At 38.1% G+C, this 144,179-nt stretch overlaps 1 protein-coding gene across 1 annotated transcript; it reads right to left on the minus strand.

The window, feature by feature from the left end:
• Positions 1-15,468: 15,468 nt before the first annotated feature.
• On the minus strand, positions 15,469-60,217 carry AGTR1 (angiotensin II receptor type 1). The gene is made up of 4 exons (XM_082654792.1): positions 60,048-60,217; positions 50,751-50,835; positions 31,517-31,662; positions 15,469-17,419 (listed from the first exon to the last, which is right to left on the minus strand). The coding sequence occupies exon 4, from the start codon at positions 17,371-17,373 to the stop codon at positions 16,294-16,296; it is 1,080 nt and encodes a 359-aa protein (XP_082510918.1). The 5' UTR covers positions 17,374-17,419; positions 31,517-31,662; positions 50,751-50,835; positions 60,048-60,217; the 3' UTR covers positions 15,469-16,293.
• Positions 60,218-144,179: the final 83,962 nt, after the last annotated feature.

Below are 144,179 nucleotides of genomic sequence, written 5' to 3' on the forward strand. Positions count from 1 at the left end.
TTATTTTTGCTTTCATTTACTTTGTCTTAGGGGATAGATCTAAAATGTGTTGCTACAATTTATGTCAAATGGTGTCCTGCTTGTGTTGTCTTCTAGGCGTTTTATGGTTTCAGGTCTTACATTTAGGTCATTAACCAATTTTGAGTTTATTTTGTATGTGGTGTGAGGAAATGTTCTAATTTCATTATTTTACACATAACTGTCCAGTTTTCCCAGCACCACTTATTGCTGAGACTATCTTTTTTCCATTGTATATTCTTGCCTCCTTTGTCACAGATTATTGACCATAGGTGAGTGGGTTTATTCCTGGGCTCTTTATTCTGTTCCATTGATCTTTGTGTCTGTTTATGTGCCAGTATCTGCTATTTTGATTACTGTAGCTTTGTAGTATAGTCTGAAGATAGGGATTGTGATACCTCCAACTTTTGTTCTTTTTTCTCAAGATTGCTTTGGCAATTAAGGGTCTTTTGAAGGTCCATATAAATTTTAGGATTATTTGTTCTAGTTTTGTAAAAGATGTCATGGGTATTTTGATAGGGATCACATTAAGTCTATAGATTGCTTTAGGCAGTATGGGCATTTTAACAATATTAGTTCTTCCAATCCAAGAGCCTGGGATATCTTTCCATTTCTTTGAATTGTCTTCAGTCTCCTTTATCAGTGTTTTATAGTTCTCAGTGTATAGGTCTTTCACCTTCTTGGTTAGGTTTATTTCTAAGTATTTAAATTTTTTTGATGTGATTTTAAATGGGATTTTTTTTTACCTTCTCTTTTGGATATTTCATTGTTAGTGTAAAGAAAGGCAGCAGATTTCTGTGTATGGATCTTGTATCCTGCTATCTTTCCGAATTCATTTACTAGTTCTAATCATTTTTGTGTGTAGTCTTTGGTTTTTCTATATAGAGTATCATGTCATCTGCATATAATGACAATTTTACCACTTCCCTTCCAATTTGGATAAATTTTATTTCTTTTTCTTGTCTGATTGCTGTGGGTAGGACTTCCAATACTATGTGGAGTAGAAATGGTGAGAGTGGGCATCCTTGTCTTGTTCCTGAATTCAGCAAGAAGGCTGTTAGCTTTTCACTGTTGAGTATTATGTTGGCTATGGGCTTGTAGAAAATGGCCTTTATTATGTTGGGATATGTCCTTCTGTACTTTAATGAGAGTTTTTATCATGAACGGATGTTGAATTTTGTCAAGTGTTTTTTCTGCATCTATAGAGATGACCATGTGGGTTTTGTCTTTCCTTTTGTTAGTGTGGTGTATCACATTGATTAGATTTGCATTGTTGAATCATCCTTGTGACCCTGGAATGAATCCAACTTGATCATGGTGTATGCTCCTTTTTATGTATTGTTCTATTTCATTTGCTAATGTTTTGTTGAGGATTTTTGCACCTATAATTATCAAAGATATTGTCCTGTAATTTTCTCTTTTTTTAGTGTCTTTGTCTGGTTTTGGTATGAGGGTAATGGTGACCTTGTAGAATGAATTTGGGAGTATTTCATCCTCTTCATTTTTTTTTGGAGTAGTTTGAGAAGGATAGGTATTAGCTCTTCTTTATATGTTTAGTAGAGTTCTCCTGTGAAGCCATCTGGTCCTGGACTTCTGTTTGCAGTTTTTTTTTTTTTAATTGCAAATTCAGTTTCACTAGCAATGATCAGTCTGTTCAAATTGTCTGTTTCTTTTTGATTCAATCTTGGCAGGTTGTATGTTTCTAGAAATTTGTACATTTCTTTTAGGTTGTTATATTCTCATGATTTTTTTGTGTGTCTTTGTGGTATCAGTTGTTATTTCTCCTTTTTTCATTTCTTATTTTGTTGATTTGCGTCTTCTTTTTTTTTTTTTTTTTTTTTTGGTGAGCCTGGCTAAAGGTTTTTCAATTTTTTTTATCTATTCAAAAAACCAGCTCTTGGCTTTATTTATTTTTTCAATTGTTTTTTTCCTTGGGTCTCTATTTTATTTATTTATTCTCTGATATTTATTATTTCCTTCCTTCTGCTGACTTTGGGCTTTCTTTGTTCTTCTTTTCCTAATTCTTTTAGACAGTATATTAGGTTGTTTGAGATTTTTCTTGTTTCTTAAGGAAGGCCTGTATTGCTATACATTTCCCTCTTAGAACTGCTTTTGCTGTATCACACAAATTTTGGAGTATTGTGTTTTCATTTTTATTTGTCTCAAGGTACTTTAAGATTTCCCCTTTGGTTACTTCATTGATGCATTTGTTTTTCAGTAGCATGTTGTTTAATCACCACGTGTTTGTGCTTTTCCCATTTTTCTTTCTGTAGTTGATTTCTAGTTTCATACTGTTGTGGTCAGAAAAAATGCTTGATATCATTTCTGTCTTCTTAAATTTGTTGAGACTTGTATTGTGGCCTAGCATGTGATGTATCCTGGAGCATTTCCATGCGCACTTGAAAAGAATGTGTATTCTGCTGTTTTTGGAAGGAATGTCCTGTAGATATCTCTTAAGTCTAACTGGTCTATTGTGTCATTTCCTACAACTGTTGCCTATTGATATTCTATCTTGGTGATCTGTCCATTGATGTTAAGTGTGGTGTTAAAGTCCCCTACTATTATTGTATTATCATAAATTTCTCCCTTTATTTCTGTTAATATTTGCACCTGTATACAGCTGCTCCTGTATTTGGTGCGTATATGTTAATCAGTGAAATATCCTCTTCTTTTATTGATACTTTTATCATTATATAATGCACTATCTTGTCTTTAGTTAGAGCCTTTGTTTTACAGTGTATTTTGTCTGTTATGAGTATTGCTACCCCTGCTTTTTTGTTGTTACCTTTTGCATTAAATATCTTTTCCTATCCCCTCATTTTCAGTCTGTGTGTTTCTTTTTTTTTTAACCACGTTATTGGAGTATAATTGCTTTACATTGTTGTGTTAGTTTCTGCTGTATAACAAAGTGAATCAGCTATACATATACATATATCCCCATATCCCCTCCCTCTGGAGCCTCCCTCACACCCTCGCTATCCCACCCCTCTGTGCAGTCACAAAGCACGGAGCTGATCTCCCTGTGCTATGCGGCTGTTTCCCACTAGCTATCTGTTTTACATTTGGTAGTGTATATATGTCAATACCATTCTCTCACTTCGTCCCAGCTTACCCTTCCCCTCCCCATGCCCTCAAGTCCATTCTCTACATCTGCGTCTTTATTCCTGTCCTGCCCCTAGGTTCTTCAGAACAATCTTTTTTTTTTTTTTTTAGATTCCATACGTATGTGTTAGCATACATTATTTGTTTTTCTCTTTCTGACCTACCTCACTCTGTATGACAGACTCTAGGTCCATCCACCTCACTACAAATAACTCAATTTCATTTCTTTTTATGGCTGAGTAATATTCTATTGTATATATGTGCCACATCTTCTTTATCCATTCATCTGTTGATGGACACTTAGGTTGCTTCTATGTCCTGGTTATTGTAAATAGTGCTGCATGAACGTTGTGGTACATGACTCTTTTTGAATTATGGTTTCCTCAGGGTATATGCCCAGTAGTGGGATTGCTGGGTCATATGGTAGTTCTATTTTTAGTTTTTTAAGGAACCTCCATACTGTTCTCCATAGTGGTTGTATCAGTTTACATTCCCACCAACAGTGCAAGAGGGTTTCCTTTTCTCCACACCCTCTCCAGCATTTATTGTTGGTAGATTTTTTGATGATGGCTATTCTGACTGGTGTGAGGAGATACCTCATTGTAGCTTTGATTTGCATTTCTCTAATGATTAGTGATGTTGAGCATCCTTTCATGTGTTTGTTGGCAATCTGTATATCTTCTTTGGAGAAATGTCTATTTAGGTCTTCTGTCCATTTTTGGATTGGGTTGTTTGTTTTTCTGATATTGAGCTCCCATTTATTTATTTATTCAATCATTCATTTATATCAGCACAGACTCTTGAATATTTATTTTATATTTGGGGATATAATCCAATACCATATTATTTATTTTATTACCTGAATTATTTCAGCTTTGGCCATTGGAAGCTATTCAGATTGGCTCCTGTGTCCCTCTGACATGACCACATCGTTTATTTTTTCAGCATTTCCTTATTTTCTGGCACTACAAAACACTCCAGGTTCATCTGGTATATTCCCTGCCCCAGCCCTAGAATCAGCCATTTCTCCAGAGAACACTGGTTCTTTAATTGGAGAATGATACAGAAAGCAACAGGTGGGCCCTTGCTGTGCCTGTTGCTATGGGAGTGTCATTGCTTCTAAGCATTTTCAGTGCACAGAGATAGGAAATATATGTATGTGTATTAACATACATGTACACATATGTATACACACATATCTGTAGTTATTCATGTATCTATCAGTCTGTATCTATACTAAGCTAAACATGAGTTCATGCTGATGTCGCCAAATTTAATCCAAGCCCACACGGTTCATTCTAGCCTGCCCCTCTTGTTAGCCTGTAGCCGCCTTTCCCAACAGGGAGAAAACTGGCTCCCACCACACCACCTGTCCTCCCTTTACTTATTTGCTCAATCTCAGTATATATGTAGAGTACTTTCAGAATTGTTAACCTCCACAGGAAACAACTTTATCAATCTAAGTGCAGTATTTATGCACCTTTCCTTGTGTCTTTAGTCTTAACAGTTTCCAGTTGTTTCTTTTTGTGATACTAAGCTGCATGAGCTGCCTCTATATTTTGGAGATTAATCCTTTGCCAGTTGCTTCGTTTGCAAATATTTTCTCCCATTCTGAGGGTTGTCTTTTCGTCTTGTTTATGGTCTCCTTTGACCTACAATAACAAACCCAGAACAATTAAGAAAATGGTAATAGGAACATACATATTGATAATTACCATAAATGTAAATGGATTAAATGCTCCCACCAAAAGACATAGACTGGCTGAGTGCACACACAAAAAAGACTCATATATATGCTGTCTACAAGAGAACCACTTCAGACCTAGGGACACATACAGACAGAAAGTGAGGGGATGGAAAAAGATATTCCATGCAAATGGAAATTGAAAGAAAGGTGGAGTAGCAATTCTCATATCAGACAAAATAGACTTTAAAATAAACCCTATTACAAGAGACAAAGAAGGACACTACATAATGATCAAGGAATCAACCCAAGAAGAAGATATAACAATTGTAAATATTTATGCACCCAACATAGGAGCACCTCAATACGTAAGGCAAATGCTAACAGCCATAAAAGGGGAAGTCGACAGTAACACAATCATAGTAGGGGACTTTAACACCCCACTTTCACCAATGGACAGATCATCCAAAATGAAAGTAAATAAGGAAACACAAGCTTTAAATGATACATTAAACAGGATGTACTTAATTGATATTTATAGGACATTCCATCCAAAAACAACAGAATGCACTTTCTTCTCAAGTGCTCATGGAACATTCTCCAGGATAGATCATATCTTGGGTCACAAATCAAGCCTTGGTAAATTTAGGAAAATTGAAATCGTATCAAGTATCTTTTCTGATCACAATGCTATGAGATTAGATATCAATTACAGGAAATAATCTGTTAAGAACACAAACACAAGAACACTAAACAATACATAACTTAATAACCAAGAGATCACTGAATAAATCAAAGAGGAAATCAAAAAAATACCTAGAAACAAATGACAATGAAAACACGACGACCCAAAACGTATGGGACGCAGCAAAAGCAGTTCTAAGAGGGAAGTTTATAGCAATAAAATCCTACCTCAAGAAACAAGAAACATCTCAAAGAAACAGCCTAACCTTGCACCTAAAGCAATTAGAGAAAGAAGAATAGAAAACCCCAAAGTTAGCAGAAGGAAAGAAATCATACAGATCAGGTCAGAAATAAATGAAAAAGAAAAGAAACAATAACAAAGATCAATAAAACTAAAAGCTGGTTCTTTGAGAAGATAAACAAAATTGGTAAACCATTAGCCAGACTCATCAAGAAAAAAAGGGAGAAGACTCAAATCATCAAAATTAGAAATGAAAAAGGAGAAGTAACAACTGACACTGCAGAAATACAAAGGATCACGAGAGATTACTACAAGCAACTATATGCCAATAAAATGGACGACCTGGAAGAAATGGACAAATTCTTAGAAAAGCAAAACCTTCTGAGACTGAACCAGGAAGGAATAGAAAATATAAACAGACCAATCACAAGCACTGAAATTGAGACTGTGACTAAAAATCTTCCAGGAAACAAAAGCCCAGGACAAGATGGCTTCACAGGCGAATTCTATCAAACATTTGGAGAAGAGCTAACACCTATCCTTCTCAAACTCTTCCAAAATATAGCAGAGGGAGGAACACTCCCAAACTCATTCTACGAGGCCACCATCACCCTGATACCATAACCAGACAAACGTGTCACAAAGAAAGAAAACTACAGGCCAGTATCATTGATGAACATAGATTTAAAAATCCTCAACAAAATACTAGCAAACAGGATCCAACAACACATTAAGAAGATCATACACCATGACCAAGTGAGACTTATCCCAGGGATGAAAGGATTCATCAATATACAGAAATCAATCAATGTGATACACCATATTAACCAATTGAAGGAGAAAAACCATATGATTATCTCAATAGATGCAGAAAAAGCTTTTGACAAAATTCAACACCCATTTATGATAAAAACCCTCCAGAAAGTAGGCATAGAGCAAACTTACCTCAGCATAATAAAGGCCATATATATGACAAACCCACAGCCAGCATCATCCTCAATGTTGAAAAACTGAAAGCATTTCCTCTAAGATCAGGAACAAGACAAGGTTGTCCACTCTCAGCACTATTATTCAACATAGTTTTGGATTTAGCCACAGGAATCAGAGAAGAAAAGGAAATAAAAGGAATCCAAATCAGAAAAGAAGAAGTAAAGCTGTCACTGTTTGCAGGTGACATCATACTATACATAGAAAATCCTAAAGATGCTACCAGAAAACTACTAGAGCTAATCAATGAATTTGGTAAAGTAGCAGGATGCAAAATTAATGCACAGAAATCTCTTGCATTCCTATACACTAATGATGAAAAATCTGAAAGAGAAATTAAGGAAACACTCCCATTTACCATTGCAACAAAAGAATAAAATACCTAGTAATAAACCTACCTAAGGAGACAAAAGACTTGTATGCAGAAAACTATAAGACACTGATGAAAGAAATTAAAGATGATACAAACATATGGAGAGATAAACCTTGTTCTTGGATTGGAAGAATCAACATTGTGAAAAAGACTCTACTACCCAAAGCAATCTACAGGTTCAATGCAATCCTTATCAAACGACCAATGTCATTTTTCACAGAAGTAGAACAAAAAATCTTAAAATTTGCATGGAGACTTAAAAGACCCCGAATAACCAAAGCAATCTTGAGAAAGAAAAATGGAGCTGGAGGAATTAGGCTCCCTGACTTCAGTCTATACCACAAAACTACAGTAATCAAGACAGTATGGTACTGGCACAAAAACAGAAATATAGATCAATGGAACAGGATAGAAAGCCCAGAGATAAACCCATGCACATATGGTCACCTTATTTTTGATAAAGGAGGCAAGAATATACAATGGAGAAAAGACAGCCTCTTCAATAAGTGGTGCTGGGAAAACTGAACAGCTACATGGAAAAGAATGAAATTGGAACACTCCCTAAATTAGAACAGCTCTAATTTCATCAAATACATTTTTGATCCCCTTCTGTCTTTTTTCTCCTGCTGGGATCCATGTAATATCAGTGTTGGTAGGCTTAATGTTATTCTAGAGATCTCATGAACACTTTTCATTTTTTACAATTTGTTTTTCTTTTTGCTGTTCTGATTGAGTGATTTTCCATTATTCTGTCTTCCAGATCACTTATTCATTCTTTTATATCAGTTAGTCTGCTATTCACTCCTTCTAGTGTCATTTTTATTTCAGTTATTGAATTCTTCATTTCTGATTAGGTCTTTTTTATATTTTCTAGTTCCTTGTTAAAATTCTCACTGTGTTCATCTATTGCTATCCCTAATTCAGTGATCATTCTTATTACTAATGCTTTAAATTATTTATCTGGTAAGTTGTTTATTTCTTTTTCATTATTTATTTCTTCAGGAGTTTTCTTTGCTGTGTTTCAGTTGAGACCAGTTCTTCTGCCTTTTTATTTTGCTTAACTTTTTCTGCCTCTATGAATTTAGGTGAAACATTTACCTATTGTGGTCTTGAAGGTGTGACCTTATGTGCGAGTGTCCCTGTACAGACTGTGTGAGCCCAGTGCCTTTGGTGGGAGAGACGGATTTGACATGGACACAAGACATGTCTTTCCTCAGGTTGTACTCAGCTATCATCTTGGTAGGAGGTGGGACTGGAGATGGAGGGGCTAGAGCTGGAGCCAGGTGCGAGGCAGGGCTTCCCCTCTGCTCAGTGGACATCACTGCCCTATCAGGAGTGGGGTCTGATCCCAAGTTGATGGAGGAGAAGCCCTGAGGGTCAGGCCCTAGCTGGCTTTGTTCCCTCTGAGTATGTGCTTTCTCTTCACCAAGCACTGAGACCCTTGCTCCAGAGTGGCAGAGTGCTGACACAAGGGGAGGCTGTGTGGGCTCTCAGCTCGTGTTGGTAACAGACAGAGGTCAAAGCTGTCTCCAGTACACTGCCTGTACTGGTGCCTGCAATTGTTTACCTCACTCTGCTGAATTGTAGCTTCGAGTCCAAGCCCCTTTGTCCCTCATAGCCAATCACTCCCCCAGCATCTGACACCCCTGCCTTGTTGTGGAGCCACACTGCAGGGCAGGGGTCCTGCATGGAGTCTTGGACTGGTAGCTGTCAGAGCTCTGGGCTGCTTGAGTAAGCGCCAGCAGTGGCTACCATTGCCCTACTCAAGTGCTGCCCCAGGACCGAGTCGCCTCTGTGTCTGACATCTGAGCTTTCTTCCTGGTGGTGGCAGCCATAGATCCATTGCCACGTTGTGACATCGAGTAAGCGGGGCTGGAGCAAACCCTCAGCTTGAGCTGCGGTGCTCCCTGAGTTGGTTGTGGTAAACCCGGAAGCCATTGGAGCCGTCTCCTGTCTGCTGTCTCTGCCCTGCCTTGGGGCCACACCACATAAGTGGAGTCCAGGATTGTCTTAGCCCTCCTGTTAGTCTCAGCAGTCCTTAAATCAGCCAAGGGGGCTCGTCTCCCTGTGTAGGACCCCAGAACTGGGGCGCCCAGTCTGTGGCTAAAACTGCTTGCTCCCCAGGGTGCGTCTTTGCCCATGTATTGATAATTTCCCTTTTTTCTCTGAGTCCCCTCTCAGGGGCACAGGTCCCGACCTGATTGTTTCTCTTCCCTTCCTGCCCAGTTCCTTGTGGACCTTTCTTACAGCCTTGGCTGTACAGGAGTCTTTCTGCTAGTTTCTATTTAGTTTTCAGTGAGAATTGTTCCATATGTAGATGTATTTTTGATGTGTTCATTGGGGGGGGAGATGAGTTCCATGTCCTCCTACTCTGCCATCTCTATCGATCTCCTCCATTACTACTTTCTGATTCACATTAGTTGTTGGAATTTCCATCATGTCATGGTCATCCTCTCAGCCCATGGCTGAATCACCTTGTTTTTAAGTGTTTCCTGTGTAACCACTCCTTTCTACATCTTCTGCACCCTGAAGCAAAGGTGAAGCGGTGAGCATGTTTTGCCTGATCTGTTGCAACTCTCTTCTTAGCTCTCACTGTTTCAAATAGTATCCATTTTAAGGTGATTTTCAATGATGCTGCTAGAACTTTCCTCAGGACTCGTGGCTGTGATCTTATTGCCTTTATTCTCTTGGCCGCTGGACACAGTTGAGATAAATCACACTTTTGTTTTCATTATTCTAGGTATATTCTTCAACTAAATTTATTGCCAAATCTGAACTGTATAACTTAAAAGGAAATCTCTCAAATGTAATATAGTTTCTCCACAGTGTTTTCTCAAAAGAACATCATTCCATTAAGTTGTAAGAAGACAATTTGACATGAAAAAAATTAATTTAGGAATTTCTTTCCCTCTCCCATTTAGTAAATACTATCTAAATTCTTGGCTGCAGAAAAGACCAGAGCATTGAACTAATTACTGTGATAGTTAGCAGTCATAGCCTGTTTATTTGCTAGACCCAATATAAGCTCATCCAAAGTAATAGTCATGTTGATTTTGAATAAATAGACTTGGGCAGTATTTTGGAAGGTACCTACATGATTCATATATATATTTTTTAATGGGGTTCTCTCTTTTTTTAAAATTAATTTATTTTATTTTTGTCTGCGTTGGGTCTTCGTTGCTGTGTGTGGGCTTTCTCTAGTTGCGGTGAGCCAGGGCTACTCTTCATTGCATTGTGCGGGCTTCTCATTGTGGTGGCTTCTCTTGCTGCGGAGCACAGGCTCTAGGGGCGTGGGCTTCAGTAGTTGTGGCACGCAGGCTCAGTAGTCGTGGCTTGCATGTGGCACATGGGCTTAGTTGCTCCGTGGCATGTGGGATCTTCCTGGACCAGGACTCGAACCTGTGTCGCCTGCATTGGCAGGCAGATTCTTAACCACTGCACCACCAGGGAAGCCCCTGATTCACATTTTGTGATGCTGTTGTTTTGGAAGGGGGCAACATAGTTTAGTAACTTAGAGCACAGATTCTGGATTCAAAACGTCTGGGTTCAGATTTCAGCTCTAGCATTTGTCAGTCACGTTGCCTTGGACCAGTTATACAACATCTCTAAGCCTCATTTTGTCTCATTGGATAATAATAGAACTGATAAGATTGGTTGTTGTGAGGATTACATAATATAATGCATATAAGCATAGAACTCTGTCCTATATTAAGAATTTGATAAATGGTGGCTCTAATGATTTTGCTGAAGATTGGATTTTAGTGGATAATTTTTTTTTTTTTTCGGTATGCGGGCCTCTCACTGTTGTGGCCTCTCCCGTTGCGGAGCACAGGCTCTGGACGCGCAGGCTCAGCGGCCACGGCTCACAGGCCTAGCCGCTCCGCGGCATGTGGGATCTTCCCGGACGGGGGCACGAACCCGTGTCCCCTGCATCGGCAGGCGGACTCTCAACCACTGCGCCACCAGGGAAGCCTTCCCTTTAGTGGATAATTTTGACAGGAAACTCATCCTCAGCCAGCTTAAGAAAAAAGAGAAGTCTGGCACGGAAAGTCAATTCTTGAATGATATCATAAAGGCTTGGTTCCTCTCCAATTCTTGGTCTACTCTTTCATTATTTTAGTTTCATATGTTGACTTTACTCTTATGCTTTCTGTGAAAACACCAGGAAATTTCTGCCTCTGCCTTTGGAGTGACCAAATGCTGCATCTGCTTCTCACATTTACTTAAGTTCTGTATGATGAGAAAGAATAAGCATTTTGTCTGGTGGCTCCTGGCAAAATTAGGAAATTCACCTTGATTGGGTCCTTTTAGGTTATGTGCCTACTGCATTGCAGTCAGGGGAATATATGGGCTCATTTGCTTATGTCTCCTCACATCCCTCATTGCATGTGTTTGGAATAGGGGTAGAGCCCTATCCAGACTCTACACTAAATGTGGGACAGAGAGGGCACCGAAATGGAAATAGCGGGCTATTTCTGTAGGAAGGTGAAACAGATATGGGTACTCAAGGAACAACTATAAAGGTGATATCAGTGAACAGGTTTTTTTTTCCTACTATCCATTTACTACATGAATGAATGAAAATAACGGTTACTTATTTGTAAGGGCATCAGATTATGTGCTTGGGAATCCTTTCTCTCTCTCTCTTTTTGTTGTTGTTGCATATCTCCAGAGACTGAAATTGAGGTGCATCTTATTTTCTGCAAGTTATCGTTTAGCAACTCTGTGTGTCAATATGGCATAGCAGAACTTTATCAGGCTTGGAAAAGAAGTTCTGTGAGATATAGCCCAACTCACTGGGATGTTCAGCCAGGATTCCTATTTCTCTTGTTTAGTTTTTCACAAGAACCTTTGTAATACATGAAACGAATCAAAAAATGGGCCCCAGGACATATATGGCTCATCATCATTTTGATATTTGAAGCAAAGTAATCATAATAGCAAACTGGTTTTTAATAGTTTCAAAGTTAACATCATTTATTTATCAAATTTACATCTCTTGTGCACATAGATAAATATTTTCCTATCATGCTGTTTGAAGGGCAAACCTCAGGGTATTTAAGCTCTTAGAGGTTATTGTACAAAGTTTCTTTGTATATGAGTGACAGAATTAAATAATAATAAAGCTAAATTCTCTCATTCTAAGTTACTGTCTTTTGAAAAAAACGACAATAATCCAATTCTGACTCTTTCTGATTGTGAAAATTCATTTATCTCATTTCTCAAGTAAGGTGGATGGACTTGTTGGATGAAGGCCTTTTCTGTTGTATTTGGGCAGAGTAGGATGCAGTGTTCACAAGGTCTGTGAGATCTAGAGAACATCCAGGTCATGGAGAGAGGGGAGGGTCCAGACAGCATGTGGACCATGTATTTGAACTCTCAGGGGGTGAAGGGTGCTCATTACCTCTCTTTACTTATATTTAATGGTTCAGATAATACTTATCATCATTTCCTGGGCAACAGAAAAGTGTTTTACCAGTGTGCCACCTCAGGGGAAGATCTCAGTTTATAATAATTTACAGTAGTAGGTACTGTAGTACCTTCAGTCTCATCTAAATATGGGTCCTTTGCTATCAGCACACCTCTTCCGCTCTACCACACACAATCCTAGATGTCTTGGTCCTCGCCCTTTGATAAGGAGACATGTGAAAAAAGGATGGTCGGGCTTCCCTGGTGGCGCAGTCTCATCAAAACCTCCAGTATGGACAGTTCTTCAGAGGACTTTTTCTTTCCCAAAATGCAACCTGAAATATATAAAAATTGCTGGGTTTTGCCACATACCATTGTCTACTGTTTATTACTTGCTTCCCTTCCTGAGATTTAGGTTCTCTCTTCCTCTGGTTGGTCTGGGTCTAGTGAATCCAACATGGCCCTGGGGGCCTAAACATCTGTATGCAGCTCTCCTGGGGGTTTGCACCCTGACATTTGAGGCAGTGTGTGGCTGTCCCCCAGCCTCTACCACTCCTCAGTCTTCTGTATCTCATCTGCTCCTGATTTATTTTCTTCACTGCTCTCAGGGAAATCACCCTTCATACCAGTATTCAAAATTCCCTGGGACTCCTTTTCTTCACTCACCTCACCTCACTTTTGTGACCTGTCTGAATCTACTTTCCCACCTTTGGTCCTCCAGGTTGGCATGTATTGTTGGAAAAAAATTGGCCTGGTATACAGAGTTATAAAACTGAGAACCTGTGGCGTCAGACCTTTGTGAGCCTTTCCATGGATTGGCAGTCAAGCTATTTCTCACTTGGTTTGCTTTCATACCCTCCACAGCAGCTGGTTGAAAAGTTTACTGTGCATTTTAAGCTGTATGTTACATAACTCTAGTCCTCCAGCACAGAATGGGTAAGCAATACAAAATTTATTGAATCCATGAATTAATGAATTATTGACTGAAAAGATGAATCTTTCATGGGGGAAACAAAGATTGGAATATAAAAGAAATTATATATATATATATATATATATATATATATATATATATATATATGGACCTTGAGTTCTGTTGGGCACCTAGATCCTCATGGTAAATATTCCTTTCTGATTAATTTTAAAAATATTCCAAAAAATAAGGAATCCACCTAACCTCTAAGTATGTTCATGAAGAATAACATAACAGAATAACAAATCATGGCATACCATCCTAACATTTTGGTAAGTAGAGTCTCAACTTCAGTATTAAGTTGGTCTCACTGACAAAGCAAGATTAATCATGAAGTTATCAGTATCTATTTCACAAAATGGGATGGGGAAATATCACAGTATAATTTGATGAAATTAAAATGAAAACGAGGCTTGGAGCTTGTTATTCATACCAGTTAACAAATACATGAGATAGAGGGTATCTAAGTACAATTGTCTACCAGAAATCTTATCAGCTATAACTTATTGTTTCAGCAAGTTTGAAGTACTTGTAATCACTTGGCTTAAGATGATTACTGAATAAAAAAACGAATTGTTACACAGCTAACTCGGAGGGATTTCAAATAGGGTAAGTTTACACTATAATTTGAGACAAGCTAGAATTTATTTTTTGGAGGTGATTGTGAAAATAGTAAAGGACCTTTGGAGTTAGTGGCTGGCATTTTATGTCAGTGGAATTCAAAATAATATAAAAGGAAAACGAGGCACATGTAACCACATTTATTCACAAAATAACTCTATCCTTGGAAATGTGAACGATAGTAGGCTGCTTTGTGGAGATTCTGTCCAGCTTACCAAGGCCTCTCTGAATGCTCCCCCTCCCTCACGCCTCCCATCAGCTCCTTTATACATCACCCCAATCCTTGGCCACTGTTTATGGAGTCAGATGAGTACCTCTGCCTGCCCTGTGCGGAGCAAAGCAGCAGAGGCATCTAGGATGCTCCGAGGGGAGCAGGAACGCAGCAGCACTTTCTTCAGTGCAGTTGCATCCTTGCTCCTGCATGTGGCCCCTGAATTCGTACAGTAAATTTTCCTTTTTTGCTTAAATCTAGTATATAGTCCATGCTGCTGAGGCTGTGGTGAGATGTCATACATAGTTGGTAGTATTGTAAATTGTTACGTTTTCTGGAAAATATTTGGCAATACGTATTAAGAATATTAAAAACATTCGTATCTGTATATGCACTTGTACCACTTCTAGGAGTCTATCATGAGGGATTTATCAGATTCATGCACTTGAATATTCATGTACAATGCAATTTATGATACTGAAAAATCAGAAAAAAGCTAAATGTTCCAATTTGAATATTAGCTAACTGTATCATGATGTGTCTGTATTTTGTAATGTTATACAATTATTAAAATGTTTAGAAAAACATTTAATGGAGTAGCAAACTACTGTGCTGTGACATTAAGTGAAAAATGTGTATACAAAATACTACGTACTTTATGACTCCAGTATCATGATTTATACATGTACATGTGTATAATTAGTAAGACAAAAGTAGAACATTGCACCTAAATGTTAAAAATGGTAATTTTTGAGCAGGAGAACTAAATATGACATTTTTTTTAACTGCTTTCCTGTATTTCTTACAATAATCATGTATGTGAATAGAAAAATCCTATTATTAAAAAATTCTGTGTAAAATAATACATTATTTTAGTGTTAAAAGGAATGAGTTTTTTCTTTGTTGCATGAAAAACTTTGGAAAATTCAACATGGTGTATTTACTCCGTGTTGTGCAGTGGAATAAAGTGTGTTCTTTATCTTTTCATGGCAGGATATAAAATCTAAAACCAACAGTGTTAACCTATCAGTTGTATCAAAATTTAAATAGAAATATGTTTGTACTTATTCACAGTTGTTTTAAAAATAAATCAGCATCTATTTTAAGTAATGAAGATTAAATACATTACAGTAACATTATTTTAATGTGAATATAACTTTGCCAGATTTTAATAAAATAACAGTTTAGAGATACACATATATAGGTAGAATATATACTTTTTAAAATAGTAAGGCATATTTTATGATATATAATCTTTTTACCACAAAATACATATGCTTCTCAGATACGAAATAAAACTAATATGACTAGGAAGACTCTACTACCTGGGACCAGAATAACACCTTTACAAGTAGTTTAATTTTTATACATGACTTTAGTAACATCATTATACAAATAAGCCATTTAGCAGGCATGTTTTGGCAGTGTGAATCTATAAGACACTGGTTGAATTTCACATAAACTTCTGCAACCTGACAACTACTGCTTAGCAAGCCTTTGTATAAAGTGTGCAGTAGCAGGTACAAGTGGGCCCCAGTTGCTAATAGGTAAATAGGCACAAAAGCTTTGCTGCCCTTTGGAAGTTGGGCAGAGCAATCTTGAGCTCTGATCTCCTGTTGCTCCTCTCAAGTTTTAACATATTCTAAGTACCTTTATGTGGAAATCAAAAATAACGGAACAAGAGCAGACTGGGGAGATGGCATTTCTACCAGTAAAATTTTCCAAATCAACACACTCATCCAGTTTCCGACATCATTCTTTGAGTGGACATCGTCTATCTGATGCAAAATGTGGCTTTGCTTTGTTTAGTTGCAAAGGGAGAGGGAAGCTTTTGTTCAGCTTTTGTTTAGAAAAGTCAGTTCAGTACACATAATCGACTTTCTTAATTCTGAGAAGGAGCTCATGCTCATTTGGTAGTGAAGTGTTGTAGAGGAATGTTTCTCTTGCTCCATCTTCAACAAGATGACTTCACAGACAGGTTTCAAGTGTGTCACTCAACCTCAATACACGGGACAGGCTTCTTGGTAGATGAGCTTCCATTTTCTGAGGGGCGGTAGGAAAGTGTGCTCATTTTTGTGGACAGGGTTGAGTGGGATTTGGCCTTTGGGGGAATGTATTTCAGAAGCTGGAGAAAATGTTTTTTAAATTTTTTCCCCAGAAAGCCATAAAAGAGAGGATTCAGGCAATTGTTAAAATAAGCTAAGCAAATAGTGATGGGCATGGCGGTGTCGACAATATCTGAAATTTTACAGTCATGTATGATGCCCAACTGAATCAATACATCCAGAAAAGTGAATATTTGGTGGGGAACCCAGGAAAAGAAAAAGAAAAGCACAATTGCCATAATTATCTTGAAAATATCATCTTTTCTTGGTTTGTTCTTCTGAATTTCATAAGCCTTCTTTAGGGTCTTCCAAATAAGAGTATAACTTGTAAGAATGATCAGAAAAGGAAACAAGAAACCCAGTATATTCTTGGTTAGGCCCAGTCCTACGGGGAGGGTTGAATTTTGGGATTCGTAATGGAAAGCACAAACCGTGATATTGATATTCTCGATGAAAAATACATTGCGGTGGATTATAGTTGGCAAACTGGCCAAGCCAGCCAGCAGCCAAATAATGATGCAGGTGACTTTGGCCACAAGCATTGTGCGCCGAAGGCGGGACTTCATTGGGTGCACGATAGCCAGGTAGCGATCAATGCTTAGACATGTGAGTAGAAACACACTGGCATAGAGGTTGAAGCTGACGCTGGCTGAAGCGATCTTACATAGGTAATTGCCAAAGGGCCAGTGGTATTCCATAGCAGTGTAGACAGCCCATAGTGGCAAAGTCAGTAAAAAGCATAAGTCAGCCAGTGCTAAATTCAAAAGAAAAACACTGGCCACAGTCTTCAGTTTCATGTAAAAGTAAATGACAATCACCACCAAGCTGTTTCCAAATATTCCCACCACAAAGATAATACTATATAAAGTGGGGATCATGACAAATATGTAACTGTGCCTTCCAGCTTTGGGACAGTCCTCTTGGATTCTTTTAATACCATATTCGGTGGAAGAGTTGAGGATCATTTTGATCTCCTGGGTTAGCTGGTCTCAGACAGTATGCCAAATGCACCTAGAAAAAATACAAATGAAAAGGTAAAAAATTTTTAACTTCCAGTTGTAAATGAATAGGTTTATTTCTCAATCATTAATACAGTAACTCAACTTTAGTTTTTAGGAAAAAAAATAGATCATATTTTCTGGAGAAAAGCTGTGAACTGATAAAACCTAAGATTGCACATTTAAATTAAGTTTTGGAACATATTGCTTTTCTAGGAAATGATAAAGATCCTTCAGACAAGTAGACGTGGGGTCCTATGTGAATACTTATCTAGGTCCTTTGCCTTTTTTCTAGGAGTAAATCCTAGCTTCCAAATTGATTAGAAAAACATAATCTAAATTTCAGAAAATACTACTGAATTAAATTAGTTATTCAGAAAGACTTGAGTTTTTCCTGAGGCTAACTAATTTGTCTTTAACCTCAGAAATGTGACACATCCATATCTTATTCTATGAACCATTTCTTTCATATCACAATCTTAGGTAAAAAAATTATTAGCATCCTCCCTTAAGTGGTCTGAATAGCTGCCTCTAGGTTCTGAGGAATTGATTTAAGAGGGGATAAAAGGGAGGGCTCAAGGCTTTGGGGAACAGCATTCTTTCTGTGGTTTTCCAGGTCACTACAGGCAGTTACCACTTATTCTTTAACTTCCACCCCAGTCTAGCAAAAGGGCCTGAATCTCCTAACTTTTGTGCCCACAGTCCATTTCTGGAGTTAACTCTGAGGTTAACCGTTTGTCTAACAAGGATGTCAAATAAATAGATTAGGTCAGGATTATCAATAAAACATGTGTTTTGGGGCGGCTCAAGATAGCAGCAGCTTTTTAGGATTTTAGGAAGAATCAGACGCTCAGGAATGAGCTCCATAGAGACTTCTGCAAATATTTGCTCCAATATTTTACATAATCAACAATCAAGCCATTCATTTATGTGATTTAGAAAAGCATCATATTCTGCCCTAGACAAGAGTCTAACAAAAAACCCTTGGAAGGGAAGCTGAAGATGCTGTGAGGATAACATGGCAGGGTGTGGCACAGGCAGGCTCCAAGGTGAAGGCCAGCCCTAGGCACAGGCGAGGCTGGCCAGGCAGGGTAGTGGTGTTGGGTAAAGACCCTATTGCTCCACCAGGAGTGGGTCCCTAGATGAGCATGGGCGTGCTTTCCACTTGTAGCAGATGATCCTGGGTAAGGAGAGGAGCAGGAATAAGACATTAATAGTCTGCCCAGGATAGCTGCACTTGGCATCCAGGAGAGCTGGATGAACTCGCGCACTTAAGGTGGTGTCCATCTTGGTGCAAAGTGGTGCTATGAAAAGGATGAGTCTCAAGTAGCCAGATTTTAAGAGGTAACACTGGGAAAGAGAGGTTCTTAAGTGGCCTCTTTACCTCCCCCAAGGAGGCAGTTATTCTCCCTACCCAAGTTTTTGGCTCTATGCCCTCGTCTTGTACTCAAGACTATATAATCTAAATCCCTTTCTTCTCTTTTCATTCATGGGGGCATCAGCATCCACCAACAGGCAGATGTCACATCTGCCTTCCTGACTTGTGTGGGCAACTGGCTGTTCCATTTCTTGTGCTGCTTTGGCACTCTCGATGTAGGTTTTGACCTATATATTCCAATGGTATGTTGACATATCTGTCTTCTCCACTGGTTTGTCAGTGGCTTGAGGGTAAGGCCTGTTCGAAGCATCTTGTTCATTAGTATAGGCCCTGACACCTTCCTGGAAGCAGATGATAAATGTCTGGTAAATAAGAGAGCAAGTGGACAGATTGAATGAGTGAATATTATATAACTTAAAGCTACAAGTAGAGAGTATTGAGACTAATTTCTAGGGGCTAATGAAATCAATTTACATTCTGCTCCCAAAGAATCTGACAGAAAATACTCAGTGTCAACCTGGGCTTCACCTTGGATAACAAGCCAAAACCCAAACCCAAATCTAATCCCGAACCAAACCAAACCATACTGACAAAAAAATAAAAAACCTTGGCACTTTTAGAAATCTGTAGTTTACAAAACAGAAGAAGATAAAAATAAGGAATTACTTAGTAGAAACTAGGGCTAGGCTCTCAGGAAGGTTTGACCTACTTCTTCCTTACCCAGAAGGATTTCTCTACACTTTCCTGATTTTTTCAGTTTTTAAAAAAGTCGTAATTACTGAAATCATGCCAATTTAAAAGTATAAATTCATTTAGGTAAACAAATACTCTATTAAAAATTAAATGCTTCTTAAAAAGCCTATGAGCTAGCTGTCATTTATACCTTAAAGTGGATTAATTTACTTATTTGCTCTCCTTCTAACATCTAGTTGTGATAAGTTGTATTTTGCCTAGGAAAAAATTGGAAATGTCAAGGTTAAAGAATCTCAAAGATTAAAAGTAGCCTGGGTTGAACTGAAAATAGGGCAGAGTTAAATATTTGTTTCAGTTTGGGCATAAGGGCACTAAATGTTAGGAAGGAATAAACCGGATTCATTAGGATTCCTTGGGTGCCCTGAGCTTGGGTGCACAAGAGTAGGGAGGAAACTCTCTTTCCTCTCTTGACCTCACTTTGAGGGCACACAACTCTTGCTGGTCCCATTTTTTGTCTAGAGGGGGTAGAACTTTATTGACTAGGCTGGAACTATAACCATCATTTATAAAAGAATTTCAGTGGAAAAATTTGCATTTGAAAGGACCAATTTATAAACATGGTTTTGGACTCCAGTTCCTTCACATTCTGAGGTCAGCCTTTTCTTAAGTTTCCATCGATCCATATTGACTCATATTTAAAATGTAAAAGGTTGCTCTGAACACCTAGGGAAACATCCCTGGAAGTTTGAATGAGGTATATATTATTTTAATGAGTATATTATTTGAGAAACTCTGGGCATAGCGTTGAATATACTAACTGGAAGGACATTTTATATAAATGTTTCTATAAATAATGACCAAAACTTTCTATCTAGTAAGGCGTCGGGGAGAGGAATTTCAGGGAATGAAAATAGCAGGAGCAAGTACAAGAAAGCAGAAATGCAAATAGTGTGTTCAGCAGGCAGTCATCCATTCGTTCCATATTCACTAAACACCTACTATGTGCTGGGGTCAGGGATGCAAAGTGAATAAAGTCACAGTCCTTCTCCTGCTTTGGATGATTTGAGTCTAGCTGGGGGAACAGGAGCCTTAAAGCCAAAATTATCTCCACTGTGTTGAATACTATACCATACCAGAGGCATGTGGAATGTTCTGTATTTTTCACTGACCCAGCTTGATGGTGGGAATGTCCAGGAGTTATCAGGCACATTTCCCAGAGATGGCACTTGGACTTTGGAGGATGTATGGGAAACAGAGTGGTTAGAAGTTAAAGGCAACCACCTGGCCAGCTAAGGTGGAATAGAGATTTCGTTATTGCTTGAACTTTTCCCTCCTTATAAATGTCTGAAGCTTCATCTATGGGAAACTGCTCTTGTAAATTTACAGATATTGTACAACCTTCCAGGCAGGGGTGTGGGGTCTGAATGTGTACTGGATGGGAGGGTGACACAGGCCATGCTGGTAGGTAAGAAATATTGTTCTCTCAGTCTGCACTGTTGCCACTCATAGGCTTCCCTAGAGAAACCTGGTTCTTGAGAAAGAGAGAAAATGGAACGCTTATGATTGGAGTCACCTTAGATTGATGATAAACAAGTGGTAAAGAGTAGGGTGTTTTTCTCTTTGAAGCTTGAAAGTATGCTATTTTGGTGAGCAGCTGAAGGAGAGAGAGATGTGATCTCCTAGGACACCAAACTTTTGAGTCCCAGAAAGCAGCTACTTTTCTGTTTCATCCTGCTTCTTCTTCCAGTAGGGTTATAAGCAGGTAGGATACTGATTAGAAACACAGGAGGATCCACCTCTCTCTATTTCTGGGTCTCACTGTAGCTTTTACTCAGGCTCTGTGGTTTACATGAATTCCACAACATCATTTCCTCTTGAGGTAAACAAGATGGAATTTGGAGTCAAAATGCTTGTAATGGAATCTTCCTTTACCACGTACAAATGTGTGTGGCTCTGGATAAGTCACCCAATTTTTCTCTGAACATAAGCCTCAGTTTCCTCATCTGTAAGAAATGGGAGCAATGATTCTTACTGCACTTAATTATTGTAGTAATTAAATGCAATAACTTGAAAGTACTGGGCCTATCTTTCAAATAGTAAGTGTTTAATAAATGTGTTTTATTTGAATCTTTACTATTATTTTTTTGAATGCAAGGCAAGTGCTGACTCAGCCATGAATCAAAAAAGCATGAGAGATTTAAAAAAAAGGTTTATCATTGGTAAGCTTTTGCCATTAAAAGGCTAAAAATACCAAGCTGTTTTTCTTTCAAAGTATGAGTAAAAAATAATCTTAAGCAGATGAATAAATATGCCATGAGTCAGGTGGGAACTTTCAGTCTGCTACAAACACAAGGTTGGTTCACGGTGGCCACACCACATTTATCTACTGCTTGCTTTAGTAGGAGTTACCTTTCATTCCGTGACAGCTTCCCTGGTTCTTAAAAACGAACCTAAGAAAGAAGATTTTCTTTTTTTCTTTCTTTTTTAATTGTAAGAATATTTCCCCAAGACTTTTGATTAGAATATTAATACCTCCTTAAGCTTTTAGGCAAGCCAAAACCAATCTAATTAAATTGTTCATTACAAGCTCTTTTTTTAATGAGTTTGCAACCTGAAGAAAAAAAAATACCCCGAAGTTTCCTATGATAATAAAGAGAGAACTAAACAACCAAATAATTATATTTTAGGATAATCTATCAAAGTATCTTTCTTTTTTAAAAAATTCTCTTTAATTTTATTATCTCCTTTTATTTATTTTTAAAAATATTTATTTATTTGGTTGCACTGGGTCTTAGTTGCAGCAGGCGGGCTCCTTAGTTGTGCTCTGGGGCTCCTTAGTTGTGGCATGTGAACTCTCAGTTGCGGCATGCACGTGGGATCTAGTTCCCTGCCCAGGGATCGAACCCAGGCCCCCTGCATTGGGAGCATGGAGTCTTAACCACTGTGCCCCAAAATATCTTTCTTAAATATCAAAAAGAGTAGGCCAGTGTTTGTTATTTGCCTGAAGTGCTGGACAGCTCAATACACCATCCTGTTCAAAAGGCATTCTCTTTATTGCTCCTATCTTATAATTCAGACATTAGAAAGCAACTGTTTCTGCTCCTGTGTGTTCTTCCCCTAGTAATGAATGAGGCATTCTACAGGGAACAACTGTTAGTATCCATTTGTGAATTCACTGAATCATAGAAGTTGGCATTCAAATTTTTAGGGTTTCTACTTGTTTCTTTTTCAAATCCACTTGTTCTTATTTCTTAACCTTCTGTTCTTATTTTATGGGGTCTATTTCTACCCTTATCTCCTTAACCGTTCTGAACATCTGTGTGTGAAAAGCCCCTATCCAATTGCTTTACTATTTGTAGTTCTTCAGGTATAAATTCTATTTGTTTCATCTATAGACGCTGTTACTTGGCATTTGCCTTCATTTTAGGTTTCATAATCTTTGCGAGTTAATCTCTAGTAGGAATTAACTTCTTTAGTAGGCCTGAGTGGATGGCAGTGGTGGTAAAATTTCTGCTTGGGCATACAACACTCACTTGATCTGGAAAAGTTTTAATGCCAATTCTCAGCCTAGTTTCCAACCCCTTACTTTGCAGATACTGCAGATTAGGCCCTCTACCCATTCTCAAATTTTTGCCCGTCTACAGAAGTTATTTTAGCCTTTGGTCACAATGGGAAGTAATTTTCCAGTCCTGGCTTTAACCAGGAAACCCAGTGTCCATGGCCTTCAGTACATGAGCTTAATGGCCTTTACTTCCATTCTGGTAAAGTCATTAGAACTCTATCTCAGCTGTGTATCTGGTGTTGGTTCTTCTCTGGCTCCTGTGGTCTCAATTCTTATATGGAGCTGTAATGGGATATTTTATGTATTTAGAGAAAAAAGGTAATATCCATGATTGCTTAATCCATTATCTTCATCTTGACTGGAAGTTGCCCTACACATTATTTGGTGATAATGGTTAAGTTTCTTGGATCCAATAAGCTTTGAAGTATAGTCTTGTCCCTCTTCTTGCGCTCCCTGCCCCATCCTGACCTTTGATGAAGCATCCAGGCCTTTCTGGGTGACACTTTCCTCCAGGCCCGTAATGCTGGCAGCCATGACGAAGGGAGCATGGCAAAGAGCCTGCATCATAAGGCAGGTGACCAGAATTACTCTCAAGTCAGATCCACAGGAGAATGCAGTGCTTTTGGTCAGCAATTCCCGCCTAACTTCTCTACGTTAAGTACTTTTCTTGGAGATGATTTTGTTTGCCTCTGCAATTCCCAGATTAATCTTTCTCTTAACACAAAAGATATTTTATTAAAATTATTAATGCCATACTAATTACATACTTAAGATTCAATCTCTTCAAACTTAATGAATGCAAGTGTGGTATGTCTACGTGGTAAGTAGTGGTGTCTGGCCCTCTTCCTAAGTCAATGTCATCCACCGTGGCCTGCCCTCACAAGAAATGAAAACAGCGCAAGCTACTTTTTTATTTCTGCTCATACCATATGTAACCAACTGTAGTGACGGTGGTTAAATATTCTGTCATCCTCAACCAGTCCTCCCCTTTGCTTTGTCCAAAACAGCCCAAGAACCTAAAGAACTCAGCTTTAAGAAAGGAAATTCAGAAATTCCTTCCAAGTCAGGGTATAAATTTCAAGGAAAGTAAAATATTAATCCTAAATTTTTGCTTCTTGGAAATTATTCAGTACTTTAATATCTAATAATATAACACTAAACTACAATTAAATTTCTCTCCACTCGAGAAGCTCCAATTTATCATAGATTATAGTTTAAACAAGTCAGTTGTGATGAATATCCCAAGCTCGCCAAACAACTCTCTTCATTCCTATGCTATTTCCTCCCACTCATGGCTATCCTAAACTCTTGGCTATTTCTGTAGTATGATTTTTTTTTAAATTTCAGAAAGGAAAGATAGGGATGAAAGATATGTGATTAAGTCTAACCAGGTGCTTAATAATCTTCCTTTGACGCACTGGTGTTAGTAGAAAATAGTCTTTTTATGTTAAATATAGAAGGCAATGGAAGGTTCTTCAGTGAGTTTAGAAAGAGTAGTGTTCCAGAGACTAGGAGAAAAGGAAAATAACATCTAACTTGGAAGAAAGCTTGTACATACATGAACCCCTGTCCTTTACTACTTCCAACTTCCTCAAATTTATGGACTCATAGAATCTCCCTGAGGGAATCATAACCACATTTCGAAAGATCAGTATCTTGGCCATCAAGGTGGAGGAAACCTCTTTTTTTTTTTTTTTTTTTTTTTTTTGCGGTACGCGGGCCTCTCACTGTTGTGGCCTCTCCCGTTGCGGAGCACAGGCTCCAGACGCGCAGGCTCAGCGGCCATGGCTCACGGGTCCAGCCGCTCCGCGGCATGTGGGATCTTCCCGGACTGGGGCACGAACCCGTGTCCCCTGCATTGGCAGGCGGACTCTCAACCACTGCGCCACCAGGGAAGCCCCCTCATTTTAAATATATGGCTTTCGGAGACTGTTTACAAGCTTTTCTTTTTCTAAAGATGAAAAACGCAGCTCCTAGGTGGGCATCTCAGTCAACAACAGCTGCTTTATCCAACTTGTGAACAAAAGCCCAGATTTCATCTGTGAAGCCACTCCACATTTGCCTCTTTGAGACTTTAAATCGGGAGCAGACACTGCTTATTTCTTTTCAAATTCCACTTTAAGGGGTATGAGGAAAGTTATTGGGAAGGAAAGGATGCACTAATTAATTTGTACCCTTAAGAAATGATGATAATAGTATAGAATTATGTATTATGAGTTTTATGTTAGAGGTTATGGCATATAACCATATATGGTATATGACATGGCAATTCATTTCAGATTAAAGTTTTTACTGTTATGCAAATCAGATAACCGTAAATTTTAAATGAAGCTAGAAGGATTAAATATTCAGTATATTGTACATGTTTCCCCAAATTACCCAGTGTCCTAATTGAAGCAGAAATATTCTTTGGATGATAGTCTACAAATTGGTCCTGCACAATGTGTAAGGAGACTTGGGTTCTAATTTTGGCTTTCCCACTCACTAGCAAGGTGACCTTGAACCAGTCACTTAGCTTCTCTAGGTTTCTGTATCGTCGGGGAGCTGGTACATGCTTCAGAAAATCTCCTGAAACACTGAAATTTCATAATCTCTCTTCTGAATAGGTATACATCTTTTGTATACAATCTACAAAAGATATATATTAGGTAGGTATACAAAAGGTATACAATAATGGCTCGACAAGTAGAAATTACCCAATAAATCATTAAATCAGCCAGCTATTTGTTTGTCTATTGATACAGATATTATTAGTATCACAATGAGTTAATAACATTCTGTAATTAAATATAAAAACTCTTTTTTATTTAAAATGAAATGAAAAGAATTTTACCTTTTACTGAAGATGAATAAAGAAACTCTACTTAAGCTCATTATGTTATAGTGACAGTGCGTTCCCCCCCACCCCATTTTTTAGATTAACTATTAACCCAAAGAAATGTTTCCCCAGCAGAGCATTTGGATAGCTGGTTGTGACTCCAGGTTGATGAGGTCAAGATTATAGGTTTGGACGCCATCTAGACTAGCTGTTTTCACTCCATTTATGGTCAAAGACTATGAGCCTCTCAGACATCCCTTGTGTTATTCACTGGCAATTCCAGGTGAAAGGGTAAAGACAGATTGATTCATGGCTGCAAGTCAAAATTAAAAGTATGCCCTGCAGTTAGGGAGTCAAGATTATATCATCCTATGAAAAAGGTGGCACAATATGTTATTGTTAAAATAACTTATTCAAAATGAACCTATTCTCAGATTCTCTGTGGGGAAAATACAACTTTTTAAAGTTTAGCATATACTCAGAGTGGTTCAGTTGCCCAGATAAAACATAGAGGTGAGGGCAGAGGAACCTCACAGTAATATACTATTTAGAATAATACTTCAAAGTATTATATTGTCAGTGTTTTGATGAGCTAAATGGACTTTTGTGCCAAGAAAATGAATTCTGTAAGGGTTATGTCCATTTGATTTTTATCACAGTTACATTTTTTTTCAAATACAGTTTTGTATACTACTTTTAATTTTGCTTTTTACATTAAAATGTCATAAAAATGGAGAGAGATTAGAATGGTTTGACAGAGAAAGCACTGGAATAGAGTCCTGTCCAATGGCTTGTTTTGTCACTAAAATCATACATAGGTAACTTAATCTCTTACTTTGTTATCCCTTAAATATTACAAAGTATTTGGAATGGGAATACCAATACCTGTTCTCACCTCTATTTCATAGATTGTTAAAGTTAAAAAGTGAGGTCTTTGGAAGGTATGGAGACACTTTGAAAATATAAGCTTTCTATAATGCAAGGCTAAATGAAATGAACTTCATGAAAGAAAACTCAGAACTTCAAAAGATTAATGGAATTTTTTCATTCAGAAATTCAGCAGAAATATTTTTGATTATTGTAATCTAATGCTTTTGCTTCAAGAATTGTAACAAGGTACTTGATTAATGCTGAAAGGTAAAATGATAAGATATTGTATAGCTTCTACATTTACATTGTAGCAGCAAATGTTTGTGTACAACGTGGGACCCTCAGGCTAAATCTGATTGACAGATATATTTTCTTTGGCCCCCAAAGTGCTTATAGCTTTTGGGATTTGAATACTCTGTGGTTCACTAATTCCCACCATTCTCTCTTTTCTGATTCTTTAGGTCAGTGCTGTTCAAAAGAAATACAATGTGAGCCACATATGTAATTAAACATTTTCTAGTAGCCACATTAAAAAATAAAAAGGAACAGGTGACATTAATTTTGGTAATATATTTTATTTAACCCAATATACCCAAAATATTGTCATTTCAACATGTAATCAATATAACAATTATTGAGATATTTTACTTTTTTTTTTGTACCAAGTCTTCAAAAGCCAGAGTATAGTTTGTTTCCAGCACATCTTAGTTGAAACTAGCCACACTTCGAGTGCTCAGTCACCACTTGGGGCAGGCCACTGAACTGGACAGCACAGCACATGTGCTTCCCTCATGTAAGTCACCTACCTAGCCCTTCTAGCAATGGTCCTGAAAACGTGGTCCCTGGAACAGCGGCGTCACCATCACCTGGGAATCCCTTGGGAATGCAAATCTTAGGCCTCACCGCAGACCTACTGAATTAGAAACCCTGTGGGTGAGGTCCCACAAAATTTTAATGAGCCCTCCAGGTGATTCTGATGCATGCTAACATTTAAAAACCACTGCCCTACTGGCATCTTCATCTGTAACCCTTGCTTATGTGCTCTGTGCCTGTCATGACTCATAGGCAAAACCAAATACAACAAACGACAAAAGTGCCATCAGATGAAATGTTTTCATTTGGCCCCTTTGAGGCATTAAAACCTGAAGAAATAGGACAAATTCCTAAATGCAGCTTGAGAATTACACATTGAACTCTGTATTTCAGGATTGGAGTAGCTAAGGGGAGCTGAACAGGAGTCATCTAGTCAAATAACCCTTGCACCTACTCCTAGATGTCTGGAATTTCTTTAACTGGGGTGGGGTGGACGATACCCACATCTATACCCCCATTAGAACCAAGATCTACCTGCAGGAGAAGACATGCTGACTCAGGTGAGAGCCAGAGTTAAGGCCGTGGAAGAGCGTGGTGCTGGGAACCAAAGACCTGAATCAAGTACACGATTTACCTCTTACGAGCTATGAAGTTTTTAGCTTTTCACCAAACCTACGACTCATCTTATTCATCTGGAAAATAACGATAATGAAGTTCATGATAATGATGAAGTGAAAAATTATCTGTCCAGTCTGGCTCACAATACCATTGTGAACATCAAATGAGATCATGTATGTGGAGATGCTATGAGATCCTGTAGCTTTAAGACTTTTGTTAGTGTTATTAAAATCCACTGTGGTATAAATGACCAATTTTTCCCTTGCAAGCAAATATGGATAAGAAGGATTGGAAAACTGCATGTGATTCTGGAAGGAGAAGAAGCTAAAGGACCAGAAAGGGGTGGAAAGGCTCAGAGAGGGGCTTGAAGGCACTGCTAGTGAGCTTCTTGACCAGTTTTTCCAGCTCTAATCATGTTCTTGAATACCTATATAATTTTAAAATATAAATTACAGTGATACTACACCACTGATTTTAATAAAAAAAAGTTTAGACCATTCTATCTCCCATTATTTACCTCTCCATTCATTTCTATGTGGGGCTACTTGTGTTCTCTAATTAATCACCCTGTGATAAGAGGCACGGATGCTGGGCCAATAAAAGGTAAACAACACTTTGCCAACTGAAAAATACGATGAGATACCGGTGACTGCTGCTTCCTGTGAAAACTTCATTAGCAATAAATGAGTTACCAGATGTCACCTATCAGATTTGAAATTAAAATATATTCCCAGTATTTGTGTGCAGTCTGAGGAGGACAAAAAAATGAACTGTTTCCAAGAGAGCTGCATAAGATAATGCACCTCTTTGCCTTCGATTGTTTGTTTCTCCTCTAAACGTAGAATAAATGCATCCCTTGGTTTGTACAGGGGAAATATAGCTTTTTTGCATACAAGGTTATGCAGTGAAGTGGCACATTACTCATACAGCAGCAGCCCTTTAAGGACAAGGTGAATGTTTTCAAACATTCTGTACCACACCAAGACCACCATCTCCTCTTGTTTTTAACTTTGCCATAGCAATTTCTGTCTTTTGTCACCTTCACTTTCAGCAAGCAATTTCTGCTTTTATTACCAACAATAAAACTGTTCAACTCAGCAACTGTCAGCGTTGCCTCCATTTTTCCCCTGTTAGTGCTTCCTTTTTTTCATGAGATATGAAACCTCTCCTCTTGTTCTTCTGGCTGGCTAAGCCGACTGCGTTCTGGTCCTCAAAGGCACAAGCCTCTGATCGGAAAGCAACTGTGGTTAAGGAGGAAATCCCACAGTAGGATATCGGACAGCACACTTTCACTTGAGCCAGCAGAAATTTCAAATGATAAGCCAGTGTGGTAGAAATATCTAACACTCTCTAGTTTTTATAAACAAGTTTTTTGGCAGAAGAAGTCCCATGTTCCTTTGCAATTTCAAAATCTCCACGGTTTTTTCGTTCCAACTAAAGACCACAACTGTTCAAAACTGTTTATTTCTTTTCCTCCCTAGTTTATTTTTGTTCTTATCTCCTGTGAGATAGGTGAAACATAAATCAAATTAAAAGGGTGAACTTAATCACCCTCACTCCCAAGAAATATTTACACAGAATTTCTTTACACAAAAAAATTCCCCAAAGCACTTAAAAGCTTATTTCTGGGTCATTTACTACTCATCAGATGCTGGGGATGCAGGATCTACTGCCCTTTGACCTTCGCATAAAGGAAGCCAGAACATCTTTGAAATAATTAGCTACGTCAATGGGGAAAATGTCAATTTAAACTTTTTAGCTGCATAACTTCAGCACAAAGTTACACACAAGTGTTCAAATAAACTTATTGTTTTATACTCTTCTGTGCTTCAGCTGGTATCTGATTCACATGGGGGACTTATAATAATAGTGGCTCAATATTAACAATAGGAACATTTATGATTAATTGAATGCTTACTATATGCCAAGTATTGTGCTAATTGCTTTCATCTCTGTAAGAGCCCTGTTATGAACTGAATTGTGTCCCCCCAACCTCAAATTCATACATTGAAGCCTAAATCCTCAATGTGACTATATTTGGAGATAGGGCCTTTAAAGAGGTAATTAAGGTTAAATGAGGTCACAGGGTTGGGGCCCTAATCCAGTAAGATTGGTGTCCTTATTAAAGGAAGACACACCAGGAATGTGCTTGCACAGAGGAAAAAAACATGTGAAGACAGTGAGAAGGTGGCTGTCTTCGAGTGAAAAAGAAAGGTCTCACCAGACACTAACCCTGCTGGCAACTTGATCTTGAACTTCTAGCCTCCAGAACAGGGAGAAAATAAATTTCTATTGTTATTTTGTTATGGCAGTCCTAGCAAACTAATACAAGACCTATGAGGGAAGACACCATTATTCCCACTCTTCAGATGAGGAAACTGAGGCTTAGAGAGCAGGTCCTTACATTTCTGACATTCTAAAGTTTCGAGGTTCAGTTCTTTTTTTTTTTTTTTTTTTGTAAGGTCATCTCTATATACTCTGGTTAAGTGCTTCTCTATCAGGTAATTTTGCCCTCCAGGACATTTTGCAATGTCTGGAGACATTTTTGGTTCCGATAATGGGGGAAAGGGAGGAGGGAGTGTTACTAGCATCTAGTGGGTAGAGACCAAAGATACTGCTAATCATCTTACAAGGCACAGGATAGACACCTGCAGCAAAGAATTATCTAGTCTAAGATGTCAGTGGTACTGATGTTGAGAAATCTTTCTGGTCTGGACTTTGTTTTTTCCCCTTTCAATTCTTGATGACCTGTAGTTCTTATCTTTCGTGGAATAAGTTAACTATACAGTCTGTTTTATTGGTGGTATTATATTCATATCTTCCCAGGGAAACTATAGATCCCTCAAAAGATAAAATTCTGTCAGGTAGCCTTTAAATGTTCAAGGTCATGCTGAATACTTAGTAGGGGCTCTAATATTGTGAGTTGACTAAATATCTGTTGTGTCAGATCATTCTAGAAATTATCCTCTCTAAGTATTTTCCAGAATTCTAGGATTCTGTACAAGAACAATGGAAGAGAGAATTTGAGCTTAGATTCATTATAAGGGCTTCTAAGGATTTGATGGCTCTTATAGTAACTCCAAGGTTGCCTCTGGAGGAAGGCAGCCACCAGGTCCGGAAGTCAAACCCTGCCCTCTGGTGGCGTCACTGCCATAGGCAACTGCTGTGTCAATCTGAGTCATTAGTGTCTAAACTGACTGTACAATATTTGAATGTAAATTCATCTTTGCATTCACATTAGGCTTTTTTTCTCTACACATTGAATGTAGCCTGTCATCAAGGCTCTAATGAGAATTAAATCAAGTAGAGAAAAGTAAGAGAGGGATAAGCATACCTAGTTAGAGAGGGATAAACATACCTAGTTACAAATGATAATCTCTCCCAGTTGTCAACCAAAGAGTTTCAGTTACTTAGTTTGAGTCTCTGCTACTTGTCTCTTCTGCCCAACTGCTTTACTGATCCATAAGGGCAATGAGTAGTTGTTTTTGTAGCCGAAGAACATTTCTGAAAAAAAAAAAAAAGGGTTTCTAAAGGACCAATATTAATAGAGTTCTATGACCAAAATTTTAATTGTTTATTGGTTCCTGTGGTATTTTTCCCTACAAATTTCTTACTGACTAGTTCTAGAAGAAAAGCACCATTGTGTTTGAAATACCAGCTAAATCTGAGGAAATTATACTTCCCCGAAACCATTGAGGACTCTGTTCTCTCACTAGGAAAACACTGCTGTACTTCTTATCACAGAATGCAGCCTTTTCTGTATACTGATGCCAAATGGGTAACATTTTAGTGGGACATTTGAAGTTGTGATATGCAACTCCATGGGAGACAAACAAGGTCATTCAGAAGGTCTTCTCATTGAGAACATCAGAGCTTTCAGAAGACTCAGGCAGCCATTCCTGGATAATTGGGATAAAACTGAAATAAAGAAAAAGCCCATAAGGTTCAAAAATAAGCAATCAGATGGAAACACTCAGAATTAGGAAGTTAAAAGATATGGTAAATGCTGATTCTGAATCTTAATATATAAAACCAATAGTGGTAAGTAAAAAAGCAACATAATTTAAGAAGTTGAAGAGTAGAAATCAGTTGATTGCAGGGTTTAACAGAGGGAAAAAAAAGACTGAGAACAAACAGTAGTCTGGAGCTGGGGGGTGGAGGACTTGGTGGCTTTTTCTTTGCCATTCTAGAAATTGAGACCTTAGGCAAATCATTAAACCTTCATTGGACCTTGCTCTGACCAATGGGAATGAGATGATAAAGCCTCGACCTCGCCCTTGTAAGAATGTTGTAAGATTCTATGTTTAAAATAATTTCCTCAAAAGATAATTTATTGTACTCATTCAGTGTGAACAGACTATACACCATAAAACAAGTTTAATATATGGCTGAAGTGGAAAGCTGATCTATATATCAAGAGGTATATATTCAGTACTTAGAATTTTAAAAGGGAACATTACTTTAATTAACGTTAGCAGAGTGTGGTGGCTGGCAGGCATCATGGGAAACAAACCGTAAGCTTTGCAGTCACAAAGGTAAGATCCTGGCTCAACCTCTGACTAATCTTGTAACTGGCTAATTTACTCATCCTCATTGAGCCTTAGTGTCCTCATCTTTTAAAACAGGATAAAAACTTGCTGTTAACATGAGGGTTAAATACAACATGGGGGAAAAAAGATTGCCATATATTAAACACTCAATAAATATCTATTTTTACTATCATTTTATATATTCTCAATATATATTCATATGTCCCCACCAAATACTAAGTGAATTACCCCATAAATTTATATATATGTATAAGTTGTCACATTATTACACATGGCTAAGAAACAGATTGGCATGATGTTAGAGCTCTGTCAATACAATACAGTATGGTGATACAATTTGTTGTTAATCCCATAAAGCAATGTAAAGGATCCAGGAAGGATCCATTTTTAAAAGAAGTGAAAGTATGAACACCTGAAGTGTAGATGATTTTAAGAGTACTTTAAGCTGGAGGGGGGAAAATACCATACTATAGACCTTTGGTTGATGAAGCTTACTTATACTAATTAAATGGCAAAAATTTCCTTCAAAGCGTAGGATTGAGAGAAAAAAATATCTTTGCCAAGAGCCCCCCTAGTATTCATATGTCTCTTCCTTGAATTATCTGACTTAACGTGGTAATTGTTGTTTTTTAATATGACTTCTAATAATTATAAAACACTGTATTATTTCTGGTAATAACATTTTTTTTTTTTTTGCGGTACGCGGGCCTCTCACTGTTGTGGCCTCTCCCGTTGTGGAGCACAGGCTCCGGACGCTCAGGCTCAGCGGCCATGGCTCACGGGTCCAGCCGCTCCGCGGCATGTGGGATCTTCCCGGACCGGGGCACGAACCCGTGTCCCTTGCATCCGCAGGTGGACTCCCAACCACTGCGCCACCAGGGAAGCCCCTAGTAATAACATTTTTGATTTTACTTTATTACTATATAAAATAATGGAAAAACAAATTAGGCTAAATATTTTTGTACTCAGAATAGAGCAGGCAGATTTGTGCAGTTCATTAGAACTTTGTGAGAATAACATAGTATGCTAATAATTTTGGATATGAAGAGGTTCTGATACAGAGAAAATATGTCTAGGAATCAGTCTGTTTCAGTAGGCATTGTTATATGCATGCTAACGATCCGCTTAAAAGCCATTCTCTAGATAAATAACATGCTTCATGTTACATCAACAAATTAAGATGTTCTCTTTACAGAAAAAGTCATTCTGTAACTATGGACTTTCGATTTAGGTTTGGAGTGTAGTTTTGTCTCAGTGTAGATCAGGAAGTCACAGAAATTTCTGCTATAGAAGGAAATTTAGGGGTCATATTTATTGCTTTTCTTCTTGAGAGAAATACAGGAATATATATGTACGCCCTTAGAGACACCAGGGGAGGCAGAGACAAGATGGTGGACAGGAAGAACTTGAGCCCACCTCTTCTCACGAAAACACCAAGATCACAACAAACTGCTGAACAACCATTGACAAAAAAGACTGGAACCTACCAAAAAAGATATGCTACATCCAAAGACAAAGAAGAAGCCACAGCGAGACTGTAGGAGGGGCACATTCGCGATACGATCAAATTCCATACCCGCCGGGTGGGTGACCTACAAACTATATGTATGCCCTTTGTCCCTGTAAACATACACAATTACGATATTCTAAATGGGGTCTTGGTTGTCAGGCTACCCAAGCAAAGTCTGTTTTAACCTAGAATGTAGTTGAAATATTATTCTCTACAGTCTTTTGCTTTTATTGAGACAACTTGAGTCAGAGATTCATAACATTTTACTGCTGGAATGGGCCCTAGAAATTACATGCTTCAGGGTTCACATATTTAAATACTAATAGGGGCTGGGAGCAACAGAGATGGGTGAAGTGGGTATGGTGGTGGACCATGGTGGTGGACACTTCCCCTTTCTCAGAGGAGGTGGGGACGGGGATTCTTAATTGTGCCAGTCGTGATCAGGGGAAGATACAGGCTGATTTTTTAAGATAAGCTGGAAATTTCAAATTTTACATGGAGTATCCTATTTTGAAATATTTTCAACTAAAGCAAATGAGAAAAAATCAACACTGCGTGGAAGTAAACAGAACTCTTTTGCAGACCAAATTTGGTCCAAGGGCTGCCAATTTACAACTCAGGATCCAGGCCTAATTTTACAATTAAGAAAACAGACTTCGGGCTTCCCTGGTGGCACAGTGGTTGAGAGTCCACCTGCCGATGCAGGGGACATGGGTTTGTGCCCCGGTCCGAGCGGCTGGGCCCGTGAGCCATGGCCGCTGAGCCTGCGCGTCCGGAGCCTGTGCTCCGCAACGGGGGAGGCCACAACAATGAGAGGCCCGCGTATCGCAAAAAAAAAAAAAAAAAAAAAATAGAAAACAGACTTCAAGCCCCAGCAAGATGCTGCAAACCCCCATTCCAGTGTTTTTATAATACACTAAATACTTGAAGTGTGCTGTTGTTAGACATCCCCCATTCCATTTCCACATTCAACAATAATCCATGACCAAGGAGTAGCAGGTAGTGGGAAAACAAAGAGATATGATGTGATGAGGTATTACCCACCCCTGCTCTCATGAGACTAGCCTGGTGCAGAGTCTGAGAACTGTCTCAGAATGGCAGCTGGTACTGCACCTCCCCGCTTCTTTGATCTTGCCAGCAACTTACCTTTCCTTTTTATATTTTGGTAAAGATACTGTTATGTTTTCTAGAGCTGTTGTTGCGTTTCACTAAAGTGATGTCTCCACGCGGGTGAATACAGCACACAATCTGTGATATTTGGTTCTTGCACATTATTTTAACATCTATTCAAAAGGTATCATCTAGTGCCCAAAAGACGATCAGTAGTGAAAGGGTCTGATGCCATTTCATAGAGCCACAATGACCACATGGCCCTGGTTATATAACTGGTGATGAGGTGAGATTTTAAAACATTTTCAGTAAGTGCTGAAAAATACTTATTCTTGAAAGCTTCGTTGTCAAGTAAAGTGTTTCTAAAGTGAACTGTGATGTTCCAAGCATGAAATTATCTACGTATTTGTGTTGCAAGGCTACGTTTGTGTTTTTGATACTTTTTTTCTAAATTCATTCACTGCAGGTTTAGGAACACACACACACAAAATACATAGAGAGACTATATCTGCTGTTAAGTGGGTACATTGACTGAGGGCATTACACAGGATTAATACTGGATGCATATGGAACATTTCTGATGAACAGTAATATTTGGCTAGCATATACATTTCTTGGAATTCTAGCCCTCATAAAACTTCCTAGACAAGTAAATTGATTTTTTTTTAGCTTGGTTGGAAAAATAGTTTAATTCTCATGAGCATATTTTGAATTCTGTAAAAGGACAACATGTACATTTTGGTTAATTGTCTCATTGGCTGGAAGAACACAGTTCATGGTTTTATACATAGTGCCTTGGATGGGAAGGATGGGGAGCTTCAAAAGTATCAATACTAACTTCCATTTTAATTGTATTTTGGGTGAAGAGAACAAATTTCATGCTGTTTCAAACTATAGAGTTTTCATGTGAGATGGAAAATCGAGATGGAACATGGTGGTCTGATGATGTAAACTTGCTTATAATTCGGAAGGTGCCACGTTGAGGACTGCTAGTAGCTACTCTACTGAGGAGTCCATGCCAGAGAGGAGTGTCAGTCCATGGACAGTGATGCCATCTGCTCCACGAGCCAGAGAAGGGCCTCGGGGGTGGGGGAGTCAGAGTGGGTTGGGAAAGGGCCCATGTGGAGCGCCTTTGGGAAGTCTGTTGTCTTCATCTGCTAAACCCCTCTTGAAAGGAAGTATTCATCTGGGAATTTCAGTATTAAGCAAGTAGTAAGTATGAGGCCACTGGGATCAAACTCATGATCCAGGGAAGAATATGGTGGGGGCAGTGGAAGGAACATGGTCATAGTGTCTGAAGTCTTGGTTTGAGTTTTCAGCTCCAGAAATTCTATTTCAGACATTTGAATATTGTCCATGTCTCTTCAATATGTTCAGACCTTCCCCTAGCTTCTTGAACATATGGAATTCTATCATCTGTGTCATTACTAGGTCTGTTTCTATTAATTGATTTTTTTTCTTTTTATGGATTTTATTTTCCTGCTTCTTTGCATGCCTGGTAATTTTTGAATGGATGCTAAGCACTGTGAACTTCACCTTGTTGGATATTGGATGTTTTTGTATTCCCATGTAAATTCTCCAGCTTTGTTCTGGGAAGCAGTTACATTACTTGCAAACGGTTGGATTCCTTCAGATCTGGCTTTTAAGCTTTGTTAGGTGGGACCAGAGAAGCATTTAGTCTAATTTTTTCCTATTCTTGAGGCAAAACCCTTGTGAATATGCTACCTGATGTCCCATGAACTATGAGTTTTACCCCTCAGGCTCGTGGGAACAACAACTATTTTCTGGCTCTGGATAATCTCTGTGGAGTGTGCCCTCTAATCCTTCTGGGTGATTACTCACATGCACTGAAACACAGGGAGGACCTTTCAGATTTCCACGCTCTTTCTTTGTAAAGCTCTCTAGTGTCTGGTACTCTGCTCTGTGATCTCTAGCTCCTTGCGTCTCTGGACCCCAGCTCCGTCTCCACAGCTCAGGGACACCTGGGAGCTCCTTCTGGATTATCCTTTCTGAGCCCTGGCTTGGAGCTTTCTCCAGGCAATGATGTGGGGCTCACTTCATTTGTCTTCTATCCCTCAGAGACTACTGTCCTTTGTTGCCTGGTGTCCACTGTCTTGAAAATCATTGTTTCTCATATATATATATTCATATATATATTCATATATATTCATATATATTCATATATATATTCATATATATATAATATTTTAGTAGTTTTTTTTGGCGAGACAGTAAATCTCTCTCACTCCATCTTGCCTGGAAGTAGAAGTCTCTGGGTTTGAGTTTGACCTACATCTTATGTGCTATTTAATTTTGGAAGAATTATTTAGCTTCCTCCTCTTCTTTGTCTATTTATGAAATAGGGATAATAATATAATGATTAGGCAATGGGGTCATATAGAACATGTTATAGTCTATAAGATAAGGCAAAGGAGGGACTTTCTTGGTGGTCCAGTGGCTAAGACTCTGCACTCCCAATGCAGGGGACCTGGGCTCTATCCCTGGTCAGGGAACTAGATCCCACATGCTGCAGCTAAGAGTTCACATGCGGCAACTAAAGATCCCATGTGCCACAATGAAGATCCCGTGTGCTGCAACTAAGACCCAGAGCAGCCAAATAAATAGATAAATATTAAAAAAAAAATTAGGCAAAGGAGCAGCCATACGTTGAGAGTGGACTTTAAAACAAGACCTGCATGGGGTGCACCTCTTTCTCCCTCGCAGAAATCACCCGAGCTCTTTTCTCTTGCCCAGAAGGGATACTTGCCTTATTTTTTTGCCCTCATACCAACTAATGACCCTGCCCTTTACCTTGTGGACCTGCTGATGAAGGGTCTATAAGCCAAAGGCCACTTGTCTCCTCTCAGAATCCATGGGGCAAAAAACCAGTTTATCTGAAACATTTTGCCAAAGCTACACCACCACACAACTGTAGTACCTCAACAGAGTCTATGTGACTTGTGGTTAAAAAAATCGATTTTTTTTCTTATTTACACCATAATTTAAAATAATCATGTTCGCCAAATTCCTGTGAAGCAGAATGCATAATACTATTAATTGAGAACATCTGTGCACAATTATAAACAGAACTCATTCAGCTTATAGTTAGTACTTTAACATTTGAAAAGAAAGTGTTATTTTTTTAAGGGAAAGATATCTTTCTTCTGCCATATTAAAATTCCAACTTACTAAAGTAGTAACGTTAAGTGAAAAAATAATAAAATCTATGGCTTTTTTTATTACATGTTTATTTAGGCCAAACCAGTATGAGGCGGCTAGATTAATTACTTTTATACTGTTAAGTACTATACATAGTTAATTATTTCATCTAAGTCGTGTCTGAGCCAGATCTGTGAATTACTGTTCATGCAGGGCAATGATGATAATTTATGTACTCCCTCCATGCTACAGCCTGGTAATATACTATTTTTGATTGAAACTGGATGTTAAAAGTTTGTAGGAGGCTTTTCAAGACTACCCCATGACATAAGTTCTAAAATTATGGATTTCAAAATTCAGCTTGATAACATGCCATGATAGGAACTTATTTGGATGATGAATTTTGTCTGAGAAATGTTTTTCCCATATTTTACTCTGATCTGTTGACTCTTAAGGGTTTCAGCTCGTGCTTTTTATTCTGCCTGATTTTACGATGTGGATGTCACCTTGGGCCCTTAGTAGTTTTTCAGCATGCACAAATCCGATCTCAGGCACTCTCCCAGTATGGCTAATCAGGTATTTAATTGTGGTTACAAACGCCTAATTACTTCAAGTGCTAGAGAGGTGCTCACAACCACCATGAACTCACCACACTAAACAGATGACACTGAATCCATTCTTAAAATGTAAGGTCAACTTTACAATACTTGAATAACAGGTTCCCAGAGATTTTTGTACATAGTCAAGTGAAAGAGAACTTTAAAAGTTATATAAAGTCAAAAATTAAATTTTGAGATGCCATTGAAGTAAAAAAGAAGAGAAAGATGAAGAAATCAGTGAAACACAGTGTAATAAAAAATTAGAGATGTTAGAGCGTCTCCTTGCTCCTCCCAGCTGTGGTCCTGGATGCCAGTGTCAGCATCACCTGGGAGCTTTCTAGTAAAGCCATCTCAGTCCCCATTCCACACCTACTGAGTCAGAATCTGAATGTCAACAAGATTCTCCAGGTAGTTTGTGTAGCTATTCATGTTTGAGAAGCGCTGGTCTAGAGAGACATTTAATAATCACCGAAGCTTGTGCACGGATCCAATAGTTTGCACCTCATAGAGATGGAGAAACACCCCAGACACTGAGCCCCAGTCCAGTGGAGTGTGGCTGTCCCCATGGAGAGAACCTGGGAAAGGACAGGCAAGCAGTGGCTGTGTGAGATTCTCTTGCATTTTCACGGGGAGCCCTTGGAGTTTAGAGGAAGAAGAGTCTCATGGAGGCAAAACTGTGTGCCAAGGAAAATGAAATCTATTTTTACATAACGCAGATATCTGCCAGCTCCATTCATATAACAAGTGAATTGGACATTAATCTTTCAGAGGAAAACCAATACAGATCCAGACTTCTTGCTGGGACTTTGATGGGAGGGGTCCTTGCTTGTCTTGGGAGAATTGAGAGCACCTAAAAGGGTGGGAAGTGCTCCATCTTCCCTTGTTGCACAGTATTACCTTTTTTTGATTTGTATGAACTATGTGAATTTTGCATTGTAATTGTAACTAGCAACAGTTTTTCCTCTTTAAAATGCAAGCACCTGGGCTTCCCTGGTGGCGCAGTGGTTGAGAGTCCGCCTGCCAATGCAGGGGACCGGGTTTGCCCCGGTCCGGGAAGATCCCACATGCCACGGAGCGGCTGGGCCTGTGAGCCATGGCTGCTGAGCCTGCGCATCCGGAGCCTGTGCTCTGCAACGGGCGAGGCCCGCGTACCGCAAAAATTCAAAAAAAAAAAAAAAAAAAATGCAAGCACCTGATGCACAATTTCCTCTTCTTGCAGAGGCTTTCAAACTGTTCAACCACTAGAGGTCTGTATTACCTATTTAAAAAAATCATACCCAACTGTTTGAGACTTTCAGCTCTCAATTTCAACACCTAGTTCTATGTTTTAAGATTTAAAATCTTTTAAAAACATAACACCAGGGAATAAAAATCACACTTTAGGAAATGAAGGAGAAAAGCTAATAGGCACCCTTTCATTCAGAAGGGTACCAAGTCTTCCCTGCTCTGTCTAGGAGACAGTACACCTTCACACTCAGAAACCCGGAAATCAACAGCCAGTTACAAGTCCAGGGAACAAATTTATCTTCTGTAAAGTAGTTTTTCCTCCAACATATTTTAAGATCTCTGTGTTTTAACTTTAATTCTTAAAGCATTTATTTTCCTATTGCAACAAAAGAAAAGTTAAAGCAGTGTGATTCGGTTTAGTTCTTAAAACACCAATCTGACTACTTTTATGAAGGTTTTTAAATAAGAATTTCTTGTTGATCCAAGATTAGACTAAAACTTAATGTTCTTTCAGGCTTAATTTATAAGGCTTTGCTGCAACTTTATAAACCAATGCATGAGCCTGGGCTTGCCTGATTAAAGCTGTAATAGTGGCGATGATTGCCAGTGGTAGCGACTGCAAGTTGCGTCTCCCACATTTTCACTGGGTTCCACGTTTGCCGGGAATTTTTCACTAGCATAGTGCATTGGGGTCTGCCTTCTGCCAGCAGCAGCAAAGGCTCTGAGCCTTCCAGAAATGGAAAAAATGAGGTGTCCCATTTACTGCATACCTGATTAATAGTGATGAAACCTTTCCATAGCATTATAGAGCAGGCCTCCTAAAACACCACACACTCATATATTCACATACTTAAATGAAATTGTTGAAAATACTAGAGGTAAAAAAACGGTAATTTACTGAGTATGTATTGCACCAGGGGTTTGGGATTTAGATGCTGGATTTTCATAGATTCTAATTACCCCCGAGTTTGGAGTAAGTGTCTACATTTGTTGCCAGGCAAGGTGTAAAGCTAAGTGGCTCCCTTCTTTTAAAAGGCATTATTGCATAATGTTCCTGGTCTGTAACGCCTCCAGAAGCATAAGCAGGTCTAGTGTGGCTTCTCTCTCAGTCTGTCACTTTATTAAAACACAACAATTTGCAAATGTTATTTAGCAGATCAGCTGAGTTCATTTCAAAGGCTAATATTTAAGGCTAATATAAAGGCTAACCCATCCCAATCCTTTAAAAAAGTGTTTTCTATGTGTTCTCAGGCAAACTGCCTAGTGTTTTATATAGATCTCAAAGCTAGGATTCAAGGATAATTTTAGTAATGTCTTACACCGCTTGCCTATATAATCCAAATTGATCAGTTCTACAGCAGAAGGACACAAATTCACAGTGCAATAATTTGTATTGCAGACCAGATTATTTAAAGTAGTTAAGTTTGTCATTTCCTGTTGCATTTCTGCATATGGCTGGTGGCATATGAATTAATTTTCTCACTGACATGTGACAGAAAAATACCTGCTTTACCCAATCCTGAACATTACTTTCAGAGCTCCTGACTCTTCTATTATTCAAGATGATGCTAGCTTATACTTGCATCCAACATCAGTATAAACCTATAATTAAATATTAGCACAGTGTTCGCTTGTATACATATACGTAAAAAAAGTGCTGCTAGTGTAGCAGTTAATTGAAAAAAAGGAAGATCTCAGGCTTTGAAGAATTTGATGGATGACATCTGGGAGAGAAATGAGAACTAGGGCTTTGGAGTCAGTCCAAAATTCCAGTTCTTGCCCTGGTATTGGTTAGCAAGATGGGCCCCTTAGACTCACTGTCTGTAAAAAAATGAAGCCAATAAGAAAACCTAGCTTGCAGTTTTGTTTTGTTTTGTTTTTGTGAATTAAGAAAATGGAGATAAAGTGACTAACCCAGTGCCTGACCAACTAAGTGTCCAATTAATAGATGTTAACTATTACATTCTCTTTGTGTCTGCATTTAAAAAAATAGCAATATAATACAATGGCAATAGTCTTAGTTACTTTTTTTTTTCAGGTTTACTGAGGTATACTTTATTTTATTTATTTATTTTTCCACATAAAAACACTTTATTACCATATTAAATAACAAGTTTATTTTTTTAATCCTAGTTACTTTTAAATGTTGTTGTGAGAAGGTGATAAGATCAAGTGTATGAAACTACCAGGCTCTGGTTGCTTCCCAAACTGGTCTCCCAAAGTTTTCACCCATGAAACTAGACTGCAAGTTGGGAGAGTTTTAAGGATGATTCACTCCTGGATTTTTTATTTTTTATTTTTTTTGAGTGAGAAGATTGTACCATTTCAATTACTTGCTCAGGTTGATGACTTAAATTTGTGACTCTACTAGATTAAGAAGATATAACATTGCCCTGAATAAGAGTCAACTAGAGACAAACTATTTTCAGCGCAGTTAAAAAAATGAAGTTTAAGAATCTGTTCAACCTCAGGGAATTTAAAGAAAAAACATGATGCTTAAAATGCTATTTTCAACCCTTTTATTACCTTATCCTTAGCGATTGACAAAAGTTTGTTTTCCCTAAAATGCTGTCTAGTATCTCCTTTCAGGAGAAAAATCTGGGGGAGAGGGATTTGAACGAAGCTGTGACTAACTAGCTTTTTATTAGGGACAGAATACTTATTAAATTACAGGCATTATTTTAACTCAACTTGTCTTCCTAATACTATTGGGGTTTAGAATGAAAATTGTGGTATTTTGCAACAAGCACTGAGGAGAACAAAGACCAGCTACTGACATACAACTAAAAGATTTTACTCAGAGGAGAAGGAATAGACTTTGGCAGTTTGGCCTTTACGCAGCCATTTCCAAGGACACACTAGAGTTTCAAAAGAGATACATGCTTCCTGAAATCACAGGCCCTGGCCTGGACAGAAGTCCATGTCAATTCAAACCAACTTTCATGCTTTTGCATGAGAAAAGGAAATTTCCTCATTTAAAGTTACATGCTGTATGTTCTCAGAATGTTCTAGATCTTTTGCAGGGCTGATTTTATGAGATGTCAATGATAAGAGGGGTCCTGGGAAATACATTCCTGTATAGTTGTATATAAATAACTATTTGTACCATTAACTAGCCCTGGGACCTGGAATTGTACCAGAAGAAGTTCTTTTGGGGTTATATTTCAGTTTAGAGAGCCAGTCACATATTACCAGTTAAGGACTGAATCCTTTATTTTTCTGTCAACTCAGCACAACCCCGTTTCCAGAAGCCTCCTTCTATCACCACCACTTTGGAAATCAAATCAGCATTTCTACTTCTAAGTGCATACCTTATAACTCTCCACGTGTGTAGGAGAAATGTATGAAAATGTTTTACTGTAGCATTGTGAACCAGCCACTGAGTATTGTTTTTCTAGAATAAAGGAAATTGCATTTTTTCCTCGTTCTGTTCATGATCACTTCTCATTTCTTCGGTTAGAAGTCTCTAACCGAGGCCTGAAAGGCAGCTGGCCTATTTGGGGGAAGCATGACATCACAGATGATTGTCTTTTCCTTGGCCCCATCTGCTGGAAATAGTAACTAAGTCCTTTGCCTAAGCTGGTAGGAGAGGAGCTGTCGAAAATCAAATTAGCAGGAGAGAAACTATTAGTCTTCATTTTCTTGTTTACAACCTGCAAATACAGATTGTTAAATATGCCTGTTCTCTAATTCTCATTAGGAAATCTTGAAGAATAGCAGGACAGGAAAAAGGCATGGGATTATGAGAAAACACTACCACTAAAAAATAATACAAAGTCAGAATTGTTCCTTCTCATTCAGACTATCTTACATATTTAGAGGTGGCTGAATTTGAAATTTTCCATTAAATAATTTTATTTCAGTTATATGTGGATGGATGCCACATGTACAATCCCAAATGTATCTTTTTATTTAGAATTTTCTTTTTGTTGGACTTGAAGATAAAATAATTTAAATGGAATAACCAGTATATGAAGTCATTTTGCATTCAGTGGTAGCCCCAGGAATTATTAAGTTCATCAGTGCATTTGTGTCAGGAGGCAAAGCTTTCACTAAAAATAATCTAATGGCAATGTCATGCACCACTAACTCTGTTACAGGGAGTTTTATTTTCAGGCCCAGAGACATGGGATTACAGGTCAGTGATAGGCAAAGTGTTTTGGGGGTATACCAAAGGTGCCAAACAAGTCACTTGGTTGTCCAGGAGGAACTGACATCAAATGCAGGTTTTTAGTGATTAGAGTTCTAGACGTAGCCCCTGACCATGATGGCTACTGAACCAGTCATTGGGGATTGAATCATGGACCTGACTTCTTTTTAAAATCTCTTGTGTGAAAATATTTCACTATATTTCAAAGCATTTTCAATATTTAAACCATTTCAGTTTAAAAATTTCATTTGTTCCCCTCTTCTAGCATCCATTCTAAATATGTCTCTAGTCTGTCAGTTTATACCCTTCAATACTGGCTTTTTGGATACTGGCCTATTTGCTGTGCCTCGAATATGCCAGTATAGTGCTGCCTCAGGGCCTTTGCATTTGCTCTGCTCTCTCCATACAGCCATCTTCCTCCAGATGTCCACATAGTTCCTTCCTTCTTACTAAGCAGGCTTTCCCTAAACTCCCTTTACAAACTGTACCCTTCTCCCTCACTGCCTCCACATTCTATTTCCATTATTCATGCCATCCAACATATATACTTTACTTGTTTTTCTGTCTACATGCACTAGAATGTAAGTCCTATGAGGGTAGGGATTTTTGTCTGCTTTGCTCACACTTTGTCCTTAATGCTGAAAATAGTGACTGGCATGTAGGTGTCCAATAAAAATACTTATTGAGTGAATAACAGCAGAATCTGTTGCAAACTGCAGCCCTAAATAGGAATACCTTGTGTTTAATATAACTTTCATTCAGAAGACTTTTTTTACTGTCATGACATTTCTTTGATCTTCTTATTTTAGAGTCAGAAGAAAGGAACTTTAGGGTTACCCCACCCCTGTTCAATAATAAACTTCTAGGTCACCATAGTTGCAAACTGAAATGCCATCAGGATTTAGGCAGTTAGATAAATGCGTGAAGTGCCATTAAGGAGTGACAAATAGTTGCGTTCCTGTGCTCTTCTACTTAAAGACATTCAGATTCGAAAAACAAATGTAAACATAGCCCTGTCAGAAGAAAACATGTCTACCTGTGGTTTCAAAGGCCCACTTTGGCTGTTAGTTTGTGGTCAGTAGGACCATGAAGACATTTTCTAAGTCATGCTGCTTTTTCTACCTCTTTCCAACTATAAACTCAGGCTTGGGTATGTGCCTAATTCCACATCAGGACAGGAATATTCAACTGACAAATCTAATTACATTTGCTTCCCAACTAAATTGTATATCACCTTCCCCTCTTGTGAGGGAAACGGCCCCTCTTGGGTCCTTGGGAGCTGATTATTGCAAACCTAATTGATTTGCAGCATTTCATTAATAAAGTTAACTAAAACTAATTATACATATTGAATAAGAGTTTCCTGTGAAATGAATTATTCTATTTAGCTTAAGGGTTCTTTTTTTTTTTTTTTTTTTTTGCGGTATGTGGGCCTCTCACTGTTGTGGCCTCTCCCGTTGTGGGGCACAGGCTCCGGACGCGCAGGCTCAGCAGCCATGGCTCACGGGCCCAGCCGCTCCGCGGCATGTGGGATCTTCCCAGACCGGGGCATGAACCCGTGTCCCCTGCATCGGCAGGCGGACTCTCAACCACTGTGCCACCAGGGAAGCCCCAAGGGTTCTTAATTGTTAGAATAAATTGCTGAGAAGGATTGCAGCATTACTTTCTCTTGAGATATATATATCTATATATATATCTATATATATATCTCTATATATACACATATATATATATATGTGTCAACCAATATGGATTGATGGATGTTTACACCATAGAAACTGATAAAAGAAAAAAATTAAATATGAAGGTTAAAGATATCAAAACATACTCCTAAGAAGATAAAAATCACAAAATAGATTACACATAGATCTCTTCATTTTAAGATGTCAAATTAGATCTGTTACATTTGTCATATAAAGGAAACAAGTCAATTTTTAAATTTATTGACATTTATTATTTTATTCATAGTAAATTTTTCCTTCACTTATTGGTTCATATTGTATTTCTCACTCTTTAATTCAGATGCTATGTGTCTAGTTCATTGATCTAGTTAAATCAACATTCTAGCAGAAATCCAGAGGGAGCCTATACTAACTACTTCAAATGCCCCAAACCAAGCAGATGCATTGTGGGCCAGTACTTCTCACAGGGCCATTTCCAACATTCCCTATTTGTTCAGTTGTGTACAGATAAATATGTTCTATGTAAAATGAAGATGAGCATTCATTAATGGTTTAGAATTGAATAAAATATGGCTGGGCCATTAGTGTTACAGAATAAACTTCTATATCACATAAGAAGCTATGGTCATCAATGCCTCAAATTTGCATTGCTTTCACACTGCCAAAGCAGGTTGGATTTCCTTCTCTGCATTGTTAAGGAAGATACTGAGTTGTTTTATCCTCCTGCTCTGTACACTGACCGCACTGGAGGGACCAAGAGGCAACAGAATGCCCATCGTGTTCTTGTTCGTTGGCCTGGAGCATCACTGGGGAGCCAGGGTTCAGACTCTAGGTCAAAAGACAGCCTTACCCACTGCTTGGTTTTATCTACAGTGGCTTTGTTTGCTTTTTATGGTGGCCCATGCTGTGTGCAGAAGTATTTTGGCTTCGCCTGGATAAGAGGAGAAGGAAGGCTGCTCCTGATTGGATTTTGGACTTGCGGTATGACATTGCTCCTGTTGTCTCACAGATGCCCAGGGAGAGTCCAGTATTTTGTTCCAAATCTGGAAAGATGCCAAAGACCTAGTTCCAGATAACTGGTTACCTTCTGCCAGGTCTGCACTGTACTATTACATTTCTGAGATATCTTAGATCTTCCTAGAATTAAAAAAAAATGACTCCTATATATCCAAATCATCTCAAGATTCTTAAAAGGAATGACTAGCTAGTTGAAGGGAGAGGAGGACAGCACTTTTGGTACTAGTGAAAAGTTCTTCCTGCCGGCAAAACAGAACCTCTAAATTTAGAGGCTAATTCTCTGAGCTCTTTTAATTGTTAAAAGTATTAATAGTTGTATGTTGAGCATATCTAGCTATATTATTTAAACCTAGGAACAATGTTACTGTAGATAAACTGTGTGAATAATAGGTTACTTGGAGTAAACCTGTTATTCTATAAAGAAAGCTATTTTTTGGTTTATTGAAGAAAAAAAAAAAAGCCCCACAAGTGGCTAACCTTTACTTTGCCTTTTTTTTATTGGTAAGACTCGGATTCATATTTAACAGTTCCAAACTGGGTCCAAACTTCTATTATTTATGCTTTCACTGAAAAATGATACTATTAAATCTGTAAAGGGAATATTGGCTGGATATTTATATGCCTTTTTCACAGCTAGTTATATAGCTATCTCAAATCCTTGATATTCAGTAACTCAAAGATAAACTTGTTTTTAATTTCTTGCCTTGTGTAATGCACAACCGTTAGTCCAGGAACCAAATTTAATTGAATTACTAGGTATAAGTGACTGGAAAGGAATTGAGACTGATGTTAAATAACAGGATCGTATTAGTGGAAAAATCGTGACTAAGAAGTTGAAGAATACACTGTAAAAGGGGGTGATTATATTAATTAAAATGATAAACAAAATATTGTTATCTGTGATACATACAATTTTGAAATCAAAATACTACACATTTCCATAAAAAAGATAAAAAGAAATAAATGATCTAATAGTTATTTTGCTTGGCTCTCCAATTGCTGAAAAAATGTAAATCAACTTTAGTTTAAAGTCAGTATCATTGAGACACATCTATCATTGTAGGAAAAATAAAATCTTACAGAATATCAACAATAAAGAAAAAATATTGGCCTTAAAAATGATCCTACATCTTTTCTAGTTTTTTCTTACTTGGAGATGTCAGTGATTCAGGTAAAAAAGCCAACAACCATGTATTAGCTCAACATAATTGTGTGTACCACTTTTCACAATTTTTAAGGAAATGAAAACCTCTAACTTTAGAAGAGTACATAAAATATTTAAATAAATATTTAAGTAAAACATTTAATTCCACATATTTTAACAGGCAAATAAGTAGGAAAAAGGAAAAGGGGCTTGTGAGAACTAACTATACACCAGATAACCTACAACTGAGAAAACTGGAATTTAAAAAAATATTTTAAAATTTCCAAATAAGTATAAAAGAGCACAAAACTTTCTTGCCAAGTAGCAGTGGAAGTCCACTGCATTATTAATAGTTTGTTTATGATAGTATTGTCTAATAGAACTTTCCATAGTGATAGAAATGTTCTATATCTGTGCCATTCAATACAGTAGCCACTAACTACATGTGTCTATTGAGAACTTGAAATGTGGCTAGTACAACTGAGGAACTCGGTTTTTAATTTCATTTGTTATAATTAATTTAAATAGCCACATGGGGCAAATGGTTACCAAAGATTTTAAGCTACTGAACATGTTCTTTATTCTATGTCCGAACCAGGTTTTCCCATTTTTCATAAGTAGATTTCAACCTAAATATTTTTGGTTCAATAAAACAAGCTCTGAAATGCTGTTTACACATTACTGGTTTAAATCAATAAGAGATCAAAGTTCTGTAGTTGTAAGTTGGTGAAAGTTTTAAAGTGACAATACAAAGTTCAGAAGGCCCTTGGAAAACACTTTTTGTATTTCAATATAGTGACCATGGATTGGGATGGGGCCTTGAAGATTCTTTCACAGGAAACCAAAGGCAAAGTTGCTAGTTAGTGGCAGAATTGGTATGGCATTAGTTCTTTAACAACAAAAAAAAAAGTCTTAGAATTAAGTATGTTTTGCTCATTCATTTGAACCTTAAAATTTTGAAAAAGTTTAAAATTTTACACAATGTTTTTGTTCAGTGTTTTCTTATTTGTAAGCAAAATGTCACAGTTATTTGGAAAATTTTGCTACAAATATGGGAATGTTAATCAGAAACTGATGGGGCTTCCAAAATACAGGAGAAGAGAGGATGGTCTAAGAATCATTTCCAGTAGGAGCCCCCCATATTGCTGTCCCGATTCTTCTGCCTTAAGGCTGATGGGGTGTTACAGACAAAGAGTTCCTTCTGATCCGTACTCTTAGGATGCAAAAGAAAGCTTCCTGTCTTGGTGTCTTCCTAACTGATTCAATAGATTTTAATGTACGTTTTCCAGAGCTGGATTTTTGCTGAAAACATGCACAGCTCAGCTTCCTAGGTTTAACTACACCTCACAAAAAAACCCCTAAAGATTTCCAGTGGCAGAACTCTGTAGAATGTTACTAGTTTAGTCTCCAAGATTAAAGCGGTCCTAAATAGTTTCCTAACACCACTGTGGAGTGCCTTCCAGCAAGTGTTTCCTACTTGTCAATCAAAAAGACTAGTCACCTCTAACATATGTAACCCACCACCTATCTTATCTACCTTCTACTCTGATAAAATGCAATCACAACATATTCAGAATGGGACAAGCTACTCTTTTCATTCTCCTTGGAGGAACTAGGGAGTGTCTCCCCTGTTAGTTTGGGAAGGTGAGGGCTTGTTCTTTGAGCCGAATTTACATCAGGAGAAAAAAGTCCTGCTAGCCCGGTAAATCCAGGAGTCTTTTTATGAAAAATATCATTCAGGCCTATGTCATAGGAGTTGGACCAACAGAGCAGTCTCTAGCTGCCCTCTGAGGTTCTGAGTGTAATGCCCCGCCGTGTGACTCCACAGGACTCACATCTACCAGGGGGCTAACCTGCATGGGAATTAAAGGGCACCTCTATATCCAATTTCAGAGCCCTTTTCCTATATCTTACTGGAGTAAGGGAGACTTTTGTAAGAATAAGACTCTGAGACATTCGGGTTTTCTGAAGGTGAGCAGGTAGTTTCAAGGTTTATGGTGTTTAGACATATGCCTGCCTCTAGAAGTGAGTGCTGGGGCATCACAGAGCCCCGATTCCCCATTTGGTGGCCGATGAGAGAGCACAGTCATTTTCCTCCTGGCCCTACTAAAGCCCTATGTAGCATGGAACGCACTGCTCAGAGCAATTGGCCTATGACCATGAGGAGATCCTCGCCAAGGGTTTGCACATCTCTCACATGGTTTATCATCAATACATGAATATCTTGGTAATTCTGAGACTGTTTATATTGAAAATCATATTAATATATATGTTCTTAAGCTGTATATTGGAAGGGATGGGGTAAGACTGGAACTTCATTCTTTTCTGCCTCCTCTGTTTCTGTCACCTGACAATGGCATATGTGACTTTTTGTGCTACCTTCACTGTTGACACGTTAGAGAAAACTACTGACAGACACAGCATTATAGGTGTAAGACATTTACCTGGATGCAGACCTTCTGGGATGGCTTCAGTGACTTACTCAGATAAAACCTCAGCCATTTTAGACCAATTTATCATGTATTAAATCTGGAAAGAAAAAGAAGATAAATGAGATTCACTGAATATGGTCAGATTTTAATTTTCTAATTTATAAAATAAGCATTAACACTACATCTTAAGAAAGTTTTTGAAGGTAATGAAGCCATCTGGTTGACATCAAGAACATATTCTTCCTTATATAGACTTGGGCTCTGCTGAGTGGCTGACCTGGTCCTGTTCCTGCTTATAGTCGACATCTTCCCTCACACCCTTTTACATGAACGCTAGAGAAGGAGAAAAAGACTGTTTCTGGGTCAAAAACAGTGCAATCTTCTAAGGCATTTCTGTAGACATAACTACTAAATATAAGAAATATCCTAATAGATTAGATTTTTACTTGTGAATTTACATTTAAACTTTGCTATGATTCTAGAGCTTATACAAGTGTTATTGTACCATAATTTTGAAAAAGAATCTTTTAAAAAGATGTTTTCAGTTTTAATCTTTCATTGCAGTAATAGATGCATGTGATATAAGTGTCAACTTACAGAAACATATAAAACAAAAGTACACGTCTCTTAACTCTGTCTCTCCAGATCCACTTCCCAGAGATACTACTAATAGTTTCTTATGTACCCCTCTAGGACTTTAAAAAATGTATATACGTGCATATAAATGTGTATATCCATGTTTTTTCATTTTATACATTATATGTTCTGTGCCTTGCTTCCTTTTTTTTAAAACTTAATAATATGCTAGCAGAACTTTCTACATCAGTATACATAAATCTAACTCATTCATTTTAATAGCTATATAGTATTCCATTCATTGTACTGAAATATGATAATTTATTTAACCAGCCCCTATTATGGACTGTAAGGTTGTTTTTTTTTTTTCCAATTTCCCTTTTTGGATGCTTAAAAAAACGCCCAATGATCATATTTATACATATGCATTTTTGTACTTATATGATTATATCAGTAGAATAAGTTCCAAATATAGTTGTTGATGCAAATTGTTTATACACTCTAAGTTTTTGAAAGATACTTACAAAATGTCCTCTATAAAGGTTACATGAATTTATGATACCAAAAATCTGGCTTGTATCAAATCTTAAATTTTTTTCTGGCTGATAAGTGAAAAGTATATGTTTGTTTTGGTTTGCATTATTTTAGTTATGAATGAGGTTGAGCTTCTTTTTGTTTTCTTATTTTTTGTAGTCATTTTTCTACTAGTTTGCCCAGTCTTGGCCTTTGCTCATTTTTCCATTGGGTTGTTCATTGTTTCTCATTTGAAAGAGCTCATGTTGAAAATGGGCGTTTTACATATAATGTGGGGCAAATAGCTTTCCCAAGTTCTTGTTTATCTTTTGACTTTGTTTATGGTGCTTTTTAATATACAACCATTTCAGTTTTTTTTTAATGTAGCCAAATTCATCAGTATTTTTCATTATAGATTTGGGGACTTTTTTAAGTAGGAAATTTTTTAAAGTTAAAGAGTTATTCAAGAAGACTGTGTAGAGGTTGCTTTTTTTTTTTTTAAACAACAATGTACACCAGCTTTACTATCACATTGTGATAACAGGAGATATAGGAGAATTTTGGCATTAGAAGTATCTATTTTTATCCCAATTTTTTGGTGATTTTGTTGTTATAGCAAAGATTTTCCCATTAGATGATCCTTCCTATAAAATACCACTCTGGTGTAAAATCTGTGGATTCTTGTAAGGCTCTAGTGTACCTTAGGGACAAAAAAAAAACAGAGACAGGGCTGACTTGCCAGTATCATTCTCCAGAGGGTTAACAGTAGCGTCTACAATCTGAAATCTAGAGTGAGTTGGAGGGAAAGGAAAAGAAATTCCAAGATAAACAGCAAGTATGAAGTATAATAGAGGTTCATTATAGGAAATTTTGAAAGCCCATGCAAAAAAAAAGGGGGAAAGAAAAAAGTCACCTTTGATCTTAGCCTTGATCTTAATAATCCTCAAAAGCATTTAAGATTTGTTATATATTTTTCCTAGTACTTTTTATCTGTTCCGCAAATATGCAGGCATTTAAAAAATATATCAGTGACTTACTCACAAATCAGTGCTAATATAACTAAACTATTTTCATTAGAATACCAGTGACCCAAGTAAGACCTTAATGGCACCTTGACAAGAATCTATCAAACACATACACACACACAGGCTCTCACTCGATTTATGTTTTATATGTTGCTATATTTACTTGTGATTATCTTTCCTTGTCACTAAATGTTTTAAAATATATTTATATAAAAATATATAATGACTATATAATGTTTCATCATATGGCTTAATGTAATGGGAATTTAAAAGAGTAGCTTTGTTTTTCTCTCAAAAATCCATTCTGTTAACCCAGTAGATCAAACACTAGGACACATTCAGGAAATCATTACGTAGGAATCACATCAGATTCTTTTCCATTCCTGATAAAGTGGCAGTAATTAACTGTGTGAAGGTTAAGTGCTGGAAGACATCATGGTACAGTGTGTTTTATGTGACATGACATCATTTGAATGGAAAGAGAATTAGATTATTAAAGCTGGGTTAATGGACCATTCTTGTTCTAGCGGCATCCCACATAATTCAGAAGCATGTAAGATGCATTTGAATTGTATAACAAGAAGAGTTTGGGTCAAAAAGTGAAGAAAAGCGTGTGTGATAATAAAATTGTAAACGAATGAAGTTTACTAGAAGAAATGCTGTGAGATTTTTTTTTTTCAATTTATTTAGGAAAAAACCTGGTGCAGATTATATTCAGCCACAGTCACAGATATTTGGGGTTAGTGAGACAAGCAGGACTCTAAAGGGTCATAAGAGAATCACTAGGACGTTATCATTTATTAGCACTAAGAAACTCTGCCTGCTAACATGCAGGATGTCTCCTGGGCATGAGTTCCCTTGCTACTTGGCTTTATGGCACCGCTGGGTTGATTTCGCCCTCAGCCATAACTTACAAGGGAGACGCTGTACTGTTAGCACTGCCGGAAGTTCTAGATATAAGCAGCAGCTGGTGAAATTCTGTCTCCTAAGGATGTCCCTTTATCACGGAGAAAATCATGGCTGCTCAGTCCCGTTGACACACCTCTTCTCTCAAACATGATCACAGGGAGCCCAGACTCACCTCAATCTTTTTTTTTTTTTTTTTTTTTTTTTGCGGTACGCGTGCCTCTCACTGTTGTGGCCTCTCCCGTTGCCGAGCACAGGCTCCGGACGCCCAGGCTCAGCAGCCACGGCTCACGGGCCCAGCCGCTCCGCGGCATGTGGGATCTTCCCGGACCGGGGCACAAACCCATGTCCCTTGCATCGGCAGGCAGACTCTCAGCCACTGCACCACCAGGGAAGCCCATCACCTCAAACTTTTGACCAACATCAGTGAGGCCCTGTCAAAGCAACAGACATTTGACCAGATCCAACTGACAACTCTCAATCTATATGTATTGGGAGAAATCTTTCAGAGACTAAATCATCTGGGGAGTCGTTGGCTTAAAATAAGTCACCCTTGTTTGCAGACTGACTGATTAGTAACTATATTCAGCTAAAGTTTTGTAAACTATGTCTATAGGTAAATAAGTGTTTATATTAAAAGCTGAAAGAGTGATATATAATTTGAGTTGGAAAGATGAACGGTTTATATATGTAGGAAATGGCTTGTTTAATTCAAGTACTTTTAAAAAAAAGATCATCAGAACACAAAATGGTAAGGAAAAAAAGTAAATTTCAGGTAAGTTATGGGAAAATAGAGATATCAAACCTTAAGTTTTAAATAATGGGCTGTCATAGTTTTCATATTTTTTTCCCAACTAAAGAAGGAATTTCTAGAATTCTTCATTATTGCAGTTAAAGGTAAGATGACAGGCAAATGTTAACCAAAATGGAGGACATCTTGTTTTTTGCTATGAGGGAAACAGAACTTGATTTCCAGTTATAACTTTAAATAAATTATCATATAATTAATTGGCCTTCAAAAGCAGGCAGCCTAGTGTAGAGCAGACTGTGGCTGGTGGCTCAGAGCACAGTAATCAACGTTTGTGTTTAAATCTTGACTCTACCAGTTACCACATCTGGGTAAGCTACTTATCTCATTATTACTCAGTATCCCAATCTATAAGATGGGGATAAGGCAGTGACTATTATATAGGGATGTTGTGAGGATTAAATAAAACACAGTATTTAAAGGCTGAATATTGTTTGGCACATTGTATGTGCTCAATAAATATTAGCTTTATTAAATTTGTTTATTAAAAAGCCAAGGAAAGAACCTCTAGGTAATCATTCTGAACAAGCCAGAGGTACTGTCCACTTGTACTTCTCTAGCTTTAATGTGCATTTGAATCACGTGGGGATCTTGTTAAAATGCAGATTCTAATTCAGTGAGTCTGGGTGGGGTCTGAAAGTGTGCATTTCTAATAAGCTTCCAGGTGATGCCCATGATGCTAGTCTCTGGACCTGGACACTTGAGGTAATTATGGAAGATTGGTTCTAATTTGTAATAGATGTGGTGGTTCTCAATAGGGGGAAATGGGGAAAGGAGGAAAAAGGGAAGTGTAGACATATGTACAGATTTAAAATGCTCCCCAGGTGATTGTCATATTGCCTTACCTGCTCTCTAAAGCCTGAAGAACCACTGTTCTGATATTTCAACCTTTTATTCTTTTTCATTTCTCCTTTTCTTACTCTTTTCTCTACCTTGCCCTTGCCATTACAGCTTTAGACTAAAAAAATGGTATTAATACTTAGTTCCTCAATTAGTAAGACTAAAGCATCAATTTTAAGTCATTTTATTGTGTGTAATAGGAAGTGGTTTCTCTCTAACATTTCTCTTCTACAGTATAGGGATCTGAAAATGTATTTTATGTTTTCCATAGCTTTAGCCAAAAACAAACAGGCAAGAAAGTGACTTGTGGAGCATTTAGTAACAGAATACAAGGATGCAATTGGGTGTGGTGCATACAATCAAAGGAGTTATAACCCCATGGGGAAAGGAAAGTTGTAGTGGTTATTATGGAAGTAGCTAGAATCAAGCAATGTAACCACATTAGACATTCCACCTAGTCTGAAAGGTAGGAGGGAGGAGGGTTGTTTCTAAATGGCTTCCCACCCCAGCGGCATTGAGATGATTGGAGAGACCCATATCTAAATATGTACTTAGCTTGACCAACATCTCTCTAGGGCAAAGACCATTTTTATACTGTGGTGTGTCCTCAGGGCCTAATATCACTCAGATCCATTGAATTCCCTCTAAGTATCTTCTACTACTGTTGATATATTTTGTAGATATAATTCTTCGTTTTCCAAGGTAGATAAGAGGAGCTCTGATTAATATAAAATGGGAAATAGCCAAAGAAAACTTAGAGGGGAAATTAGCAATCATTAACTCTCTGTAAAAGTGCAGAACCAAATGTGTATTCTCTACTATTCTTAGTCTGAAGTTCACTAGTCAAAGTACTTTAATTCATTGATCTAAATGAGATTTTAACATCATTTGAAGAACAAAGCAGCGTGTATGTATATAAAATGAACAAGAAATCCCATAAAAGTTGACCCAAACTGAATGATTATTAATTCTATGATTTTAAGTTTTAAGGACACCTAGAATTGGGACTTGGAATGGGAAGGCACAATGAGATTATGAAAAATAAAGCATGTCTATTTCTTACCCATTTTTCCAACTTGTGTTAGAAAAGTAATTAAATACGAGATTGGCAACACAATTTAAAATATTTTTGAGTATGGGAAGAAAAATCAAACCATAATGGGCAGATTCTAGACACTTATTTCTACTTAAGACATTTAGATGATACACCTATTTAGGAACCAGACAAACAAAAATAAACTCTTCTAAATTGAGCTATAAAAATAATGTATCAATAATATAAAGCAGCTGTACAGCATTTACAGTATATAGTGCATTCTTCGTTAGTAAAATATTTTGAAAGAAATTTTGGTTTTCATATTCAAGGGAATTTTTTTCCCTCTGTGATCATCTACTACCAAGAGAAAGAATCAAAATCAGATAGAAAAACTTTCAATGTTAATACAACCACAGTTAAGATTCACTTATCATTTTTATGATTGTTATAGATATATATTTCATTTTCTAATTGTCAAATTTGTCATTAACTACCAACGAACAAAACATCTGGCGAATTTATAGCTCTTTAGATAATTTTTTTGCTGTGATTTATTTTAGATGTATTTTAGAGCTTTAATAGGATAATGGTAGTCATTTGCCAAATCATTTGAATAGTACCTTAAATCCCTATAGATACTCCTAGATTTAAGATGGCTTTGTGTATTAAGCCACTGAAAAGTTGAGTCTTAGTAGCTAAAATTCATATCATGATGAAGAATAGAAAATGTAAAGTGATAGCTAAATTAAGGCTGGAAATGGAACAAAATTTACTTTTGCTTATGGGAGCTTTATAGTATACTGTTTTAATAAACACTTACATGAAGAGAAACACATGTAATCCAATGACTTCAGGCAATTTTGAAAGAGAAAGCTTATAAGCATTTTGAAGAAAATAATAGTACTTTCCAGCGGTGATGAGTTGGGAAGCTGATTTTTCCAATTTGCTAGATAACATGGGAGAAGAGTGTTCCTAACCCAGCCTTGGATACTTTGTCATATTTTGTTGCTCTGGCTCTATATTTGTTTATTGCCACAGGCTGTCTTCAAGACAGCTTTTTAATTTTCACAACACTTGGATTTACATCAAACTTCTAAATAAATTTCTTAATTTGCTAGCCCACTTGGGAGAATCTCTGGCATTGCTCAGTCATGACTGAGCAGGAAAAGGACCAAGTAAACTAGCGAGCTTGGGGCTGAAGACCAGGAGCCTGTGTCAGGCAGCGAAAACATCTAAGTGCTATGGGACTTGATCTTGGTCCCTGTAACAAACTTGAGAGCAAAATACAGCAACTATCAGCTGCATGAAAAGGACAGTGACAGCACAGATAAAACTATGGGAGACGTGCACCACACATTTTAACTGTGAGTTTCAAACTCCTTCTCAGCTAAGTATTTTACCTGGGCTTTGGGTAAGGAGCAGATTAAATTTTCTTTCATTATTTTCCCTCTAGCATAGGGCAAGCAATTAGTCATAGTAACAACAACAACAGTTATAAACAGCAGCAGCAGCAGCAGCAAAATCACCCCAAATTATATACAGGTGTACCCACACAGTTCTTACCCAAAGTAGGAAAAGAAAAAACGAAGAAGTAAGAAACCTGAACAATTCACAAAGTCACAATTTGAACACTGAAGCAGGGCGAGAGAGTGATAGGAGAGATTGAAGCTCAGAGCTCTTGGGATGCAGAGCGTTGCCAAAGCAACAGTGACTGAAAGACACTTTATAAAACTCAAGGAAGACAAGTCTTCCTTTGGCATCAGTGGAAGAAAACGAGTTTTCTTCCGAGCTGGATGATGGAGCAGTTTATTCAGTTTAAGATCAAAGAAGAACCGAGCTAGAAATCAAGGCCTCATGATGGGCACAAAGAACAATGAAGTCGGGGGAAAAAAGGGAGAAAAAGAGTAGATAACAGACTTGACACTAACAATCATGAAACTTTAACAAATGTTGAGATCTAGCAACTTGGGGCCACTCCCTGAGCCTTAAGCCAGGTTGTAGGAATTGCCAACTCTAATCTGGGGGATGGACACTTGGACCTAATGATTTTCCAGACAATTTACCAGGAGAGCTATTTAGACAGTTTTGAGGACCACAGACATGGGCTATAAAAGGGTAATTATTTTAGGCTTTTATTTTTTTTAAGCAATAACTAGGAAACAAAAGGAATCAAGGAATTTTATCACTGGAGGGAAACTTACAGGCGGGGGCTTGAGGTTCAGAGTTGTGAAATAACTCTAACAGCACATGGCCAGTTAAGTGGGAGTCTCCGTTCCCAGCTCTCTGTGCTTCCCTGCTCCTGCACTGTCTTCCAAAAGGGTGGTGGACTCCACCACAGCCTGAGGAAAGATTATCCACGCGGTGGGGCCTTTAGAGCTAGGGAAACACTGCAGGGGACAAGGGAAACAGACAGATTCCTTTTTTGAGAAGACTTATAAAGGTGTTACTGCTTATGCTAAGGAGAATAAACCGAGGAGACCCAGGGTCCTTGGGTGGTAACTACCAAGAGAATCATGGTGGGGATGAGGCACCTTTAAGAGGAGATACAAGTTGCTCAAAAAAGTTATAAAACAGAGAAGCAGGGTGCCAGATTTCCTCCCTGCCTCATTGTTACTTTCTCCTCCAGGAATGACACTGGGAGTAAACGCAGCAGGTCGAAAATGTGATCCCAGCGGAAAGTGAGCACCCAAACGTTCACCAGGAAGAGAGGGCTCCAGAGGGCCACTAGTGAGTGTTCGATTCTTAATGAAGCCATCAGCAAACAAAGATTAGGTACAGAGGCCCCAGATGGGTTCAATAGCCAGGTCTCTAATGGGCGCCCAAAGTCAGGGCAGGAGATGCTTCTGGAGACGAAGCATCTGGCACTTTGGAGAGATTGGGCTGGATATTTAAGAGAATTGGAGAATGGGGTGCTAGGTAGAGAGGTGGATGAAGGGAAGGGGCCAGCAAGACGTTCTGTTCAGTCTTGGAAGCAGAAGAGCTTCTCCTAGAATCCCCCTCAGTTACAAACGTGCCCTGGCCAAAGCTGTGGGGATTGGGGTGTGGAGAAGCCCCGGGTTTTCCCCTCCCCAATTAATTCGATGTGGGCACGGCATCCTGTGCCAAGGACCCACCGATATGGTTTGCAGAGAGGGGTATGGGGGAGGTGAGCTGTGTTGGTGCGAGGCCTGGGAAGGCAGGGGACGGACGCTCAACTTCACTTTTAGAAGTGGCACAACTTTTAAATGGACGCCCCGCGGAGTCATACACTCAGGTCACATTTAAAAGACAAGAGTTAGCTAAAAGCGTGGGGAAGAAAGTTTACTTGGCTGCATCCCATTTCTGCAGATTCCTTGCTTGTACTCGATAGAGTTGTGTCAAATCGGAATGAAATTTCTGGGGCATGCGGCAAACAAGCTCAAATTGTTTCTTCCCAACTCAGACGCCCCTCCTCTGATTTGGGGAAGGGCCTCCAGCTCGGGGTGGGCGCCGGTTGGAACTAAGCTCGCTCTCGTCTTCGTCCCCGGGAGCCTCCCGGCACAGCGCCCGCAGTTCACACCTCGGCAGGAAACTGACTACCCTCGCCCCCAGCCCCCAAGCCTGGCAGGGCAGTCCGCGCCACTCACCGCCACTCGGGACGCTGCGCCCACGTCCGGCCGAGCTGGTGGCGCTGGTGCGGGGTGCGCCCTCACTCTCGGGGTCCGCTCGGGTTCCTCCCCATGGATCGCCGCCTCGGGCCGGCAGAGCTGCTAGTCTTGCGTCCGCCCAGGCGCTCAGTCGCCCACTGCCTGGGGCCCTTGGCTGACAGGCGCTGGAATCATTCACTACGAAGGCAGCTACAAATTTATAGCGAGGGGCGTTGCTGCTTCGAGGGTTCCAGGGGCGAGGCTGTGTTTTGAACTCCCTCCTCCTCCGCCCCGCCCGGGAGACCCTCTCGGCCCAACCCCCTTTCCTCTCCAGATGCTGACGGAAGCGGGATGATGCCACAGTCACCCCACTGTCACTTATTAGATCTGAGTACCAGGCCCAGAGCCCGGCATCGGGGGAAGGAGTGGAGAAATGGAAGAGAGCTGCGGTTGCAGGAGCAGCTTTTCACACCGAGATCATTCCTCTACTTTTTTTTTTTTTTAAACTTGGGAAACTTCTAAGGACTAATTAGGGGACTTCTTTCTCTTCCCTGGGAGTAACTCAAACTTTGACAATACCATTGTGGATCATAGATCCATAGATTAATCTCAGGGTTGTTACAGAGTGAATGGGTGGACATTCATTTCCTCCTATCGGACATGCTATTGGAGTTACATTTTTTTTTTTAAATGTAAAAATAGAAAAAGTTAAAAAACAAAGTATGACCAAATATTTAAGGAAGAATTAATATAAATTCTTCCAAAAAAACAAAGGAGGAAGTATCACTTTCCAACACACACTATGAAGCCAGTATCACCCTTATTCCAAAACCAGATGAGACGTCAGGAGAAAAGAAAACTACAAATCTTCCATATGAGTGTAGATAAAAATCCTCAGCAAAATATTAACAAATCAAATCCAGTAACATATTAAAAGGATAATACACTATGACCAAGTGAGATTTATCCAAGTAATGCAAGATTAGTTTACCAAAAATCAATTGATGTAATATACCATATTCATAAAGGACAAAACCCACAGGATCATCTTAATAAATTAGAAAAGGATTTGACAAAATCTGACACTTTTTCATGATAAAATCATTCAGCAAACTAGGAATAGAAAGGAACTTCTTCAAACTGTAAAGTCTATCTATGAAAACTCACTAACATCATACTTAATGTTGAAAGATAATGTGTTTGCATCTAAGATCAGGAAAAAGACAAAGTTATTTGCTTTCAACGCATCTATCAAACATTGTACTAGAGGTTCTAGCTGGGGCAATTGGGCAAGAAAAAGAAATGAAAGGCATCCAGATTAGAAAGGAAGTGAAACTATTTTTATGTGCAGATGACATGATCTTGTATTTAGAAAATCCTAAGAAATCAATAAAAAGCTATTAGCGCTAATAAATGAGTTCAGAAAGTCTTCATGATACAAGAAGAGTATACAAAATCAGTTGTATTTCTATACATCAGCAATGAGCAATCCAAAAATGAAATTAAGAAAAAACTGCATTTACCATAGATCAAAAATATTAAAATACTTGGGAATAAATTTAACAAAAGGGTGCAAAACTTGTACTCTGACAACAGAAGACATTGTTGAAAGAAATTAAGTTAGACCTAAACAAATGGAATGACATTCCATGTTCATGGATTGGAAGATTTAGTATTTAGTATTGCAATAATCTCCAAGTATTATACAGAGCAAACACAGTCCGTATCAAAATCCCAACAAGCTGCTTTTGAAGAAATTAACAAGGTGATCCTAAAATTCATGTGGAAGTGCAAGGGACCCAGAAGAGCCAAAACAATCTTGAAAAAGAACAAAGTTGGAGGACTTGCCTCATAGTATCAGATATTTGGAATCATTTATCACAAGACTTTGTGTAGAAAAGCCAAAAGTAGGTGACAAATTCCAGAGTCTGTGAGTGATATTAGGAAATGCTCCTGTGATTATTATTTAAGAATCAGGAGAGTTTTATATTTTTAAACCTATTTAGTGCTAGAAATCATTAACCATAGTCACACCCGTACTAAATTTCACCTTGATTTTAGAAATGATAATAGTTTTGAAGACTGGAAGTTTGTTACAAAGTCAGTTGTTTTGGGTGAAATTTCTCAAAAGGGTGGGGTTCATTCCTTGGGATGTTACATCATCAGACACAATCAGATGAGGACAAGTTTCCAAGAAGTTAATGGCATCATTATTATTGTGTTGAATCAGCTGAGTAATAGTATGGTTTCAACGCCCAACACTTAAGCTGAACTCAGCTTTGCTGCTTGTTAGCCTCATACCCAAATTTACCCTCTGATATGGATTTTTTAATATATAGGGTAATAATGTTCTCTACACTCTTGTCAGGATTAAGGGAAAGAGCATATATATATATATGTAAAAGCTTCAGGTACTGTGCCTGGTACATAGTAAAGTGCTTAGTAATTGGCAGTCATTTTTAGTGAGGAACTGGCAGTTTTCCATACTGGTCAGGGATGTATTGGCTTTTTGATGCTTTGAAAAAAGAGATAAACTCCTTGATATCTTTCTAAGGATTAAATTTGTCTCTGGTATTTAAAATTTGAAATTTTGATATAAATGAAGTCTTCTGATACAGCGGACCAAGGTGTAGGCTTTTTTTCTCTCTTTCCTCTCTGTATGCGTCATGTGAGGCAGAATCAGAGTGAGCCATCACCATGAAGCTGGAAGTGGGAACACAGAAGGAAAGGGCAGTGGGCTGTTGAAACGCTAGGTGAGCAAAGGCGGAATGCAGAGCCTCACTGCTGCTGAGGCCAGGGCTTGGCTCATGTCGGATTCTAGATCATCTAAGAAAGACTCAACTCTGAATATCAGTCTGGAATAAAAATTTGACAGGACATGCAAAAGAAGTGCAGTGCCCAATAAACATGAAACAAATGTTTAGTCTTCAAAGTAAGAAAAATGAAATTTAAAGCAACAAGGTGCAATTTTTCACCTATAATATCACCAGAGAGTAAAGAAAAAAGATAACACCGGAATTCAATTTTTGCAAGGTAGTAGGTAAGTTGGTACTCTCAGAAGCAGAAAAAAATATATATTTGATACTGTAGGATTGTTGCGTACCATCATCAACCAGGAATTTATTCTAAGTAATAATCGTGGATATATTCAAAGCTTTATGTACAAGGATGTTATTTACATTGTTAAGCATGATAGTACATAATTGGAAAAAATCTTAATGTCCCCTAAATAAAGGGTTAGTTAAATAAATTATGGCACATCTAGAATAGAACTTAGCCATTGAAAGTAATGCGGAAGGATATTTAGTGATATGGAAAATATTCATGATATGTAAATTAGTGAAAATCAGCTTATTGAACAATATGTACACTATTATCCAAATTAACTAAAACATACACACACACATACACACACATGTATACACACACATTCACATGCATATGCGTAGAAAAAAAATTAGATGTATATTCACCAAAATGTATACAGTGGTTTCTTCTGAATGAAGAATGTTGGGGCTTCACTGGTGGCGCAGTGGTTGAGAGTCCGCCTGCCGATGCAGGGGACACGGGTTTGTGCCCCGGTCCGGGAAGATCCCACGTGCCGCGGAGCGGCTGGGCCCGTGAGCCATGGCCGCTGAGCCTGCGCGTCCGGAGCCTGTGCTCCGCAACGGGAGAGGCCACAACAGTGAGAGGCCCGTGTACCGCAAAAAAAAAAAAAAGAATGTAGTGATTATGGATACTTTTAAATTATATTTTATTTTTATGTTTGTCTGTATTATCCAAATTTTACATAACAATTAAATCACCATTAAAAAGTTAGCAGAATGAACAAGAAGGCGGGGAACTTAGCACAGGAACTGTTTGGAGATCAAGGAACATCAGGGGGCACCTTTTGTGGACAGTTTTTGCTGACACTAAACTTGAAGTCCCCATGGCTTCAACACTGTGAATGCACCTATACCTGTACTGTTTTTGAATATATAAAGTAGCATGATTTTATGGGAAGATATGTTAACTAGGAATTCAGAGACCGGAGCCCATTTTCCATTATCTCTAGAGACATCAGTGGAGCTTGGCCAAGACAGCTGACATCTAGATCTTTCCTTAAAATAAGGGTTTTCCAATATCCTGTTTACTAGCTGTGTGAATTTGGGCAAGTTATTTAATCTCCTATCTTTTAGCTTACTTATCAGCAAAATGTGGATATGAATAGCACTTAATTCAGTGTAGGTGAGGGTTAAACTAATTAATGTAAAGCAAACAGAACAGTGTCTGGTCTGTAGTTAGTACTCAATACATTTTATCTTTTTTTTAAAAAAAATTAACCCTAATAATTCTACATATGTATGATGTCAAAATATTCAAATACAGTCACTATTCTAAGAAATGCTTTTAATAAGACAGGGATTTTCTTACTCAATATACTTTACCAAAATTGGTATCCCTGCTTTAAATAGTTTTACAGGAATATAAAGAGATGAATATGACAACCAAACAACAATTGTCGAGCATTCTTGACTGGGGCATGTACATCGCCTCATTAAGTGTAACTGAGTTTTACAATGCCATGTATTATAATGAGGGCCTATATCTCAGGTGATTTATTTCAGTTGTCCATATAGTATACTGCAGAAACTAATATGTAGAGTGAATAAACAGCTGCTTTACCCCTCTTATTTTCTGTCTTACAAACCTAACTGATTTTTAAAAAACAGTTCTAAACTTCATAGATCATTAATCAGACAGGATTTCTACTATTTCTTATCACCCCATTTATAAAGATGGAGAATGAATATTTGCAAGGTTCTGTAACTCACCAGAGCATAAGGATATTATTCAATAGATATTGTCCAATAAGCTGGTGAATGTGATAAAATTTGTAGAGGCTTGGAAGACTCTAAAAGAATAAAACATTTATTCAAGTTATATTTTGCTTTAACTATGAGTTATATATTTTAATATTACTTCAATGCTTATGAGGAAAGAGGAGAAAACTAGTAGGAATAAAGCTATTGTTAACGATAGAAATGAAGTCAGATGTAGTAAATGAAGATGGGTCAATTTCATAGAGAATTAATTTCACTTTCTAAAAAAAGCAAGGTTACTGTATTCACCAATAAAATGTTGATAGATAATAGGAAAGAATGAAACATTTTATTTACCACACAAATATAATTCCCAACTGGAAAGTTGTAATATGTGAGTGTTTCAAATCTGTGAACATCATTGTTAATAAACATTGAATAAATACATCATGCTCTATATAGGGACTGATATACTAAGAGTTGTATAATTTCATAAACATTTAACTTTAAGAGAAGGAAGTTTTATATGGTAAATGCTAAAAAATGGAGGTGCTGAGAAATAAAGAATCTGGGAAGAACAAGGGTAGGTATTTAGGATGGCAAAGGGGGTATATTTTGACCCATATAAAGAACTCAGCCGACTTTCAGATTAAAAATTCTAGAAAAAATGGATGACATTTGCAAAATTGTGTTTGAATTTAACTGGCTGAGGAAAGATAAGGAGATGAGGTTGTCCCAGTTTTATTTAAATTCCCATTGTCTTCAGAATACAATTCAAATATTTTCCACCATATTTCTTATTTTGGTTCAGTTTTGGTGGGTGGTCCCTTCTTTACTGTCAAATAGTTCATTCACACAATCATGCTGGCAGTCCTTTACTCACTACAGAGGTCATGATAACAAGCTGTCCACTTTGGCTGACGCTTCTCTGGCACCCGGCCACCTTGAGAACACCCCTGCTGGCTGAGGGCAGACTCCTGCCCTGCTGATTGAGCTGCGTGATTCCTGGTCCAGGCAGAAGGCTCCTCCCTGATCAGTGAAAGGCATGTCTTTGACAGAGGGGAGATGTTTATAGCTGATCTGAGCTCCTTTGGTTAGAGGCAACTAATGTATAAAGCTTCTCCTGGCCCATTTAGAATCTTCAGGTTAACCCTGCAGTCCAAATACTTCCTTACGCGTAAGTAAATTATGTTTAAAAAAGTCAAACTGTATATACTCACATGCAACCCCTTGATTGCTAACAGCTGTCATCTTGTCAGGATTTCATCTACACTAGTTTTCATGCTGGAGGCATTCACAAAGTCGTCCATATTTGGCTGGCTTGCAAACCACTTATTAGCAAGGTTTGATCAATTGTTTTTTGGGAGATGAAGTGTGAATGTTGAAGTAATGCCACTGGTAATCCTGTGCATCATTTGGAGTTCAGTGGTGGAGGCGTGGTTGAGTTGAAGAGATCTTCTGAACAGCAAGTTTTTTAAATTAAGTGCTGTCTTTTCTAATATATCAGTCAAAAGTTAATTTTATACTAATTCTTATAGGATTATTTTAATTGAAACCAGTTTTCACATGGCTATTGGTATAATTTTAAATAGACAGATTCAGGTTTCTTTGGCTGACTCTGCTTGTAGTCACTTTCTGTTTGGTTTGTATTCCACGATCTTTCTACATGAACTCATGCTGCCAGTTGCTCATTAAATTGTTCTTGCCTAAGTACTTCCTGATCAATTTTATTATTATTTGTTCTTTTCTTTCCCAGTATTGATGTTAACTTCTTGGTAATTTCCTGGATCTCCCCTTTGGCACATCTTAAAGATTAGAATAGTTATTATTATAATTGTTTTCTTGAATCTTTTGCAGCCCATCCATCATTTTCTATTTTCTGCATTGTTTATGACTTGAAGGTTTACAGGATGTACATACATTATTCATATAAAGCAAATATCTTATTGTGAGGATAATATTCTCAAATATTTCTTAGCAAAGAGATTTATATTTCACTAAAATATACTTCAAACACACTAAAATAAGAAACAATTTAGAGGATAAAATAAGCATTAACAACTAAGTATGGCTTTGTTGGCAAATTGGCTTTTCCTGAATGAACAAAGCATAAAAGTCAAATGTTAAAAATTTATAACTCAAGATATGCAAATAAAGTACTATTTTATTCATATTATTTATACATGAGCAACATATGTTGTGTCTTTAAATATTTTTTACTATTTAATTTTTTCAAATATTGCTTATTATTATAGTGTAGATATAAGCCAGTTTTTGGCCTTGAGTCACAGAAGAGAGACAACTAACTAATCAAATCACCGATAATGACTACTGAATTAGGCATGGGGACATCAATAAGACACAACCCCTGAATATAAGATGTCCACAATCCAGTGAGGTAAGAGTAGCAGGGATGTATAATATTGTGTTTAAATAAGAGAGATATGCTCAGATAATAAAAAGAAGGACAGAATTAATCTGAGAGCCACAAGTTGCCGAAAGTTCCCATCTCAGAGAAGGTAGTTGAGCCTTGCCTTGAAAGTTAGGGTATTCTAAACAGAGGTCACGACACTATGACAGTGTGCCTTTTCCAATATCGGTATAAGAGACATGGCAGTGGTACTTTGTTTAATTTTGATTTCTTTTGCTGGATTGGAATCCCCCAGCAAGCAGAGACCATGCTGATCTTATTCACTGCTGTGTCCATAGTCTGGCATAACACTTGGGACGTAGTATAAACTCAATGAATATTTGTAGAAGGAATGAATGGAGGTAAGGGCAAGATTGTGAAAGGCCAAGTTCAAGTGTTTGGATTCATCCTGTAAGTAATAAGAGCTACAGGCATCACTGAGCAGGGATCCCATTTGTTATGTAAGAAGATGAAAAGTGATTCTGGTGGAAATGTACAGGATAACTCCAAATGGGACCAGACTGCAAGCTGATTTGAGTCAGAAATTCCAGATAAGAAATGAAGAAAGAGGACTTAAACTAAAGTGATGGATCTGTGAATGGTGGGACAAGCTTCTGAAAGGCAGTGGAAAGGATTCATTGACTAGTTGGAAATAAAGGCTGAGAGAGAAATAGAAAGGAAAGGATGAGATTTCTGGGTTGGGAGACTGAGTAGATGGCAGTGCTATTAACTGAGTTTAGGAATACGAAAAGGGAAGATATTTTCAGAGGAAGGGTGAATTTAATTTCGGATGTACTCAGCTTGCTTTCTTGAAGGGCATCCAAGTGAAGCAAGAGCTGGCTGGGATTTGTAGTTTTGGGAGTCATGAGTATGGAGATGATGCCTGAGGCCGTGGAAGGAAATGAGGTTTATAAGAAAGAGCGTGAAGAGAAAAGAGAGGCAAAAAGTAAAGATGAATCTTGAGGAACACACATCTAAGGGATAGATAGAGGGGAAGGAGTCAGCAGACAAGACAGTTCACACTGATTCGAACACAGACTGTGAGAGATGCTGTCTTAGGTACTCTGAGTATGTTGTCTTGTGTGTGATCTTCACAACAACTCTTGGGGGGCCTTATTGGAGAAGAAGGAGCTTTTCCAGGAAAGGCATCCTGAAACCTTGACTGGAGGGCGTTTAAGTAGGTATGTGTGAAGTTTTTCTGTAAAGGGCCAGGTAGTAAATATTTTAGGCTTTTAGGGCTATACTGTCTCTGTGATAACTACTCAACTCTGCCTCTGAGGCCAAAAAACAGCCATAGACAAGCCAATAGATGTGGCTATGTTCTAACAAACCTTTATTTATGGACACTGACATTTGAATTTCATATAATTTGTGTGTGTCAAAAATATTCTTTTTTGACTTTTTTAACCATTTAAAAGTTGGAAAACTAATCTAAGCTCATGGTTTATATTAAAAACAGGGAGTGGGCTGTGGTTTGCCATCCCTTGGTTTAAAGAAAAAGAGGGTGTTAAGTGTCAGATGTAGACATATAAGCCCTAAAATTACCACTGAATCTTGCGAAGAGCGGGGTAGTTGATGACCCAGCAGAGATGGTTTTAGTAGGGTGGAGGCGCAAAAACCCTATTGAAAGAGGTGGGGGATAATTAGGAGGTTGATTGAGTAAGTATAGAGACTGTTGTAAAAATTTGGCAAGAAAAGATAGAATTAAGGTGATTTTTAAAGGGAAATGCAATGTCTAGAGAGGTTTTTTTTGTTTTGTCTCCTTATTTTAGGATTTAGGAACTTTGATCATTTTTTGAATGTAAAGGAGCCAGGTGAAAAAGAAGAGAGATTATTGGTTTAGGAGAGAAGAGATCACTGGCAGAAAAACATCCTGTGGAAGACAGGAGGACATAGGGTTCTGTGCACAGGTGGAAGATCACCTCCGGTTGAAGTTGGACTAAGCCATCATATCCGTTTCTGTGATCCCTGTTCTGAATGGTGTTTTTAAAACAGCTTCTACGAAGGCTAAGAGGAATTCTATTTGATTCTTAAAATAATCCTGTCTGACATATAAATCTGGCGTTACATTCCACATTTTACACATGAAGAACCCAAGGATCGGGAGGTAAATGTATCCAGAGACATCTAGCTCACAGATGGCTGATTAGAACCTAGACATGCTAATTCTTCCTCCAATTCTCTTTCCATTGTATTCTGCTTCCTTTCCGGCTTCTAAGCGAATTTGCAACCTACAAGAGAGTTTAGTGGTGGTATTTTAAATAAGATTTGAATGAAACATTCATCTATTTGCCGGTATTTAGAGGTCTTTTGATTTAAGGGCTTATGTTAAAATGGAGTCATATACCTGTAGTTTTCTATTCTGGAAGTCTGACGTAAATGAATATTGATTTCTTTTAAGATTAGAGTTTTAGTTTTGGATTCTAGTTGTTAAGATCTTTTAGGAAACTTGAATTATAACTCATAGCTACATAACTGTAATTAGGTAATTCCTATATATATGCATAGGGACCTGCTCTGCTGACATCATTTGGAGGACAGTTAACTTGGCATGGCTATCCCTCAGTTCTTTCTAGCCATGAGACAGATAGCAGGCAAATGGATAATTCCTGAGGGTGAAAAAAATTTGCCAAAAACTTAGGGATGTTTGTAAATAGTTGAAAAATAATGGAGACAATTTAACCTATGCTGAAATAATTTTAATATTCACCACATTCTTTTTTCCATCCTTTTTTCCTTTACTTTCAAAATAATTGAGGAATGTTGTGGAGATATAATCTAAAAATAGTGAGGGAGCACAAGCAGGGATGTTTAAACACTAAATTCGACCTGCAGTTTGAATTTTGCTAGGGCCTCCATAGATCACAGCAGTTTGGAGACAATGCTACCTCACCTGACAAAGAAGTAACTGTTTCCTTTGGCTAGCCCCTCCCCCCCTTCCCCACCAATGGAACAATTCCTAAACCCTTCACCTCTATGAGTCCTTAACGTGTGCTAACCAGGAAGGGCAAGGAGGCTCCAGGGAAAGTCATTTAAAAGGAAAAATGAACAAGCATAAAAACAATGCATGTGGAAACGTTTTAGGTCATGAGAAAAATATGTTGGGAAAAGGAGTTTGACAGAGAAAGGAAGTCTTCGTATAGCTTCAGAACACATTTTCATTTAAAAATAGAAAAAAGTTAAAGAAAATTGGCAGAAAAGGATAATACTCAAACCCACTAAGCTTTAAATATTTCTCATTACTTAAGATAAGTGACGTCTCTGATGTGCTTGCATATGAAAGAAAAATAATGCCAAGGTATAATGGAACTTTTCTAAATTTCAAGTAATAGAAATCAAATATGTTATATTAAGACTGGATTATCCTTTGACTGAATTATTTCTCAGTTCTAATTAGGATTCTATTTTAAGTTACATTTAATTTCATTAGGCCTGTTCCCTCCTGCCCTAGACTTGCTTTCTTTTTACTTCTCCAGCTGCATCCCTGAGGACATCACTTTCTAATCACTAACCTTGACCCTTACCCTGATAAATCCCTGAGTCCAAAGTCACCCAGAATCCAACTTTATATATATTTTTGGCACACTAATATTATTTTAATTATTATTTAATGATGTTTCCATACACTAATTTTTCTCTTTTGAGCTCAAATCCTGCAGTTATATTTTCTATGCTGTATTTCCTGCTAAAGGCAGACGCTTGACATGTGTTCTGGGACAAATTGTCTTCATCAATAGAGAAACACCTAAGATGTCTTTTCCAAAGAGGTTTCAGAAACAAAATGTTTTGGATTTTGCCTTCTAATTTATTATATTTGGTGAGTGCTATAATTAAAGATTAGGAACCAAAGGAAATTATTTCAAAGCTCAAAGTTTCCTGGAAAGGAATTATCTAATTACTAAGAAGCTGCTCATTGCAAAATTCAAAATTTTCAAGTAAAAGAAACTCAGGTAATAATTTAGAAAACATTTTTATTGTGAAATGTTATACAGAAGAATATAAAGAATAAACATACACTGTGGCAAACCACTATAAAGCAAACATCCATGTAAACACCATCTGTTATGACTGAATTGTGTCCTCCCAAAATTCATATGTTGAAAGCCTAAACCCAATGTGATTGTATTTGGAGATAGGGCCTATAAGGAGGTGATAAAGGTTAAATGAGATCATGAGAGTGGACCTGAATCTTATTGGACTGGTATCCTTATGAGAAAAGGAAGAGACACAAGAGAACTCTCTCCTATTCCACAAGCACAGAGAAGAAAGGTCATATGAGGACACATTGAGAAGCCAGCCCTCTAAAAGCCAGGAAGCAAGGCCTCAATCAATGATGGCACCTTGATCTTGTACTTCCAGCCTCCAGAACTGTGAGAAAATAGATGTCTGCTGTTTAAGCCACTGAGACTGTGGTATTTTGTTATAGCAGCCCTAGTAGACTAATATACCATCTAAAGCAAAAAATAGAACATGGCCAGAATGTCAGAAGGCCCCGTGTGTCTCTTTTCTATCACATTCCTTTTACAGGTCACCACTATGCTGACCTTTATGGTAGTCATTTCCTTGTTTATCTTTATACCTTTTCCGCATATGAATGTATTTCTAGACAATATAGATGTTAAGCTTCATATAGATAGACCCATACTGTTAATGTATTTGTCTCTATCTTGCTACTTTTGCTCAACATGTTGGTAAGAAGTTTCTGTGTTGCTATGCATAGCTCTAGTCTGTTCATTTTCATTATGATAGAGTATTTCATTGTATGAATATACCTACCACATGAATTCTATTGTGGGTAGACATTTGGGTTGACACTTTGGCTATCATGGGGTATTGTTGGAATGAACATCCTTGTACGTGGCTCCACTTACATATAGATTTCTCAAGGGTATATACCTGGAGTAGAATAACTGCGTTACAGACTCTGTTAAAATAATAATTTTCAAGTATAAATTATTTTAGAAATGTAACTTCGTGCTTCTATTCTTCACTCCAAAAGACAGGATCATGCCTCGTTGCAGAGAAAAAGTCCCAGTAGTAGGAGCATAAGTTTTCAATTGGCCATCCTGTGATAGCTTTGAAACAACCACTCTCTTAGGAAATAAATTTAAGTTTTTTATTCTTTTCATGCTGTTTTCACTTGGTGAACCCAAGGAGTATCCTATTTACTTTTCCAATTCCTATCTTAAATCTAAAGGGCACTTAGCTATTCTGGTATGTTGATTAATCTACACCCCTATACTTCCTAAACCCATTCTGTCTCCTTCTCTATCCTGCTCTATTCCTTGGAGGATTGACTCCTACTGAGGGCTTTACCTGGTCTTCTTGCTGGTTGGCTTCTGGTTGGGTTTGAACTATAGGAGATTGGGTTTAGATTCTGGTTCAGGCATCTTGTTGGGTTTGGCTAACAGGAAGCAAAGGCAGGAGATCTGAGGGGTGAAAGGTTGGGGTATTTCTTCCTGGCTCCTTCCCAGTTTTGATATTGAGTCTCTAGCAGTATTTCCACTCCTTCTTGCGTCTAGTTCCTTCTGGGAGGCTCATTCTTCTTGGCTCCTGTTTTCGCTGAGTTCCAGGACCACCATTTCCTCCCCCGGTCTTCTTAGTCCTAGGATTGGTAATGGCCTCTCACTATTGCTTGTGTCTGAACACCTTACTCTACTGTATTTGGCTCCTTAGCCCTTCCCTGCCTTCTATGAGGTTTTTTTTTTTTTTTTTTTTTGCGGTACGCGGGCCTCTCCCATTGCGGAGCACAGGCTCCGGACGCACAGGCTTAGCGGCCATGGCTTACGGGCCCAGCCGCTCCGCGACATGTGGGATCCTCCCGGACCGGGGCACGAACCCGTGTCCCCTGCATCGGCAGGCGGACTCTCAACCACTGCGCCACCAGGGAAGCCCCTATAAGGCTTTTGAAAGTCTTTACTGATCCTCCCGGGGTGAATTCTGTTTCATACTGGGACCCTGTCTGATACCTGAATTTTGAATTTCTATTAAGTAGAAATTGCAAGTGTCTCTTCAGGTACAGGGTCTGTTCAAATTTTCTGAGTATTTGTCACATTTTATTCAGGTTTAAGAAGAAAAGTATTGCTAAAACTGAAAACCACAATCCAAATACAAAAAGAGATACCAGAGACTGACTAGTGTAATTGAATAACAGGTGGTATGCCTCAAAGTGAATTGAAATATCCAGCATGTGAACTAACCCAGGATCACAAATTGGAGCCCATGTGCCTGTCTGCAAGTTGGTGACTAGTCAAATTATTCCTGGTTTTCTAAATCTCTAATACTCAAGGATTTCTAATTTACCCCACTTTTATAAGTATGTTCAAGAGGCTCTTCTTTAAGATCAACTAAGCTATTCTCCTGCATTATATCTGACTTCCTTTTGTTCTGGTCTCTGCAGAGAGAATGTCATACTCACAAGTATGGTAACAAGGCTGGATCTTTGAGAGAATAGGGAATTTCAACATTTCAACTGGCTACAGGTTATACCTCCATTTTCCAACACCGAATCTTAGAAGAAGAAAATAGGCACAACCTTTCCAGAATTCCTGCTCTGTTGAGCTCAGTACAGTGCATAATCCTAGTTTAGCTTTTATAGGCATTGTTGCTAGTGCTGTCTCTAAGGTTGGCACCGATTCCTAATCTACAATGAGCAAACACCTATGTTTGGTAACCTGTTTTTGTCTTGGGTATTTTGATTTTATCCAACTCCAGCCTTAATGACTAAAGGAGTTATTTTAAAGAAAAGTTATAGTTTAATTTGAACATAATATAAAAAGTCTTTCTCTAGCACCATTTATGTTATTTCTGAATGTAAAAGCGTGGACTGTTTAAGCACAAATACCCAAACACCCAAGGGCTCCACACCTACAGAGGGAAGAAAAATAAAAAATAACAAGCTACCTATTCAGTTGGCCCCAGATATGCTATGGTACTCTTGGATAGGTAGAAGTGAAGATTTTATTTGTTGAAATATTTTAGTTAGCTACTTGTGAATACATAAACTTTAGTATGTATCTAAAATAATATAAGACATCTTTGTCTTGGTATTTTATTTCTAAGGAAAAGGAGGGTATAAAATTGCCAACGATATTCCTATAGCTCAGAACAATGCCTGGCACAATGTAGGTGCTCAGTAAAGAACATATGTTGTTGTTGAGAAAGCCAGATATCATCCATTTACTGAAGAGATCCATTCTGATTCCTCATACCTGCCACATATTTATTATCATATAAGCCTCATTTGATATTCTAACACTTCTATTGCTTATAGGTTTAGTGTTTTGCATGCAGTATGAAACAGATGGTAGAGATGAACTCCTATGGAATATGCTGTTGTTTGAGGCTAATTTCCAGCCACGGAGATGCTGTTTATATTGCTTAATAGCCTCTGAAGTCAGTATGAGACTAACGTACAGTTAATAATTTTACAACTATCCCCTCCTGACATAAAACATAAGGCTTTTAAATAAAGAGAACAAGTTTAAATATAATTTGCATCAACACATTACAGTAACATTTGTACCTAGGGAAAAGAAAAAGCGTATAATGGGCTTTATCTTCAATGCAGGTAGACGCTCAGCATTGCTTTGACACTGCAGTGTCTTTATAGTTTTCAAAATTAATTATTTTTCCTTTTCTATTAACTTTTAATTACTTAAGGTTCTTAAGTGAAATTTCTGAGGATTTGGAATGAATCTGTTGTTTTGTGTGCACACACACATATATACATATGTGTGTGTGTATATATATATATATATATAATTTTAATTTTAATTTTTTTTTGCGGTACACGGGCCTCTCACTGTTGCGGCCTCTCCCGTTGTGGAGCACAGGCTCCGGACGCGCAGGCTCAGTGGCCACGGCTCACGGGCCCAGCCGCTCCGCGGCATGTGGGATCTTCCCGGACCGGGGCACGAACCCGTGTCCCCCGCATCGGCAGGCGGACTCTCAACCACTGCGCTACCTGGGAAGCCCTTATATATATACTTTTTAAAAGTCACATCGTTACTGATTCTGGCTTCTGACCCTTGGCTCTCCTTTAATTGAGTGTGGTCAAGACTTGGAAAAATACAAGATGAAACCAATTCATATCATGGAGAAAAAACAGTGCTAAAGTAGGATGCCAAAGTGGAAATAGAGTATAAATAACATTAACTATAGAAGGAGCAGGTTTAGCAGTACCCAATCAATTAATTAAAGTTCTTGGGTGCTTTAGAACTGTGTAACAAGAAAGTATGCATATAAAAACATTTATCCCAGTCTGGGATATAGAGAGATCTCAATGCATTACTAGCAACATCCATCTCCCCTCTCTTACTGGAATAATATCCCATCTATGTGATATGTTGCAATTCACCCATACATTCTTTAAAGCTTCCCTGTTGAATGAAATTTGTATAGATTTCTCTCTTTCCCCACTACAGATTCAGAAAAACACATAGGAAGTGTCCTCCTGTAAAGACATACTGATTTATCAAATTTTTAGAGCTGTAGAGAGCTATACAGAACTCAGAGTGCCCTGTCCTTGTATAGATGAGGAAGTTGAAGCCTAGAGCATGGAAGCAACTCATTTAAATTCACTTGTTACTAATAAAACTAGGACCAGAAGTCAAATTTCCTAACTCCCTCTCCATTGCTCTGTTATTTAGCACACATCAAATGGTGAATTAAATTGAAAAGAATTTTGATAGATCAGGAAAAAAAATACTATTCTTAGGAGTTTTAACTCCCCAATTGATACTCCTATGCATTATTAGAGTACAAATGTCTTTCACACACATACAAAAATGAGCACTAAATGTAACAAGTAAATTCTAGATATTTTAAAGGAAACAGTGTGATTTGATGAGAAAATAAGAATTTTTACTATTGCCATGCATTTCACAGGTTGATAATTTTTAACTATTTTATAGAAAGTAGAGTAGAGAAGAAAGAATACAGAATGGGAGAAGACTTGAGTTCTTGTCCTGGATTTATCATATCTCAGCCATTTGACTTTGGAAAGATGAACTTTTCTGAGTTTCAGCAATTTCGGCTTGAAAATGGATATATTTTCTCTTGGTTTTGGTGAGACGATCATGTGATAGCATTTTGTAAACTGCAAAGCATTACATAATGCAAGGTGTTATCATTCCATGGTAGAACATAGTATCAACAGTTGAGAATGACTTGAACTACACTGTTTCTGCCACTTATTGGGAAGTTACCTCTCCAGGCCCCACTTTCCTCATCTGTAGAAGAGATATAATAATAGCACTTACCTCAAAGATTTTGTGAGGATTAAATTGGTTAATTACATGAAACTACCATAGTACCAATATATTTTTCAACACTATTGGTAATGACATCAAAATGGTTTTATGTTATAAAATTGATATTTGTTACATTGCATAATTAATAGAATGATACAATAACAGTAATTATTAAGAAAGGAAATATTATTCTAAAATAGCTCATCCATTAAAATGTATGAAATAGTGGTCAAAACTAAGCAAAGAGGAAGTTCCTTGAACACATTCACATATGATGACTCAAGGATGAACATGGCTATTTAAAAATCAGTCTAATAACTATCCTTACTTAGAATTCTTCTCATTTCTTGGCTCCACTGACCATTATAACCTTATTTGTCTTAATGATAATTCCTCATTTTATTCTCAGCTGTGCACCATGTCCCAGAATCATAGAGGATTTTGGCAGAGGATTTCAGGCAGATTTTGGCCTGAGTCTAGTCTTCAGAGAGAGCAATTAAACATGTGAAGATTAGTAAAGTAGTTTGTACTTTGCATGTGAAAAAGAAGGAAATGAGAATCAATAAGTAACAGGTAAATAGGATTTTAAATAGACTGGTAAGATTTTTGATCACTGGATAAATTCCTCTCCAGAGTTTAACACTGTAACTAACTTAGTTAAACTTTTTTCCCCTATTAAAGATATGTTGAAAAGGGAGAAAGAAATTCAGTTTGCAGCAAGATAATATCAGGAACTCAGATTGCAAAGTTTTTGAATTGATAGAGGTATTAGATTCTTCAGTTTGGGGGAAATTTCATAATTGCTTGAGATCTTTATAGTGAACATTCATGAAAATATTATCCACAATATAATTTTAGGGAAATTTTAATTTTTAATTGCCTCGTTATCATTTGTTGATTTTGAAAGAACTCATTGTTGAGCAGACAAGGGGAAATGACCCTCTGAGCTTACATCGGGCCCTGGCAAGGTACATTTATTATAGGAAATTCATAGCAATGGGACCCTTGCAGAGGTGTTGCCCAGCACTCTGAGGAAGCACACAGAGACCTAGCAGTATCATATGCCATTGCCAGTGCTAAGAGGAAACCCTTGGGCTGGGGACTTTTAAGCTGAACGACTAGGGAAGTCTAACCTTACCCTGCCATGATCAGGAGCTGAATGAATATCCCTCAAAGATAATGAGGGGACTTCATATCCTCATTTTAGTTGTACGTGGGATAGTTGTATCATGTTAGCTAGAAGCTTGACTTTGTTATTGTTTTGTTTTTTGGATGTTATATATGATTTAAAGGCATATGGGTGCCATGTTGACAAGGGGTAGACTGTGGTGTCCTGTCATACGTCAACTCGCTAGACTCCATTTCTCTGAATTTCCTTCACTGTATGTTTCCAATTGGGATAGGCCACAAGCAGTGTTTTTTGCAAGATTTGGAGGATGGAAAAGAAGCAGCTTCTATATTGTTTTTACGCTCAGAAGGTCAGTGCAGGTGCTATTACAGCTCGCTCGTGTTGTCAGTTGCTGGTGTGGGACAGCAACCAGGCCTACAGCTGTTTCATCTTCCTCTGAATCCTCTCTCAGCTGCCTCAACTTGTGGGTGAGGTGAGGTGTGTGTTTAGTTCCACAATGAAGAGCACCACCTTTTTTGGTTAAGACACACATGTCATCAATGTCAGAGATAGTGAGAGTCTGATTGGGTTGCAGCCTATCTTGTGGGCTCCAGTTTGAGCTTGTGGGTAACAGCTTTCCCTGTAACCCACAAGAGAGGATAACTCTCTCTCCCCCATTTTATATGTGTCTTCTTCTTAATTGCTTGCCCTGAAGACTTTAAGCTCCAGCATCAGATGTGAAGACAACAGCTTTACAGAAAATTTTATACCAACTCCTACAATTACATAAGGTCAAATTATAAAATAACTCACACATATAATATATATTCTAGTGCTTCTGCTTCTCTTATTGAACTCTTATTAATACAGAATTTGGTACCTACAGTATGGTATTCTTTGGAAGAATTCTGTTCCATAAAGGAGGCAGAGAAGTGGTTTGATGGCAGGGAGGGTGAGGTGTGGCACAAATAATTTATTAAGAATGCTAAGGAGAGTGAGACATAAGTTTGGGTGGGCACCGGACAATACTTCTCGGAAAGGGCAATATTTAAGCTGTACCTGAGCATTCAGTTAGAAGTAAAATCAAGGGGGTATAACATTCTAACAGAGGGAATATCATTAGTAAAGCCGCAGACTAGTTCCTACTTTTCTCTAACATTTTCTACTATGTATCTAGTCACCAAAACCAATGGGCATTATCTTTGATTCCTCCTTCTCTGTCAAAAGTAACAAGATAGGGCTTCCCTGGTGGCGCAGTGGTTGAGAGTCTGCCTGCCGATGCAGGGGACACGGGTTCGTGCCGCGGTCCGGGAAGATCCCACATGCCGCAGAGCGGCTGGGCCCGTGAGCCATGGCCGCTGAGCCTGCGCGTCTGGAGCCTGTGCTCCGCAACGGGAGAGGGCACAGCAGTGAGAGGCCCGCGTACCGCAAAAAAAAAAAAAAAAAGTAACAAGATAGTCAAGCTCAGAGTAGGAGGGAACTAAAAAAAAGCCCAAGTCAAAGAGAATACGTACAGGAAGGCCAATAATTGGAGCCATCAATGCAATCAATCACCCTACATATCTAATAAGACGTTAAGCTCAATTGATTAAACCTTCTCAAATGCTCTTGAACCTATTTCCTCCTTTTTGGTTCCCTGTCACTACCTTAGTTTTAGCCTATCCTCATCTTTTGCCTGGGATATTGCAATAGCTCCTGTACTGGGATGAATAATATTCCCCCCCAATTTTTTTTTTTAAATTTGTTTATTTATTTATTTTTGGCTGCATTGGGTCTTCGTTGCTGCGCACGGGCTTTCTCTAGTTGCGGTGAGCGGGGGCTACTCTGTTGCAGTCCGCAGGCTTCTCATTGCAGTGGCTTCTCTTATTGCGGAGCACGGGCTCTAGGCGTGTGGGCTTCAATAGTTGGGGCACAGGGGCTCAGTAGTTGTGGCTCGCGGGCTGTAGAGCGCAGGCTCAGTAGCTACGGCGCACGGGCTTAGTTGCTTCGCAGCATGTGGGATCTCCCCGGACCAGGGCTCGAACCCGTGTCCCCTGCGTTGGCAGGAGGATTCTTAACCACTGCGCCACCAGGGAAGTTCCCCCACCCCAAATTTATGCTTCAATAGCTCCTGCACTGGGATGAATAATATTCCCTCCAAATGTATGCTCTCCCAGAACCTCAGAATATAAGCTTATTTGGAAGTAGGGTCCTTTATGGATGTAACCAAGTTAATTCATACTAGATTAGGGTAGACCCTAATCCAAGGACTGGTGTCTTTACGAGAAGAGGGAAATCTGAACACAGACATACATAGGAGAATGCCAAGTGAGGGTAGAGAGACACAGAAAGAGCGCCGTGTGAAGATTAGGCAGAGAATGGAGCGATGCATTTACAAGCCGTGGGACACGCAGGATTGCTGGCAACCTCCAGAAGCTAGGAAGAAACAAGGAAAGGATCCTTTCTTAGAGCCTTCAGAGAGGATGCAGCTCTGACATCCTGATTTTAGACTTCAGTCTTCAGAACAGTTAGAGAATAAATTTCTGTTTTTTTAAGCCTAATTTGTGGTAATTTGTTTTGACAGCACTTGGAAGCTAGCACAGCTCCCAAACCACTCTCTTTGCCTCCACTTTCACCCCTAGAGTTGATGAGATTCCATCCTTTGCATTGCCTAAAATGGAACTTTCCAAAGCAAGTTTTTTCATAAGACTCCTCTACTTCAGTATTTCCTTGGAGACATCAGAGTGAACTATAGCATCCTTAGCATGACATGAAAAGACCTTCATAATTTAGTCTTCTGCAAGCCTCTCCGTTTGTAACCCTCTTCACTATCATGCAAACATCCTAAGGCCCAGAATTATTAGCAATTCATCACATGTTCTCACCTCCTTACAAATTTTAAGACTCAGCTCAGGAATCCTCTGTTGACTTTCTTTGATCACTTAAGATTGGCCAGGATCTTTGCGTACTTTTTATGGACATTTCCTACTGTATTTTAATTTTCAATTACTTCTGTGTCTCCCACACCAGACGCTAGACTTTTTGGCAACCGATATTTCTCCAATATAGTATGACTTCAATAAGTAATTTTTGTTTCAAGGGACATAAATAGATGGGAAATAGAGCATAACTTGTTTTGGCTGAGGAATCAGAAAGTCTTCCTTGGGAACTATCTTCCAGATTGTCTCTTTTCTCTTCTATGAGATAAAACTATTATATAAACCCCTCTAATTTTCTGTAAGTCTCCAAGGGCCTTTACTTATTCCTATTTCTTAAAAAAAAAAAGGTTCTCTTTCTTTTAAAACTTGAAAAAACATTTAAAATATTAAAACAAAAGTTTTCTAACAGAGTTATATAGTGTTTTCTTCATAATGCTTAGGAGTTAGCCACACAAAGAGTGCCCATTTTCCTCCCACTAGAATATAAGCCATATGGGAGCAGGGATTTTACTTGCTGGTTCACTGATGTTTGCCCAGGACATAGGACTGTACCTGGCACACAGTGTGCACTCACTAGGTATCTGTGGAATAACTTTTTTCATGAGACTGCTTTGACTATCTTAGTGAGATACACTTGTCAAAAATTTTTTAAAAAAGAGAAATTTGATTGTTTTTGTAGTATTTTAAGGTCCTTAAAGATTTAGTCTACTTTTTTTCTGTTTAACAACTTTTGAGGGCCTTTAAGGCATTACATTGTCTTTGACTGCTTTTATTAAATACGGATTTACATTTGCATATTTTATTAAATAGGGATAAATATTTGCATCAACATGCCATTTTGTAGACTGTTGATTGAAGTAGACGCTCTTTTCATTGATGAGGTGTTTTAAATCATAATAACGTTGTATTATGTTACTTTAGAAAGTGGAGTCCCTTTTTTCAATCATTTTCTCTTTAGTTCCCCGTGTGTGGGTGTATATCTGAGTATGTACATACACATCTGTGTATGTATGTTTGTATATATGTGTGTGTATGTGTATATGTATGTGCACCAGAGAAGGAGAGACTGCAGCCATAATTATTTCATAGTTAACACAAATTTCTGCTAAGTCATTTTGCTACCTTGCCTTTGCTGTATTTGATTTTAGGAACTTAATCATATAAACCTAGTCAGCACTTAAAATTCAAGGAATAAGCAATTATAAAAGCCCTTCACAGAAACAAGTATAAACATGGAGAGTTTCTCTCATTAAAAAAAAAAACTAACTCATTTATTTTTTTGTTTTTGATATGTTCTGTTTGAAATTAAGTCATATCATTTTATCAATACTTTCCGCATGTAGTATGTGTCTATAAATTGGATAAGTAGTGTTTTCTTAGAACTAGCATGTCACTGTAAACAAGTTATCAGTAAAACTGAGCCACCTACAATGCTAGTAATTTATTTAATTTATTCAAAAAATGCATGAGGTCTTTGAATTTACGTGTGAAGTTTCAGATACTTGAATGATGGAGAGTTTCCCAGATCATTTCTTGTCCTGCAGTAATAAAAACCTGCCTTGGCCAGGCAAAATAAATGCAGGAAATTATAGAAATAAAGGCTATTTATCGAAAATTTCTTCCTTGTTAGTTTCTTAGGATTCTCTCCTGCGATGTTATCACTCCAGTCATGTAGATCATATGTCATTCTTAAAGGCAGAGTGACTGGATATATCCAAACACTATGTTTTGTCTTATCTGTCCATCTATCCATCCATCCACCCATCCATCCATCAATCCATCTTGCTTGTTTGTTGGCTAACTGCAAATATTTACTGGGTATCTGCCATATGCCATACACTGTACTAGGGGCTTCACTACCTTTATTTCATTTAATCTTTATAACAACTTAATACCCATTCATTTAACAAATGAGGAACCTAGGCTCAAAGTGGTCAAGTAATGTGTCCAAGGTCCTAGTCTGTAAGTCCTTGAGCTGGGATCAAATTCAAGTATGTCTGACTCCAGACGCTACACATAGTTGGCTCTTTTGCTAATTTTTCTCTGGAATGGAAGGAGTGGGGGAAGGGGAGAAGTGAGGGAGAATTGTGAAGTGAGCAGGAGTTTGACTGGATCAACTTTTCTTAAATGTTTTTGTATTGGAGGTTCAGTACTGGAAGGGATGGGGAAAGGGTAGTTTATATTATTTTTTTGTATGAATTAGAAAAAGGCGCTCTTCCTCCAAGCCAGAGCACACAGGTCAGAGAACAGAGCATGCACACTCAGTTCTAGCCCCTACTCATGTCCTGCCAGGTGTTCTTATGTCAAAAAATGCATAAGGTCTTTGAATTTATGTGTAAAGTTTCAGATACGTGAATGAAAGTAAAGGCAGAGTGACTGGAGATTCAACCTGCACAACTACTTGTGGGGGAAGTAGGTACCTGGAGGGCTGACTGGGTGAGTGTAGGGACACAAAGCAGAAGACTTCCCTTTCCGCTGACTGTCACCCAAACCTTGCACTCTCCCCCAACTCCTCTGCTTCATTTATAGAAGCTAAAAAGTACAATATTATAAATGTATGGTTAAAAGCTAATTTTCTCCATGCTGGAAGCAAGGGAAGTGCATAGTTCAGAATCTTTGGTTAGACTTGCAGTCTGGCTCTGAACTATCTTACTTGTATATCTCCAGCATGACTTTTGCTCTGCACAGCATTTTCAAGTACATGGCATTTCATATTGAACAAGGATAAGAAAATTCTAATAATTAATATATGGAAAAATAATCTAAAAATAAAATGTAAAACACCTAGCAGATTAAACAAATGTAAGATAAATATACCATGTTGTATCCCAAGTTTAAAAAATGGAATAAAATAGTAAAAGTTGATTTTTTGCCACTTGGGTGCTGTGGAGAGATAATGTTCAAGGGTGTTGAAAATATTGGCAAGTGATAGTTGAAGAACCAAAATATTGAGGCTAAACTTCAGAGTACAGTGATGAAGCATGGAGGGGCTGGTAGCTTGGAATAAAGTGGAAGGGCTGTGGGACTAGAGAACCCAGAAGTTTAAGGAACCTAAGCTGTCTGGAGAAGGAGTAACTGTAGCAGATAGCTGGTGGGAGTGAAGTTTGTGGTGCCAAAGCAGGATGTTTTCATTTAGTTTTGGGGGTGCCTATTTAGAGTCCAAGGTGGCTGTGAGTGAACTGCTTATCTGGGTTCCCGGCAATGAGAAGACCAAGGAAAAAGGACATAGTATTGAGTAGTTTGTGTGGATGTTGATGTCACCCAGGACGACATCAGATCTAGGGGTGGAGAAATGCAACAAGAGGGATAGTATAATGTCTTCACAGAGTGATGGTGGTGTGGAGGATATTGCCAGCAGGGGAGAGCCTCAAAGAGGCAGACGTTTGCTACACGAGTTAGAGGTGTAGAGGTGGCACTGGGAAGTGAGGTGACACTGTCTTCCCTTGTGAAGCCATAGAGAGCGCGGTGTCTCATGAGAAAAGCCAGTTTCTGTACAGGGAGGTGGGAGATGTGATGTTCAGGCAAGAATCTGAGGACAGATGGCATTCTGTTTATAATTTCAGAGATGTTCCATAGGGCATAGCGGGAAGATCTGAGGGGAAGCGTGGATCTGTGGGGGCGGGAGCCCAGTGCATGATGGGGTTTAGCAAAGGAAAGATGTGAGACATGAAGGATTTCGCTGCTTCCACAAAGCGTTCCCAGATGTCTCCTGGTGTCTGATGAGAGGAGAGAAGGACCAGGCCTCTCAGCAGGGGTCAGCTGCTTCTGAGGTGAACCACTTGTCCTGGGAACTCTTGGTATAGATCAAGCTGATCCCAGGATCTTCACTGCTCTTATATCTAGTAGTTAAAGTGTTTGATTTACACATTTTACTTGAGGGTGTTGTGGAGATAAAGCAAAGTGAACGCAAGACAAAGTAGCTAATTCCAGGCCCTTTGATTCGTAAGACTGAATTTCAACCGTGCGCTGTATTTCTTAGAAAGGCGAATTGACTTTGCAGATTAATCTTGGACTAGAGATAAGTCTTATGAATGGAAGATGACACATGAACATTGAGAGGGCAGTAATTCCCCTGTGTGGGCACTTCTATTCCCAGGGTGGAGGAAGTAAGCATGTGCAAGTGAAAGATGATGTGAGAGAGGGGTAAGAGTGTGGGGTTGGTGTTGAAATTTAGAGGAGGAACAAGTACCCCTGGCTGTGAGGGGGATAAGTGAAAGTGTTTCTTATTCACTGGACATTTCTTCCTGGGTTGTCTGGGCTGAGGATGTCTTGGTGAGGGGCTGTGCAGCCAGTCCTGTTGATCAGATGTAGACTAAGTGGGAATAAAACCTTTTCTGGAACACCAGTATCTTACCCACAAATACTTTTGTAGCTCTGAGACCATAAGAGATGTGGGAAGTGGACATGCAGTCATTTTCCTGGTTCACCAGGTAGAGTAAGGGGCAAGGGCATTGCATCAGAAGACTGGTATGTATAGTATCATTCAGGGGTGAAATACCATGGGACGCCTGGAAATATTGGGAAGAGAAGAAGTCACACTGGGAATATAAGTCAAGTAAGATGGTTGGCAGCCCAACTGTGAGTCTAGTCCTGGGGTCTGTCTTCATCCCTGAACTTCATGCCTATGCTTTGTAAAGAAGATAATCAGGTGTCATCACAGTGTGGTTGCTTCTATACCTATGGAGCTGGCAAGACTCTGGATTTCTAGAAAAAGAAGCAGAGCACAGAACACCTTCCCAATATTCCCAAGCAGTGATTCAGTAACTTTTGCCTCCAAAGAGGCCAAAGGGCTTCTTATGCTAATGACTTCTTCTGATGAAACCCTTGGCCATCCCAAACATCCTCAACCCACTTCTGCTATTAAGAGAAAGAGCAGTGTTCTTATGGACAGTTGAGAATCTGTCAAGGTCTTTGCTGGGTAGTTTAGCAAGTCAATGGGTAAATAAAAGATTGCTGTCTCAGGGCAAGGAAGAAATTATGGATAATATAAAATTTTTACAAAGCAGATTTGAAAGGAAATGTTGTATCAGAAAATAATTTCAACTTTTTCCCAGGCAAAGCATGGAGATAATTTTAAAAGTGTGGAAATGAGAATACTTTTGGAAATTAGGAGTGTGAAAACTTCCCCTTGTAAATTTGAAGAAAGACCCAATATATTTAAAGATTCTCCTCCAACACTGATTAGAAACTTCTGAAATAGATGGACTGTGTCTTAAATGATTTTTGTAGAAACTAAGAGCAGTGATCATTAATCAATATTTATTAGTTGAACCTAATTTAATTAGAGAAAAGTATAGTGGCAAATTCAATTAGGTAAAGCAGGCCACATATGGTTGTGTCTAGAATTATGGAGTTATCAAAAGCACATAAGACATTCAGAAGGAAAGCTGTTATTCAGTTCCTATGCTAAAACTGTGTTTCTGTGTTCTTATGTGTTTGCAGTGTTGTAACATACTCTTTAGGGCTTGCCAAAACAGAAGAACTCAGGCTGAAATGCTTCTGGTAGCTTTGATATTGATGGTACGATTTTCAGATTATTCATGGTAAAGGGTAGAAGTGGGGAATGGGCAGGGGGAGATGGGGGCCAAGCAGGGAGAAGGAAAAGTAAGATCCAGTTAAAGTAATAAATTAAGCACTCTTAACAAATTTCCTGTTTAGAATACTAGAAATAAGCTTGGCCCAGACACATAAAAACCATCTGGGATTTTACTTAATCTTTTTAGGTTGACCTCTTGGGAAGTACAAGAACACTCAAATAATAAACGTTGAGGAAAGAACAATTTGAGACCTTACCTGAATACATTTACATAGTTTGAGGTAGAATTTGCTAAAAAGGACCTTCTAACTACCCGTCTGTTTATTTGCTTATTTATTTTTGGATTTCAGGCGTATAGAGCAGAGTTAATCACAGCCTTCAATTCATGTCATATAGTGTCTACATTGGTCCCTGCAAGCCCTCTCTCTTTTTTTTTTTGTTTATTTATTCATTTACTTTTAAACGTATTTCCCCCCAAGGCAGTGACTCTAATGTGTTTGATATGCTCCCTTTTATTTGTGTGTGTTCTTGTAATTGTGTGGACTTGTTGATGTACATGTATATTTAATTTATATAGCTGGTGTCTTAGATTGGGTTCTCTGGAAGCAGAGCCAGAGACAGTAATTCTTGTTCATGTGATTTACCGGGCGGATATTTTCAGAAGGGTAATGAGGGAAGTGGGATGGGTCAGGGGAAGAGCTAAGCAAGAATGTGGCCTTAGAGACTAGCTTCAGTCTGATTCCACAAGGAAGCTCTCAAGTACAAGTTGTACTACAGAGATGGTTCACCTTGAAGTGAGGGGGGCGGTGACCTTTTACATACCTGCCAGTCAGTCACTGGCTGAGGTCTTCCACTCTGGGTATGTTGGGGAGGGAACTGGTTTCCAGGACCAGGAGGCTCCCAGAAGGGGGCAGCTGTGAGCCATTAGCAGCCAACACCCACAGCAGCTGGGAGAGGGGTGCACCAGACAGAAGGGGAATCGAGGCTAGTCATCAATAGTGTCCACTACAGACTTCCTCTTACCTCCCTCAGAAACCCTTGCCTTCACCTTAACTTTATTCTCTCCAGGCACAGCTTCTCCAGGATTCTGTTTGGTTACACCCTGAAAACTTACAAGAGGAGCATTATTGGGACGGCAGCCCTGATGCTGTAGGAGATCCTCAGGCTGTAACTAATCCTTCTCATTTCCCTCCTCTATCACTCATTCTAGAACCCCCTTCCCTTTGGTTAGCGCTTCTGCTGGGCTGGATTTAAGCTTAAGGATATGCTTCTAGTGGAAACCTCCCCTCCTGGGAATCAAGACCTCTAGTCCCACAGTGCTGAAAGTTGCAGGGACAGGAAGCACATATTCCTCAAGGAGGTCATTGGGAATAAGGGTGAGTAGTCCACTCCCACTTTGACCTCTTGGTTTCTGGACCCATGTATATAACAGTCGAGGACACAGCACCATATAATGGCTTTGGGTAATGTGCATGTCACATCCTGAAAGGTGGTACCTCATCCTTACAGGAAGTCATATTCAAGCTGGTACTCAGCTGTGCCTTCAGGAGGCCATATCCTTGATGATCAGACTGGAAGCTTCTGGATTGTGTGGTACGTGATAGGATTATTGAATCACATTCTCATTTACTCATCACAGCCTTTCCTTTGCTTTAAAAATGAGTCTCTTGGTTGAAAATATTGTTATGTGAGATTCCATGAAGGTAGAGCAGATACTTTACTTTATGATGCCTTAGATGGTGGTGCTGGCTGAGGCACTGCGGGCAGGAAGGCACCCATACCTAAAATACATATTATTCTTTGTCAACATGAAACGAGGGTACAAGGGGCTCAATGTAATCAACTTGCCACCAGGTGTCTGGATGTTTCCAGTGAGGGATGGTACCCAGATAGGGAGTTCAGGGTTGGTCTCTGTTGCTGAGGTCATTTGTGGCAGTAGCTAGATCAGCTTTGGTGATAGCAAGACTAAAGCTCTTGGGACCAGGCAGCACCTCCAGCTCTGCCACCATGGCTACTCTTTTCTTGAGATAAATATGCAAACACTGGGATAGCCATGGACAGAGGCTGGCTGACATCTATGGACTGAGTCCACTTGGTTGTTTAGCACCTCTTTTATAGTGGATGCTCTTTGGTGGGCATTAATTGCAATAAGAATATCTTCACACTTTGTGGTCACTCTCATAGGTCCATTTTAGATTTTCAGTCTCATTTCTTCCAGGCCTCTGACCAACCACCCAAGCCGTTCTACACTGGCCATGAATCCGTGTGGATTCTTACTTTGGGCTACTTCCCTCTCCATACAAAGTGAAAGATCAGATGTGTTGTCCATTGGGAGGACTTCCCCTCACCACTGTCTTTCAGGACCACCCCTGAATGGGGCTGTAGTGCAGCACCAGTCCACTTTTGTCCTGTATTATTTACCAAGCCAATCCATTCATAAACTAAGCTCAGGCTTTTTCCTTCTTCATCTGCTGGTCACAGGAGTGAGCTAAAGAAGTGATGTCGGTGTAACAATGGTAGGTGACGTGAGATGTGGGACACCTGTTATTTCAGCTGTCTTTTGCCCTCTGAACTTAATTCCAAAACCAGTCCGTTTGGGCCGCTATAACAAAATACCATAGACTGGATGGCTTAAAAACAACAGAAATTTCTTTCTCACAGTATGGAGGCTGGGAAGTCCAGGGTCATGGCTCCAACAGATTCGGTGTTTGATAAGGGCCTGATTTCTGGATCATAGGCAGAGCCTTCTTTCCACGTGCTCAGTGTTGGAGGGGCAAGGGATCTCTGTGGGGTCTCTTTTATAAGAACACTGATCCCATACATGAAGACTCTACTCTCATGACCAAAGACCCCACTTCTTAATACCATCTTTTTGGGGGTTACAATTTCAACATATGAATTTTTTGAGACACAATCAGACCCTACCACCAGACCCTAGCACTTCCATTTAATAATGGATTGCTACTGCTCTCCCAGTTTTACGACTTTAGTGTTTTGATAGAAAGGAGCTCATGATAGACAGTTCTGTCTCCATGGTCACTTGAGGTCCCATGGTTATATGCTCAGTTTCTATCAGGGCCCAGTAGGAGGCAGGACCAGTGATATATCCTTGAATGATATATTTTTCCCTGCTATGGAGTGACCTGGCATTGCTCCAGAAACCTAGAGGTCTTCACTGCAGCTCTGCCAGAATGCCAAAGACTTCCTACAATGTTTCCTTTGCCATTGCCTAGATCTGTTGCAAAGCTCTATTTTACTCTGGTCCCCATTCAAAGTAACTAGCTTTCTGTATAATCCAGTTAAGAGTCATTGTAGTATTTCCAAGTGTGGAATGTGCTATTCCTAAAATCAAAGAGACTCACCAAGTATTATGCCTTTTTCCTTAGTGGTAGGAGGTATTTATTACTTTAAAGAGTATATTCCAGCATGCTTCAGACCACTGGATGCCTAAAAACCTCACTTATATTGAAGGTACTTGATCATCATAGGATTTTTCTTTTACCCTCTAAAGCTTGTGTGTCTTACCAAGGCGACCAGAGTGCTTGCTATTTCTTGCTTATTATTAGGTCTGGATGAACATGATTCCTCAATATAGTGGACCAAAGTGATATTCTATATCATGATCAAATCATACAGTTGCCTGTGGACTATTATGATGATTAACATAGATCTAGGGCAAAACCATGAATATGCACTGCTTTCCATTTCAAATGCACTCAAACTGCTTCTCATCCTCCTTTCCAGTAGTTATGGAAACATGCTTTTGCCATTTCAGCAACTCCATATCGTGTACCTGAGGCTGTGTTAATCTCCTCCAATAAAGATACCATCCATACTCAGCACAGTAGTTGCAACTGGAGCTATAACTTGGTTAAGTTTGTGGTAGTGCACTGTCATCCATTGTGATATATATGGTTTCTGCAAAGCCAGACTGGTGAAGCAGGTAGTGATAATGTGGAGATGGCAACCTCTACACCTTTTAGGTTCTTGAAGATGGCACTAATCTCTGCTCTTCCCCTGGGTTGCAAGTTTTTGGGGTTTTTTTGCGGTACGCGGGCCTCTCACTGTTGTGGCCTCTCCCGTCGCGGAGCACAGGCTTCGGACGCGGAGGCTCAGCGGCCATGGCTCACAGGCCCAGCCGCTCCGCGGCATGTGGGATCTTCCCGGACCGGGGCACAAACCCATGTCCCCTGCATCGGCAGGCGGACTCTCAACCACTGTGCCACCAGGGAAGCCTGCAAGTTGTTTTTTTTTTTACTATCTTGGTGGAGTAGAAGAGTAGTCTCGCGGGCTTCTACTTGGGATTTCTTACTATAATAACTCTTGATTCTATAGGTCAAAGAATCAGTGTAAAGATCCTACCAATGCTTAGCATATCCATTCCAATTATTTATTTGAGAAGTGGTAAAATGACCACAAAAATGGATCCTCTCTGTGAGGCAGATGTAGACCAGGACTCTAGTGATCACTTGACACCCGTGTCCCTGCTTTAACAGAGGAAGCATAATGGTACATTAGATGCCTAAATCAGCATTAACTTGGGCCCTGCAATCAGCAAGTACAGACGGTTCCCAACTTAGGGTGGTTTGACTTAATGGCTTTTCCACGTTACAATGGTGTGAATGTGATACACATTCAGTAGAAACTGTACTTCAAATTTTGAATTTTGATCTTCCAAGCCTAGTGATTGCTGTACAATACTCTCTCAAGATGCTGGGTAGAGGCAGCAAGCCTCAGCTCTGTCAGCCTGCATAATCACAGGGTGAATAACCAGTACACTTACAACCGTTCTGTACCCATATAACCATTCTGTCTTTTCACTGTCAGTACAATATTCAATAAATTACACGAGGTATTCAATACTTTATTATAAAATGGGCTTTGTGTTAAATGATTTTGCACCACTGTAGACTGATTGAAGTGTTCTGAGCATGTTTAAGGTAGGCTAGGCTAAGCTATAATGTTGATAGGTTTGATGTATTAAATGCGTCTTTGACTTATGATATTTTCAACTGTGATGGGTTTATCAAGACATAATCCAAACAATAAGTCGAGGAAGATCTGTATTCCCTTTCCTCAGTGTATGGATACCTGACTGAGCGGCTGTAAGACCTTTCAGGGGAGAATCTGAGGAATCACTGCTATACATATTTGCTTAGTGTTGCATATTCCTTTCTTATGCGATATTGCTTTTGCTTCAGTTTATAGTTTCTGTGTTTGAGAATTAGTCATCTAATTCATACTAATACTCTAAAGATTTTTTTATTTTTTTTTCTGAAAAAGATTTATTTTTTAAATGAAAAAATTGGAAACTCTTAAAACTCAACAATAAGAAAACAAATGTGTATCAAAAATGGGCCAAAGACCGTAATAGATACCTCACCCAAAAAGAAATATAGGTGGTGGGTAAGCATATGAAAAAATGCTCCACATCATATGTCATCAGGGAAATGCAAATTAAGACAACATTGTGATACCACTGCATGCTGTTTAGAATGGCCAAAATCCAGACACTGACAACACCAAATGCTGACAAGGATGTGGATCAGCAGGAACTCATCCATTGCTGGTGGGAATGCAAAGTGGTGCAGCCACTTTGGGAGGCAGTGTGGTAGTTTCTTTCCAAACTAAACATACTCTTACCATAAGATTCAGCAATGATGCTACTTGGATTTTCCTGAAGAATTTGAAAACTTATGTCCACACAAAAACCTGCATATGGATGTTTATAGCAGCTTTATTCATAATTGCCCAGAGTTGGAAGCAACTAAGATATTCTTCCGGAGGTGAATGGATAAATAAACTGTGGTACATCAAGACACTGGAATATTTTTCAGGGCTGAAAAAGAAATGAGCTATCAAGCCATGAAAAGACATGGAAGAACTTTCAAAGCATATTAATAAATGAAAGAAGCCAGTGTGAAACATCTGCATGCTATATGATTCCAACTATATAACATTCTTCTCAGGCAAAATTATGGAGATGGTAAAAAGATGAGTGGTTGCCAGTGTTTGGGTGATGGATACATGTTATTATAAATTTGTCCAAACCCATAGAATCTACAACAAGAGTGTAAATAAACTATGCTTCGGGTGACTATGATGTGTCAAGGTAGGTTCATCAATTGGTATGAAATATACCCCTCTGGTGGGCGATGTTGATAATGGGGGAGTCGGCACATGCGTGGGAGCAGGGGGTATGTGAGAAATCTCAGTTTTGCTGTAAACCTTAAACTGCTCTAAAAAGGTAGTCTTAATAAAAAAAAACTGGACAGTAGCCAGCATTTGTTGACAATACAAAAATTGGAAATATGGATTTCAGAGGAAAAGTCAGTTTCTGAGTGGTAGATACCACAGTAATTCCTACCTTCAAGGAGTTCACAATCCAATTATGAAATTAATATCTATACATAAGGAAAGGTTACTGAAGTGTCTGTTAAGTAGATCGCCTGCTACAGTTCATCATAAAAGAATTTTCTGAGTCCTTTTGAGCTCACCCAACATTACTCTGGTCAGAGAAATGAGATTTTCGAAATCTGCTTTTGCAAGATGAATACTATGTTCCATGTATAAAACTAGAATCCTTTGCAGATTCTCAACTCCTCTGACAAAATGTAAATTATTTTCTTCTGCAGTTTAGGCAGCTTTAATTAGAAGAGCCACATAAAATCACTTGCTAAGGGGCTTCCCTGGTGGCGCAGTGGTTGAGAGTCCGCCTGCCGATGCAGGGGACACGGGTTCGTGCCCCGGTCCAGGAAGATCCCACATGCCGCGGAGCGGCTGGGCCCATGAGCCATGGCCGCTGCGCCTGCGCGTCTGGAGCCTGTGCTCCGCAACGGGAGAGGCCACAGCAGTGAGAGGCCCGCGTACCGCAAAAAAAAAAAAAAAAAAAAAAAAAAATCACTTGCTAAGAATTGGAATAAATGCAAAATGCATATAACTCCTGAAATTGAGTGGATTAAAAATGAGGAAATAAGAAATGAACCTCTTCTGTTAACAAGTAAATATTATACAATCAGCATGGAAAACCCCATGGAAATACAAACTAAATTTTCTCTGTAGTAGGGGTATGCTTTCCCAGTATTAGTCATATCTCTTTTGGTTCCCAGGAGATGCTATTTCCAGGGAAATATCTAGAGGAATCTATAGGAGGTAATTTTCATTTGGCTCAAAGGATGCACCAGGGATTTCTTAAATCTAAGCTTAAATAGATGAAATATACTTTTATTTACAGTGTCTTCAAATAACTTTCTTTAAAGTCATCCTTTTAAATAAAGATTCTGCACTCACCCCAAGTTCTCCCTTAATTACAAAAAGCTCAGTAAAATGCTTCCAAATAAAAAAAAGTTTTCTTAGTTTTGATGATTAATTTTTTTTAAAGTAAACCTTAGTTTTTTCAGTATGCTCCTTTTTCTTTTTACAGCTTTCACAATTGATCAGATGCCTCAGTCGTATATGTAGTAAATATTTTAATATCAAATATTTAATATTTTAAAGTTATATATGTGTATATAATTTTATATATATATATATATATATATATATATATATATATATTAGGCTTCCTTCTGCAACAAGGGGCATTAGAGTTTTCCATATTTTCATCCTCGAAATTATATGTACTTAAAAAAAATCATGATTTAACCGAGTAACTTCCAGCCTAAGAACTAGTAGTAAAAGAAATATAATTCCAGGAAACAGTGTCTTTAAATGCCATCAAGGAAAGGAAGTTAAAACATGTTCTAGCAATATAGAATTAGTTGTAGTCTCCCTTGTACATGTTGCTCTGTCGTACCTGGCAAACTTGGTTCATGTTTTACCCTCTTATATAGCTCTTTTTCTCCAGGTTCCTTTTTGCCCACTACTGCCACATTCTTTAAGCCCAGTTTAATTGCCATCTCATCCAAGAAAGCCCCTCTGATACCCACACTGGACCGACTTCCCCCTCTTTGTGTTCTTGGTGCTTTGATGTGTGGCTTTTTCTGTGAAACCATGGGCTCTGGACCCTCAGGTACTATGTGACTAGTGAGGTACCCTTCACAGGGTTCTGCCAACAAATACGGAATTTTTGAAGTAGTTTCATGTTGTTTAATGAAATTTATTGTTTTAAATAAATCCTAAGGATTTTTTTCAAAGTTGTGCAAATATTGCTCGTGACACAGTAGAAGTTATTTGGAATGTAAATATGATTGAAAAATACACTGGGCACCAACCATAAATGATATAGAAGCTAAAGAAAACACCACTAGCTTCCCCATGATTTGTTTTTCCCATTGAGAATTATTCTCTGTGAAATTTCGTAAGCTAAGAAGTCTGTTTGTTTTTCCCTAAGCTGTGTTTGTGAAATGCTGTGTTTAACACAGATATTTTTCTGAGTTAGATAAATTCCATACAAGTTCATCCATGTAAGCTCAAAACACTTGGCCTTCATTTCATTTCATTCTTCTAATCAATTGAATGTACCACTAGCCTAACTCCCACATGTTTCAGTATTTGTTCCACCCCTTCTCCCACCCCTTCCCCTCAAATAACCCTCAGAGGAGGAACAATTATTTGAGAAAATGAAATCAAGTAAATAAGCTCTATTAAAAGAGAAATCAAGTAGCCAGCCATATTAAAGATAATGTGGGGTTTGTGCGTCTGGGTGAAACAACAATAAATATTTATCGTGATGCTTTTTTTATGAGCATTTCAGGGCCCGTCTGTGGTATTAATGGCTTATCAAGCAAACCTACGCATTAAGAGAAACTGTTTTCATTTAGATAAATGAAAGCAGAGGCAAAGGAAAATAATGCAAGGTTCACCTTGTAAAAGTCACAAATTAGATACGAAGCACTGCCACAGGCAAATCTGAATTCAATAGAATAAAGCTGGCAGCCATGAGCATAAGGTAATAGGCTTATCAAATGAGGTTTTGTATGTTTTTAATAATGTACATTTTATGGGGACCAGTGTAAAACTAGTCACTAGAATAAAATATAATTTAAAAAGAAACATTCAACGAGAGATTCTGTTGCTAAATTAAAAAACAACTTGTCTCAAATTTGCGCCAAATGAAGGCTGCCGAGAAGTTTGTAAATAGGCTCCCTCACCTTGTAATGTCTTACGACTGTCCACAGTGCTTCTTATGCTCCTCTCATGTATCATCCTCCAGCCCTGCCTCTAAAAAGGAGGAAGAGGAGGAAAACTCAGGACAACACTTAGGTTACAAAACCACATGGATTTGGCTTCAAAAATAGCGATTGTTTTAGTCATTGACATCATTCTGTAGGTACATTTACCCAACATTTACTGGATACTCACTATCTTTCAGGTCCTATTCTAGATGCTTTCACATGTATTACCTCATTTAGTCCTTAAAAAATTCCAGCAACAGCCAAGATTACATCTTTTAAATTAACAATTTACATATTAAGATACAAATACTGCATGCCATAAAGGCCTTATGTGAATCAGACCTTGCTGCTGTATCAGGATCCTGTTTCCCTTGAACTTCTGCCAAATTTAGAAATTTGTAGAAGTGCATGTGATTTTCTCGTTTTCTTTTTTTTTTTGTTAATAGATCTTTATTGGAGTATAATTGCTTCACAATACCGTGTTCGTTTCTGTTGCACACTGAAGTGAATCAGCCATATGCATTCTTTCATTCATTCTTTTTTTTTTACATCTTTATTGGAGTATAATTGCTTTACAATGGTGTGTTAGTTTCTGCTTTATAACAAAGTGAATCAGTTATACATATACATATGTTCCCATATCTCTTCCCTCTTGCGTCTCCCTCCCTCCCACCCTCCCTATCCCACCCCTCTAGGCGGTCACAAAGCACCGAGCTGATCTCCCTGTGCTATGCGGCTGCTTCCCACTAGCTATCTATTTTATGTTTGGTAGTGTATATATGTCCATGCCACTCTCTCACTTTGTCCCAGCTTACCCTTCCCCCTCCCCATATCCTCAAGTCCATGCTCTAGTAGGTCTGTGTCTTTATCTCTTGTTTTCTTATTTGCAAGCTTGTGTTACTTATTCAGTAACAGCGGTACACACCAGGGTTCCTTCCCTTCATTGCTGTCCCCATCTTCCAGTGGCTAACAGATTCTGTTTCTGATCCTCCATGGATCAGACTAACTTAAAATAAACAAAGTTCTAATTAGATAGGAACCTAGCATATAGTGCTCTTCTGTAGCACCACCTTACTAGGACCTTTAGAGTGTAGAAACATGACAAATGTGTATATTGTATGGTTGATATACTTCAAACAGAGAATTCTAAAATATTGTGACATGTGCAAAAGTGGAATTATGTACAAACTAAGGAAGCACATGGCAGGAATGGAGCCCATTGACAGAATAATGCTTCACTGAACCATAGGAGCTGGGTTTCTAAGGATTAATATAACTTGATCAAGGACAAAGGGCCAGAAAGGAGAAAGAGTAGGTGGAGAAAATGAGGTATTATAAGCAGAAGGTTCAGCGTTATACACACAGGGAAGCATGAACCTGCATGGTCCATCTGGGAGACTGCACATAGGTTGTTATTGCTGAAGCATAAAGTGCAGTTGGAACGGGACTGTATTTATTAGTATAATCCTTGCTGCTGTAATAAGTAGTTCTCCAAGTTTCAGTGGCTTAACAGAACACAGGTTTGTTTCTTATTCACTTAAGGGGCCAGTAAGTGTATTTCTGATTGGAAGTGCCTTTCTTCTGTGCCCATACAATGATTCAAGGATCCAGACTCTTTTCATCTTGTGGTTCTGCCATCCCCTAAGACTCTGTCAATCTTGTGTCCAGCTGGCAAAAGAGGAAGGAGGGAGGGAGGAGAAGGCACATTTACTTTTTCAAATATTTTAGCTCTCAAGTGACACAGCTTACTTCTGTTGACAGCCCATTAGCAAGAACTAGTTGCATTGCCCCCACCTAGATGCATGGAGAACCAGAAAATGTAGTCTCTGGCTGGGCAGCCACTTCTTAACGACAACTTATATTATGGAAGGAAGGAACACCCAGTGTGGTGACTGCTAGCTGTCTCAGCCACGAGGAACCACTTTTGCCTTTAGCCATGTTGACTTCTCAGCGATCAGCTTAATTAAAGGCTGAAACTAGAGCTGAAGAAGTATGGTAGCTGGTAGAGGGATCATGGATGGTAGAAGGATAGTTGTCCTTTCCACCCTTCCTGAAACCCATAATTTTTCTAGAGCAAGTGGTGATCCATTGAAGGGTCATTTTTATGCATCTTCTGAATTGATTTTCCCTTCAATGGGTCCACACTTGCTCTGGAAAAATTAGGGGCTTCAGAAAGGGTGGAAAGGACAGCTATCTTGTTCTCCCAACAAGGTTATAACCTGTGATTAATTTGAGTCCTGACTTAATTGAGACGTCAAAGAATTAATGTTCATTTTACTAGTTCACTTATGGAGATCTCAGATTGTTTTATTTAGGAGCAGTGTTTATTGTGAAATCACCTGTCCCACAATGATTTCATGAATTTTAGGCTCAATCAAATGTTTAAGTTTCAAGTTGATGTGAAAAGCTTGCATTCATTTGTGCACTGATTCACTCATTTATTCAACAGTATTTCTTGAACACATTACATACTGCACATGGTGCATGAAGAGGAATAGAGCTGTGAGTATACCTCTGGGTGGGTGGAATTTAGAAGAGTAGCTCTCAACTTTTTCTATGCAAGTGTACATGAGGGATACCACATATTCATGGTCAACAACAGTGGCTCTGTGTGGCACTGATTTTCAACCTGAAGGATATGCAGTTCTCTCCCATTCCCACCTGCCAGGGGAAACAATGCCAAACCTCCAGTGACGGATGTCTCTACATGCAGCTTGACAAAGACCTAAGGGTGGTCTTTGGCAGGTCATGCCCCTGTCTTGTGTCCCACTGATAATGACTGATTCTCGGATTCAGCTACTACCTCAGTAAGACTGAAGGTGTTCCACATGAGTAAGCCAGAAATCTTAGCAGTTAGGAAGAAGGGCTCTAGGAAAAAGAAAAGGCAATAGGAAATACAAAAGAAAAGGCAATAGGACATACAGTATTGTAACAAAGACAGTTATAGCCCAATAAAGAATTGTTTTAAAAATATTACCTACTGATGCTAGCTAAACCACCCAACTGTGCAATAGCTACCTAATTACTAAACACAGCTTTTTGATATCTGCGTATATTTTTTCACCTGAAATTAAAGGAAAAAAATATACTAGTATGCAAATTTAAGATACAAAAATACAAGGAAAAAGTTTTAGAATTTGATGTTCTTATGCAGTTCGACAATGCTGATGCAATTGAGCTACTCTTGAATAAAAAGGCCCAATTACAGTGGGTATTGGAAATGTTCAATGAAATAGGTCCATGGTGAGTCCCAGGTCCTTTGAAAAGTGTGCATTATATAATCTCTAAGAACTGTTTGCACAAAATCAAGTACCTGGTCTGCTAATATTTTGCTACATAAAACTCTCTCACATTATTTAGGTGAATTAATAACCTCTACAGTTTCTATCTTCATAAGAGGCAGAGGCTCTGTCTTGAATGTTTATAGAAGGAAACAATTTGCTGTTATTGTGGATAGATATCAATTGTCAACTCCGGTTCCTTGAGCCTGGAATAGTTTTTACCTTCTGTCACTATGGGGTCAGTTTCTTATTATGAATGAAAAGCTCCTTTGCCCTTCAACAAAATGAAATAAAACTAGAATAACCTTCCTGATTCTACTGCTTGCCTTCCTAGCCTAGTATTTCAGCTTCTGAAGAGTTTACTTTTGGATGTCATTAAATATAGCTAGTGATCCTTTAAATGAAATGGATTAAATGGCAAATGGCTTCCCATCTTCTACCCTTCAGTTTAGTCACCTGAAAAAATTCACAATTCACAATATGATTTATAAAGCAACCCTAGCTCATCTCTATTTCTATTATTTCTTGGGAAAAAAACTTTCATTGGTGATAATGCTGCAGTGTATGCTGATGTGAGCATCTTTCATCAATATCTTCTTTTATTTATTTATTTATTTTTATTTTTTATTTTTTTTGTGGTACGCGGGCCTCTCACTGTTGTGGCCTCTCCCGTTGCGGAGCACAGGCTCCGGACACGCAGGCTCAGCGGCCATGGCTCACGGGCCCAGCCGCTCCGCGGCATGTGGGATCTTTCCGGACCGGGGCACGAACCCATGTCCCCTGCATCGGCAGGCGGACTCTCAACCACTGCACCACCAGGGAAGCCCCATCAATATCTTCTTATGGTAGAAAAGAAATTAGTCTCCTCGATGTCTCTCTTGATGTTTGGAAGTTGCCATGGCTTCCAGGATTTACTGGGAAAGGAGAAATATAATCACCCCCAAAGATATATTTTGCCCATGGAAAGTTTATTCTCTTTAGGAATTTTCATGGATGTGTGATATTTTGAGCTATTTATTGTTAACTATGACAATCTTTTACAAATAGTATTGTCTACAAAAGCAGGGAGTATACTATAGTTCTATCTATGACTTAAGTGATTATATATATATATGGTTGTGTGTAAATGTATATAAAATATATATGTGTGTATAGCTATAGATATAGCTGATGAAATTATTTGAATTATTAGTCTTTTTTAAAACTAAAGAACATTATCTCTCACACGCCCTTTCTTCTATTATCTCAAAACTGAAATCTTTTCTCTTGTGATGAGATTCAGAATTGATTGAACACATGAGCAATTATGGACCTAATTGTCATTAAGGGGAAACTTGGGTAAAACACCAGGAAAGTTTTTTCTTTTAAGAGAACTAATTTGTTTAACTGTGAAATTCGTTGGATTTAACAAATATGTATTGAACATCATCTATAAGTCTAGAAGGTGAGTATGGGAGAGGGGTGTGTGTAGTGAAATGCAGAAGAAATCTGCGGTTCCCAGTCCCTCAGAAAGTGACAATTTAGGACTGGGCTTAATTATGGGGCTTCCATAATCTGTATGAAAATAAATCAGAATCTAACACATTGCAGTGTTTTTTCCTCATTGTTTTCTCTCTCATTGTCAGAAATATTTTAATAGCCTAGGATGTGTAGAAATCAACCAGACTCATGGAATTAGGAAGTCTTCCCTCAAAGGACAATAACTTGCAAACTGAATTTCTCACATAAAGTAAACTCACCGTATGGTTTCAGCTAAGGGATTAAAAGGCAAAATATCCTTAGCTTAGCCTTCTTCTTTAAGTTTCCTCAGTTACATAAGAAGATTAACAGAATAGAAGTACAGCCAGGGAATCTGTGCAGATGTGTAGTTTTGTATTATGATTAATGAAAATGAATAGACTGAAAATTCCACGTCTAACAATGTTTTAGCAACTGTCCTCTAATAGGGGAGAAGTATGTGAATACTTATAATTCAGGCAGTCTGCCAGAGACATACTGATTTATGCAAGTATGGGATGGCCCCCCTCTGCCTCACCCTTGTTGACAGTATTATCATTTTGTTTATCCTTTCCAGATCGATAAAGCATAAGTAGAATACTGTGGCCCATGTGAACAGAGGAGAGGAGGATCCTGTTCACAGGATCTGATGATAGGAATGTACAACTGTAAAAACTTTTTGGAGACTAATTTGATGAGAGGAATCAAGACTTAAAAATATTCTTTAACTCAGCAGGTCCACAACTAGGAACTCATCCTACGGGAAAAAATCAGAAGAATGTGCAAAGATGAATGTATAAAAATGGTTCTTCATCATAAGACTTTTGTAATAGTGAAAAATCCCCCCAGATAGGGAGTTATTTACTCAGAGGAAATTAGCCAGTGAAAGGTAACTGAAATTAGTGAAGTAAGCTGGGTGTAGGACAATAGGGATTAGTGGTGAATTGGGAGTGTGGTAAACCATGCAGGCAGCTCTAGCAGATGGTTGCTCTTGTAGGGGTGTTGGCTCAGGCTTACCAGAGTTTTTGATTTATCAAAATAAACTGGAAATCCATATTTTTGTAAGCTGTTTTCCAATTTTTTTAATTATGTGCAGGAAAAATCAAAGTAATTGTAGGCCCTGAGTTATGGGCTGCCAGTATACAGCATTTTAGCAAATAACTTGTATGAAAATCTGTAGTGGAACAAAATGCCATTACTAAAAATGATGCTATAATTGCATCTTTATTGACCTATAGAGATGCTCCAGATGTTGCAGAGTAGCATAGGTAATATGATCCCTATTTTTGTACATGCACACAGCATATATTCGTTGTATTTGTATGCAGGGGGAAAAGGCTTGCATCATATTCACTTAAATCAGGATGTCTGTCTCTGGGTGAGGAATTCAGAGACATTTTGGTTTTGTATTTCCTAACTTTTCTACTTTGAGTATATATTGTATAATAAAATTTAATTTAAAATAGTAAAATATGTTTGATTCTACAATGGAGAATGTGATACAAAATGCAATAGGAGAACAGAATGAGAAAAACCTGAGGATGGCAGTGAATTTAATAGGAAATTAAGAATGCACTAAAACTGTTTGGGAAAAAAATTAATGCATTAAAAAAATCAGTTTGATAAATCTGTTTTATATGGCTAGCAGGGCTATTCTCCAAAAGGGTACCAGAGTTACAAAGATAAATAAGATGGAATCTCTTCCCTCTAGGAGTCCACAGTCTAATGAGGATCTGCTAGTGTTACCTTTTAATTGTGTAACTTAGAAATGTAATCACAGAATAAAATAAGCACATATGAACAAAGGAATTTAGAAATTGGAAAAACTGCAATTTAAACATTTTCGTGCCCTGGTTTAGAATGTCCAGATGATAAAAGTCTAAGAAATCCATATCACTATAGAATTATACTTGATTTTAACCAGGAAAATGTCATAATTTAGAACTATTTTAAAGTATAGGGGAAATTGAATACTAATCTTTTTATCAGAAAATTCTGCACAGAAAAGTTACAGTGAATAATGTAATTTGTTTTCTTGGGATTCCAAATACAATTAGGTAAATGCCATGTTCTAAATACAATGGTTACTCCCTAAAGCAGCTTTATCTTGGACAAAAATCTAAACTCTAGTTGCCAAAAATGTACCTAATCATTAAAAGGTAATCATTTAAAATGTACCTAATCATTAAAATGTAATCATTTAAAATCATTAAAATCATTAAAAGACCCCAAAGCTAACACTTTCAGGAGACTTCGTATATATTTTTACTGTAATGAAAAATACTGAAGAGATTTAAAAAATAAAAGTTTCACCTAGTTAAAATTTTAACTTCTGCTTTATAAAAGCATCTTGTAGAACCTCACATGAAGCATTAAAGACAATTAAAATATATAAATGGAGCAATCACTTGCAAAATGAAACGTGAATTGACATGATGAAGTGTGCAAATGACATGAAATGATGGTGGGGGAAGCTAGGTGTAAAGGATGCCATAAAACTGAGGAAATTGGCTGACTAGAAAGAGAATATGTAAAGAAGTGGTATCTGTAATTCAATATATAGAAATGTAAGGTAATCATCTCAGATACTAAATTCAAAAGGAATGTGCTGTCAGTAGCCATGTGCTGCAAAACGTTCAGGAGAAAAAGGATCTCTGGGTACTGGTAGACAAGAACATAAAAGTTTCTGCATAGGTTTTCATAGCAATAACCCCCCTGAACAATTCCGAGAGGCACTGATAAAAGCATCAGGTTTAAGTAGAGGGAATTATAAAAGGATTTTTTTTAAATGTCACTGGGATTATGTAGAGAAAGCCACATACACGTTCTTTTACTTTAAAGTAGAGAAATGATAAAGCTTTGAAAAACAGAATGCCATACCAAAGTGATAAAAATCTAAGATTTACTGAAAAGGAGATACACAAAAGAGTACCAGTCACAATCAAGGCTTAAAGAAAAGGTTTAGGTCACAAATCAGTACTTTTCTAGGGATCGCTCTTTAAAAATCACATTTTCAAATTTCTCTTATTTTTATAAATACCCTTTCTTCAATGTTGTATTACACTGATTTGAACATTGGACTCTCTCCAAACAAAACTAACTTGACTGAATAAAGAGGCTCTTAAGCATGTAAGTGGTGCTGAACTTACAAGTTTATCATTCTGTTGCGTGTTTTCCTATCACTTTCATCAGGCCCAGGTTTCCCAGGCATGTTGGACTCTCCAGAATGAGAGCCTGGCCTTAGTTTCAGCTTACTGGGCAGAGGCCTAGGTGAGAACGCTTGCCGAATCAAGCCAGTCAGGCTTCAGGGCACAAACCTTTCCTTCCCTCCGACCCTTGCTATCACTTCCTCTTTCTCCTCTTTCAAAACCAACTCCTTCCCTCATGTGAAGTCCAAGGTGTAACCCCCATATCATAGACCATACCATTCAAAGTAAAAACAGGGTACTTGTTCTGTGAGGACTCCTGGAACTGACCATATTTTATACAACTATGAATTATGATAATTTGAAATATGACTTAAAATATTAATGAAATCTTACTGTTACATCAAATTAGAAAATCGAGTGACATCACTGTGGTAACTTTTCTCGCACCTCTTTCTTTTTTTTTTTAATTTAATTTAATTCATTTTTTTATGCAGCAGGTTCTTATTACTTATCCATTTTATACATATTAATGTATATATGTCAATCCCAATCTCCCAGTTCACACCTCTTTCTCACAACCCAAAAGTTTAGGAGGAACCTACGGTCCTGCTTGCATGTTCTGCATTTATGCTGAAAATCTAGATCCAGAGAGTTTCCACCTATGCTCCAAATTAAAAACAAAAACAGAACCAACAAAATCAAGACCTGTATGGTGCTGACAGGCCCAGTAAATGGCAAACTAGGCTATTTCTATAGCTAGTAAACAGATATGACAGCTAACCATGTCACAGTCTTACAGAGACTGGTACTTCTTGGAGGAAGGGGTTCGTTTGCTATTTTACTCTCTTTTAACCTTCATGGTCATTATACTTTGAGGTGGAGATAGAGCTAGTGCCGGACAACTCACTTGAGTGCCAGTAACTCTGGAACCAAAGTTAGACATCAGAAAACTACTGCCACGCTTATTTAGGAGGGAGCACTTTGTAAAATATCTGCGATAATGTTGAGAAAATTTAAAAAGCAGTCTTAAGCAAAAATACATTCTAAAGATTGTAGATTTATTCAGGCCAGGATGTGTCCCCCACACTTTCTATTTATTTCATTGGGAAAATTAATCTTTTTTTAAAAAAAATTAGTTATTTTACTTATTTTTGGCTGCGTTGGGTCTTCCTTGCTGCTCACTGGCTTTCTCTAGTTGTGGCGAGCAGGGGCTACTCTTCGTTGTGGTGCATGGGCTCTAGGCACGTGGGCTTCAGTAGTTGCAGCACTCAGGCTCACCAGTTGTGGCTCACAGGCTTAGTTGCTCCGCGGCATGTGGGATCTTCCTGGACCAGGGATCGAACCTGTGCCTCTGCACTGGCAGGCGGATTCTTAACCACTGCTCCACCAGGGAAGCCCAAGGGGAAATTAATCTTGAATAAGGCAGTTATGGGGGATCTTCAGGAATGCATGCTTTCCTTGCATAAACTCAACCACCCCGTAACACTAGGATTGCCAGGGGAGGTAACTCTAACTATATAGCCCTTCCTGTCTCACTGTACCCTGACTCCCGTGCAGGCCGGGGGCAACCCCGCAGCCTGGAGCCTCAGCTTGCTCGAATAACCCAGACAGCACAAACCAGAAAACCAGCAGCACTGGGAAATCTGCCTGCAGCTCCACTTGTTTCACTGCTGCATGAAGCATGCAAATGAACTTAGTTCAATTTCTATAGTAATAGAAGATAAGTCGATATACTTGACTGTGTACTTTTAAAGAGATGTTTTCTTTACGTTGAGTTATTTGCCTAAATATATATATTTTTTGAGAGGGGAGACAGTTCATATAGATCATTGTTGAAAAAGCTGGGTATGTCTCCCTGGTATAAATCCGGAGCATCTTGGGGAGATGGGCCTTCTCTATTATATCAGCATCCCCAGTTTCTTACGTTATGACTGATTGGTGCTTGATAAACACATCAAAATGATGGAAAATATGAAAGAAGTTTTGTGGTCTTGCCTAGCTGCCTACACAATGTTCATAACATTTCATCTATGGTAAAATACAGTCTGAGCTCCCAATCACTAATTAACAAATGCACTGTTGGAACTTATTCTGTTGATTTAAATTGAAGCTGGTTTATAAACAATAAATTGAGAAATGTTGCTGCAAATGGATTATTTGTGTCCACAATTACAGAAAGCAAACATGCCATATCTTTTAGGCAGCAAAATCCCTTTCTAGTCAAGCTATGACAACTGTGTTCTTAACTTACCCCATCTTCAAGAAATGAATCCACTCTTTTCCGCTGTAATCATCTTAGCTCAAAAGACCTAGGTGTTTTGTTTTTTTCTCTCTGCAAAGGCCCTTTGATTCATAAGAAAGAGAAACAAGCCAAAATAAATTGTGCAAAGATTCCTCAGGGGAAAGAGCTACATAACTAATTGTGGATTTTCCAGTTGGTGTTCTTTCTGTAAGTTAATTGTGTTCTTTTAAGTCACAAAAACAAAACACAGCAAACAAGTAAACAAAAACTACAACATTTTACTTAGGACATTTTGTTCATGATGGTTTTGTATCTTTAATAAAAATGTATGTGTGTCCCCTCCTTCTGCATATGGCTGATTTCACTTTGTTGTACCACAGAAACTAACACAGTATTGTGAAGCGATTATACTCCAATAAAAATCTACTAAAAAATAAAAATAAATAAAAGGATCCTCTGGGGAATTCCCTGGCGGTCTGGTGATTGGGACTCCGCGCTTTCACTGCCAGGGGCCTGGGTTCAATCCCTGGTTGGGGAACTAGGATCCCACAAGCCATGCGGCCCAAAAAAAAAAAAAAAAAAATGCATGTGTATTCACGTCAATACTAGAAAATAACGCCCAGAGAGTCTGTGAAATTGCAGCCTTCTGGAAAGACATATGCATCACTGTCACCCTGTGCCTCACGTTGGTTCAGAAAGATAAATACATCTAATGATTATTGTACCACTTAATGACCCACTAGATCCATAAGAGATTTTTATAGATCAGGTTCAAAGAATTGTGAAAAACAAAATTACGGTTTGAATACAAAGTCAAATCTTCTGGTTTTAACAGTGGAACACTAAAGATGGAGGGCATCTTGCAAGCTGGTGAATGTTTGTGGCTTATGAATTAAATTCCCCAAATTGTCATGTTTCTTTTTTTTTTTTCCATAGAAAATCCAGATAGAACTTTAAGAATTTACAAAAGGAACTCATATATAGCAAGAGTGTAAGCTAACATGGAAGATGTTAATAGTGCTATTAGCCAGTGTGATTTCTGTCATTATCAGCCATTATTCTAAGAATGGTAAGTGGCAGATAAAGAGCTCAGCTGAAATTTCCATCTTTTTTGTAGTCAGCATGTAAAATGCATATACTCTGTCTCTAGATTGTCACCCTTTGTCACAAATTGCTCATTATATTTGCTTAGACTTGTGAAATGGAAAATATTTTATTTAAAGGAAATAAAGGCAGGAAACATTGAGTAAGAGACCTGTGAATTTTTCAGGAATGTGTATTTAAAAATCTTTAGCATTGGTAATAGACTATGAATGAGTTGATAGAAGATAGGCATTCTCCTGGCAATTAAACAGAAAAAGAAAAAAAGAGAAAAAAATGCCGAACTGTGACTAACACGACCTGGAGAGGAGCTCTAGATTTTTTTTTTTTTTTTAATTAAAAGTAATTTTGAAAGGCTCATTTGAAAGGGGCCTCGATGAAGTAGTTCAGGAAGCTTTTGAAATCATGTGTAAGTGGCTTACTTCGGTCAGGAGTTATGCTGGTTAACGTGTGGTGATTATATGTGCAATTATAAGTGAATGTAATGCCATGTACAAAAAGTTGTTAATACTTAGATGTCACATTCAAAGAGCAAAATGCAGATAGAATATACTAGAATTTTGGTCTGATCTAAAGACCAGAAGAAAGAGGGCTTCCCTGGTGGCGCAGTGGTTGAGGGTCCGCCTGCTGATGCAGGGGGCACGGGTTCGTGCCCCGGTCCGGGAAGATCGCACATGCCGCGGAGCGGCTGGTCCCGTGAGCCATGGCCGCTGAGCCTGCGCGTCCGGAGCCTGTGCTCCGCAACGGGAGAGGCCACGGCAGTGAGAGGCCCGCGTACCGAAAAAAATAAAAAATAAAAAAATAAAGACCAGAAGAAAGAAAAGGAAGTGAGGATAAAAGGATAGAGTTTATATTGTTCTCTTTAGGAGAGAATGCAGAGATATTAATTTAGTTCCAGGGTACTGCATTACAATCTTTGACATTTATTAATAGTTTTTATTTTTCCTGTGGGGCTGTTCCTTAGATGCTTAATGTTGGGACAATGGCTTGACATCCAAAAGCCAGGAGATAGCGTGTTGCAGAATTTGAATTTATGTTAAACTTACCTTTATGCAGAATTCAAACATATTGTACTCTGTAAAATGCCCAGCAGATAGACTTGATATACTTGTTTGTTTGTTTGTTTGTTTTGCGGTATGCGGGCCTCTCGCTGTTGTGGCCTTTCCCGTTGCGGAGCACAGGCTCCGGACGTGCAGGCTCAGCGGCCTTGGCTCACGGGACCAGCCGCTCCGCGGCATGTGGGATCCTCCTGGACCGGGGCACGAACCCGTGTCCCCTGCATCGGCAGGCGAACTCTCAACCACTGTGCCACCAGGGAAACCCCAGCAGATAGACTTGAAATGCATGTATTGTACAATGAAAATGGCTGTACATAGCAATAACCCACAAACTACCAGATCTTCAAATGATTTTTGAACCATCATCATGAAAAAATTAAATTTTGTTCCTGAGTGGCTTTATATTTTGACTGGACTTGAATCCTGTAAGAATTTTGAATATATATATAACATGAAATGTATATAACATGAAATCTCTCAGCTCATCAAAAAATTGTTAACTATCTTCAGCCATTCTGAACGCATTAGAACTGACTGCATCGTATTATGATCTCTAAAACTGCTATCTAAAAGTAAAATGTTTTGTGGTTGGGTAAGCTTTTATAATATAGAGGGCATTGTTATAAATATTACTTTTAAAAATATATTAAAAATAAACATTTTATTTTTACTTACCTAGAGGTACCTTAAATAAGTAACTGTAGTTAGACATCCACCATTTTAAGGCAGCACACTAAAACATTACATCAATAGTGTGTGCAGTTTCTAATATATGCTTTTTAATCATTCTTGCTTCTTCAAGCAAAAACAGCTTATACTCATCAGCATTAAATGGCAGAAATCACAGTTAATAATTCTGGTTGAAGTCTTTTGTTAATACATCATATTTATCAAAAGTTCCCCTTCTAGGTTATAATGTATACTTCAGTTGAAAAACACAAATGTTACCAGAGAGCATACGGTTTTTTAATTTCCTTAAAAGTAAAAAGCTAGGAAATTAAATGCTTGCTAATGAAGTGTTACATTTCTTAGTTTTCTGCAACTCATTTTAATTGAAAAAAATCCCTTAAAGTGTCTCCCATTTTCCTGTTCTCAGAAGAGAAATAAGAATGATCTATAAAAGAACATGCAGTTCAATGCCTAAAAGAACTAAAGCAAAAAGAGGCATTTAAAAAGTCTTGCATTCCTTTTATATATGTGAGAAGAGGTGCAGGGTTCAGGTGTTCATAGATTCATTTTTAACATATTTTTCAAACATTTGAATAGCTATTTCAGTAGAATAATTTTAGTAGTTTATGCAAGTGACAAATGAACATTTGAGGCTCACCTTACCCCTGGAAATATTGAACTAAATTACCTGTTCTCCAAACGGAACCCTCTATACATCTTTCTCTTCCTCGAAATGCCGATTAAAACAGCAAGAGGCTGATGAAAAATATGTTGTGTTGACACAGGGATAAAGCAATAATGGAAATGTGTGAAATCATAGTGTGGCTCTGGGACCAGGTTAGATTTTAAGATCTGAGGAGACTTCCTGAGGCTTGGGTGCCATCCACAGGGAATGGTCCGAGGCCTGGGGAAAGCATGAGATGAGAGCCCGAGGGAGGCAGGATGACTTTGTGTCTGTAAGGGACCATGGATGACCCGGGACACCTAATTTCTCCTCTACGCTCTGCCTTTGACTCAAGGCAGTAATTGTGCTATTCATGAGGGGACTGTATTCCAACAACATCCTTGGTTTTGAGAAACTTTATTAGCTGTGGAATGAATGTAGGAAGCCCAGAGAAGAGTTCCCACGCACTCAGGACGTTGTCTCTACAGCCCTGTCAGAAGCTAAAGAGGGAAAATGTGATAGGGACTATGGAAGAAAGGGGAGGGGGAGGCATGCCCGAAGGGAAAGCAGGCAAGGAGGAAGTAGAAGGAGTAAAAGGAGAAAGGGGAAGTGAAATGGAGGAATAAAAGAAGCAACAGTGGGAGAAGACTGCTGTCTTTTCAAGTGAAGCATGCTCACCTAGAACCATATGCGTGCAATGGTCAGATACCATGTGTGCGAGCACCTCTGTGTACGTGAGGGTACACTGAGGCCCCATGAAAGTGCCTGTGCAATCTTTGCTCAGTCATTCTAGCCCTCAGCTTCCCCTCCCAGAATGCTGAGTGGGCGCCTGACCTCAGGGTGGCAGGGGCCTACAGATTGGGTTCTGTATTCTCTGAGAAGACTGTGGACAGGTCTGCCAGGCCTGTGGGGCTTTGCCCCATAGGCTGAGAAAATGTCTTTTCTCACTCCCCCAAACCCCTCTGCTATTTGGCTATCCAATCTCCAAAATTCTGAGGATGCCTATAACATATTTCCAACTCTGTTATAAAGGAAATATCAGTACCTGAGATATCTTGGTATCCAACCATTTGACACAGCTGGTTTATTTACCTAGTCCCTGCCTCTTCCTGGAAGGATGCTTTATCTCTTAGCTGGAACAGGGAAAACGATAGTATCTGCTTTGAAAACATGAAAATTAATGGGGGCTATATCTGAATGAGCTTATCTTTTTGATAGGAATGTACTCTTCTAGAAAATATGAACTATTTACAGCATGCAACTTTTACACATTTCCCCAGAGTACAAATACGTCTTCTAGTCATTTACTATGTACCTATTTTTGCCACTTGGGATTCAAAGCAGCAGTAGAGATCGTGTGCATGGGGCTGCCACTTTTAGAAAATGGATCATGGGAATAGTTGAGCGGGAAACAAAGTAAGGGGTGAATTGTACTACAGTAAATTAGTTTTTCTTTTTATAAAATCAGTTCAGCAAGGAATTCTTTTAAAAGTCAAGGTGATTGCGTGCAGTGATCATTGATTTACTTGACACACGAGGGAAAAAATGACTTTTGAAGTTAAAATTTAGGGACCACAAGTGGATGAAGATCAATTACAATAATGGTGGGGAAGGAAAAAAAATATTGATTACCAGAATTTCAGTTCACATACATTCTTTCCTTCCAACCTCCGGAGCTAAATTCTGAGACTTTTTTGGGAACATGTTACAAATTGGACAAACTCACCAGAAGCAAGCCTTTGTTCATGGTGGATGACGATTCTCCTTTGGGAAGCCCTTGCCCTGAAGAAAAAGGCACCTGTATCTAGACATTGAATGAGAGAGAAAGTCTTTTTGAGTAGAACACTGTAATTGCCACTCAGCTTTATCTTCTGGTTCAAGCATCCCTAACCGTGACTCTTGGGCGAGTCCTATACAGATTAGAGACCTAGTGACCTGAAAGCTTTGTAAGTTGTTGGAACACAAATAGCACAGCTTTTACAGCATTAGAGATGCCTCTAATTTAGTGAAACAGGAAGGGGGACAAGTACCTTGTGAGCCCTCAGGTGCTTCAGGATGATGGTTATTTGAAACTGGGGACATCAGTTGGCAAGTTTGGTTCCTGGTGAAAGATGGAAGAGCCGTATCACAGCTTGTTAGAGACTGGGGTGCCCTGTAGGAGTATTCTTGTTTTTGAGGCAACTCTTGGGGACCCCCACAAATATTTGACAGGGGTTTTGTAGGGTACTGAAGGTGTTGAAGGTTCGAAGGCCAGAGCCAGTGAAATGTGAGTTACAATTTTTACTGTGATTCTATTCTTTGATGAAGCCCAGGAGTATGGAGTTTAAGCAGAAATCTATATTTTGTGGTAAGATGAGATGGAAATTTTGGCCTGGCTTGTAGTTTTTGTGGGCTTACAACAATGAAGTTGGCCTGCAGGCATTTTGGGTGACCCTCGTGGTAGGGAAGAGACTCCTGGTTTTAATCTCAGAAACTGTCAGAATGATTTAGCACTTTGGGGGATCTAGACTGAGAGTTATGTTCTTGCCAATAGAAACTGGGATGTAAAACAACTCTAGGCTCAGAGTTTAAAAAGCTTAAACCATGGCCAATATTCTAGGAGCTTTCCTGGAGTGTTCTGGAAGGTGTTTCTGCATGAGCGGGTTGCCACACCAGCCATACTCACCTGGCAGCACAGTAATCTGGCATCCTTGTGAAACCCCTTGTTAGTAGATCTCTACAAAGTTTGTCCACAGTAGAGTTCTCCTTGACCAGAGGTCAGACTCCCAGCACCCTCTGTTTTCTGGAATGCAAACTCAGAAATAAGCCAAAAAGATCCTTGAGTACCCAAAATAGCTTCCACATCCCCAGACTAAAACCATGGGCTTCCCTTCTTAAAGGCTTATGTGCTTTCGCTCAGAGATTGTTTATTCTTGCTTAACCGAAGTTGTAATAACTGTGCGTTTTCTGGTTTCCCAGCTCAAAGTAGATTATAAGTAACAAATTAGAAAGGGGGGAGGGAATGTTAGAGGCAAGTAAACTGGCAGTAATGAAGTGACAGATGTTAAATAAGGAAGGGGGAAGCAGAAAATTAAGAACATAGGCACAGAACTGTGTGTGTTTTACAGAATTATGCAGTGATAGCGTTTCATTATGATGACACAGTTCTCAAAAAGGCCAAATCATGTCCATCAGTTGCTATTTTAAAAAGGCAGGGAAGAATTTAATCAAGTTTTTAAAAATTTACATAAAATGGTATAAAAAGTAGGTTTGAGCATCCAGAGGGGTAAGTTTGAGCTATCTAGATAAAATGCGTGGCCTGCCTCCTTTCCAAAGATGATTACTGTATTTGAATTCTCAGAGCGCTGTATCCGTGCCTTTCTCATGGAGCTTGTTGTTTTCATCATTGTATTACAGTCATTGGAATTCACGTTAAACGCCATTTAACTCACTTGGAAGAATCCAGCGTGGAGGAAGCCGGATTTAGTTTCTATCATGCCATGATGTTTATGACTTTGATGAATCAGTCACTCTGTGCTTTAGCTCTGTTATTTCTAAGACGTAGGATTTGGAACACATGAACTTGAGGTTTTCCAGTTTGTGAATTTTATTCCTTTATATACTAAATGATACGAATTTTATAGCGAGGAGCAGAGATATAGATGGATCCCAAATTTACACGTTAAGGACAACTGTAGTCACAACCAAGCTGATTATACGGGCCTATTGCCTGATAAAGTCATCTCTTGCAAGATAAATAAAGACATTTTTTTTTTCAAAGTTGTATTTGGAGTCTTCTGTTCTTACTTGCTTGGCAGTCATTTTCTTTTCTGATATTACATTGGAAAAAGTGCCTTTGTTATTATCTCAGTCTATGTGGTCCTAGTGCAGTGACCTCATTGGTTGGCTCTAGGATGGTCAAATAACTCAGACCTGACTAATGACAAAAGCCATCCCTCAGGCAGTGTGATTGGTTCAGTGATAGCATGTGACCAAGCTGATCCAATAAAAGACAATTCCAAGACTTTTTCTAGAACTATTGACACATTCAGGAAATGTGTAGAAGTTGTACCTTGTTACTGTTTTGTATTTTCTGTAAGAGTACATCCCTATAAAAATACAAATGCATTGAAATATAGCTCCCATTAATTTATAAATCAACCTATGCCAATAATTAACTGTGCTACTGAGATTTTAACTTCAACTTTGTTCTTGCTTCTATGGGAAACTGAATGAACAGTAAGTAACTTTTTTCATTCTGCCCCTCACATTGCATAACACACCACCTTTACAAGATAGTCTTGTCAGTTTGCTCCTGGATTTCTTGTCCCAATGGAAATTAAAACTACTTTGTGTTTTAAAGGCAATAAGCAAACCACATGTAAGCCATTTGGGGAAAGGATGGGTAAAGGGAAAGGGATTGGGAGAATGGAGGACTTGGAGTTGGTGAGTTTCTATGAGATATTGAAGATTTGTTCTCTAAATGGAGGGAATGGTTGTGTGTATTTGTTGGGAGGATTCTGCGGATCAGTTTCCTGTGGAGGAGAGTCCCACAGTGGGTGAGAGTACTGTGTGCCCGTGGATGGCTGTCAAGAGCACACTGTGACCTCTCTGGAGATACAGTGAAGGATCAGACAGTAACAATGTTATTGAATAGTAAATGGGATTGTAGTGACCACCAAGGATCAGGTCCATTCCCTGGTCTCCTGGAGCCACATATAAATTCCCCGGGTCCATGCATAATCTTGAAGGTGACGGCCTCAATAATGACCAGAACTGGACCAACCCTGCCAAACCTGGTGGGTACAGCCATATTGATTTAGAAAAAAAGTATGTGACTCAGGTGCTAAAAAGGGACTAGTTATACCAGTTTTAAGTTTACGAAGGATGCCAAGCTATATAACAGTCTTTTAAGACATATATATAAGCCACCATGTTTTTAAACAGCATAAGTAACACTATTGTTGACTATATCATTTCCCTTATTTCAAATAAATGATAACTACTAAGGGAATTTTACTGAGCCATAGAGAAAATGATTATGAATATAAGGACCATATTACATTCCATAGTGTCCGGATGTGAAAATTGGCAGCCATACTCATTACTTTTTCTCCCATGCCATTGGAAAGCCATTTTTAAATCAGGAAATATTTATATGAAACCTGTTCAGCAGTGGACATTTAACAATTTATAGTAAAATGAACACAACTTTCAATGCCTTTTTTTCTTCTTTGAAAGTTTATTTTGGCCTCAACGTTTTTCACACATCTAATTGTAGGTACCTATGTGTGTACATAAACAATCAGTTTGAGAAAACAATGACAGTTAACAATTTGCTGATTGCCTACTACTTCTTGATACTTGCATGCTTTACATAAATTTTTGCTTCTGATTTTTACAGTGAAAGTTTTTGGTGGATGTATTTTCATCCTTTTATTGATGAAAAACAGGGGCTTGTAAGATCAAGGAAGAGGCCCAGAGTCACACATATGGTAATTGGTCAAACTAGCTTTTGGTCTTGGTCTTCCCACATGTTTTGCTCTGAGAATCATTAATTATGATAATAGTTCAAATTATACTGCTGAACACCTACTATGTACCAGGCACTAGGCTTAGAGTGTCAGGGACAGAGCAATTCTAGCTGAGTCCTCTTATGTTGTCACTTAAATTTTAACTGTCATTGGACATTTCCCTCTCATTTCCTAAGCTACTTGTTTCTTTCTTCTCAGCTCCCTGTTTATATCCCATCAGCACCACCACCTTTTTAATGGTGTCCTGATAGTACACTTTCTGCTCAAGATGTTCTAGTAAAACAAGTTCTATATGACATAAAACAAGGAAAGAAAAACAAAGAGGCAGTGAAAATTTAGTGTTACATTCACTAGGCTTCCTGGGAATGGCTGAGTGTGAACACTGAACACAAATTTAAGGTTTAAGAGATTTAAAGGGAAAAATAATTCACAGTGTTAAGCACCATGTGGACATTGGTACATTTTATGCCGCAATCAACCAAAACATATCAATAAGACTTTTAAAGTAAAGTCTTAGTGTAATAAAATATAGTTTCAGAAATGCAGTGTGGCTTGAAGATAGATTCAGCAGATTGGAAATGCCAGAATCATTTAAGGAATTAACCCTAAACTCAGTCTATTCTAAATCACATGGATTCATCCTCTTTCTTATAAATATTGTAACCAGAAACAAACTTATTACTTGATTATATTTTGGCCATACACATAAACACCAGGAAAAATCAACCAAAAAAGTGAAAGTGGACACCCGTTTTTAGCAGGCTGAACTTTCTTTCTAAACCTTATATACACAAAAAGGAAGGAAGGAAGGAAGGGAGAAAGGGAAGGAGGGAGGGAGGAGGGAGGGAGGGAGGAAGGGAAGAAGAAAGAAAGAAAGAAAAAAAACACAGCCAAACAAAAACCTCAAATGCCCAAAATAAACCAAAGAGATACACCATGTAAAATATTTCTTCCTTCTACCGTAAATATTTCTGTGGGATGAGTCAGCTTGAAGGAATTCAAGTTCTGTTTTGATTTTCACCACTTACGTTGCCCACTCCAAGGATCCGTGCCTTGCCCAACTTAGGACCAATATCCTGAAAATAGAGTAAGCATGTGGTGTGTACACCCCGACTATGAAGAGAATTGGAAGTAGTAAACTCTGGACCGAGAGCAAATGCTTCGAATGGGTCTGCAGATAAGGAGGGTTGTGTCTGAACTTGTTTATTTTTGCCGAGGGGGTAATTAAATCTTATCTCATATGTTATTGTATACCAAGAATGAATTAGTTCTGTTTAAAAGCAAATGCTTAAAAACCCTCATCTTTGAATTACTTTGTTTTCAATAATTCCCATATTTTGTCATGTTTTTTCACGGCCTTTTTTAATTAGTGGAGACAACATTTTATATAATAACAAATTATAAAATCACATTTTCATTTTGCATTGGTTTAATCCCTTATCTAAATGTACAACTATTCTCCATTTTTTATTTTTTTTATTTTGCGGTACGCCACTCTTGTGGCCTCTCCCGTTGCGGAGCACAGGCTCCGGACGTGCAGGCTCAGCGGCCATGGCTCACGGGCCCAGCCGCTCCACGGCATGTGGGATCCTCTCGGACCGGGGTACGAACCCGCATCCCCTGCATCGGCAGGCGGACTCTCAACCACTGCGCCACCAGGGAAGCCCTCTCCATTATTTTTTTACTTAACACACATTTTCCTTCACGACTGCTTCCTTTAGCGAAAGAAGAATGCGTTGAAATGATCCAAGTCAATCAAAAGAGGTTTTTTTTTTTTTAATACAAAGTTTCTCTGCCTGTGTAGAGAGTGTCACATTCATTTGTTTTCAGCAAGTTAATACACAGAAGAATTTTGGACAAAATCAACCAGGGATGGGTTCTATTATGTAAGTTTGCTGTTTCATTTACCAGTACCTTAATATACTTGGGATTTTATTTATTTTCCACTGTTGACCTGTTATAATCATTCCAAATTAACATTTAACATGTAACTATTTTTTTCTTTTAATTATGATGGCTTTGAGACAGTATTGACTGTATGATTGTTTTGGAACATTGTTGAAGAGATAGTTAAAAAATATTTAAAAGTTGCAAATATATTTTTAAAAGAAACCTTCAAACAAGGTATATACTTCAGCATATAGAAAAATGCTCATATCATAAGTGTATGTCTCAATCACAAAATGAACAGACCCACATAAACACCACCCTATTCAAGAGATACAGCGTAGTCAATAACTAATAATCCTCCCTCCCTCCTTCCAACTGTGACACTAGAAAGTCTTGAATGTTTTAAAAACTTACCCACCAGCATAATAATGTTTAGATCTGGCTGTTTCCACTCAACATACACTTGTGGAATCATTCATGTTCTTTGTAGAAGTTGTTTATTTGCATTTTGTATTGTATTTCATTATATGGCTTAACAGTGAATTATTTAATTTTGTATCCTTTTTACTACTTTTGGGACTTTGAATTGTTTCCAGTTTTTAGGTATTCCAGTTACTGCTACTGTGGATATTCTACTATGAATACTATGAACATTCTTGTACACATTTTCTCGCAAACATAGGCACCTTTTTGTGTTGCCTATATACCTGGGGTGGAATTGTATCAAGGGGTGTGCATGTGTTCATTCACCTTCACTAGATATTGTCAGACAGTGTTTCAAAATGGTACCAGTTTACATTTCTGCCAGCAGATTACTAGAGTTCCAGCTGTTCTACATTCTCAGTATTACTTGGTATTGTTAGTCTTTGAAAAAATTTTACCCATTCTGATGTGTGTAGCATGACATCATATTTTGGATTTAATTTGCATTTCCTTGATGATTGATGAAGTTGAGTACCCTTTAGTATATTAATTATGCATTTGAATAGTCTCTTGTGAAGTGTCAAGTCCAGTCTTTTGCCTTTTTCTGTTTTCTTGCCTTTTCCACATGACTTGTATAAGTTCTTTATATATTTGAAGTATAAGCCCTTTGTCGACTGTATGTGCTACAGTTCCTTTCTCTACCCTGGTGGCTTCCTCGTTCACACACTTAATAAAATAGTTTGTTGAAAATAAGTTTTAAATTTTCATGTAATCTAACTAATTAACTTTTCTTTTATGGTTACTGCTGTTGGTGTTCTTCTTAAGTAGTCTTTGGTGCTCTAGGATCATGACCACATGACCTTTCATCTTTAGATCTGCAGTCCACCTGGAGCTGATTTTTCCTTGCGGTAGGAGGAAGGGTCCTAGTTTCATTGTTTTCCATATGGAGAGCTAATTCTTCCAGCACCATTTAAGATGTCTTTATCCACTGCTCGGCAGTGCCACCTTTGTAAGCAAATTTAACCCAAATGTGTGGATCTGCTTCTGAAATTCTTTCTGTTCCATTGGTCTGTATTTGTCTATTTGTACACTAATAAAAACTGTCTTAATTGCTATACCTTATTAATAAGTCCTGATGCCCAGTAAAATAAGTAAGAGTAGTTCTCCAACTTGTTTCTTCAAGATTGTTTGTAGCTCTTCTTGGCCATTTAAATTTATATACATTTGAGAATCAGATAAACAAAAATCCTGCTGGAATTTTTATTGGCATTGCATTGAATCTAAAGATTAATTTGGGAAGGACTCACATTTTTTACAATCTTGGGTCTTTCAGACCAATAACTTAGTGTTAATATATTTAAAATTTATTTGAGTATTCTTTATTTTCTTTAAACAATGTTTTACACTTTGGGGTTGTTTTTGGTGGAGAAGTTTGTTATATTTTTGTGGGGGAGACCTTTGTTTTATTCATTTCTTAGGTTTAGAAGCCTTTTGATTCTATTGTAAATTATTATTTAAAACTTTTTATTTTCTAATTATAGCTGTTGATTTATAGAAATAAATTGATTTTCATACTGGTTTTGTATCCAGTGCCCTTGCTAAATTCGCTTATTAATTCTAAACTTTACTTTTATATTCTTTTTAATTATCTGTATAGACAAGGCAATCATGTTCTTTATTATTTTCTGGAAGGGTCTGCATAAAATTGGTGTAATTTCTTTCTTAAAAGTTTAGTAGAATTCACAGGTGGAACATTTCTGGTCTTGGCATTGTCTTTGTGTAAAAAGTTTTAATAATCATTTAAAATTCTTTATTAGGTATGGAGATACCCAGATTTTCAATTTCTTATTATATCAGTTTTGGTAAATAGGTTTTATGTTTTGTTTAGTTTTTGTTGTTGTTTTTTGTTTTTAGGATTTTGTCTATTATGTATTTTTTTTAACATTTGTTGGTATAAAGCTTTCATGATATCTCCTATTATGACCTTTATGATGTCTATGTGCTCTGAAGTAGTTTACTTTTTTCATTCCTAATGCTGGCCATTTGTGCTTTCTCTCTTTTCTTTTTATCAATTTTATTCATCTTTAAAAGACCCAACATTTGGCTTTCCTGATGTGATCTATTGTAAGCTTTTTTATTTCACTTATTTCTGCTCTCATCTATCTTGTTTCCTTTATCCTATTTCAGATTCAATTGCTTTCTTTTTCCAGCTCTTTGACATGGAGCTTAAATCATTAATTTTACCCTTTTTCTTTTCTAATACATGCATTTAAGCCTGTAAATTTCTGTTTAAGCACAATTTTGCTGCATCTCACACATTAGATTTAAAATATTTTCTAATTTTCATTGTGATCTTGATTTTGACCCAAGGGTTATTTAGAAGTACATTGCTTAATTCTAAACACTGGAGGGTTTTCTAATTTTTTTAATTATTGATTTCTAGCTTAATTCTTTTATGTTCAGAAAACATCCTCTCTATGATTTCAGTTTTAAAAATTTGTTGATGCTTTATTTATGCGCTAATATTTTGTATGCACTTGAAAATAGTGTGTATTCTGCATTTTTTTTTCAGTGTCTCTACTTGTCAAGTATATTGTTTTGAGGCAGAAATTTTAATTTACCTTTGGGACAAATTTTTTTTGTTTATTTATTTATTTATTTAGGCTCTGTTGGGTCTTCCTTGCTGCGTGCAGGCTTTCTCTAGTTGTGGCGAGTAGGGGCTACTCTTCATTGTGGTATACGGGCTTCTCATTGCAGTGGCTTCTCTTGTTGTGGAGCACGGGCTCTAGGCATGTGGGCTTCAGTAGTTGTGGCACACGGGCTTAGTTGCTCCGCGGCATGTGGGATCTTCCCGGACCAGGGCTCGAACTCATGTCCCCTGTGCTGGCAGGCGGATTCTTAACCACTGCACCACCAGGGAAGTCCCACACAATTTTTTCTGAAGCAAACAATGAAACATTTAATTCAATTTTTAAATTTGTGTATATTTGAATCAAGTGTCCAGCCATGAACTTAAGAAAGTCCTATATGGAAATGATCAAACACAGATATTCACATGAGAGAGTTGTATTCTATTCAGTACTCTAAATTGGAATTATTTTTTATCACATCTATGTTTTTGTGAATTTTGGTTCTTATAGAACAAATATTTAGGAAAAACTTATAAGCACATCTTTCTGCAGAGTTCTGCTTGTTTTCCTTTGATCAGTTGACTATATGAGATGGGGAGCTGTGTGAACGTTCTAGGAAGGCTAGCCTTGTCCTGGACTTTGGCTTGTTACTTAATATGCAATAACTCCAGCTTTGAGAAATATAGTGATGTTGGACTACAGTGCTATAAAGTGTTGATTGGGATTGGAAGGCAAAAGGCAGGACTGTGAACAAGATCAAGGACAAGAGCAAAACCTTGATGTATGTGTTACCACGATTGGGAAGATGTTCCCTTGAAGGGAGTCAATACTGTCTTTTGTTAATGCTGTAGTATGAGATGAGAACTTGGACGGTAAATCTAAGAAAAGTAAGAGAAACTCTACCTTCTCTAAGCCTTGGGTATTTTTGGCCTGCTAAGACTTAGATGCAAGTATGTGGGAGCTGGGAAAGGTAGAGGGGGAAAGTGCAATGGTTCGGTGAACATTATTTCCATTGCATTACATGCTGCTGCTTCTCAATGCTGTGGTAAGTGCTCTCCCTTGTCTTAAGCTAGAAATGGCAGAGTGGCTATGGGATAGAAACTAGCAAATCAAGAAGGCAAAACTGCACAAGGAGAAATTTCAAAAATATTATCCCCATTACCTTTCTAAAGTTTATATTGTGGTTCTCTGCTGCTACTGTTGATCCTTTGATATTTCAGGTCTGAATTCTGACTAATAAGGGCTGGTTTATTTTTGCTCTCAGCTCCCAATCTGTAGAATGGGACCCTTAAAACAACTGATCTGCTAGGTATGTAATTGAGAGTCATAAAGTGATTGCTAAGCTTTGAGGCATTATTTTCTCAGTATATTTGGGTTTCCAAACACAACACCTTCGTTGGCAAAAGCTGAACAAATGTTAAAGCTGATTATAATAAAAACAGTTCACAAATGCTTTCAAAAGCAAGGTATATAATAGCTGGAAATATATACATAATTTTGTATATATCTTAAGAATTATTCTTGTAAATGGGTCTTTCTCTTGCCTGAATTCTGCTGTGGGCTTGAAACATCAAGAGGTAATAACTGCTAAATAATCATTAACATGTAATAAGTTAAAATATCAACATTATAATAACTACTAAATTCAAAAGCAAGGAATGTTTTGGAAATGATTTCGGAATAGCATAAACATATTTAGGGTTATCTTGGAATACAGAAATAACTTGAAATTATATAATTAAAATTATATTACATATTATATAATTATATAATACCAGCTGATTTGTCTTGAAAGATTTTAAATTTATAGTTGATGTTTCTTTGTTTCTCCCCCCAAAAATACAGTAGAGATTAACTTGTACCATTAAACAACTGACCTTTGATTTTTCATTATTAGTATTTTACCAGAGGGTTAATGTGTACTTTTAAATGTTTTGCATCTCATCATCACAGCAATATCAAACAGAAGATGAATAATGGGAAAAGTGATGTTAATGTCTTCTGGCTCAGGATGTAAGTTATTATTTGATAGCTAAGTCCAAAGTAATGGAAACTGGTGCCCTCTTTCACAGTTGCCTAATTTTTATGCCTGGTTTCATGTCACAAAAAATATTTTCTGTAAATATTTCCCAGTTCAAAGTTGTGCATTAAAGCAGTCACTGTGTGGAAATCATAATGATAAATGTAATTTAGTATAAGTTTTAATGGCTTAAGAACAATAGTGTTCTTACTCCTTTCTTCTTTGGAAATGGCTAATTTTATTCATCTCACATATTTATTTCTGGAATATTTAATGATTATTTCCTAGAATCTTGTTATTGCTTCATTAAGGAAATTTCAGTCGTTACTGGTGACAGAGGTATTACAGTCTGGAAAGCAACATATGATCCTTTATATCAGAAATCAAAAAAAAAAACAAAACAGGCAAGATGAGTTTTTCCTATATAATAAACTTTTTAATTTTATACATGGAAATAATGTCTGTACTTCTGCTGTTTGTGACTAGGAAAATACACACATTTAAAAAGTCAAAGCCTCTTTGACATAATTTCATGATTCATATTTACTTTGCATTCGTTTTAATGGCTCTTACAATACAGAAAAATTTAGAATGGCCTTGAAAATAGGAAAACAATATAAATAATCACAAACAGAATGTTTTGGATCATTGTAAAACAAAAATCCTTAGTACTTTTCCCCTTTATGCATGTTCAAGTTCTGGTTGTCATAAATTCTGCCCATTCTTCTTATTCTTGACTTGGATGGGATCTAATGATACGGCATTTCTTAGGAAATATGCTTAGTTCTTTGCAGTAAAGAGGGAGTTCTAGGAATTTTTCCTAAAAATTAATGTAATAGTACACTGATAATCAAATAACAAAAGAATTTATCAAAAAAGAGAATTTATCATTTTATAATTACTTAGTTTAAAAATAATTACTATTCTAATCATTTATCTTATTCATAATATCACCTATTAACTACTATAGATATTTTTGTCATTAATTTACTGATGTGATGTCAGCAACTGAGTGTTCCTGTCTTATCTAGAGTGTCACCATTCTTATTTTTGAAGAGGAATGTCACAGGCAGGACATATAATTGACCATTAAATAATTTGAGTCTTATAACTAGTTCTATTTTAACTGCCTGTGTGAGCTAGGATCAGGCGTTCAACTTTTCAAGACCTTGAAACCTTAGTTTCCTCTAATTTGTGAAAAAGAAGATTAAGCTCAACATTTCTCTGGTCCTGCCTGTTCTAAAGTTCTATGAGTCTATGCTACAATATTTCTAGCATGGCATTCCAGCCTCAGCGTTCTCATATTAGCAGGCAAGAAAATGACTGGAGTGGATGTTGTTGAATGTCTCCTGGGCATCCATCCATCCCTTTCTGTAGCCGAAAGTATTCTGATTTTGTTTTCGTATCCTCTCCTTCCCCTTCTCTCTCTCTCTCTCTCTCTCACACACACACCCACACACCCACACACACAAAAACACACACACACACCCACAACAGGTCCAAAAGTGAGCTCTGATTAGTTAATGCAAATCAGAGCATTCTCACACCTCAGCCAGTGATTGGTTCAGGAATAGACATGAAATACAGTTTGGGACAATGAGGTGTCTCAATGAGGGATTTCTGGGAAACTTTTTCATTCATCATCTGAAAGAACTTTTAAGCGAGAGACTGTTTTTAACTGGACATGTAAGAGGAAGGATGTAACTCTCATTCTATTTTTGGCAGCTGTCCTCTGAGGAAAGCAGCTATGATGAGATTGACACTGCGGAAAGCAGGGCTGAGAATTGGGATCCTTGATGATATCATTAAGCTGCCAGATTAGTCCACCCTGGAAAATCTTAACATTTTTAGAAACTTTGTGTTTTATTCTTGTTTAGTCAGTTTGAGTTGTTTTCTGTTAATGATAGTTGTAATATCCGTATACAACACATGGTATCTCATCAGAAAATGCACGTGAAAGTGCTCTTAGGAAGTAAAAAGTGTTATAGAAATTCAGGAGCTAAATTGTTTGATGGAGCTACTTCTCAGAAATTAGTGTGCTTATATAAATGTATTTGTCCTATAAATATTTATTGAGAGCTTGAGATGTGCTGGGCACCATATTAGGAGGTTAACTTTAGGACACATTCCAATTAACTGACTTCCTCAAGGCCACACAGGGAGACTGCAGCAGAGATAGACAAAAGACCAGGAATCTTGATTTTTTTAATACAACTATAGTTCTTTTAGTACCCTGATAGAAGTTTTCACTTCTGATAAAATGGACATTTAAAGTTGGGATATGCTACTCATAAGGCAAATGTCTTAGAAGAGTCCCAGCTAAAAACAAGCTATTTTACAATTCTCTGACACTGTTCTAGAAGGGAAACTGGATGATAGAATGAGCAAACTATTTCAAATCCATCATTGCTACAGGAAAATTCAGATATTTTAGCAAATAGTATCTGTTGCCTTTCAGTACATCATGTCTGAAACTTCCATGTAATTGATGAATCGCTTATTGTTTTCATTACCACTTTCTCTGGTGCAGACCCTTTTGACCTCATGATTTAGTTAATGTCAGACTTTCTCCATTCATTCAACAAATATTGACTTCCCACTATATGCAAGGCATTATGCTGCTAGGATCTGGAAGTCCTTTTCATGTCATGTCTTTCATGCCTCCCAAGAATTTCTAATAAATTGGCAACATTCTTTATCTGTCTTTAAGATCTTCACAATCTACCTACCTTTTGACCTTATCTTCTGTCACTCTATTTTAGGATATTTTTCTGCTGTAAGTAGATCCTTCTTGGTCCCCAAGTATTCTTAGGAATCAACCATTCACTAGCTTTACTTTTAGAACACTTTTATTCTTGCTCTTCTTGGTTAACTTCTTTTAAGTGTCCCAAATATAGCTTAAAGTCTTATCCATTCTGGGGAGAATTACTTTAAACCTAGGCTTTTGCACTCTAAGTATTAGGTGTGAGGGAAAAATAAAAAAACAAGTCCTTGTTTTTTGGAAAACAAGGACTCAGAAAATTTATCTACATAATCATGTCATGATGTATGTAAGTCAAATCATTATGCTGTATACCTTAAACTTATACAGTGCTGTATGTCAATTATATCTCAATAAAACTGAAAGAAAACAAACACATAAAAAAGAAAAATTATCTGCACACTCCCTAAAATTATTGCTTGAAGGTGTAATTTAGTGAAACAAAAAAGGAATACAAGAAATAGGACAACACAATAAACAACAAAGTATTTGTTATTAACTTCCTTTAATATGAAAATCAGGGTGAAATTTAGTTCTTCAGATAGAATTGAATACTTAATAATATATTAACAGTGGTCATTTTTTTGTGATGAGGTTAGGATTTTTTTATATTCTTCAAGATATTTCTCTACATTTTCTAAATATTCTACGACAAACAGGCATTATTTTGATTATTAGAAGATAAAAAATTATATAATTTAATGATATATAACTATTGCTTTACAATGGAGACAAAAATTTTTTATTTGGAAAAGGTTTAACGATACAATCAGATAGATATTTAGAGTCTTAGTAGTCAATTATTAAGATATTGCTTTCACAAAATGCCTTCCTTCCTTCTGTTGGAGATACCAAAATAGCCAACCATAGGCTCCTGTTTCTATTCATTTCGATATATCCATATAATAGAGAAGAACTACGCAGTACTGAAAACTGATGACATAAAAGCGTGTTCATTGACATGGAAGGATATTAGTGCAATTTCATTCAGTGAAAAGAAGTATGATTTTATTTCTCTAAGTAGAACATGGGGAGGATACATAAAAATGGTAGCAGCGATTTTTTTCGTAGATAACGGAATTAAGGGCAATTTTGATCGCTGCTTTTTACTTCCTGTGTTTTATACAAAGAATACGTATTTCATATATAACAAAATACTTGTTAATATGTACTCTTCAGGTTCTTGAAGTAAGAGAGGAATTACCTGAGTTGATAGAAATTAACTGCAGTTATATGCGGGGCCATAAGAGAACCGGGAAAGCCAAGTAGCCGTCTCACTGGGTCCTATGTCCTCTACAACCAAGGTGGAAAGGAAGCTTCAAAAGGTCAGTCAGTTTAAAGACACCAGCCAAGCTTGAGGTACCAGTGTTCCCTCTGTTCCCTTGACATTTATATTACCAAAGAGAGGCTATAACCAATGAGGCTTGCCGTATTGTGATGTGATGTACAGTGCCGTTTGGCAGTGTTCAGGCCAGATGCCCTTGGAGGCACAAGCCAGCTCTGCGTTTGCTTTCACCGAATGCATCTAACTCCTTAATCAAATTGTTAATCAAATGTGAAGGAAGAAACAAATGATTCTTTCGGAAAGCAAGAATGCCTCAAGAGCATAAAAGACTGACTGAGATTTAATGGTTCATACAGGTGAGGTAGTCACTATGTATACAGCTTCCAATTAAGACTTTGTGGCCTTATTCAGTCCCTCTGTATTCCGTTCAACAATGCTTCATTCACAGAGCCAAGAGTATTGGCTGAGCAACTTGTTTGTGCCAGGGACTGTGCTAGATACAGGGAAGTGCAAACACACAGATTAGCTGTCATTACTTAGAGAAGTTGCTCTTATTATTATAGTGCATATACTTCTATGGTTTTTAACTTTATCTATATTTATATCTACATCTACAACCATATCTATATCTGTCATTCCCCTTCAGCACTTTGAAGCTATTTTTCCATTTTGTTTAGGCACTCAGTACAGTTGATTAAAAGTCTGATGTGAGTCTGATTCTCATCTCTTTGCTGCTTCTGGAAGCTTTCAGGATTCTTTCTCTATCCACTGAAGTCAGTAAAAATCTAAATGTGTATCTTTTTCTCTTTTTTTCTTGCTTAGAACTGGACGGGCCCTTTCAATCTAAAACTCGTACCTTTCTTGAGTGTGGAAAGTTTTCTTCTGTGACTATTACTTTAATTATTATCTTCTTACCTCCTTGAACCTTATTTTGTCTATCTGCAGTTACCTTTTCTCTAATATTTTAAATTTCTGTGTCTTTGTTTCCACCTTGGGAGATTTATTCAATCTTATCTTCTCTGTCACACATTTGTCTTCAGGAATGTTTATTCTGTGATTCAGCATTTTTGAATTTTTCTTAATAACTTTATGGCCTACTTTCCAGGAACATTTTCTTTTTCTTCGGTTGCTTCTTTCTTATAGCAGTATGTTTTAGTTTTATGGATGCGGGTGTTGTCTAATTCTGTGACATTAATTTAGAATTATTTCAAATTTCTCTTCTTCAGAATCACTGTTTCCTCCAGGGCTAGGCGTTCTGCCTGTTTATCACGGTCCTTTTCTTTCATGCTGTTCATTGTCCTCAGATTCTTGCTGACTATGGGTGGTCTTTTCAAATTTATGAAGGAAGAAGTAGTTTGATAATTCTGGGTAACTAATACTGTGCTTCTTCTGCAGTTGAATAGGCCAGTTTACACAGATGGTCTTTCCCTGGACTGGCGGAGGCTAAATAAGGGCTTCCCTTTAGAGTGTGTGGGACATAAATAGATAGGTGAGTGCAGGCCCCCGGGAATGATGAAGTTAGGAGTCCAGCGTTATGGCAGGCTCTGTTTTGTTTATCTCTGGGTCTAACACCCATACTGGGACAGCTTGCCAGGATGGTCATTCACTTTATTTAGAAATATGTGGGCTCTTCTGGAGCCTGTGCGCTCAGAATCATTCTTCGCCCTTGCTCTGCTCCTTATCATAGGAAAATTGACTCGCGGGCTGTGTTTCCTGAGTCTGATCAAAAATGGCCCTGGCTGGGTTTGACCAGTGGGACACAGAGGCGGCAGATCAGATCGAACTTGGACAAGGGGGATGAAAAGGCCGTCCTCCCTCTCCCTCTGCCTGTCTGCCTCAGGCAGTGTCTCCAGAATTAGCTTCAGCTTTCCCTGGACACGCCTCCTCCAAGCTTTTACTGAGCAACCTGATCCTTTGCCATCAGGAATGCTGTGTCTGCCTGCTTCCTGCTTTTGCCCTCCATTCCCGTGTGGCTTCTCAGCAACACTGTCCTCTGTGTAATTGGTTACCTGCATTAAATTCCCTCTAGTGTGAATACATTTTTTTCTGTCTCCCTGGTGGGACCCTGACTGATATAGTAGCCTGCTTTAGGATGAGGACAGATTCTGCAGCTGCACTGTGTTTTGGGGCAGTGAGAATGGCTAATGAATCTAGATGTATTGTAGACATATTTTAAATTTAATGTCTTGATGGTGACGGCCTCATAGCCTGCCACTACTCTTACAATTGTACTCCCTCCATCAATCTGCTTTCTTGTAGAAATCCTTCAAAAAGTTTAGTCTACTGAAAGGACCATTTCTTATTTTCAACGCTTTTACTGATTTCTTCCTCTTTCTCTTCGTCCTCCCCCTCCCCCCTCTTCTTCTCTTTCTCCTTCCCCGTCTCCTTCCCCTCTCCTTCTCCCCCCTTCCCCTCTTCCTCTTCTTCCTCCTTCCTTTTCTTCATCTTCTGCTTTTTACTGGCAGCTCGCATAGGGGCTCCCTTCGTGGGTTCTGTATTCAAACCCCGTCTCCACTAAATACTGGTTTTGTGACTTGGCACAAGTTCCTTTTTTGTGCCTTCAGTTGTTCACATGGAAAGTGGGAGTTGCTGAGGATTAAGTGATATACCTGCAGAAGAGTGCCTGAAACATAATAGTTGCTCAATAGCAATTAGCTATTATTATTTTAGCTGCTGTTATTACTATTTTTAACATTTTAATCAGATTTTGAGAGGGAAGGTTGATAAATGCCTGAGCTCAGTCCACAATTTGAACTGGACGCACACAGCCTGATTTTGAACTATTAGAACATTACTTAGCATATGATGAAACAGCACATACAGAGGGAAAAGTGAAAAGGAAAACGGATAAGCTTGCTTTTGAGAAGGCCAAGAAGACAGGCAGTGATTACAAAGAGCAGCCTAACAGTTAACATTCACGTGAGGATGCGACATCAAGTGTCTTCTCAGTGTGGCCTGGTCTCTAAGACTTGCTTTTCTTCCACCCCTACTTATTTTCCAGCTATATTTCTGTATTGAAGCTTTCTTTTCTAGGATGAAGTAAGGGTTTTCTTTCCCAAATGCAGTTTTAAATGCCTGGAATAATAATTCATGTTGGAATAATGATTCTTTATTAATTGTTATTGTAATCTGCCAAAATAAGTCTTCTTTTTAACAGGAGATAAATAACATAAAATAAAATGTTCTGCCTTCCATAAGCCCTGAAAATTTTTTTTCTCATTTTGTAAAAAATCGCATTGTAAAACTCAGTAGTAACATAGATTGAACCAATTTCAATCCTTTGGGATTTTCTTTCATTTTGATCAATATTCAACTTGCAATTGGTTTTAATTTAATTGCAAGATTTAAAAGCAGAAGTTTCTTGGAAGCTCTCTGGATACCAGGTTGATTATATTACATTTCTTCCTAGAAAGCTTGTCTTTCCTTATACAAAGGGCTCAAACTCCTGGCTGATACACAGTCTTCAGTGTTTATTTAATTTCTCTCCATCTTTATCTTGATGGCAAGAATCATATTGGGAAGAAGGTGACAGATTTTGATAGAACTGATGACATATGTTTGGTGTCTGTATGATTCTGACTTTATTATGAAATTTCTCTTTTATGTAAAAAGTACTTTCTTGCTAAGCAGTTAATCAGCTACTACAAAAGCTACATTTCTTTGTTCCTTGTAATATTTGTGAATCTTAAGTTGCAAAATTATTTGAAAACCAAAAGTAAGTTATAATAAATGTATAAGGAAATATTGTATTTTAGAATAAATGCAAAGTTCACATCGGATGTTGTAAAAAAAAAGACTTAAAGAAATTTGTTCTTTAGTAGTGACTATTTAAAAAAGTTACATTTTTAATATAATTTTTTAAATAGTTATATTTTACACATGAAGCATTCTCTAAATGATGTGTTTTGCCATATGTCAATTGTCCTTTAAGTGAAAAAAGTGTGTGAAGAAAAGCGTACAATCTAGAGACAACATGGAAAAAAATCTGTGTGAATGTCATGCTTTTTTGTTGTTTTTGTTGCTGAGTGTGTTTAAAAATATCTGTATGATGAGGAACAAGTGATTCCTGGTCCCATGGTTTTACAGCTGTAGGACACTAAACATATCAAAACACATTTATTATGCTTTAAAAAGTGCTTTACAGAATGCACTTTGTACTAAAGAGTGAAAGATTTGAACATGGGAATAAACTTGACCAACTTTTTTTTGGTCATTTTTCTTTAAAAAATTCAATACTTGCCAAAGTGTACATCTGTTTATTCTACAGTGATTACTAATCTGTTTCTTAGAGTTTTCAGCATCCCTTTGGGTTTATGCACATGTGGCAAAACTGTCTTTTTTCATGAGAATGAGTGAAAACTTAAATCTCAGTAATCCAAAAACAACTCTAGAAGTTGTCTATTTATTTGTGTTCAAAAGCCACAGCAATTTTAGCTCCAATTCAAGAATCCAAGGAAGGAAATGAGCACACTGTGCTTTAGGATGTATCTGGGAGACTTTAGAAGTTTAGTGACCTATGGGTCCTAATAATTGCTGAGAGACACAGTGGAATGCCAGAAACTGAAAAATTGGCAAAGTGATGATCCTTAAACACTCACATCCTCCTGTTACAGTTGTCAATGCTATAAAACAAATGTTTGACAGTAGTGAAATGAAAAATAAATTATTCTAAATAGGTATAAGCCCTTCTTCTTGATCTGTCTACATAGTCAGTTGTTTATGTGAAATTAACAAATAAAATAATTTGCATACGACTGCATAAGAGGGAAATATAAATAATTGCAGCAAAATATAATTTTTAACCATTAATCTCAGCTGAATAAGACTAATGAAGTTTAACGAAGACTCTTCTATTCCTATACACAAAATGCCGATTACGTGTTTTTTTCTGAAGGACAAGATCTCCAGACACATTTACTTCAATAAAATTAGTTTATTAAGCCTAGATTCTAAATAGAAGACAATCTAGAGAGTGAATAAACAGAAATACTCAAGGACATAATGTTTATGAAACAGTGTATCATATATTTAATTGAAGGAAATAACTGATATTTCAGAAGGAGATTTCAGGATTAAAGACAATTGTAAATAATAAAAATATGTGTATATATGCACACATATATCAAGTTTTGAAAAAATTATAGTAATATGAGAGTCAATGCTACCACATATATATTTATATTTAATACAATATACACATATATTTAACACAGTGGAAATATGACAATAATATGATATTTTCATCAAGTGGAAATGGGAAATAGAAGATTCAGAACCTCAGTTCCTCTCCTATGCACACACACACACACACACTCACAGCCCAGACACAAACACCCACCATCTTGAGTGAATCCTACCTTCAGGATGACATCCTATCACGAAGAGTTATGATATCTTTTTTTCTCTCTTGCAGTGTTTTCAGCATTTCTTTCTTTTATAGTCCTATTTGGAAATTTCCATTGTATTCATGTATCACCTGTACTATTACTTGCTTAATACTTTTGCTTAAAATAACTTACTTTTAAAAACATAAGTTATCAAAAGAGAAATCTCACTATCACTACTAAACAATCAGTACCACTTTCCATAAATAGACAACAAAAACAGAATAATGACAATAAGTTCTAGCTAGATGTTGCTCACCAAGTGTTCTGAGCATGAGGCTTGCTCTCTCTGAGTTAAAACGATAGGTATTAAAGGCTATCGCCAAACTGAGACTCTTTTTTTCCCCTGATGGAATGAAAGGATTGAAGGAAAATATAAAAGGAAATAACTTTCTTATTATAATTTTTAATATCATTATATTCTGGGTTAGAGTACCACCTGACATCGATAGTCTCGCTTACCAACTAGAATCATCTCAAATACCAATAGCGTCCCTTGATGTGAGAAACATTGCTGTTCCTCAGTAGCTATTGCTATTTCGGTCTCTATTTCCCCTGTTTTAATGGGACAAAGAGGAGCGGGGTGCCTCAGTAAATGCGTTTTTCTACTTTCTTCGTGGGCAGGACATATAAATAATGGGAGTAGTGGGATAGCTAATCAGGCAGAGATGAAAAGAGTTTATTAAAAACCTGCCTCATTGGTAAGATAGGTAACTCCATGTACGAGATGTCACCAGTAACAGAGCGTCTCTTTTCTTTACTGCCCAATAATGCCCCAGAACTGGAAGACAAACATGAACTTGGGATTGGAAGCTAAAAAATAAGAGGCTGAGAGTAGTGGGGTTAATGAATTACAGATGAGGTTGTTTACATGGATGAGTACTGTTTGCTTTTCCTGCCATCAGTTTTATCCTTTCCAGTAAGAGTAAGTTTGCTTGTGATGGAAATGGGGGAGGGAAACCAACATAGCTCTAAAGCAATGCTTAATTTTTAAGAAAATGTGTACTTCTAAACAATGTTATTGCTGCCTTTTTCTACTGCTGTAGAAAGGTTAATTTCTAGTTGACTCTTAATGCCTATAAGCCTTGATGCCTGATAGGAAATGTTTCTGAAACAAGAGGATCTAGTTCAGGGACAAAGCTGATGTGGGTTTATGTGTGAGAGTGGTGCTGTGTGTTTGCTTCACTTTTTATACAACTGAGAAAAATATTAGAAGTGATCTGGATAGGTACAGGGCTTAAATATCAGAACAGGATTCTGCTTTCTTCTGCTTCATACTGTTAGAATTGACATGAGCCAGAAAGGGGTAACTACTGAACTACAGCTCCTCTCAGAGTGGCCCCTGAAAAACAGTGGTGAAAGGGAATGCCCAGAATGGGCAGGACTTTAGGTGGTCCATGTGGTTGTGCATCTATTCTGGCCTGAGTGTGGATGTGTTTGATTCATGAACTGTGGCTAATGGATTGACGGGTTGGTCTTGGATTTGCAATGAACACATTTGGAAGATTGGTGACAAGAGGTCTAGAGATAAGGTATTTAGATGGACCTCTTATAGTGGGCACTGAGTGCAAAATATTTGTGATCCACATAAATGCTTACTATAGGGCTTCAGATCTGTGAAGGAGGCTCTCAGTAATTAGGTAGACAACTTGATCCATCATGGATGTCAGCCAGCTTGGATGTCAGTCAGCTGCTTATTCCAGGCGCCCTGGTCACTGTTTCATGGGTCCATTACAAAGTGGCCATGGCATCAAGAATGGAAGTTCTTCATGGGCTCTACATGGAGCTGCTCTCAGCAAGGCTGATCTGGCTTCAGTTGAGTGTCCAACCTGACTGCAGCAAAGAACAACAGTGGGTTTCCCCATGACTTAGAAGGGAACAGCTGGCTGCTGCCTGCTCATCAGGGAAGAGTTCGCACTTGTCCACGAGGGACAGACTTAGTCAGGAACACATTTTCCTTCCCTGCCTTCAGGACTTCTGTCAGCGTGTTGGCTCACGAATTACAGATTGCTGTATCCATGGCACTCCATAAAACATCTCCACTGTCCAGGGGGCTCCTTATATAGTGAAGGAAGTGTGGCATTGTATTCATGCCCATGGAATTCACCCTGGTCTTACTTTGTGCCCCATCCTCCCCAAACAACTATCTTGACAAAGAAGTGTAATGGTCTGAGGAAGGCTCAGTTGCAGTGCCAGGTAGAAAAAAAATACCCTGGGCAGTTCAGTACTATTCTATAGAATGCAGCTAATATCCCTTAATCCAGCAGCTAATATTTGGTTCCATCTACATAGTTAGAATATATCCAGGAACCAAGGATGAAGATGAGATTGACCTTTATCACTATTTTGACTAATGACCCACTGGTTGAACTTTTTCCTATTCTTCCCGTGACCCTGGGGTCTCTGAATTTTAAAGTTCTAGAGGGGACTGTCTTCTGCTATGATCAGAAGACAAAAATCATAGTTTTGATAAATTAGATGCTGCCTGGCCATTTTGGGTTCTAAATTTTTCTAAACCATTCATCTGTCGTTGGATTTCTGGTGGGGTTGAGGCAATGAAGAGCCCTAGTGGGAGAGTAGAGGGAGGAAGAAGTGTGAGGTCAGGGTGTTTATTGTCCCAGGCCCCTCCCTGTAGTTAGCAGATTAGGGACCACTTGGTCTTTGTTCCTCATCTTATATTTAAGAAACTTGAACTGAGAGGTGACATGATTTTCCCAGAGGAACAATTTTAAAAGATTTTCTTAGACTAAACCTCAGGTAGAGTCTGAGTTAGGCCAGAGGTTGGAAACTCAAACGACATCCCATGCCATCAAACGTAAAACAAGTTGGGGAAGGCGGCTTGGTAAGTAGAAGCATGAGTATCACTTTTATCACGTTAATGTTGGGATCTGGAGAGGGCATTATCCTTTGTCCAAATGCAGCACCTTCCACTTAGCATTAGTCAGTTGCCACAAAGCTGGGAATGAAGGGGCCAGTGCTGCCACGTTGAGGTTTTGAGAGAAGCTGAAAATCTGGGTTTTTAAAAAATTGAAGTATAGTTGATTTACCATATTATATTAGTTTCAGATGTAGAACAAAGAGGTTCAGTACTTTTATACACTACAAAATGATCACCATGTTAAGTCTAGTTACCATCTGTCACCATACAAAGTTATTACATATTATTGGCTATATTCCCTATGATGTATGTTACATCTCTGAAACTTATTTATAACTAGTAGTTTGTACCTTTTAATCTACCTCATCTATTTCACTCCTCCACCCAGTGCCTTCCCCTCTGGCCGTCACTGCTTTGTTCTCTGTATCTTTGTGTCTGTTTCTGTTTTGTTAGGTTTTTAAAAAAATGTATGGTTCATTTATAATATTATATTAGTTTTAGGTGTACAGCATTGTGATTCAATATTTTTATAGATTATATACTCCATTAAAAGTTATTACATGTAATGAGGTGGATGGACCTAGAGTCTGTCATACAGAGTGAAGTAAGTCAGAAAGAGAAAGACAAATACCGTATGCTAACACATATATATGGAATTTAAGAAAAAAAAAATGTCATGAAGAACCTAGGGGTAAGACAGGAATAAAGACACAGACCTACTAGAGAATGGACTTGAGGATATGGGGAGGGGGAAGGGTAAGCTGTGACAAAGCGAGAGAGAGGCATGGACATATATACACTACCAAACGTAAGGTAGATAGCTAGTGGGAAGCAGCCCTGTAGCACAGGGATATCAGCTCGGTGGTTTGTGACCACCTAGAGGGGTGGGATAGGGAGGGTGGGAGGGAGGGAGATGCAAGAGGGAAGAGATACGGGAACATATGTATATGTATAACTGATTCACTTTGTTATAAAGCAGAAACTAACACACCATTGTAAAGCAATTATACTCCAATAAAGATGTAAAAATAAAAGTTATTACAAGATAATAGCTATAGTTCTCTGCTACATAATATATACTTGTTGTTTATCTATTTTATATATAGTAGTTTATATATCTTAATCCCATACCCCTAGCTTTTCCCTTCCCCTTTCCCTCGCCCCTTTGGTAGCCACTAGTTTGTTTTCTATATCTTTGAGTCTGTTTCTGTTTTGCATATACATTGGTTTTTATTAATTTTACATTCCACATATAAGTGATATCATACCATATTTGTCTTTATCTGATTATGGATGGATGTTGAATTTTCTCAGATGCGTTTTCTGCATATATTGAAATGATAATGTGATTTTTATCCTTCCTTTTCTTAATGTGGTATATCACATTGATTGATTTGTGAATGCTGAACCACTTTTGTGTACCTGGAGTAAATCCAACTTGATCATGGTGTACAATCCTTTTTATATATTGTTGGATTCAGTTTGCTAATACTTTCTGGAGGATTTTTGCACCTACAAGTATAAAAGATAATGGCCTGTAATTTTTTTTTTTTGTACTGTCTTTGTCTGGTCTTGGAATCAGGGTAATGGTCACCTCATAGAATGAATTTGGGAGTGTTCTGTCCTCTTCAATTTTTTAGAATAGTTTGAACGATAGGTATTAGTTTTTCTTTATATGCTTCGTAGAATTCCCCTATGAAGCCATCTGGTCCTGGACTTTTGTTTTTTGGGAATTTTTAAATTACAAATTCAATTATACTACTAGTGAACAGTCTCTTCAGATTGTCTGGTTCTTCTTGAATCAGTCTTGGCAGGTTGTAGGTTTCTAGAACTTTGTCCATTTCAAAGCCAGGTATTCTGGGGACTCATCTTCCCAGTGCAGAACCCTCTAGCTGGGGAGCCTGATGTGCTCCTTGGGGAAAACCTCTGCAATTGTGACTGTCCTCCTGTTTGTGGGTTGTCTACCCAGGCGTTTGGGCCTTGACTATACTGCATCTCCACCTCTCCTACCCATCTTGTTGTGGCTCCTTCTTTATATCTTTAGTTGTAGAAGATCTTTTCTGGTAGTCATTCTCATAGGTAGTTTCTCTGTAAGTAGGTGTAATTTTGTGTGCTGTGGGAGGAGGTGAGCTCAGCATCTTCCTACTTCAACATCTTGGCCACCCCTCACCTGAAAATCTGGAATTTTATGTGAAGTCTCTAATTTTAAACAGCAGCTCATTTACTATTAAATACCAAAAGGGCTAGCAAAACAAACATGAGCTGTGGGCCACATGAACTGGTGTAAGCTACCACTGAAGAATCTTACAAAGGACAAAGTGTGGAGAGATCTGCAGTGAGAGATACCATGCTGAGAGCCCTGGGGAACAGACTGGGCAGTTGCTGGGAAAGATAGAGACAAGGTGGGCACACGGATCGACTGTGATTTAATAAACCAGGGATAATAAAAGCCTGAAGAGTGGCAGGACTTGGTAGGAAGGGTTGGATTATAGATATAACAAGGAGAAAAAATTAAATGTGTGTGGTAAGAGGCAAGGAGATAGTTAAAACAAATCTCAGGGTTTTGTTTGGGTAAACATGCCGTACACCAAAGTGAGGAAAGCGTGAGGGGAAGGAGCTAGTTGTGCAGGGAGGGTGGGGTATCTAGAGAGAAAGTTAGCATGTTCAATTGGAATTATAACTTGGAGATGTGTAGACAACTAAAGCAACTAGAAGTTTGGGTGTGACTTTTCGAAGTCAGGTCAACTGGAAGCAGCAACTGGGATTTGAGATCCTGACGATCAGTGAGGTGATAAGTACAGAGAGATAATTATAATATCCAGGGAACATCAACCTTTAAAGTGGCACTTGTCAAACTTATTCGCCCACAGAAAACTTTCATAATGATAATGCATCAGTAGAATATACATAGGAGTTCATCATTTATGATATATGCTGAGGAGAATGTAGAAAGCGATTTATGATATTTCTGGTAAATTAATTGCTGCAGTATATGAAAACTTGGTGTTCATATGCACGTTTTTACTTTGTAACAAAACAAAACATTACCATAAAAAAACTTAGAAGAATAATTTTATTTTTATCTTTTGACAATAAAATATGTCAACATTTTTATAAAATATTACATATATTGTTTTTTTTAATATCACAATGACATCTCTATGTTATGTTTTGTTTTCTTGCTTGTTTAGTTTACACACCCATTTTTCATTAGAGACTATGTTGCTGAGCCAGACCCTCATATTGAATGCCCCTTCAAGACTACTTCCATTGCAATATAGTGTGAATTTGCTATTTTATGCAGATATGTTGTGGGAAAGGTAAAAAATACACATTTTAGAAAATTCAGCTACTCCTTAATTAGGCTGATCAAGAATTACTAATTGCTTCTTTCTGGAAATCTCACTTTCCTTTATTTTCAAATAAAATAAAAATCGTGATTGTTGATCTTCATTTTTACTTGTCAGTAGACATTTTGAAAAATAAGAATTTTCTTTTCATATAAATATTTTCTTCTCTCAGCCACAAATTAATGAGGCTTGAATCTGTGTAATGTAAATGTTTAATGTAGAGTAAACATTGTGTGATACTATGAGTTGGTATAATATAAATATTTAATATAGGATAAAGGTTAAATAGTATTTATTCATTCAATAAGTATTTATTGCATGCCTACTTTGTAAAAATCCTCTTTTAAGTATTTGCTATATATCCATGAATTAAATAGATAAAAATCTCTACCTTTATGAATCTTACATTTTGGTGGGAAGAAACAAAAGAAATAATTTATGTTTATGGATAAATTACATTATTGAGTGTCTGGATTTTGTTGTCTTCCTTTAAAGAGTGCTTGTGGATCTGCTTCATTCTTTCCAAGCTTAGTTTTAAGTTTTTTTCAGGGAAGGTATAGAATAGCCTTTATTCTAGAGCTAGTTTAGTCCTACTACCAAGGTGTGACCCCTTTTGGGGTTCCTACTGAATGCACTGGATGTTCAAGGAGGTCTCCCCACTCTGACTGGTCAGAACTGGAATGTCTCCTACCCCATTCCTATGCAAGCTATGGAAGATGTTCATCTTTAACTCTCCAGTCATCCTTGCCTGTCCTTGTGGAGATTTACCCTATACCTGCCCAGCTTATTATGCAGACAAAGATTCAAGAAAACTCTCATGTGGATTTCTAGTGCCCTTTCTCTGCATAGCTCCCCCCTCTGCAGAAACTTGACTTCTTAACTTAGCAAGACTGCTGTGCTTTGCTTGGGAGCCCTTCTCTGGGCCACAGTCTTGAAGTGCCTCCAGGCAGAAACCCAGTGCAATTGGAGGGCTCACTTCATTTGCTTTTATTCTCTGAGGAAACACAGTCCTGAACTGTTGTTGTCAAATGTCATGTATTTTGTCTAGTTTTCCAGTTGTTTACTGTGGGAGGGCAAGTCTGGAGCCCATCACTGTCATAGACAAAAGCACAAGTCCTTTTTTTACCCTTGGAATATCACTTTCCTCACTATAGTGCAATTGATTTGATTTTTTTAAGGCAAAAAATAAAATCCAACAAAAATAAAATCCCAAAACAACCTCAGCAAATTTTCTGTGCCTCAAAAATTACAAGGCAACACTAAGATTGTCATCAAGGCAATATGGGCTCAGTTCAGAAGGGATGATGACAACTCTGGAGTGGTCTAGGCAGGGTCCACAACGAAGAGATGAGAAGAGCTCAAAGAGATAAATTTGAGTAAAAAGGTTTAAAAATAATAAAGCCAACATCGTGTGTGTGTGTACGCGCACTCACATGTACTCCAGTTTGGCTGGAGTATCGCGGTCTTGTAGGAAAACAGGTAATGATAAGAGTAAATTGAGACAACAGTAAAGGGGTTTATAGATTAGTGGAAAGGACATTCTTATTGTTTACACAAGGCACCATTCTAATAGGCTTGGAGATCAAGCACACCCTCCCCTTTGTCTATTTGGGCCGTTGAGTCAAGTCTGAAACACAGGGGCAGATGTCTGTTCCTGAAAACACTTTTCCATTGCCAGTGCCATCCTCATCCCCAAGTCTGTTTTGCATTCATGATGTCAAGCAGTAATAAACATGTCTTAAAATAACATCATGCCTTTCAATACAAAAGGTTCTTAATGTACCCTTTGTTCCACACATAAATAAATCCTGTAGGAGCACTCAATCCAAACTGTGCTGAAAGGCAGCCATTTCTGGGAAAGAGAGAAAGACCCAGTAACAGTTTACAGATTCAAAGTAATAGCAATGAGTAGAGAATGTATTATTTTGGGGCTCCCCTTTCTCTACCCAGGCCTGTTTCCTGTTTCTGTCTCTGTCACACACACACACACACACACACACACATATGCATAAACCTTTTATAAATTGAAACAGTAGGAGATAACATAAATCTGTTTTTCCCACTATCAATGCACTCTCTTCATATCTACCTCTGTACAAGTAAAAACTAGAATATAAGGAAACTTACAGTTCAAAAGTTCATCCTGTTCAGTATTTCTTCTCTGATAGAGACAGTCCCGTTTACTTTCTGACAGATTAACGTTAAAATGTGTAAGGTAAATTTCCAAACATCTTACAGTACTTGAATGATTTATCATGGACTATCAACACTAAATTACCAAGCCTTTCTTAGATTTATTTTGTAATTAATCAACACATTAATTCTGTTTTTAAATAATTTCACAGAATTTTGAATAAATAATATATGACATAAAATCCAAAAGGTATAAAATAATATGCTTCTCTCCCATAGCCACTCAGTTCTCTTTCCTGGAGGCAATCACTGTTACTTATTTTGGTTGTGTAATTTTCCAGAAATCATAAATACAAACCTTCACACAATATACCTATATATAATCATTTATGAAAAAATGAATAATATGTACATATGAATACTACTTTTTTACACAATGCTTTTCTCAAAATATATTAATGTAATTGTTTTAACGAACACACACATTCATGGCATCTGCATAGTATTCTGTTATATGGATATATCTTAATTGATTTAGCTAGTCCATAATTTATGAGCTTTAGTTTATTTCAACTCTTTAGCTATTGTAAATATTGGTGAAATAAGTCCTCGTATACAAAAATCAGTTTTGAAATGTGTGTGTATGTAAAACAAGTTTCTAAAAGTGGGATTATTGTTTCAAATGGTATATGCATTTTCAGTTATGATTGATGCAGCAGATTGCCAGGCATAGATGTAGCATCAGTTTACATGCCCATCAGAAAGGTATGAGAGTCCTTGTTTCCTCATACCCTTGTAATACAGTGTACATTCTTTTTGATATTTGGCAATCAGGTAGGTAAAAAATGAGTTCTCTCTCCTTTTTTTTGAGTTCTTAGGTATTTAATTATGAGGCAAGCCATAGTTAAAACACATTTAGAAAGTTTTAAAGCAATTTGAAGTAATAATCTTATGTCTGTTGAATCTAAATTTTTAATTTTTCCATTCACTTTTTTTTTACCATCTTAAGTGGAGTATAATTGCTTTCGATGTTGTGTTAGTTTCTGCTGTTGAATAAAGTGAATCACCTATACGTATACATATATCACCATATCCTCTTCCTCTTGCAGCTCCCTCCCACCCTCCCTATCCCACGCTGCGAGGTGGTCACAAAGCACCGATCTGTTCTCCTTGTGCTATGCAGCTGATTCCCACTAGCTATCTATTTTACATTTGGTATGTGTATATATTTCAATGTTACTCTCTCACTTCGTCCCAGTTTACCCTTCCCCATCCCCGTGTCCTCAAGTCCATTCTCTACCTCTGTGTCTTTATTCCTGTCCTGCCCCTGGGTTCATTAGAACCTTTTTTTTCTTTTTTTGATTCCATATATATGTGTTAGCATATGGTATTTGTTTTTCTCTTTCTGACATTTCACTCTGTATGACAGACTCTAGGTCCATCCACCTCTCTACAAAGAACTCAATTTTGTTTCTTTTTATGACTGATAGTCCATTGTATATATGTGCCACATGTTCTTTATTCATTCATCTGTCAGTGGACACTTAGGTTGCTTCCATGGTCCTGGCTATTGTAAATAGTGCTTCAATGAACGTTATGGTACATGTCTCTTCTTGAATTATGGTTTTCTCAGGGTATATGCCCAGTAGTGGGATTGCTAGGTCCTATGGTAGTTTTATTTTTAGTTTTTTAAGGAACCTCCATACTGTTCTCCATAGTGGTTGTATCAGTTTACATTCCCTCCAACAGTACAAGAGGGTTCCCTTTTCTCCAAACCCTCACCAGATTTATTGTTTGTAGATTTGTTGATGATGGCCATTCTGACCGAGGTGATATGAGGTGATACCTCATTATGGTTTTGATTTGCATTTCTCTAATGATTAGTGATGTTGAGCATCTTTCATGTGTTTGTTGGCAATCTGTATATCGTCTTTGGAGAAATGTCTATTTAGGTCTTCCACCCATGGGTTGTTTGTTTTTTTGATGTTGAGCTGCATGAGCTGCTTGTATATTTTGGAGATTAATCCTTTGTCAGTTGCTTCGTTTGCAAATATTTTCTCCCATTCTGAGGGTTGTCCTTTCGTCTTGTTTATGTTTTCCTTTGCTGTGCAAAAGCTTTTAAGTTTCATTAGGTCCCATTTGTTTATTTTTGTTTTTATTTCCATTTCTCCAGGAGGTGGGTCAAAAAGAATCTTGCTGTGATTTATGTCATAGAGTGTTCTGCCTATGTTTTCCTCTAAGAGTTTTATAGTGTCTGGCCTTACATTTAGGTCTTTATTCCATTTTGAGTTTTATTCTGCTGATTCCTTTTAGAGTATTTTTAATTTCATTTATTGTGTTGTTCATCATTGTTTGTTTGCTCTTTAGTTCTTCTAGGTCCTTGTTAAATGTTTCTTGTATTTTCTCCATTCTCTTTCTGAGATTTTGGATCATCTTTACTATCATTACTCTGAATTTTTTGTCAAGTAAACTCCCTATTTCCTCTTCATTTCTTTGGTCTAGTGGGTCTTTACCTTGCTCCTTCATCAGCTGCATATTTCTCATTTTGCTTATCTTACTGTGTTTGGGGTCTCCTTTTTGCAGGCTTCGTTCATAGTTCCCGTCATTTTTGTTGTCTGCCCCCAGTGGGTGAGGTTGGTTCAGTGGCCTGTGTAGGCTTCCTGGTGGAGGGGCCTGTGTTCTGGTGGGTGGGGCTGGATCTTGTCCTTCTGGTGTGCAGGACCCTGTCCGATGGTGTGTTTTGGAGTGTCTGTGAACTTAGCATGACTTTAGGCTGCCTCTCTGCTAACGGGTGGAGTTGTGTTCCTGTCTTGCTAGTGGTTTGGCATAGGGTGTCCAGCACTGTGGCTTGCTGGTTGTTGAGTGGAGCTGGGTCTTAGTGTTTAGATGGAGATCTCTGGGAGAGCTCTTGGTAATTGATATTACATGGGGCCGAGAGGTTTGAGGTGGTCCAGTGTCCTGGACTCAGCCCTCCCACCTCGGAGGCTCAAACCCAACACCCAGCTGGAGCACCAAGACCCTGCCAGCCACATGGCTCAGAAGAAAATGGAGGAGAGAAAAAAAACAAAAAAACGAATCGAACTGACAGATCCCTACGACAAATGGTAAAAGCAAACCTATACAGACAAAATACACAAAGAAGCATACACATACACATTCACAAAAAGAGAAAAAGGGAAAAAAATGTATATATTATAAAAAAAAGGGAAGAGAGCAACCAAACCAATAAACAGATCCACCAACGATAATAAGCACTAAATACTATACTAAGATAAACATAAAACCATAAACAAATTAGATGCAGAAAGCAAACGCCAAGTCTACTGTTGCTCCAAAGTCCACTGCTTCAATTTTGGGAACATTTGTTGTCTATGCCGGTATTATTCAGAAGCAGCATTTATCAAGTTGATTGTGAGGATTTAATCTGCTGCTCCTGAGGCGGCATGGAGAAATTTCCCTTTCTCTTCTTTGTTCGCACAGCTCCTGAGGTTCAGCTTTGGTTTTGGCCCCACCTCTGCATGTAGGCCATCCTCAGGAGTCTGTTCCCCACACAGACAGGAGGGAGATAAAGCAGCAGCTGATTAGGGCTCTCTTGCTCACTCAGGCTGTGGGGAGGGAGGGGTACGGTAGTCATAATTGGAATGTGGGGTGAGCCTGCAGTGGCAAAGGCCAGCATGACGTTGCAACAGCCTGAGGTACACCGTGTGTTCTCCCGGAGAACTTGTCCCTGCATTTCGGGCCCCTGGCAGTGGCGGGCTGCACAGACTCCCGGCGGGGGTGTAGATAGTGGCCTGCGCTTGCACACAGGATGCTTGGTGGTAGCAGCAGCAGCATTAACAGTTCATGGCCAACTCAGGGGTCCGAGCTGATAGCCACGTCTTGCGCCTGTCTTTGGAGCTTGTTTAGGCAGTGCTCTGCCTTCTGTGGGCACACTACGAAGGAATCCCCTCTCCTCACACACTCCAAAACAAAGGTCTCTTGCCTCTGCTGCAGGTCCAGACCTTTTACCAGACTCTCTCCAGGCTAGCCATGGTGCACTAATCCCCTTCAGGCTGTGTTCAGGCAGCCAACCCCTGTCCTATCCCTGGGATCCGACCGAAGCCCGAGCCTCAACTCCCAGCCCCGCCTGCCCCGGCGGGTGAGCAGACAAGCCTCTGGGGCTGGTGAGTGCCAGTCGGCACCAGTCCTCTGTGTGGGAATCTCTCTGCTTTCCCCTCCACACCCCTGTTTCTGTGCTCTCCTCCGCAGCTCCGAAACTTCCCCCCTCCGCCACCCGCAGTCTCCGCCTGCGAAGGGGCTTCCTAGTGTGTGGAAACCTTTCCTCCTTCACAGCTCCCTCCCGTTGGTGCAGGTCCCGTCCCTATTCTTTTGTCTCTGATTTTTCTTTTTTTCTTGCCCTACCCAGGTACCTGGGGAGTTTCTTACCTTTTGGGAGGTCTGAGGTCTTCTGCCAGCATTCAGTAGGTGTTCTGTAGGAGTTGTTCCACGTGTAGATGTATTTTTGATGTATTTATGGGGAGTAAGGTGATCTCCACGTCTAACTCCTCCGCCATCTTGAAGGTGTCCCCCAAGTTCTCTCTTTTTAATTTTAATGTGCATACCTCTATTTTTGCAAATGAAATTGAGCATATTTTCATATGTTTAAGAGCTGTTTAAAGTTCTGTTATCTGAAGAGTTTGTCCATTGCTGCTTTCGCTATTGGGTTGTTGATTTATTTGTAGGAGTTATTAGTTTAGTAAATTACTTCTTTGATGTGTGTTGCAAAGATTTTCCCCATTTTTACATATGGCTTTCACTATTGATAATGGTGTTTTTGCCATGCAGATATTTCTGACTTTTAAATAGTTGAAATTATCAGTCATTTCTTTTATGGCTTCTGTGTTTTATATCACACTTAGAAAGGCCTTTAGTACTCTTAGGTTTATAAATAAATTTTCTCATGTTGTATACCTTTCATGGTTACAGTTTTCACATTTAAAATCTTAATCTATCTGAACTTTATGTTGATGTAAGAAGTAAGTAGGGATCAAATACTATTTTATTCTGGATGGCTACCA

The sequence above is a fragment of the Grampus griseus genome, assembly GCF_964374135.1.
Source record: "Grampus griseus genome assembly, chromosome: 5".
Classification (NCBI taxonomy): Eukaryota; Metazoa; Chordata; class Mammalia; order Artiodactyla; family Delphinidae; genus Grampus; species Grampus griseus.

What these genes read in the sequence shown, in the direction of transcription:
- AGTR1 (XM_082654792.1), bottom strand. Translation starts at nt 17,373, where the DNA reads ATGATCCTCAACTCTTCCACCGAATATGGTATTAAAAGAATCCAAGAG.